Raw genomic sequence first — 123,287 nt, 5'->3', positions numbered from 1 at the left:
TGGTTGTGTCAACCGGATCACAGTTGCTTTGGTGACACCCTCCTCCCTCTTCAGCCAGTCAGCACATATTCGTGTCAATACAGCGTTGAGCTTTCTGTTCCTTAAACACTGCCGCAGTCCCTGAGGCATGCAAGTGTAGTATTCACATGGCAAAGACTAACACATTCCTGGAATGATGAACTTGTTCTTCTTTTTGGTGTTCAAGGCTGCCTGGATTTCCTTTTTAGAGCGAGGTGCAAAGGAAGGATTGCTGGTCAGCAGAGAGCAGCAGAGAGCTGCAGGATGAGCACCAAACCCAAGGCAGCCTCCAGCTTTCAGAGCCACGTCTGTGCCCATCTATTCAGCCTGGCACGAGGACATAATAAATAAATGCATGGACATAAAGAACTTGCTTCTTGAACAGTTATTAAATTAAAAATTGTATTTTGTTCTGCCAAGGACAAATTTGCCCTAAGTTCCATAGCAGAACAAACCTGATTTTTAATCATGCATATTAAATACACATTTCTCAGCAGATTTCCTGTGGTCAGGCATAACAGAAGATAATTTAGGCATTGGCATGCTTGGAAAAGCCGATCTCTGAAGGGGCTGTATGCACGCCATGTCCCACCTCTCACTGCTGCCTGCCTGCCTGGGAGGAGCATGGCAGTACAGCAGCCCTCCAGCTGTGCCCAGATGTGCAGTTGCCAGGACAGGCCTCTGCACCTCTACCTGTGTGCACAGCACATGAGTCGTGGACTAGTCTGGAGAGCTGCCTTGGGGTTACGTTATTACTACTTCTAAGGAAGAAGTACAGATAAGGTCCTACTTAAAGCTCTGTGTTAGTTCCAGGAGGCCTAGGACTGAGGCGTGGAAAAATGGTGTGCTAAGGATGAACTAAAAGCTGGAGAAATGACCCTGAAAATGTCTTCATTGGCCAAACCATTACTCCACTTTGTCCAATAATCCATTGGCTGTACTGAGTATAATGCACATATTAATAAAATTCTGACCTTGTCTTTCTGGGGAGGTTGTAGGTTAATACTCCTTGCTATTATAGTAACTCACTGAAAATTTACCAGATTTATTTTACTTGGGCTTCGTGACTGCCTACTGCAGAAAGGCACAAATGAAAACAACTTCAACCTAGAGAAAATGCCTGCATCCTCTAATTAAGTAAACAACACTTCACCCATCCTCTGGCTAAATAAAATAAAATTTTATGTATTTGTCTTCATAAATTCCCAGCAGTAAATCGGTATCTGCTTTCAAATGGCAACACTAGTCTTTACTAAGTGGTTTCCTATCTGGAGAGCCCTTGCTGTCTACTCAGATGGCATTACAGACTTAGTCAACATTAAAAAAGAGAAGAAATTCATTATTACCTATTTCAAGGCCCTGTGCCATTAGTTTGAGAGCTGTCAGAGACTGGTTTAGAGGCCAGTATTTGTGCTTTTGCAATCAGATATGGTTTCCCTTGAAATCCAAGTACAGTTTTCTGTTTGCTCTGCATAACTTTATGTAAGAAGCACCATACTTAGTTACCAAATGCGAGCGGGAAGCATGCTGCAGGACACAGGTGGGTACGTAGCGTACAGGTCGTGTACAGCGATGAGTGGGTATGGAGCGGGAAAATGAGGAATTCTCTGGGGAAGTTACCCTGTTCTTCAGCTCGGGCTTTCCCGGCTGTGGTTGGAGGCCAGCACGGGACCTCTCCCGTTGCTCCTGGAGGCTTGGGGGATCCTCCGATCCGCAGCTATCCTTCCCCAACGGCTCCCGCGAAGGACCCTGAGAGACCCTGAGGGAGCGCCCGACCCGCCCGACTCCGCCCCCTCCGCCCCCCGCCCCGCGGTAGCGGCCAATGCGAAAGGGGCGGCCGCTGACGTCACGGCGGCTCCGTCCGCAGGAGCGGCGGGGGGCGGCGGTCAGTGCGTGTCCTGTCGCTGCCGCAGCACCGGGTCTCGGCGTGTCGCTCCGCCGCGGCGGCAGAGGAGCGGAGGTCGCGCCATGTCGCGGCTCAGCCCGCAGGAGGAGAACTTGCAGGGTAAAGGCTGGCGGGCGCTTCCAGGGGAGGCCGGGCCTGGGGGCGGCGCGGGCGGTGGCCGTGGCGGTGTCCGGCCTCCCTCACTCGGTGCCTGCCGGCCTGCGCGGCTGCGGGCGACGCTGTCCTCGGGGGCGGCGCGGCGCTGAGGCGGGCCGGCGGGCCGCCGCCGCCTTGGGCCTGTCTGGAGGCCGGGCGCAGAGGCGAGGCCGGGCGGTGCCTCTGCCGCCGCTGCTGGGGCACGGGCGCTTCGGGGCGGTCGGGTTTCACCTGGCGGCCCGGCCCCGGCCTCCGCCCGGGCGCTTTGCGGAGGGCGAAACCGCGGGGCAGCGTCTTGCAGCCCTTAAGGCGCCAGAAGCGCGCTTGCCTTCGTATGTGTGAACATCCCCGAGGGGCTTACTCCTCGGGCGGTGCGTCCGTCGGCAGGGACGGGCCTGGGGGACGCTCAGCTGCCGGTCCCTGCCCGGAGCGGGCAGGTGAGACCTGACGTGCTGCTGCCCCCGGGTACCTCTGCCGCGGTGTGCCCGGTCAGCCCGTGTGTGTGACGGGTTTCCCCTCCGTTAGTCTGTGACCGTACAGCAACCTGGCGGTAATTCCTCATTAAACCGTCCACAGAGCTTCATAATAACGCAGAGAAATTAAGACTCGGTGGAAGAACAGGTCAAATTTTAAAAGCCATGATACTCGGTTGTGTAGCTGAACTACCAAGTACGGCTAGATTAATAAAGATCCTCATGAGGTTTTGTGCTGTGGTAAATATAAATCCTTCCTTGTCAAAAGAAACCATCTATGGACAGTTTGGGATATGCCTTTGAGGAGAGATCAGGGTCAGTTGCTTGTATCGAGCGTTTAGCAAAAGTCAGAAGCAAATTTACCTTACGAGTGAAAAGATATGTGTGCAACTACATATTAACTTGTGTGATTTACATGGTGATTTTAGCAACTTAAGGAGATGTTCTCATCTTTCTGTGGAATTTTTCTTTTTTGTTTCCAGTTTTGAAAACCATATATTAAGAAATTAAGATTTCCAGAGCTGATTGAGTAAGTTTTTTAATGCTAATCTGTACTCCCACAGTATGTATCCTGGGCTGGAACATCATACAAGATCACTGTCTTCAAAAATCCTTCCCCACGACTCAGTCTGTTCAGTTTGCATTGCCACGTTACACATGCTCTTATCTGTTTATATTTCCAACTTCATAAAAATACAGGCTCTTTTATCTTTAAATGGTAATATAACAACACATTCCTAGTGCACTAGCACAACCTTACTCTCAAGAGTGTCTAAAAGGAAAAAAAAAAGAAAGGAAATGTGTAAAACACATGTACTGTGATTATTCTGTTATAATTTTAATCTTCTCCATGTTTTATCACACATTTACTGTGCTGTATCCAGTAAGATTTCAGTAGGTAGTGTTAGTTTGCTGTATGAAGCAGTTATGTTTGGTGGTGGTGATTGTTGAAATGTGAGCGTGCCTCAAACAGTACGTGTCTTCACAGAAGAAAATAGCTTATGACCATGTATACAAATCATTGTAGTGCAGTCCACGCAGCATGAAGTTGTTCTGTTTTTATAAGAGGAGGAGCAGAAGCTGAGGTGGGATGTGCTGAGGAGCAAGGACAGGTAGACTAGGAGCTAGCTGATACTCTCAAGGTAGCTGCAGCCAGAGCTCCATTTGGACACTATCTTAATTTAAACTTCAGTGGTTGTGATCATTCTTGGGTAACAACTTGGGCTTTCATAAATTTGTGGTGACAGAGTAGGGAAAAGTTTGTCTGGGTATAAATACACGGAGGGGAAAAAACCCACAAACCAACCAAAACAACAAAACAGTTGTGAAGTAAAAGAGGTTATCCAGAAAAATGTTGCTTCAAAACTTGGTAACCCAGTATGTTTCCATTCAAAAGATTTTGTAGTCATCTGGCTTTTCAGAAGAGAGAGTAATGTTATTAATGCAGATTAAGCAGTTTGGCTTTTTGCTGTTTTCATTCCATTCATGAACCTTCAACCTCCTCACAACTGGAATATCTTTCTTCATTTGATGTTTTTATTTCACACTAAATCTCTGCATTGGCTTCTCCCCTTCTGCATACCTTTAAAACTGCTCCTTTATCCCTTCTGCTGTTCTCTTGAATGTGGCTTCCTTCCTGAGCTCTGCCCCAGCTTCTCTTCCTCTAGAGCAGGAACGGTCCAAACGCCGTCTGTGTCTCTCCCTTTCCTTGCTTATGCCTTAGACATCCTTTCTGCTGTGCTCACCAGAATTCAGGGAGTTTCACCTGCCCTCTTTCTCCTGTACTTACTGTTATATTTCCTGTAAACTGTTCTAGGATGGGCACAATATATCTATATACTTCTGCTGTTGTTTACACATATGAACATGTTACATAGGTAAATCCCACTGACATTTATATAATTCAAATATTATCTGTCCCTTGAACTGATTTATAAATGAGACAGTAGATACAGGTCCTTTTGTACATTGGTTTTACTGCTAGCCCAGAAGAGAGTTGTTATTCAGCACACTCTTAAAAAAACAAAGCAACATGTGACTGTCCGTGTTAAATATACTGCGAGTAGCAAACACATGATCTAGTCGTTGCCACATATTCTCTATTGCTTAACAGTAACACCTAAAAATGCTTACTGAAAAAGGCTAAACAAAACACAGTTATTGGATTCTTGAGCCTAAAATATTTTCAATAAATGAATAAATAAACTTTGGCAGAGAAAGTCATTGAGATTATTTTATTTGGCTACCACCTATGTTGAACAATAAAAATTAAACATATCCCAAAATAAAAGATCTTCAGCTGCAGAAAGAGGCACAACGTACTGACCAGCTTCTCTTCAGTTCTGTGAGACTTTCCAGCTCACTAACAAAAGCGCCCCCACATTTTGGCATTTCATCATGTTTATTAGCGGAGATGTCAATGCTCGTAATTCTGCATGTCATACTGTAATGTCACGCTGGGGAGGATCAGCAGTCTCATATTTTACATGCCTTTTACGCAAAACCACTTGGTTTATTCTGGTTCTGTTTTCAATTATGCCAAGCAGGTTCCTGGGTAGAACTCCACTTCAGCAGTAATGGAAGTGGCAGTGGAAACACTGTCACTCCAACAAGCCAAGAACAAGTACCTGCCTCTATTTCCATTCACAATGGTGACATGGAGAAAATACTCCTCGACGCTCAACATGAATCTGGAAGAAGCAGTTCAAGAGAAAGTTCACATTGCGACAGGTAAACAAAATGCCTTATTGTAAGCAAAGTAAAGGTCGCTATTACACAAAGCCATTTTTATGCACGAGGCAAAGACAAGTACAGAAATGCTTACATACGTGTGTGTACATACATATGCACATGCATATACACACATGCAGAGAGGAAGAGAGAGGAAAATTTCATATTTAAAAGACTGGTACTTAAATACTAGAGTAGCACTTGGGTAGAAGTCTGTCCTGAAACCAGAAGGAAGTTACAGGGGAGAGGACTCTAGAAGAGTTCTCGTATCTCATGAAGATGCCATCTTGGGGTTTTGGTGTATCCCGATAAAGAAGTCCAGCAGCAGCAGCAGCTGAACTTCCCACGGGTGTGCTGCTTGTGTACAGGCAGGAGCCTTGTTCTAGTAAATAAAATACTCCGGAGCCATGTGTGGCTGTCATTCCAAAGGATCAGTCCTTGTGCAAACAATGTCAGTGCTGATTTTAAGAGCATATAGCGCTACTAACGCTGCTGCCTGGAACAGGAATGTCAGAGAAAAATGATAAAAAGCAGCTTGTGTTTTGTAATGAGGTACATCAGTTAATAGTTTTTAGGTAATTGCTAAAGAATTGTCCTATATCTAGTTTACAAAACATAACATATTTCTAGGAGTATAACACAACAAAACAACTTACATCTGATGCAAATTGTCAGTCAGTGTTATTAATTCATTTATTTGATTTTTGATGGGCTGTGCAGTCTGCAGCCTAAAGTTTATTTAAAAAAAAAAAAAAAAAAAAGAAACTCCAGGACTCAAAATAGACAGTAGGATACAGAACTTGTAGCCTTATCTGGCTACTTTGAATTCAAACCAAACCCCACTTGTATTCATCATCTGCTGCCCATTGTTATTTAGTAAGTAACATGGGCCAAATCATACAGCCTCACAGGCATTTCTCTGCACTGCTGAAAAACAGCTCTGCGCAGCAAGCTTCTTGGCAGATTGTTAGAAAATCAAAGATTAATTGAATGTGATGGCTGGATTATATCACCCATTGGCAGATTAATCTCTTAAATTCTGGTCAGGGTGCTATAGCTCTTCGGGAGAACTGTGCATGTAAGCTTTGTTGACTAGCTTTTAGTTCATACCGTAAACAATGTCATAAAAAATTTAATAAGTTCTTTCTTACTTGTGTTTCTCTCTTTATCAAGCCCTCCTCGTTCCCAGACACCTCAGGACAGTCACAGAGCTTTGGAAATAGAGAGTCACAGCAGTGGAGAAAAGAATAGCTTTCAGGTAAAAATCTTATCTTGCTTTGGGAGAAAGAATGTCTTACTCTCATTGTTTGAAAACCAGCATTAGGAAATAAGAGGTGAAGCTGCTAATGTAGAGACTTAAATAACTCGGTAACTTAGAATAATCTTTGCAGAATCAGGCTTTGTGTATTTGTATCTGACTTGCATGGATTTTTTTTTTCTTTTTTTTTTTTTTTTTAAATCTGTAACCTGAGATTTTTCAGAAGGATTTAAGAGCCCTAATCTATTGTCTTTTAAAATGGCTGCGTTCTCAAATGCCTCTTTCTAGCCACAAGTTGAAAAGGCCAACCTTCAGATCCTACAAGTAGCTTTTAGGAAAAAAGATAATCCAGAAGATAACTGCTGGTCTAGAATTCAAGAGAGCTGGAGTCAGCACCTTGCTGAGCCTCCAACCTCTGGTGATCCTGAGACGTATTCTCTATCATGGTTTCTCTTGTCCTGTGAAGGGAGCGTTATTCCTCTCTACTCAATAGGTCGATTGTGATGTAAGTCTAACAGATTGTGTTAGACATCGGATTTTACGTTAAGATGTATAGGAAACGCATCAATAGGGTGGACATATACATGGCTATATAGGTAAACATTAATGTTCTGTGGACAACTTAGCATGCAGAAGTTTCCTCTTCTCCCTTTGACTGTCAACTTGATACATTTCATGCATCCCCCCCACAGTGAAATTTTGTTTAATGCACTACCACTGGTGCATTACAAATTTAAAAAGTGAATTTGACAGCAGCAAGAATTTCTAGTCACTTAAACGTGACAGCCAATAACATACATTGTCAAAGCACTGCCATAGCTTTATAATTCCATTTCATTTTAACAACTAGTACTTAGCATTTCTACATGCTGCTTTGAAAAACTGTTATTTCTCATTTCATTTTGTACATTTGTTTACATACTTGCAAAGGAAATTAGTAAATACATTTGAGAAAAGAGTGGGGAAAAAGGATACTGTATATTAGCCATGTTTTATCAATATACAGCTTATTGCATGATGACAGGCTAAAATCTTGTCTTCACTGTAATTAGATACTAGCTTTAATATGAATAAATTTACTTATAAAACGTTTTGAGGAGTGAAGTATTGAAAGTGATTAGGTAAATTTCTCTGCTCTTACAAAGACTTGCTGTATTATCTTGGGTAAATCGCTCTCCCTGCACTGTTTACGTACAAAGAGATACTATTTTCTCATTAAATTGAAGTATATTCCGTGCCTGTGACTAATTCTTACAGGGTTAGCAGTTAGCAATTAGAAATCAAGATTATATTTCACTTGGGGCCTCAGCATGAAAAAAAATAGCAACGTATGATGAACTGGCAAAAGTTACCAGCACTAACAGTTACTCATGCTCCAATGTGCAATGTTATTTCTTTAATTCTAGTAAGAACTCAGGACCCTTGCATTTTACTTTAAAAAAACCTGATTTCTTCCATCACTTCCCTTTTTCAGTTACTATTGTTTATTATCTGTAGCGGAGTGCGCGCTGGGTATTACCATCTCGGGGTCTCCTTGATTTCCTTGGCTGGCTGTATTAGTTCATGGATTATCTTTTCCTACCCAGTGTTACGAACTTTTTAAAACAAAGTCTATGTGTTCACTGTTTGTACAATATTTAACCTTGTGGGGTTTCAACTTCATACAGTTTCTAAATTACACAGCTGTATCAGTAATACATAGATTTAATCAGTTCTCAAAATTACATGAAATGTGCTTGGTCCCATTGCCTCTTCCTTTATCTGAAACTCTTCCCATCATCTCTACAACTCCTATAGGAATCTAGCTGAATGAATTACCACCTGTAGGTTAGCTAAATACATTACTGGAAATTATTTTTATTTTATATTTCCAGAAAACCCTTCATATGTTTTAAGATCATTATTTAGACTTTGAGAACAAATAATCAAAAGTTAGAAAACCATCAGAATTAAAGTAGCCTGGACAATTTTATTTCCATTCTTAAGTGGGTATGTGTGCATATAAAATTCTATGATCAGATACTATTTTTATCATGAGACCTTGGCTCCATTTAATGCACGTGTTAAGCAAGAAACTATATTCTTATTCAGCACTTACGCTGTAATTCACTTGAAAACAAAGCCACTGTTTGTTTGGGTGTGTTTTTTCTGCACAGATCTGTGCAGATAGACCTGGGCTCACTTCACCTGTATTCCCAATACTGGCCCAAAAGCCAGGTAGCTTTATGAGACTAGAATTAGTTTCACTTGGCTTGTATTAGCTTGATCAAGGATCTTCAGATAAGTGTGACATCCATCCAGTTTTGAATGCAGGCAAAAAGTTTCTTCTGCCAAACGTCAGTCAGATGTGCGAACTGGAGATGTTTTCAGATCCTATATGTAAGGATTAAATGCAGGGCTCTGGCATTTTATTTCCAGGGTAGTCTTTACTTAAGCAAATATGGGCTATGGTCTTTTCCATTCACATCCTGCTCCGAAGACAGATCTCCCTCCTCCCCCTGTCTTTATCTAGGATCTAAATACTTCAATAGAAGTGATATGGAGAGTCCACAGTGGGAAGAGATGGGAGAAGTGAGCTTCAGAGGTAGTCTAGCATATGGTCTTAGATGCAGAACAGGAGCTTTGTTTTGCAGTGCTAACTTCCTGCCTATCATAGTTCTGAGTACTGTTTGATAATGGCTCTTTGTTTTAGTCTGAAGAAGATTTTCTTGAAAGGAGGAAAGAAGTAGAAAGGCTCCTGAAGAAGAATGCAGATTGGATATGGGATTGGTCCAGCAGGCCAGAGAACATCCCACCGAAGTGAGTGCTGTCAGTGTTTCTGGATGAAGTTGGATGCAGCTTTTACTTCCACAAGTCTAACTACGTATCTGTTAACGCTGTGACTGTGTTTTCTTCCTCAAAACTAGGGAATTCCTTTTTAAACATCCCAGGCGCACAGCTACTCTCAGCATGAGAAATACCAGTGTAATGAAGAAAGGGGGGATATTCTCAGCAGAATTTTTGAAGGTTTTTCTTCCATCTCTGCTTCTTTCTCATTTGCTTGCCATTGGACTAGGGTAAGTTTAAATTTAAAAAGGAGATTTTTTTTTTTTACCTGTTTTCTCTGAGGCCTAATTCTGACTCCCGATTCCCTCTTTGTCTAAAAGATGAGTAATACACTTGTCTCCATAGAAGGGGGACAGATAGTTATTCAGGAAGTGCTTTCTACTTGTCTGCTTGTGGTATTGCTGAATGTATCAAGATTTCCTTTTCTGCTTTTCTCACTAGTTGAGAATTTTTCAAAATAATTAAGAGGCAGTGAAATTAGGAGTTATATATATGAACTATAGTTATACTTACACAATACTTGGTTCCTTTGGAGATATGACTTTTAATCTCACAACTAATTGCAAAGGAAAAAGATACTATTTAATATATTTTAAAATTGCGCTCACACCTGGGAGAGACAGGGGACACCAAACAAAACAGGAATTGGCTTTCTTTAGATGATTTAGGGGCTAAATGATCCTTCTTTAAAAACAGGTACAGGACACAGACTAAAGGGAAGAGATTAAATGCCTTTTAGTCAGGATCAGAGTTTGCCTGTGCCTAAGCATGACGGATTCCTTGATATCAGCAAAGAATGCTGGGAATCCAGGCACGTCTGGCCGCTCTCCCATCAGAGTATGCTGTGCCACATGGGAGGGCTTAGGGGAGAAGTCAAACGAGTTCTGGGGTGACACCTGTTTTCCAAGGAACCTTCCATTAGCTCTGGTCCTGCTCTTTCTCTGCTCACTCCCTTGCAAAAATCCTGAACCTTATCAAGGCTACGAAAGTTGAGAGCGAGGGGATGCAGGAGATTGAGGGGAAGAGGAGGACTCTGCACAGCTGCAGTAACTGGAAGGAGGGACAGCCCAAATCTTCTGTGGTCCCTGGGGTATGCATCATTTTGCGTGGATGAAGGCACGGGTTATCTTCCTGTACAAAATCAAGATCTTAGCCATATAATACTGTAAAAGTAACATGAAACTAATTTAACTCCTTTCAAAGTTAAAATGAGTAACTGCACAAGATAGGATAAAAGCATAATGGAATTTTCCTTTCAAAATAAACACACGTTTGGTGATGTAAGTACTTACTTTCTTCCTGGTCGCTTCCACCACTGCTGCAAATTTGCATCATTCCAGTTCAGTAATGAGCGAGTAACAAAGTCACATCTTCAGAAAGTGCTTAATACAGTATCAATAAAATAGTTACACTTCAAAATAATAATTTCTTTAAGCTACAAGAAGTACACGAATAGAAGACGCAATGTAGGGCAGCTGTGAAAGCATACCAAGCTGGAAAATAATGACCAGAGAAACAGTAAGAAGTACATGAAGATGACAGTAAAATGAGAGGTTTATGAATTTCAGAGGTATTTAGCAAATGGAAAAACTTAAGATAACAAAAGGAAAAAGGTAATAAAACATCCGACTTAGAGACCTCCTGAAGCAGCGTGTTCTTGCTAACCCCATACTTACCTCTGACTCTCGTGTTCCTGAAACTGAACAGCTTACACAGAATTATTCAGTCTTAGAACTCAGGGAGTGTTATTAGACAAGGGTATGCACAAAGTCACTAGCAACTGAAAACTGAGTTTCATAGTAGTCACTTGATTTGCCCACTTAATTATAGCTGGCACTGCTGCTCCTGCTGGAAATTATGTAACTAGTAACCTGATGAGAAAAAAGTGTTCCTTACATGCTGTACATTCTCTTTGAAATGAAATGCAACACTCACTGACCATATGTTCTTGATCCTCAGGATCTACATTGGAAGACGCCTTACGACCACAGCTTCAAGCAGTACATTTTAAAGGCGTCTGAAATGTAGTTTCAAAGCAAAGAAAATACTCATCTGGGAATACAGGAGGTGAACAGCAGAAACGTCTGAGCTTGCGATGACTACGTGATCAGTGTGTACTTGTTCTGTAAATGTTGTGTTCCTAGTTTAGTAAGAATGGGAAAAGAGACACTAAAGCTAATATATCATATATAGTCTTCTGGATCAATTCGTAGAGCTTGTTTCGGATGCATTAACATCTGTTATATTGCTTTGTGGTGAAGTATCTTTGAAAATTAGAACTTGATGTTTAAAAACAATCCTAGCTTTAATATAGCAATTGTGATTCAGCTAGGTATTCATCTAAACTGCTGTTTCTTTATACTTCATAGATGTGAATATTTGTCACTGCTGCTGTAATCATGACACTAAGGGATTAGCCCAAAACAGTGTGTGGCCTTATGTATCATATATGGGAAGTCAGAGAAGCTTTTACCTCACTCGAGGCAGTTTCTTCCGTACGTAGATTTTGCTTAGCTCGCTCTCACGTTTGTGTGAGATGTGAAATGTTGAGAGACACTGGAAGTCAGCTGGAAGAAATTAGCATATGAGTGAAACTTCTGTCAGTTTTTACTAGTTCAGAGTGTGATGCACAACAGCCCGAATTAAAATTTGGACTTCAGTGCCTAATAAATAGCTTCTTTTGCAAAGGCATTTATTTAACTCCCCGATTAATAGAAGTTCCTTCTGTTGTATGTACTTGCAGACTATTGCTTCTCAGTCTTTTTAGCTGTAAAATAATAAATTTGCATCTCATCCTTGTATAGATTTAAAAAAGGGTTGCTTGCTTATTTGTTTTTACTAATGGAATGCCTTTTCATTCAGTGATTTTACCTTATTTAATGAGAAAATAAATGTTTGCCAAAATATCATGTTTTATATATTTAAATAAAAAGGTTCCTCGTGGATTCAAAGTTTTCTCATTCTTTTTTGTCTAATAATTGTTGAAAGTGGCTGACAAGGCTCCTTGTCTTTAAACAAGAGTTTCACACTGTTTACTTGCATAACTGACAAATAAGTAAGAAGTTTCTGTAGAAAACAACTTCATTGCTTATTCTTAAACTTGAATATGGCTAAGCTGCCAGTAGAAGTCACTCAGTAAAGAGAAACTCACTGAACTTGCTAATACTTATTCTACTTTGCACTGTCATCATCATTTAAAAATAAGTTTGCTTTCTACTTTATTTTTGTCCTTATTTAGCAGTACTGATTTTTTCTTCTGTGCTTGAAATGGAACCTGTGAAAATGTGGTTAGTGGGCACCTTGTAATACTGTACGGAGTCCATGTCCTGCCATCACACGCTGTCACCACAGCTGTGGGACTAGATGCTGCTGTGCAGGCCAGCACACATGTTTCATTTTCCATGGGAGTAAATCACTTGTTCTCGTTCGTATGCATTTAATCACACACCTTTTACAGGAGGACCAGGATCTGTTTGGGGTTTTTTACTGTATGTCTGTATGTGCAATAAAAAGTGGATTTATAGAATTACCTTAATTTCTGAATAGTATTTCCCATATGTGAAATCAGACACAGTCTTTTTTTTTTTTTTTTAATCTGACTACAGTTGGAGTTGAACCTCAGTGTTCCACCAAAATAGTATTAAAAACATTGATATCGGAATTGCTATTAGAGCAACTGCTTCTCTCCCTTTGAAAAAGCAAGTTTTTTTTTTTTTATACCATTGCATCCAAATTTAAATAAAAGATTCCTTATAAATACTGCTAAAACCCCAACAACTTACCCAACACTTCACACCCAACGTTCCTTGAATTACAGCAGGTAGAGTGGGGTATTCTGCGAGCTCCAGCGCGTGCACATGTTCACGTTTTACGTAACCAAGGTCCTTACCCTTGTCCTTTTTCATTTGTGTTGGGTCTGTCTTGTTTTCACTGAAAGTGAAGATACACTGACTGCATTGGAAGTTCCCCAGGTCCATACTCTTATCGCGACTGGTATTTTGAACGATTCACAGAAACTGTTAAGGGTATCTTAGAATTACACTCGAGCAACACTCACTTGAATACTCCTATTGTGTATTGCAAAATGTAGTGGTATGAAGGTATCGATTGTGAATAAAGGAACTACATCGGTTCGTTGTTTTTTTCTCCTTTCTCTTCGTAAACAGAGAGATCCTGTATGGACAGGAACAGCATTACCACCCTGACAGACTTGCAAAGTAGATGTTTGTTAACATTCCTGCGGCAGCCGGGAATCTTCGATGCGAGGCTGGAGCCTGAATGCTAAAAGCAAAGGTGGGATCAGAAGCAGCCAGGGCGTATCGTCACATTGGCAAGCTGAAACACCCTAACACAGTCCTACCTGCGTGAACTTTCTTGTTACACTTTCATGTCCTATGGAACTGTTACCACAGATGATAGTAGTAAAATGAAAAAAAGTGTTCTGTATATTTAAACCATGTTATTTGCATATTTATCATTACCAGCACCTTGACAAGTGGCATACCTATTACCTGTCACGGCTGCTGAGAAAACATTTCTAATTTACATTGCTACTTTGGTTTGAAATGAGAAGTGGTTTATGTTATAGTGTCCTTTTTTTTTTTTCTTCATTATTATTCCACCAGCTCCACCATACCTCGGGATCACACCCGCGGGCAACAGGCGGAGGGGTATGTCAGCCTTTACAATGTCAGTCTCACGCAGTGTGGTACCCTGCCCAGCAGGTCATCGCAGCCCGGAAAACCCCTTGCCCACTGCTGAACGTTCACTAAAATTGTTGTGGTCAAACTGGAGCGAGTGAGCAAGCGAAAGCAAACAGATCCAGACAGGACCAGGGAGAAGGCGGGCGGCAGAACAGTCATCTCAGTCTCTTGTTCCACAAACATTCGCAGACGGTCAACTTTTTTTTCAGATTAGGCACAACGAATGAGGATTTTAGAGGTAGTTATACATTTAATTCTTATTCATTCTTAATTTACATAGATTTTAATTAGAATTACATGCATAATTATCTCTGAGGATCTGAGCCTATGTCCTTGATCTTGCAGCGGATGAGTATAGTTTCAACAGAGCTTTTTCGGTGTGCATGTGCAGGTGTGCGCTAGTTTTCCTAAAGCTATCAAACAAAAATATTTTATCCATTTTTCAGTTATTACAGCAAACAGAAGGTAATAAATACTTGTTTTGTAGATAGTTGGGGGACGCTAATGCTGTACTCAGGTACTGGAGCGCTGACTTACACAAGTATCATTAGAGACAGTATCACTCCATTTACCCACATTTTTAGGATCATCATTCAGAAAACCTCATATTCAACCCACTATCCACCATATTTATATGATATGCCCAAGGTGACGATTACCCATTGCAGAAAAAACACCTAAAAGAAAATCATCAGATGGGCAACTTCTGTATCAGAGGTTTGTGTTTATAGCAGCAACTTCTTAGGCTGCCCTGATCCAAGCTGAACTGCTGTATACGTAATAATTGTTTTTAATGTGATTGAAAGAAGTAAAGTTAAAACAAAAACTAGTCATCATGGTGCCATTAAACTAGCAAAATATTTGACATTATCCAATCACTGGTCAAGGCATTCTTAGAGAGCTACATCAAGTTTATACGGTCAAATGTTGGCCTTTTGCCTTTGCGTTTTCAACACCGATTTCTCTAATAGATACCTCATACAAATTTCACAGTTATCAATTTTTTAAAACAGCTTTAAAGTGCACAGGCTTCTCTAAAGCCATGGAACCAGTGGACAAGTAGTCCAAAAGAAATATAAATACTAAAAGAAATGACCTAGAACTGCCTTAACATGCTAGATATTGACAAAATTTGCACTGAAGACTTCAAGCCATTTGACCCTCACACTTAATACCAGAGGAAATGGAAAATTCAGTCAATTTTGCAACTAAACTTACTTTAAAAAAAAAAAAATGGTCACAACATAAATAAGTAGCATTTTAAGTACAACACACTTCCAGTCCAAGGAGCTTTACTTCTTTAGAGAGACAAGAATGAGTACATCTCGTTATAACTTGTTTAACAAACCGCATTCCCAGTTGTGCTTCCAGCCACAGACCTAAGGCCCTGGCGCCGCTCCCTCCGCCTCCCCTGGGCTCAGCTGGGGGCTGGGGAGGGTGCCCTCCGCCGGGGTCACCCCTCTGCAGGTGGACCCAGCATGAAGGACAGACTGGAGGACGCCAGCCGCAGGCACAGGGTAGGCTGCGCACAGCATCGCTCCTCGGGCACCACCATGGCACCTGCAGGTCTGCGACGCTCCCTTTGTCAGCAGGAGCTGTCTGCTGGGAACTGGCCTGGGTGGGACATGGAAATCAAGCACTCTTGGGAAGTAAGTGTTGGAGTACCTGGCTTTTGGAACCTTGATTCACCAGAGTTTTAAAAGGCTGAGAAGCTCCGTTGCTCTCCAGTGACAATGGCAGCCACAGAGCCACTTCTCCAGCTCGCTTGGGCAACGGCTTGGCTGCACCTCTGATGCGCTGAGCTGGTGTGACCTGTGGCTGCCGGGGCTTGTGCCACCTCAGCTGCCACCAGCCCTCATGGCCACAGGGACTGGGAAAGGGGCAGCAGGGAATCTCACTGTGGAAAGATGGTTCACGTAAGACAGAGGTCGGGAAGGTGAAATACTTCCTAAGCACACAGATGCTGTTGGGGCCGTGCAGAGCTTCAGCCAGAGCACAGGCTTGCAGGAGGCAGCCAGTCCTGTTCAAAGCAGAGCTTGTCATGGTCTGCTTTAGTGCCTTCAGGCTTGGCAAGCTCATGCCAGTGGCAGCCGGCGCAGGGCACACTGAAGGCTTCCATACTTTTGCACAAGAAATACATTCAGTGAAGTTGTGGTATTAAAAACTTACCAAATATTAAAAGGAAGTAATGAAAGAATTGTTATGGATCCAGGCATTTTCGAAAGTCCCGTGCAAGCTGTCACCAAAGGCTCCCAAGGCACGCACCAGAAGCCTGTTCTTGCTCCAGAGCAGCAATCAGTTCCTTGCAGTCTTAAAGTATTTTTTTCTACCTGGGTTTAAAGCTTCGCATTTCAGCATGCTTTGCTTTAACTGGTGGAAAGTAATCCTCAGCAGCAACGGGCAGGGTCAGAGGCTAAGCTGATGGCTCTGGGGCACGTGGAATGCATTGCAAATCCTATTTAAACCACAGAGGACACCGTGAGGATGGCCAGCATCTGGGCAAGTTCAACATACAAGGGCCACCATCAGGAGTTGGCAAAGGTAGAGACAGAAGCTGCCTCTAAGACTGAAGCTTACAAGGATGCTACAGCAGAGGGGATTTGCTGCAAAACCAGTTCTCTCTGCAGACTCCTCACACCCCACACTTTGCATGGAGGAGGAGGTTTACTTCCAGGAGCCACTTATTAACACCACCTGAAGTGGCACAGACTCCCAGCCCAGGGAGAACTCCACAGCTCAAGAGCTGCCTCCTCCCGCAATGTCCCTGCTGCAGCCAGACCACAGGGGACTCCTCAGCTGTTTCCCTGCTAGAAGCTCAGCCAAATGCAGATGCTTGTCTGCTCAAATATGCCTGTGAAATTCACACTCATCAAGGCTTAACATAGCTTCTTGGCACCAGTTTTGTAAGCACCACAGGAGTTTGGATCAAACTTGGTGTCAAAAGCGAGTTAAACGGGACAGCGATGGCTGCAGCCAGGCGGACCGCAGGGGTGGGAAGGGCCGGTGCTGGCCTGCTCCCCGCTCGGCATGTGGGGCCGTGCTCAGCTCCCAGGCATGCTTGGGCACAACACTCGTGTGTCCACATACCACCCAGCGCTGAGCATCAAGGGAGAGCCACACATGTGTTTGCTCCGAGTCACAGCTCGCTCTTTGGGGCAGCTCAGACACCAGGTAACTATCACTCGGACCAGGGAAGTGTCAGGCTGGTTCCTCTTACCCAACCTGATCAGCACAGGGCTCTATTCTGCCTATTAAAAACCCGGGACGCAAAGAATGGGACAACAAAACCCCAAGTATTTTATCTACAGCTGATGAACAAATTTGCATCATGCTGAGAAGTCCGATGACTGGCCCTCCCTTTTCCCCTCGCCCCTCCAGCGTAAGCCCCTTGCTGGCTCCCGCACCGTCTGTGAGAGGAGGGATCCGGCAGCAGCCTTCTCACTGCATTTTAATTCCCTAAATGTTCACCTGAAGTACAAGTTGTGAATTCGGACAGCTGGGATTCCTGCTCCTGACTGCAGGCCATCAGCACAGCTGGATACCTGGCAGCTACTGGGTTATGAATTCCTGCTCACAAGCCAACGCTTGCTCGTCTTCCCAGGTCCCACCCGTGGAGACAGGGGATTGTCCCCCAACCTGAACACCCGCCTCCAGAGAGCTGCCGCCAGAGCCGCTCGAACAGCCAGGAGACGGAAACCCTTAGAGAGAGAAAAAAACTCAACCCACCTAACACTAGGGTTTATTTGGTGATGCAGGAATAATCGTGGGCATAGGAAAATATTGCTCACCTCCCTTCTGTAATTCTAGGACAGAGCAGTTCCATGGGAAAGTCCTTGCACGCCTGCCAAGGGAGCCTGGAAGGTTACTTCATTTCTAGATACAGCCTTTGGGCAGGGTACAAAACGATGAACTTTGGTTAAAAGCTTGACAGAAACAATTTCACTGACTTTTGAGCCTAAAAATAGTGTTACAGCACATAACACACGAAGCATCAGATTAGTCTGAAGGATGGCCATCTCACAGGAGAAATCACAGACCGCACAGAACAGTGCCCTGCGTAGCTTGTGTTCACGAACGCCCCTGTTCTTCAACCAGGGTGAGTCTGGGTCAGGGCTGGAGCATGCCCGCTCCCAGCTGTGACTCTGCTCCTCCCCCGACGATGTCTTCTCTCAACCCCCTCCCGATTTCCTTTCCCCAGGAAATTAAAAGTACAATTTAAGTGCCTGAACTCTTAGGAAGCACATTTTATTTCATCAGGTTGTAAAATGTGTTTCAGTTGTCCTTCAGCCACATGCAGCACCCCTCACCACCCACTCACCGAGCACGAACACAGTCTGTGCACCCCCGGCCCCCCCCAGCGCAGCAGGTCAGTGTCCAAAGGAGCACAGCCACCAGCGCAGGGGCAGAAGCTGATCCCCGGATGCTGATTCCAGGTCCTGCTTTTCAGAAACCGCTGTGCATCAACGCTGAAATCCCCCAGCCCTCAGCAGAGCCCCCAGGGCTGTATTTATACACACACCCACGTTTCTTACTTCACCTTACCAACGTGTTTTTTCTGGAGCCACTCGGCACTTCCATGAAGAAGTCTGATTCCCAGTCTGTGTGTGTTTGTGCTCAGTGTAAAATGACAATGGAATTCAGAGTTTAATCTTAAATCCCGTTCCTGCAATTTCCAAACCCATCGCCGAGAGGAAGCAGAAGACCTTTCAGAGGGTGGTTCACCTTCTCCCAATACTTTTTCATCACGTAACCAGTGATTACAGTTATCACAGATGCCTACTTTCTGCTCATTAAAGAACAATTACGCTGACAATTTAAGAACACGTGCACAGGTCTTGTGAAGTGAGGATTATCTACAAAACACTTTCTCGGGTTTACAGAAACTGTCTTCGATATGCAATGTTCACTTAAGCCCTAGTTAACTGGGCATTAAGGATTCATCATACCAAAATAAGTGACTGTTTGAAACAAGTTTCAAAAACCTTACCTCTAATTTCTAGTACAGACACCTTCTGCTCTTCCAGTTACTTCCTCAAAAACAACTGAGGCCTGAAGTTACCTCACTATTAGGAAATATTTGCGAAACAGTGGATCTGTACTTTGCACATAGCTTACAACCTATCAGAATGCGTGTGTAGGGGTTTTTCACACATTAAAGCCAAGCACTGTATCTCTAACGTAATAACCCTACCACCCCTGTCACACTTTACCTACAAGATGTTCTACCTCCTGGAAGTTAACCGTTCGGGGTATTCTAAGTGCGAGTAGTGCAATGCTCTTGAACTGGTCCCAGAAGTCAAGGGTGATTTTGGGCAAATATCTGAAAGAACAATAATTTTATCAAATTGACAAGAAAATATCTTTTCAGATAGAATGAAATGATAAAAATTTCATGAATCATCAAAAACTATTTAATTGAAAGTGGTACAAGCAAATAATGTTTTATATAATAGAAGATATCATCATATCCTTTTTCTTTTTACTCATATTCCACTTACATTTGCTGAAAAAATAGATCAAAAATAGACAGCACTAATATATTCACTGAGTATGAACAGACAGCTTTCTGAGTTAGAGGTATGACCATTCAAAAACTAACCATTTAAAATGGAAATACAAACAATCTCCAGGTTGGCTCATTTGGCCAATTATCTCACAAATGGAAGAAAAAGTTGTCAAAATACACAGAGCAAGTCCAGGTAAACATTTAAAATTTATTAAACTTTTTGGTCAAAATAATTGAACAAGTATGTACAATCCCATTGTATTAGCTCTATTACGTATTTTAGGAACAAGGTCAAATCTAATGCTTTAGTGACCCAGAAGTTCCACATTTCAAGATTTTCAAATAGTGTCACAACCAATATACAGTATAAGATTTTTTTAATTTAAACTTTATTTGTAGAACCTCAAAGTTAGTTGTACTTACTAGCTTACTGTGAACAAGAGTGGCACTCTATGGACATTAATCAGGAGGGTAAGAACGGAGACATTTTGCTCTTGCATACGCAGATCTGATTCAGTAATCATAATACACCTTCATTTTAAGAAAAATGGAGTGTAAACCACACTTCTGTATTTCCTCTGGGAAGCTCAAGGAATCTCATTTTTCAGAAAGAATTTCCAACTTGCAGGCACATTTCATAGAATATAGTGTCTAGCTACTCGATGATACTAAAATGTGCTGCAACAGCTTCAGGTACAGCTTCTCACCCAGGCTAGCCTAGGGTGAAGAGAAGGTTGATGCATTTTAGGCCTCTTGGGGGGGGGGGAAGTACCTAAGGCTTAAAAAAAAAAAAAAAGGTTAGCAAGAACAGAGTTACAACAAACGCAGTTAACACCAGCTCGTAGCCTCAGTGTTTTCCCGACATCTTGGTGTTAAAGTCGGAACGTGCTAAAATGTATTAAGCTGCGCTGCTGCTTGGCATAATCAAGATATTTTTTTTTTTTTGCTGGCTTGAACTGCAACGTGAAATAAAATATATTATGCCAAATATTTAAAATAAACTATATCTTCATGACAGATACTAAAAAGGTTAAAAAACATAATGCACATAAGGTATGTCTCTATCTAACATTGAGAGGCATCAGATAAACTGGATTTTTTTCTTCAAAGAAGAAAATTTGTTAAATGTGTTGTTTTCCCTTCTGTGGAAGGTGGTCACTTTCTATTAAGGCTGTGGATGTCTTTAAACTGACCTTTTCAATCTCCTACTCGGTACACAGATAGCATTTTACAAGAAAACCAGTGCAACTTAAACTAAATGACAATTTCATGGAAACTCTAAATTTAGAATTTGAAATACTACACAAAAAAGTTTGTATTAGTCTGCCAGAAATCAATGTTTTGGGGCAAACATTGTCAAATCTGCCCATCAGAATTATTTTGCACAATCTCAGTACATGCAATTAAAAAAAAAAAATAAAAAGACTGAATACATACCTTCAGATTTAAAAACACTTTTTATAGTTTGTTATTTTATTAAGTGGTTTACACCAGAAGGTGTGGTTATAGATACAGTTGGTGAGTAAATATTCATGGAAACCTGTCTACGAACCCAACTCAAGACCTACCTAAGTGCTCAAAGGTAAAAACACTTAAGCCTAGATACAGGCCAGAGGAGGAATGTTTACAGGCATTAAGCACAATATATGTTTTGAAAGGCCCAAATATTACAGCAGAGAAAGAGCGCGAGAGATAGAAATTACATTTTTATGACAATTTTTTCTTCTTGGGTGTTAAATTTTTGGTCTATAAACTGGAAAGGAAGGCTCAGACTTAAATAAATACATTTGTTTTGAGTATTGGCCTTATTGAGCACTGTCCATCAATTCTGCCTCTAGAGGGTTTCTCCCAGAAAACTGCGACTGACGCTCCCTACCCCCACCGAAGGCAGAACTATACCATGAACTCAAAAACCAGGCCAGATCCTCTCCTTTATCTAAAGGGAAGTAAGTGCATCAATGTTCTTCACTGGTAGGACAACAAGGCCTTCTCTTTTACAGATAAACAACTGAGCTTAACTATGCAAGACGACGACTCTGTCCTCAAGTAAGTCATCTTTAGTTAATTTTGTCCTGGAATATATACAAATTATTGGTGGCAGCTACAGCAATGATGTTCTCCATGGGATGCCATGCCGTATGAAGAATCTTCTTGTTGAAGTCCAGACTGTCAACGCTTATTTCATCCTTCTTTCTTTTACCACCTGTACACACTTTACGCGGCTTTAAGATGGCACGAGGTTTGCTGCTCTCCCTGGATGCTTCTAGAGTGATATCCCGTCGCGTGTTTCGGTCAAACATTCTAAAGAAATTGTTGTAAGATCCAGTCATGATAGCACTGTTTAAAAGCAGAAGAAAGGCAAATCTTACCAGGTTTCCAGAAGTAGTATTCAACCCCCATCTTCTCTTTCTTACACACAAAGTGACTGTCAGACCAAGTTCATGACCAGCATGTGGCATTATGCTCCTTTCCTCTCTGATGTATAACTTTGCTCAATCCCGTTTTTGGACTTCAGCACTGCTTCCATTCCACCACTTTCTCTTTCAGGTCTTCCCCTGGTCCCCCCCCCTCCTACCACCAGCACTCAGCAGCAGTCTTAGGCTTTATTCATCTTAACATGAGCAAAGCGGGTTCTCCTGTTGCTACTCTATGCCTTTATCCCATGGCAACAAAGTTACAGTGGAAGCAAAGCCAACGTAAACTGCTTAATTTCAGCAGACTATCACAAATGAAAGTGCCTTCCTTGGCACTGTGCACATGTTGACAATGAGCACGCCAATGGATTAATTATGAAAAATTGTCTTGAATCAGTAAAAGAAACCCCTTATGTGAATGTGCGATACAGCCCTGCAGAAACAATTCCGTTTCTGTACAGTATCAAATCTGCTTTTGAATGAGGCAGAAAAAAAATTTGCATCTGAAAATGTTTTCATATATCTAACTTCCAATGAACAGCTTGTTTGTAGCTCTCAAAAAAAAAAAAAAGCTTGAAATTGAGGCCGAGCTGTTCATTATTTTCTTTATTTAACACTTATCTCTACCACTTGAAACTGGAAAAGCCATTTCCCACATGGCAGAAGTCCCACAGATTATCAAAATCGCAACCACCTCACCCTTATCTTATTTGCCGATACACATTGTCTTCATGGCATTAAAAATTAATGACTAGGAGCAGAATGAGATACTATTACCACAACATATACCACTCAGATTGTACTAGGGAATGCACTGAGTGAAATATTTTTTTCTTTTTCAAAGGGATGTGAGCATCACAACTTCTATGAGAAATTATGTTCTTATGTTAAAATGAGATGACCTTGCTTTTTTTTTTTTAACCCTGCAAAAAAGATTGACTGGAGTTGCTTGAAAAAAACCATAGAAATAAGGGTCAGTTTCCTTGCATTTTTGCTTAGTGAAACACATACACCACTTATTTTATGCATTTTACGTTAGATATTGTAAATACTGCTAGCAATTTTTTTTGGTAAACTGACTGATACAGTATATTTCTCCCCTCAGTAACTCAAAGCCACTTGCAACCTCGGCCACTTGCAAGCTGGTATTTACAGTAACCAGTTTTCCTTAATATTGTTTACTTAAGAAATTAGTAGGTAAGTGGCATGTAGCAGTACATGCAATCTCAACTATCACTGCAATAGCAACATAGGTAGGTTTCACTTTCTTTGCTGACTCCTGTGTACAGCTGATGAGATTTGACTTTGATCACTGCCCCCATCTAAACTATGTGGTGGATCTTTTGTTCTTCAATATTTGATAAGATTTAGGCCAAAGCTTGTTTTGCAGGCTGATCCTGTTACCGTCAAATCAAAACTGATATCTTTTCATCGAACAGCTTGCAAGCATTTGGTAGCAGACAAGTCACTGTTTTAGGTATTTCAGATATACTCATGAAACTCCTACCAAAAAAAAAAAAAGAAGAATCCCTGAGGCAAGCCAACACAAAGCATCCAGATATAAGATCCAGATCTGCCACAATCTTATCCATGGGTTCTGAAAGCATTTTAACAGGTAGCTAATATTACCATAGCTAGTGACAGGAAACATATACCATGTGTGCCAGTATAGTGGCTTTGCTATCTGATTATAATGCTTCCACAACTTGCAGGCAAGACACGTATTTCCACTGTTTGCAACAAATACGAGTAATTATCTAACGCAGTTTTATCTTCTTTAGCCTACAGAAAACATGGAAAGAAGATTCAATTTGCAAGACACTGAATACATGTTCTTGTATACACTTCAAGAATGAAACTGAGTCACATTTCCATGGCTTGGAATGGCCAGTCTTGACTGTATAAAACTTCAACAATAATTAATATTAGAAGTAAACTGACACACAAAAGTCTACTCCACTTCTGCAACTGGAGGGTGGAGGACTGAAGAATGAAGTCTTTGTGCAAAAAAAACCCCAGTTGACTTGAATGTAACTAATTACATCCTTAAAGTTAAGTACTGCTTATGGGTTTCAAGACTGGAAACCAAATTCCTAATGCTGAGGGAAAAACAAAAAAACAAAACAAAACAAACCCCCCAACTTACCTATCGGAACCATTCCAGCAGCATTCAAATTTGTCGAAGATGCAGTCATTTTCGTAAAGGGAACAAAGCTTGCTTCGAAGATACTCATGAACCTTTTGGAACATTTGAATTGGTATTAGACAAAGAAAAAGAAGACAAGGGAAAGGAAGGGATATTTAAGAAAACTTGAACACCATACTTGATATGTCTCTACAGGCCTGTTTTCCATATTGAGATCCCACACTTTAACAGAAAGGTAGTCTCTTGTCATCATGTATCGACCACTGTGACTGAATTTTACATCAGATATCGATGATATTATTTCTGAAAAAAATGATCTGCTGCTAGGATCTTCAGGTTCTTCAAAAACTGTAGGTAGAAGACACAATTACAAATGAAAGCAACACCAAGTTTTACAGCTTCAAACATTTTTTGGTACTTGGAAAACTTTAAATCAATGTACTAGTTTCTTTTTAAAGAAAGTTGCTGTTAAATACTTTTTAAAAATAATCTCTTTTTATACAATGCTATGCTCTTAGTCATCAGATTGCTAGATGCCCATCTCCAACATTCTCAACCAGAGCACAGCATCAGCAAACTACAGTTCACAGGTCTTAGAGATGAATCAGAGAAAAAAGTTAAAAAACAGCACATGGGTACAGTAAACATTACAGCTGATCTACAAATCATGTCAAACAAAAGCAGATGAAGACACCAGCATTGCAAACGCAGTATCTTAATGCATGACCCATGCATTTTCAGACTACTGCACAACATACTTTTCTTTAGATCTGAACAAAAGTCGTACAACACAACCTACTGAAAGGAAATACTAGTATCTACACTTGAAATGCAATTTGTATGGTTTTAGAAAGCAAATAAAGAAATACATTATTTAAATTGAAGAGTCAATCTTTGAAGTCAACATTTCATGACACAAACTACCCAGAACTATTTATTTCATTTTTGAATAGACCCCCTTTAACAGGATGTTATTCAGTGACAAGCAGTTAAAAAATAAAGTGCTTATAAGTAATTTAACACAACACTAAGTCAAGTAGATGAAATGGCCTAGCATTCTACACTTCCATTGCACAAATATTTTCTTCCAACAAGAAAACCTTATCTGCACTATAGAAAGCTTACCTGCAAGTATCAGTACGGTAGGTCACCCCACAGGACTAGTAATACTAATAAACCACAACTATTACAGTAGCGAACAAGAAACAAGAGGCTGTGTGCAAGGCATAGGCAGTTATCCTTATGACTTCAATAGAAAAGCTTTCCTCACCTACGTAAGTTTACGTGGCTCAGCAGACTAAAGAGCATTCACCTTTCACCCCTCAAAACTCACTACAAACGCAGCACATATTCTTAAGAATTAATTCTATCCTAGGAGCTGCAAATGGTCACAAAGTAAATGGATTCTGGCAGCATCAGCCCAGTTTCTAATGCACAAAGGTGAATAAACTGCCCTGAACTGGCATTTGATAAGCAGATACCTTTGAGAAGCACCAAGACTGAGTCTGGACAGAAGACAGGTCTCACTGGTGCCAAAAGCACTTGTTCCCATCAGTTTATGATGCATAAATGGGTAAACAGGAGCAGAGTCAGATCGTCAATTGTCTCATGCTACACTTCTGCTTGTTGATGGCCTAGAACAAGACAATTAAAATGTTCCATTCTACAAAACTACCACCCCTTACCTTGTATGCTCTTTACCAATAAGCAGAACTTGGTATGTTTATTTATAAGCAGAACACCTATACACTCTATCTTGCATGAAAACAAAGCAAGAAACCCATAAACCAAAGACGCATCCTAACTTACATTTTGAATGCCTATCACAAAGGGCTGAAGAACGCATGTCACAGAGTCGAATAGTTCCTTTGCTACTACTGTAGACAAACACATTACAGTGATGAGGGTGGAACTCTGCAGCAGTAATCACTTCTGTCAGCTCCTCCATGTTAGCAGGCTTAATATCTACAATATCTGGGAAGGTTTTTGTAAAGACATGTAACATTTCACATTCAAATCGCTTCTAGCAGATAATTATTAAAAAAAAAATGTTAAAGATACAATGTAGAAAACCAGGGCAAGATGTTGATTTCCACCGTGTGCAATCTACACAAAGTAAAGTGACCTGAGTAGATTTAAAAATAAATAAATAAATCTAGATTTTACAAGTCAACTTTAACAGATGCTGGAGATAATTTCAGACTCCTCTCAAGCCTCCTTCTTAATGCTTCCTATTGAACACTCAATATACTTCATCTATTTACCTAAAGCTTTAGAAAACTTGCATATGACCTATTTAATATTTAGTATTTCTGCAACTTTTATTTTACTGCAAATTTGTCAATGTAGGACATACTATTAGTTTTGGATACACAGCTTGCAAAAAGATTTGAAAATTATTTCTGCAGTTAATGATATCATTTGACATGGAAAAAAATTAAAATTTGTTTTAAGAGGAGTGTCACTTAGTTAAGAGAATTTAAACTTTGGAAAGAAATATCTACAGTAACAAAGGATCTACTTTTCAAGTCTTTCAACTCTTATTTAAATTGACTGAACTCCACAAATAAAGGATGCTCCCAAAATTCCTCAATTTCTCTTTAGAAATCAAACTATCTATGATACTTCTACTGGCAGTTTTCCACTGAAAGAATGCTTGCACTCAAGAATAAATGAGAGCATCCTAAGGCCTGCTTTCACTGTATTAAACCTCCAGATTTTAAAATCCTGCATTCTAATTCCCAGATTCAAACACCTACTCTAATTAGTAAAATTAAAGTGATTCTCTTAAATATACAAAACTTAGATGTGTCCCAGTGTTCACAGAGAACAAAAAAAAGGATACTAAAACTTCTATCTGTGATTTCTAAATGCCATAGGTTAATTCTTAGGTCATCTGCAGAAAGGTATGTTTCATGATCACTATTTACTGAAATAGAGTTTATGTGGTAAGTATGTGCATTTGCAAATATCCTTCTGGGACTTGCTTCTACCATTAGGTCCATGGGTTTCAATATCGGCACCTGAAACATGAAGAACAACAGTCAATTTTGGCATAAAACTGATTTCTGATTCAGAAGATATTAATTAGTTGCACACCACAGATTTCCGTTTTGATTTAGTGACTAAACACTTTTCAAATCCACTGAGCAAGAAAAGTAGTAAAATAGCCTATGAATGCTGACTTTGCATGCTACCAACACAAAACCTCAGCCACTGACTTCTGCAGAAGTTACCTATCAAACACAGCAGCTTTGTACCTCTTCCAACAGGAAAATGGTGTATGTTTATAATATTAGAAAATTATGTTAATTTGAAACAAGCGCTTAAAAATGCCCCCCATATCTTAGAGGGGTACTTGTGAAATTGGTAAGAACAGTTTGCAAAGAAAAATCCCCAATTTGTTCACTGAACAGTCAGTATGATTTTAGGAACACAGGGATGCCCTATTTCCACAACTAGCTGATCTAAAGGGTGACATGGTTTGTCAGGGTCAAGTGGATTAAGCTTCCCTCTAGCTCCTTCTCACTGATGAGCAAGTGAAAAGTTTAAGGTTGCCCAAGGATGTCCTATGCTGTTCCAGTACATACAATTCAACAGAACACTAACTTACATCATCCAACCAAGAAAAAAGTTATGACAGTGTCCAAGATAATCTGTCTTCCTGGAACAAGAAACAAATTAATCCAAGAGCTCTGCAATTGCTTTCACCATGTTTGTAACTCACAGTCCGTTTATATCAAACTGTAATGATTAAAATTAATCCATTACTTTTTATTAGGCCATTTTCCTATCTCACCACATGAGTGTTCCTAGCCTGGTGGTGAAATTGAAAATGCATTAAATGTGAATTATCAGGAATGGTACTTAGAAATGCCATGGTCTCTATGCAAAGGATGCAGCTCTGAAGTGCTGCATCTCCTCCATGTCTACTTCTTTATAAACAAATGGGGATTATATTTCTGTAACAAAATATGCAAACAAAGCCCATAAAAGCCCAAGGTACATATACTCTAGATCTCCAAAACCTGATCATTTTAATATATGGAGGTAACTCTAGGCAAGGTTTTTCCCCCTTCTGCCAATTGTTGCTCAGACTTGGTTCATTCCATCATCTCTCCTTCTAAGATGTAGTGCCTGGCAAGGTCTGCAGCTCAGCCCAACCTTCCTTCCACAAACAAGCAGCAAATTTAGAAGACAAACTTTTAAGAGACAGGTTCTTGCTTTTTGTTGCTTTCCCCCATTCAGCTTGATCATTCCTAAATATATTACAGTGTTTAAAGTAGATGCTAATGTACTCCTTCAGTGATATAGCCAGTACCATGTAAAACCATTAGGCCATATTCTGGACTCTCCATGTTCCCAGATGGGTAGTCTACTCCTACATAAGGGCAAGGGTGTAGAACCCAAAATTTCATCTGTACCTACTTCCAGCCACTGGGCTAAGGCACTGTATCATAATTTATTTCCTTGTTTTTAGATATTTTCATTAGAATACTCAATCAGATCTTGGCTCCCACACGCTGACTAGAAAGACACTTTACAGAGGAAGCGGATATCCTTTCCCAACATGATTATGCATTAGCTTCACGTATACCTAAAGCTTCAAGTTCAATATTCAATTTAAGCAAAAGCAAGGCAAAACCCCCCAACAAAACCCCACAACTGTATAGTCCCTACAAGTGTCAGGAGTGGCATTGGCTTTGAAAGTAGCGAGAGCCTCAGTTCAACTCCTATTTATGGTAACAACAACAACATAAAAGACCAACAAGAACCACCCCAACCCCACATGATTTCATTTCCTGAGCTCCTGCTTTAAAAGACCCCAAGTTTGGAGCACTAGCCCTACCACTACCTCACTATGCAAGTGGAAAAATGTTAAGACTATTCAAGTATACATTAGGTTTTCCAAATGTTCAGAACTTGCCTCTAACAAAAACACCTGTTACCTAACCACAGAATACCCAGCACCCTGACTAAATTTTTGAGTCTTGTTCTTAGAAAAAAGACCGAACAAGTTCAATATGAGCAATATTGAGGGGGGAAAAAATTATCACTACAATCAAAGCCAAATTCTTCCCAAATGCACGATGGCACCTGCTTTAAGCCAAACAGAAGGACCCTATCTGCCCGTTTCACAGAGCAGCACGCCGGGAAGATATAAAGGTTAACCTGGGTATCTACTACTCCTTACTAGTGACTGGCACAGACACTACAGCACTATCCTCTGCTGACTAGTTGTGGCCAGGAAGAGAAGTCAGTATGTTACAGGCCTCTGAAATAAATGTATTCCCTGCACTTTTCTTCATGTTGCACTAAGACATTAGACTATTTTAAGAACACAGCAGGACAAGTCCATGCTTTCTATGAGCTGAGTACAGAGTAGTGCAGCCCCAGACAGAGATACTCCAAAATGCTGTTTTTTCAGGCTTGAATAACAACATTTTGTTATATTTTATTCTTGTCAATAAACCAATATATCTTTTTCTACAATTTTAAGATACTGAGGTGGATGAAAGCTGTCTCTAACAAAATATTTTAATTTTAAAAAACAGTTTAAATTTAAAATCCATTTTAAATATGCTAAGATGTTCCAAGGGAAAAAACACAAACAAACTATTGGGAAGCTAATAATATAATATTGTAATCGTGAAATTTTGCCTGAAGTTTTCCAGAGGAACCCTATTTAATAGTTACATATGTATAAAGAAGTGTCTCCATTTTTTATGAAAGTTTTCAGTGACCCTGACCACAGCATCATTTTTAATCTACACATTTCAGTTGACAACTCTGGTGATACAAAGGTAGAGAAGTACATGCAAAAACATATTTAAAGTCAAAGAGCAGAAACATACCCGTAGTGCTGTGATTCTGAAAGGATCCCTAAGTCTTCCGTCTTCATCTTTTAAATTATAACCTTCGGCTCTTTTATCCCTTTCACTTATTTTCCATAATTTAATAGTTTTATCTAAAACCAACAAAAATTCACATGCTTGAGAATGAATTAGATTCAAAATAAAACCACTAAATAATGGAGTCAGCAGAGTGGATATTATTCATCTCTCTAGGTTTCCACTGCTTGCAACAGAAAGCACCCTGCTGGAGTCCTTTAAACAACAATGTAATATGGAGCACAGCCCTCCCTACATATACTTGAAGTACTTTGCCTTCAGCTATATTGTTTAGCAGAATTGACACATGAAAAACAAACAAAAAATATACCAGACACATGCACTTGCAGGATGCGGATGGGAAATGCATGAAAATATCAGTAAATGGAGAGGAAAAAAAGATGGATTCCATTTTAAGTCCAATGTAATGTTCAGTTTGAATAAAATACAAGTTTCTGCCTGAACAGTAAGGCCCCATGCCTAGCACTCACCAAAATGACCCTTCACAAGGGAAGTTTCACACACCAATTACTGAAATTCACCAATAAGCTCTGTATGACTATCTAAACTATTTTTAAACAGATAAATGCTAGCGAAAAAAACCCAAACCCATGAATTACTTACACTAACTACCTTAAGGAAAATCAAGTTTGTCCCAGGTGTCTGCTAAGAGACAACCAAAGGCAGTAAGTGAGACCAGGACCCATTATTTTAGGGTTCCATGTCCAAAGGCATGTACTCCCCAGGTCTTACTAGGGTAAGTCTTTCCAAGTGCAGAAAGTAAGTATACACAAAGAGTGAGATCCTTTGCTAATTGGAAACAAACCTCTCCTCCCCAAACTACTGCATATCTTTAAAGCATTTAAGATGACACAGTTTAAAGACTGCTTAAAGTTTAGTAAGACTTACATCAAAGTAAGATTATTTGAATTTCAAAGTCCAGTAGACAGAAGCCATTCCCACTTTTAAAATTTTATATAGCAGGTAGGATAACAGCCCTTACATAAAGTCATTTAAGTACAAGACAAAAAGTGATCCAAACTGTTAGGAACAAGCATATTCCTCTGACAGAAAGAGCAAGTTTTTCCATGCACAGTTCTGCATTTACATTTACAGCTTGCTCTATGACGCATCAAAATGAAACAGACCTAATACTCACACAGACCTAATACCTAATAACCACTACTAAAATACTGGAAGAAATAAAAAAAAGTGCATGAAAACCTGTAATTTCCAACTTGTAATTTTTGCACTGCTTTTATGTATTCTAAGGTACACAGTGAACATGGTATAAATATACTCCTCCTAGAGTGACTGTTGTCTTTTACACAGCTGCTTTTCAAAGCACGTATGATGTTTTGGTATAGGAAAAGCAAAAAGAGCATTATAACCACAGTGTTTCAATTTCAAATGCTTTTATTAAAAATTCATTTGGGATCACAAAAAAAATCAATTTCAAAAGTAGGGTGATCAAGTCAAATTCAGACTTCTACAGTTCAGCATACTGGGAACCTGTTTATACAAAAACTATACAGCAGAGTAACAGGGTATGTAAATTGATAGCATGGTCAGTATATCTGCAGAACGCAGCTCTGTAACTATGCCTATTCTGTTGCTGCTTCATTATTTTTACATTCATAAATCAGTAATTTACAGAGTATTACAATCAAAACATATTTTGCACATAATTAGAGAAGACATTAAAATAAACCCAAAACACTCCAGAAAAAAACCCACAGTGGATCACAGGTAATATTCAAATGACATAAAAAGTTCATTGTGTAAATATAAAGTGTCCTTACCATTTGTAGACAGCAGGAAATGAGCAGCATTCTGTTGTGGTAACCACCTAATTTTATTAATTTTTTCCTCAATTTCTAGGCTTTTCAAGTAGTCAAACTCAGGTTCATGACTCTGAAAGGTACTGTAAACATTATATTCTCCCCTAGAATGAGGACGGCTTTTATTCTGCAAGGAAACATAATATTTCTTGAAGCTGATGTTACTTGGTTCATTAGAAATTGTACATACAAACTAATGACTATAAATTGTCAATTAGAAAGTAAACTTTTTACAACAGATCTTGATGAATTTTACATTTTTACGATACTGTATCTAGTTTAGCATCAAGATAGTGCACACAGACTTCCTTTTTAAAAATGTATCATTACATATAAATATGCGTGTACTCACAGAACATAACATATCAAAGCACTTTAAAGAGGCATGCTGCCCGCAAAGGAGCATTTGCTTGGAAGAGTTCTAGGCTACGCTACCTCTCCCAAGCGGTTTCAACAGAATTGGAGCAGAAAAGTTAGCTACATCCCAAGTCCTAAACCACCAACTCCGTGTGATTAGTTTCTGCGCTTCACCTAATCTCCATTCCCCTCCTTTTCCAAAACTCATTCCTCTAATCACCACAATATGGTCATAATGCGGGGTGTCCAGACTAGGAAATAAATGTTGAAGGACATAGGACATGGAGTAATTAAATATTTTTTTTATAAAAACATGATTGCACAAAGTCATTCTGCTGAAGGGACAGCAAGATCAAGTATGAGCATTAGCTCTATCTCCTCTCCTACTCATTTTAAAACATGCTGTGTCCAGAAGAGGTATCAAGGCTTATAATTAAGCTTTGACAATCTTTTTTATTATTAAAACTTGAAGGCTGGAATTACCACATTTTAATTTAAGCCATTCTATAGTGCTCATCATGATGTACCAAAGACTATTACAAATACACTAACAACTTTTCCCCTCACACAACTAGAAGACCCCTTTGTATATCGTCATTTGGTAGATGTGGTAGCAAGGAACAGAGATCAAAGTCACAAGCATCCACAGATCTGCACTATCAGATTTGAGGCAACTAGTTATCAGGCTTTTCAGATAAGTTAATATTAGATAGTGACTCATGTTTGGAGAACAGCCCCACTTGTAGAGCTGCAGTGCCCAGAACCTCTGAAAAAACAAACTCCCCAAAACACAATTGGAAATCACTCACTTGAGAAGCAGCAAATCACTTACTTGCAAAGGCAAGATAGGAAAAGCCTATCCTGCACATTGATTAATGCTATGTTACCGTGGAACAACCAGTAGTGACTCACATCACTGAAGACTGCTAGGCCAACTATAAGGCTGCAAAGGCAACCTTTGTTCTGACACTTCCTTACGTTTCCACGCTTGACTTGGAAACTTTGATAAGGTTATTTCAAGCTAGGTTTTTTTCCCTGCAATCTCTCACAAGTATGGCGTTTTAGTTAATTCCGAGACTCTACATTATTTTACTCCCTTCTTGTCATTTAAATTTTAAGCATTTTGGACTCTCAACTAACACTCTTCAGTATAGTTATCTACATTACTTACCTAGCCACCCGCATTTTGAGCAAGCTGCCTTGCCTGGCACTAGGCAGCGTTCTCACTCTTTACTCACACATTTGGCTGGAATAATCAGCTGCTTGGAACTGCAATAATGTCATATGAGTTCAGGGCATGATGCACAACATTTCAGCCTGCCTTCCCGAATTAAAGTGTATGGGAAATTTTATAACTATCCTAAGTTGTTATTAACCTAGTTAACCTAGTCTAAAATCCACACTGTTTAGAAATATTGGTTGTAAGATTTTATTAAGGTTCCAGTATTATATACTCATTTTAGATTTTTCCCTCCACTCCAGAAATTCTGCAGTTTTGCACATGACAAGAGAAATGACCCTTATGCCAAACTCTTCCCTACAGTTTGCATGTGCTCCCAAGAAGACAGTTGAATATTCCTGTGTGAATAGTCTAACTTCCCACCCCCCCACTATGAGGAAATGATGTGACAGCTGGGTTTTGACTTACAGAACAACTGAGCACTAACAGCTGAAAGCCAACCAATAATAGTTCCACTCTAAAGAAGCACCAAGAAAGTCAGAGATCCTGAGCAGGTGGACACTTTTGACCTTGATCTCTCTGTGCCTTAGTTAAGTCTATACAGCAGACTAAATGATAAATGAGCTATGAGCTGTCTAGGTGTAGTAGTATAATATTTCAGCAGCTTTTTCAGCAATAGTATTTTCATTTCACTACCTCTCAAAATCCTCACAGTAAAATCGATAGGTCACCTTTGGTAAAATGTTTTACAAATAGTATCACAGTGAGGATGAAATGCAAAATATTGGACGGCTGTTCATTAACTGAGCATCATTTGAACCACACAACGAAAGAAGTGAGACAGCTGAAAAAAACCACAGCACCTAAAGATTAGTATACTCCATGCACAAACAAGCTGAATTAAAATTCCACGAGCAATTTTGGTATTTCTGAGCCAGGAGAATGCTCAAATTCTCATCAGCTCTTCAAAGGAAAGGATGAACATGCTCTTCGGTGGTGGGGGAGAGGGTGAGAATTGCCATGTGGAATACTGACTTTTTAAAGAACACAATTTCAGATTTCTCCTAGACATGACAAGGCATGACAACTATTTTTCAGCATTTAGTGCACTTTTCCAATACACCCTATTTCTCTGGATATAAAAAGCTCGGTGACGTATCTGCATCAATGAATGGACAGAACACGTTATAGCATTATCACACAACTGAATACCATTGCAAAGAGCCAGCTGAAAAGCTGTGTAACTGTAGGAGGGGGAGTCTTCCTACCCTCTGAACTGAAAATGCTCAAGTGTTTCTGGAAAAATAGATGTTCCCACTGTTTTTGATTCATAGGATCCTAAAACACATCAGATGCTTAATTCTTCCATTTTTGAACCCTCCTGTCCTGTTGTCCTTGCAGCTTAACATGTATCCTTTTTTATAAACTTTTCTTACCTTATCTTCAAAAGTGTTATGATTTGTCTTAGATCAACCTGACCAAGTGTAAAGTTTATGAGAAAGTCCAAAGGCAATTCTGCAAAATAATACTGAGCATACTAGGTACATATGTAAAGAACTCGTATTTTTTTGGACTTCTTTTTTTTTTTGAAGGCGGGGAGGGGAACCACCACCAAACTAACCTACCAAGTTCAGCACAAGGCAGATATTTAGAAATTTGGCTAACTTAGGGTTTTCTGAGAAAACTATCTCAGATAAACCCCATGGCATGAAGAGATGAAGTGAGACTGCAACACAAGAACAGTGTAGTAACAGCACTTTTGTTTTTCAAGTCACTGACCTCTTGTTCCCTTTGAAATATAACCACTCTGCCACCTTTGTCTCCTGTTGCAAGAAGATCACCAGAGTAATTAAATTCAACTGTTGAAATAATATCAGCTGTAAACAGAACAGAAATAAAATAGCACTGTAATGTGTAAAGCAAATCAAGATGTTTCAAGACTTGAACACAAAACAAAATTACAACTTGTATTAATGCAACAGCACAACTTCTTGATTTACATCATCAGTATCCAGAAATTGTCATGTTTCAAAGCCTAACAAAATTTTTTTTACAATCTAAACCACTTAATTTCTCAGTTTTTTAAGCTTTCAAGGGCCTTCAATCCTGAAAGAGAAGGCATACCATTTTAAGAATCCAAACTGCGTATTCTACCTGTTGACAGTAAATGCTGAAATACGTAACGGAGATACGCCTGCACAGAGCTTCTGAAAGTAAGAATTGTATCAAAAGTGGTTCATCTGCGGTATTGCTTTGGAGCAGCACTGCAGCTTGCACTGATCAAAGTGAGGTTGAGGCATACCCGCCTTTCCCCTGAGCTGAGTATTCACGTAGTTAGTTCAGGAACCTGAACTGGGCATCCCCCCTCTGCCAAAGGGGAGGCGGGGGGGAGAAAGAAAAAATTCTTCCAGTTGAGCTTCCTGAACCAACTCTGTGCAGAAGCATCAGCATGTATATAACAAACAAGAGGCAAGGATGCTTGCAGCTGAAGGAACAGGAGAGCAAAGGAAAAGATTGCAGCACCTCCAGTTTAAACTGTCTTAAGTGCCCTTGGGACTGAACCTTGAAAACAACCAGTATTTATTCACCACTGCACGCCACAATTAATCTTTGGAGGTGGCAATGAAGAAATAACTGCCATTAAACAATCTCTAACCAAGGGGCAGAGAGATAAGGGGCTATAAATGTCTGTCACAGGTTTTAGGCATATGGTAACAAAACCAACAAACCACTCAGCATAAAATTGTAAGTAAACATTTACCCATACTGTTGCTTGCTAGCCATGCAAATATTTCATTGTATTATGCAGGTATAAAAATTGTAAGATTTGAAGTATATGATATCAATTAGTTTCAGAGTTTGCAATTAGACACTAGATGAAAACTACTTTCCTGTATTGATTTTGATGTGCTATCTTTAAGTTTCTTTTAATAATCCCCCACTCTTATGAGGAAGGTGATTAGGAAGTCTAATCAGTTTTCCCAATATATAATTGATATTTCATCTTTTATTAACAGATGCCCTTTTTGCTAGTGTATAAAGAGCATGATTTACCTTCTTTAATTAAAAAAATTATTATTAAAAAAACCTAAATCTTTCTACAGATTTATCCCAGGCTTCAAAATCACATTACTAACCTGCTTCTGGACATGTCTATTTTTATATTCACCTTTCTTTAAAAGGTTATGAAAAGATTCAATTTTGGTAAAGAACAAGATGATGGCTAATCCCAAATCCTCAACAGACCCAAAACATTAGAACAAAACCCACACCCTTGCTGCACATACTCCATACTGAAAACACCAATCTTTCCTCAGTTGACCTACTTTTAAAAAATTAACCACATTGCTAGTTTCTAACTAGTCTCTCTAGCTCATCTCCCTCTCCGTTCACAGTGATCCTCACCTGCCATCATGCCACCCAACTACAGCGACCACCACCTCACAAGGTCTCAAGTCATCAATCACAGAGCTCTTTGCACACCTGACCCTTCATTGTTGACCCCCTTCCAAATAATTAAGCAGCAAACTCTTTTGGCTTTTCACTATGAACACTGTCAGAATAAAAATTAATCCCCCTATTCTCTTTACACCAATTCCGCATTTTGTAGCCAATTTCTGGTATGTGGCCATTTGCCTCCGTAATGGACTATGTAGAAAGTACTGAAAACACCCCCCCCCCCCCAACAATCCTTCCCCTCTCCAAATTGCTAAAATTCACAGCAGTAAGTAGTTACCTACAGAAAATAGCATATGGTATAAAGGTTTCACTAGTACTAAATGATCTCTTACTTTAGAAATTGCCTTAGAATTATGAGCTTCTAGTAACACAACACTGATAAAATCTTTATATATACATACACATCCTTAAATATATGTATTTTAATATGTATTTTTATACACACATATATGTAAATAAAAAACTTAGACTACAGAGTGATACAATGTATGTTCAATCAAGAACTATAAATAGAAAAGCTATATATTTCCACTTACCATAACGATCCACTTTGTCAAAACTCTATCTACACACTGAGCACAGCAGTAACATTTCACCGAACCTCAGTGTTAAAACAAGAAGCAAAATGCCTAAGTTTAAACAATGACACAAGATCTCTCAACTTGCATGTGAATGGGACCTCTGTTCCTCTCTTTGCAAGGTTAAGGAAAACTCAAGATTATTGATACACTAAAACCAGATTATCAATATTAATACCTGTCCTTCCTATTCTGTAAATAAATGGGACTCGAGATAATGGACAAATGGTTTAGATGGTTATAAAGAGACCAGTTTCTAGCTCACTGATTTCCCAGCGAATCTTCTTCACACTTTTTATCCCAAGCAAGTTAAAAGAATGTACAGGGTACCTTGTACGTAATTTTAACCATTTCTTAAATATACTGTCCATGACAGAGAAGAAAAAATTTGTCAACCTGTAATGCTGATACACTATGTCACTTTTCCAAAGCTTGTCACATTTCTCTGATGTAATGTCTCATACCCTGCTTAGGTCCTCAGACAGGCAAAGAATTATTACGTACACAGAAAGTGTATGAGCTGGTCCATGTAAAGCTTTTTGTTAATTTGGAACTTTTTTTTTCTTAAGAAAACAGACTTAAACGAGGCCCTTTCATAACAATCTGTATAACATATGTATACTGTAATCGTGAAAATGTTTTAAAGCCAACTCATTCTTCCTGCCTGACAATCATGGGGAAAACAAGATATATGAGAATTGAGATTCAATGTCAAAAAAAAGAAATCTCTGTATGTGGCTAATATTGCTGTTGGGCTTTAATACTGATCCATGCTAATTATTTCCACAATTAGATGTTTGCTTTGTGCCCAATACATGCCTAAAATGTGTGAAAATATAAATTATAAGCCATTACAAATGGCTGGCTGGCTAAGAGGTTTTATAGTTACAAATACCAAATATTATGACATAAGCAAAGAATTTTTTACTAAAATGAGAAAGCTAGTGAACTAGCTGGAGACGTAATCTTAATTAAATTCTACTCCAAGACTGACAATAGTGCTAGAATAAAAAAATTCCTACATCCCATTATCACTCAATTACACACAGGGGAAAAACCCAGGCATTTCAAGAGATACCAAACCCCACTTTTCCAGTTAGTTTCAGAAAGGGAAAAAGATATTAGTTTCTCCGATGTACACTATCAAAGTATTTATTAGTTGCTCAGAATACATTGTGCACCATTTTTGCTTTAACATACATGTAAAGACAACATCATTTGTCTGACATGGCTATTATTTACTAGCAGTGCTATCTAGCCAAACAATCTTGGGTTCCTTTATGTTAAGAACTGTGGAAACATGCTAAAACACAGACACTACCCAAATTCTATGGTTTTACACAAAGAGTACAGGGAGAAGAGGGTAAACAACATGCATAGGTAAAATGATCATGCCAACGGAGAATGCCTCTCTTTCCCAATTGACTACCAACTGGAAAAAGCAGCTTGAAACTTTAAATCAGCACTGAAATAGTATGTCACCAACATCTATTGCCAATATGCTATATGGAAGTAGGTAAGTGGAAGGGTGTTGTGGTTTAACCCGGCAGGCAGCTAAACACCACACAGCCATTTGCTCGCTCCCCCACCCCCAGTGGGATGGGGGAGAGAATTGGGAAAAGTAAAATTTGTGGGTTGAGATAAAGACAATTTAATAGGACAGAGAAGGAAGGGAAAATATTAATTATTATTATAATGATAAAAGGATATACAAAACAAGTGATGCACAATGCAATTGCTCACCACCCGCCGACCGATGCCCAGCCAGTTCCCGAGCAGCGGTCACCGCCCCCCGGCCAACTCCCCCCAGTTTATATACTGAGCATGACGTCGTATGGTATGGAATAGCCCTTTGGCCAGTCTGGGTCAGCTGTCCTGGCTGTGCCCCCTCCCAGCTTCTCGCTGGCAGGGCATGAGAAGCTGAAAAGTCCTTGACTAGTGTAAGCACTACTCAGCAACAACTAAAACATCGGTGTGTTATCAACATTATTCTCATCCTAAAGCCAAAACACAGCACTGTACCAGCTACTAGGAAGAAAATTAACTCTATCCCAGTCGAAGCCAGGACAAGTGGGCACATCAGGGCAAAAATATAGAAACTTTCTTCAAATGTTTTCTAAGTTAAAAAATTTGGAATATGAGGAATCAACTTTTTTTTTTTTTAACAGCACTATACTTTTTTATATATAAAAGCATGAATTAAAATCAGTTTTCCCTATAGGCATGTTTAATTGAAGCATATCGATCCCTAAAATAATTCCATCCAGTATCCCCAGCACTATATTATCTCAAAGCAAGTAAGATAAAAAAACGAGACTAGAGGTGAATCACAAAATTCATTCCAAACCAATTACTCTGTGTTCTGCTGAACATACTTTACCCATCTACATTCGCTCTTATTTCCAAGTCAGCTTAAAACTTTTAGAAAAAACAAAACAAGCCTTTGCAGGTTCTTAATCACATTAACTTTGGAATTTTTAAAGCTTTTTTATTATATGTCATATCTTTTTCTTATGTGTACAAGGACCAGTCTTATTTCCCAGCAAAATATTTCAGCCTTTTCTCCATACCAGCAAAATAACTCACAATGAAGTGTACAAAAGGGTGAGGAAAGAAACTATCATGGTATTTGCTCATGTACAGCATCCTAATGCACTCTTTTCATATACAAGACACCTTTGTGATTATGATTTTCCAGAAACAGAGAGGTTTGTCCAACTTCCTCTCCATTTTTGTTCCAGTGTGGCTAGGACTCTCTGTTCTGGAAGTAGCTATGTAAACTTTCCTCCTGTAAACTATGAAAAGCAGCAAGATCTATGGCTTTACAATAAGATATTAGTCTGGCAATATTTCTTTCCAGACATGAAAATTAATGTTTAGCTGCACTTTTGGAAAGGAGTGCTAACTTAGTTACAGTCTACATACAGAGTAGGAAACTCTTAGCTGTTTTCAAAGCTAGTATATTAAAAGGATTGCTGGCAACTAAATTATGATTCTGTAGAATCCCCAAATTTAAAAGCGCTAAGCACTTCCATGGGTAGTGAACACCCTCCCAACACATTAGAAGACTACAAATATCCATCTTTATAATAATGTAGTGGAAACCATTCTCAGTTACTCAGGAGACTGTCCTGTAAGCCTTGATAGATGTTTCAAAATTCAGTATAAGTGCTCTAAGCCTTTTAACATCACTGCTGAATATTAACCTCCCTATACCACAAAACTCCTGTCAATTCTGTTGAAGTTCTATAACCTCCAAAGCCTCCTGGGCTAGTTATATTGGGGGGGGGACGGACAGGATGACAAGAGACCAACATTTGTTAGGATTTTGAGATGACAGCAAGCTTATACCTGCAAACTAATTTAATCCCACAAAGGATTCATACTGGGTATTTCTAACTGACACCGATATCAACGTCTGGGCTCTCTGTTTAGGTAACGGAGAGTGCAAAGAGATCCAGAACATCTAAATTAGATGCCTAAAATTAGCTACCATGAACTTTTCCTCTCTAAGCTGGCTGCATGCACATTGCTACTTGAGTTAAAATCTAAAAACTGAAAAAACATAATTACTTCATAGCTCACCCAGTAGATCAATGAATTTGCAGCTGTAGTCCATGGTTAGGACTAACACTAACTAGACACAAGCAGCATCAACTTCTCTCTCATTCTTACAAGCTATTCAAAGACTTTTGTCAAAAGCCCACTCCTCAGACATTTAATGAACAAGGAAGTCAGTCACTGTTTTTGAACATTATCTAAAAAGGGGGCTGCTCCAACTTCTAGGGGATTTTAATTTAAAATTTTCCAAATATGTAATGAACACCACACCGCTTCACATTCAGTACAGACTGACAAAAAAAAAAAAAGCATGTTAGCAGACCTGTCTTCTGTCCCTCCCCTTGAAAAATATTTTTAATATACAGCACGTTTTTCCATGATCTGTTCTAGAGATCCAAAGAATGAACTGCTTTAAGGACTATGAAACTCTCTGAAGAGGCTCACACTTCGAGAGGAAATGACTGGATCTGGACCAAAGCCAGATGGCTGGCATAAACTGTAAGGGAGATTGCCAGTGGAAACTAAACATAGAAAGAATATTTCTGTGCCTGCAATCAAGATCAAAGGTGACACACCTTTCCCTCTGACACACACTGTTATTCTACAGAGCATTTTATTCTACAGCTGGAGGAAGCTGCAGGAGACATTGGATGGTCTCCTACAGTTGATGGGAATGAAGCAGAGAGTGTAGAAGGGGGTAAGTGCAGGTTATGTGCTCCTAAGTCAACTTGGAAATGAGAAGTTGGGATCTCCCTGTGACGACGTGCTGAACTGTAAGACATGACATCAGAAAGAACAGAACTCTCTTTTGCAACAGACAGTGACAACATACCATTGTGAGGTACGACTGGTGAAAAACATGGTCAGTCAGGGCCTATACAGAGAACGGCAAGGAACCATCGTTTCAGAGCAACTAAGTGAAGATTATTCAAATAGAGTCAAATAAAAAAAAATATAAACGGAGCAAGTAAGATTAGTGAAAGGAAAAAGATAGAGAGACCCATTAGAGGGAACAGATTATCAAAGCGATTGAAGAAATTTAGAGGCAAACACCTGCTAAACAGTAAATAATACAAAAATATTTTCAAAAACAAAATCATATTTGAGCGTAACAAGTTACAGACACACAGGGCCTTAGAACTGCTTGTTACTTGATTTACAATAATTGCAGGAGAACAGTCCCCAAACATCACCAGTGGTATCTATTTGCATTAAAAGTCTTCTGGGGTGGTGTCCTGGTCTGCCCTGGAGAGGGGAAGCAGCTGGTGTAAAGTTTGACAGTTCTTCAATTTGAATCACTACAGTTATCACACCAGGCAACAGCAGAGAGCTGCTGGCAGGCACTCTGCTTCTAACCAGACCCTACCCTCGTCCTCTACACGTTGGGGCAGGCAAACACTATCAGAATTTCAGTTACTGCAGGTTTCTGACTTCAGCACTGATTTCCAGTCTTCAACCTCTCCCTTCTCTCTCATTTCTGTACCTTTTGCTGATTTGCTTCCGGGTCAATGAGGATTCTCCATACTATAGCTGCCAGAACGTTCAATGAAAAAGAGTGGCATTACTCTGCAATGAGGATGGACTAAGATTGGTATTGCTGTTATTGCTCCTAAAGTATTTCCTAAAATATTGTTTCTTAATTTAACACTTGATAGAAATCAGATTTCTATCTCTGAATTGTACTGCAAGGTGAGCTGAACTTTAAAGCTATCAATAATCACTTGACAATATACATATACATTGAAGTTACTCAAAATCACCTATTTTTCAGAATATGCCACTTTATATACTCAATTTTTAGATTTCCACTGCTATGATTTATTGGAAGAGTTAACACAGAAGTGAGATGGATCAGAAGTCAGGAGAATAAACCAAAGGTGATGTAGTTTTGCTCAGACCAAATTTCTTCCAGCTTACACTGCTAAGCACTCTGCCAACCTAAAGTATCCATTAGATCTAACAATTTTTTATGCCCTAATACTCAAACAACTTGCAAAACGGCTTGAATTGCCTTTATGTAACCTGGTAGAGTTTAACTTAGTCCAAAATAACTCTGCTTTTTGAACTAATTTAAATCACTGAACAGATTTAAAGTCAACCAAGGGCATGAACAGGGCACCTGAGCTGCTTCAACAGAAGTGCAGCAGCTTGGCCAGTACAGTACAGCTCGAGAAGCAACAGAAGCTGGTTGAAGTCAGCGCTGCCGCCGACAGGTTGTGGCAAACTACAAACAAGAGCATTTCTCTCAGAAAGACTACCAGCTTCTGTGTGTTCTGGACCCTGTCTGGAGCTAAGCCACTTGGCTTCTCTGAGAAGCAAGGGCGCAGAAGCCATTCTGTTCAGAGCGCTGTAACAAACTGGTAGAAAAGACACAACATAAGGTGTCAAACTGTTCCCAAGACCTGTTCCAAAGGCCTGGCTGCCCAGCAAACTCCCCCAAACCAAACACCTGTCCAGCTGATTTAACAGACACCTAAGAGTCTACATCTCATAAAAGACAATTAGTGCAATTCCCTCATTTATTTAAATTTGCATTTTCTTTTCAGTGGAACCAGATCGTCATTTGACGCTGCAAGTCCTTTGAATCACATTAAAAACCCCCTGTCTTCACTCAGTTTAAAGGGCATGTAGTTGTCTGGATGTGTTAGTACAAAGAAAGGGTAAAGCAGCAGCAAGAAAAAGAGAGTAGTGAAGCCGAAGTTCAGTAAGACAGAAATAAACTTTACTTTCATGCTTGCCAAGGCTTGCCATGCCTTTTCTTACAAGCAATGAGAACTTATGGAGTCTATTTATAATATTCAGGACATAAGCCAGTATTCTGTATGCAAATCTATTGCCACAGTATTATTTTTTTAACCTCTGGAATAGTAATTCCAATAACCTTTCTCCTACTGGAAGTATATTTAATTAATTCATGTTATTCTGTTAAGTATTTTCTAAGTAGTTAATTGTCATGCTTTTCCTTGTACTTTTAATAAGAGTTAATAAAAGTCTTAACATGATGGGTAAATAAAATTTTTTGCCTGGTTACACCTTTCACACCTTCTTCTCTTTTTTTTTTTTTTAATTTTAATAAAGTGGATTTTGTCATTTTTTATTAAGCTTTTCCCGCAGATGTTAAAATACTCAACAAATGGCACAATAATGAGAGTGCACATGGGAACCGTATCAAAGATTTCCTGGGTCACTGGGTAATACAACCTGCTGTCATCACAGCCTACCATTCTGAGGTAGGAGAGAGAGATAAATGGCAGCGGCTTTCACTGTTCACAGATTAACAGTATAGATGTAAAGACTTGTACTAATTTCTGTATTCCCACTATGCAAAATGTTTTATTTTGCATTCCCACCTTACAACTCTGCAATTGATACTCAATGCTTACGCAAACTGTTTATCATTCATTCATGAGTTATGCATTCCTGCAGCTTCACATTTTAATCAAAATATCATCCAGCTACACCTAGTAATTTGTCCTCTCTTGTAGCCTAGTGATTGCTTAGTCTTTTAAAGGATTTTCTCATCTATTCTTTAATATTCCACTTGCCATCTTTCACTGGTACTGAGAATTTTTTCTCCCCTTAATGCCCATAAACCTACAACCTCTGTAGTTTTCTGACAAGATTGTCCTAACTTTCTTTTATGTATCTGTGTCAGGAAAAAGATGCTAGATACAAAAGTTATGGGTCAAGCGAACTAAGGCATTTATGAACCACTTCTGACAGCCTTTAAGGTCTCCACCTAGGCCGTAAATCTCCTAGTTTCCTTTACAAAAAAGATAAATATCATTTTCACAATTCTCAGAATGCTAAACATTTTTGTATATTCCTGCTCCTCCTCCTGCCCCTGCAGTTCCATTAACCCATAATGCGCATATGCCAGAAAAAAAAAAAAGAATCAAAATTTGATACCATGGTAGAGATTACAGATTTAAATTCACTGTAAGTATGTGAGTTGGCAGGACAGATTCTCTTCTCCACAGAAAACAGAGAAGACATCATTTGACATGACCACTTTTATGAAGCCTGAAGATCACCTGGAGCTTTTAAAAAAAGCATAGCTATTCACTTGTAAATCTGGGCTTCCTCACTATGAGCAGTCATACTCTAAAGATTATGGGAGAGAAAGAAACTCCAAAAAATTTCCTAATATAGCATTTCTCACACACAACACCTTGTCTTAATAGTCTCCAGAGTAACTTATACATTAATATACAGTAAGATAGTGCAATTTACTTTCCAGTGGTGTAACACCCTGGTTTTTTTGTTGTCTGACAGAACTGAATTCAAAAGAACACTTATTATTAAATACTACTGGCTGAGACCAACATTTTTATGGAATAGAGTATTGTGGATCAAAGGGCGAAGACAAATTCTTGGTCCATGGGTTGTACAAAGACTCAAGATTAAAGTGGCCTACCTGAAACATTAAGACTACTTTTTCCAACAGGAAACCACTACAGAACACGTGCTCAGGTCAAAACTGTTTGCAAAGTATTATTTCTGCCCACACTTAAAAAACACCAAAACATTTCCGGAAGTCAGTATTACGTCATCATATGTATCACACAGAACACCATATACAACACACACAAAGCAGGGAAGATCAACAAAACTTTCAAAATCTTTGGTCCCTGCAAGAAACGGTGGTTCTTCAGAATATTCACAGCAGTCCTTTGAGGAGTAGAGATGTGGTAAACTGTTAAAGGATCAAGGCAAAAGCACACTACTACATATCACCATAACCGGGGACAAGTGCATAATGTTTTAGGGAAGGCAAAAGAGCAGGCATCTAAAGTCCTGTTAATGGCAAAACACTGTCGAGGAAAAAACAAAACAAAACACAGCTTAAAAGCCCACCTTCTGCCCCATTCCAGTAGTCAGCAACATCTTCAGGGATAACCAATTATTTACAATGAAAGGAAACAATACATATGGCTTAATAATAGAGTCATTATTACTGTATTTTCCAGTTCTTACAGAAAAAAAAATAATCTTAAAGATAGCAACCAGTTCTGTCATTTCTTCCACGCAATTTTAACCAGATGTCAAATAGCTGTACTTCTTCTGGAATATTTTTTTTTAAAGTCTAAAGCAAATTCTGGCATGATTTCAAAAACAGTGAGAATAGGCCAGTTAAATTCCTGAACAACACATGAGAACATTTTTAAACCACTGATTTGTAAAGACGATTTAACACTAAGAGTGTTTTTAAATCTCTTGTGTCCGGACTTGAGAACAATTACAGGATTATAGTCCAATATATTTTTATTAGATCATGGTTTTCTTCTCTACTTGTGTTCTGCATTCTGACAAACTTCTGATATGGACTTAGTGCTGTAACAAGCTTGAAAAGGAGAAGTAAAGAATTTGTTGAACTGATGATAACAAGGTATCGTTTAGTTTATCAGTGCTGTCAATACCAATTAAGAATTGTAGAATTTAAAAAACCCAGTATTTTTCTTTGATCTTTAAATGGAGATACAAAATTTCTTAACAAGTGGAAAATCCAATACAGCAAGACAAGTATTCTGAAAGTCAATGACAGCTTTTTTTGAAGAACAAAAGTTTTGCTCATGTGAAATACCTTACAAAGGTTCATCCTCAAGAATGGGAGCTTCCAAGGAGCTCTTGTCTATTACGAAGGGCACCATATCCAGCATTTATGTGCATTTATTAGTGCATTTATGATGTGCATTTATTAGTGCTTTACACTCAGCTGCTTCAAAAAAGGTTTCAAATATAACACTTAAAACAGTGTAAGAAGCTGATGAAGCTCCAAGAGGAAAGCAGTACCTGTTTCATTTAGTGGAGTAACCATACCCTTAAAGCTGGTTGTAGCTGAAACAGGAAGATACATCTAACCGGTGCCAAATTAAAACAGCATTTACAGAAGGGAACAGTTCATCACAATCCAAAACCCCATACTGGCTGCTTTGAAAAATCCAAAGAAATCCCAATGTCAATAACGGGAAACCCACGATCTCCACAGCATACAGGTTCACATTCTGACAAGGATTAAACATTCTTCCCAGTATTTCCAACTTGTCACTAGCACAAGTCAGTTAGGAAGATTTATAGTGCCCACTACATATATATAAAAATATATTCTGTTAATTACATCCAGAAATGGTCATGGATTATATGCAGAACATGTGGCCCAAGGGAATTTGGGTATATCTGTACATTATAATAAACTGTTTCACATTTTACTTGCAAAAAAACCCAAAACAGAACTTTTCGAACATGCAAAACAAATTAAACACTGAAATCACAAAACTGATTAGGTCTCAGGCAGCATTATTAAAAAAAAAAAAAAAGCCTGTATTTAGAAAGCTACTTTCTACCAAAAAAAAGTAATCCAAGAATAACAAGTTGCACAGGCAATCAGTATGATTTAGTAATCACATGGTTTTGCACTAACAACAAAATTACAACAAAATTTTAAATTACTTTTTCTTTTTAAATTAAGCTTGTTGCCATCCTCAATATCAATTCCTTCATTCAATTCTGGTTTATCCTCCAGTCCTCCCTCTTTGAATCCAATTAAACTTTTCTGCTTTAGAAAACTACTTATTTCAATAACTAGTATATTTTCCTGATAGTTTTGAAATGGCCAGATTAGTCATATAAACACTGCTCTTCTATTTATTTAAAGAGAGCATTGTACAGATTTCAAAGATTACTCACTGAAGAAAGTGAATACACAGAAAAGATGAAGTGATTTTCTATATTAATGACCTAATTAGAAAAAATCCGGGGAATAGAGATAGCAGTTGCAAATCTAACTATAGCAATTTGTCATAGCCATGTTAATATTTTTATTAAAGTAACACATGTGAGAAACAACTATTGAATATAAAACATATTCTAGAATTGCAATTCAAGAAGAAGTGACTTTTTGGTTAAGTTGCCTGACTATCAGGCTTCGTAATTTCAACTACTGAATGAACCACCTGTAAGAACATTTAGCAAAAAAAGTCTGCATTTAATAAGTTTGACAGCTACTTTATGTTGTCATTTTCAGATTTCCTCTATAGACCTTATCTTTCACAAAACAGAAAAGAGAAAAAAAAATTACAGAAATAGCAAGTTTTCACTATCACAAAAATTTACATGAAATTCACAGTAGTTTTATGTAATATTTGCAGCAAGGCTATTTCAAGGCAACAGTGGCCCATCAAATAAGTTTAGATGTGCAGTTTGGTAAAAGATGTTTTAAAAAATGATGATGAGTAAGTATTTTCAAAACTGGAGCCAAAAATCTAGTAATGGAATTGCACCGTTATTGCATACTGCTTAATCAAATTCAGGCAATTATTAGCAAATAAATTGTATATTTTCTTTATTTAATTCTGATTTCAAGGCAGAAACTAACGGGGGGCGGGGTGGGAGCCCACAAACCAAAATAAAGACAGTGAGTCACAAAAACTGTAAGTAGTTCTTGTACTCCAGTAGGAAAATGGAACTCTAGTACCAATTCTGCAAAGCCAGGTGATGAATGATTACTTATATTAATTGCCCTACGAATAAAATTAAATTCCTCATACGTAGTAGCATCACGCACCATCTGAAGTCCTCACTCCAGGAAAAGTCACGTTAATAAAGTACATCTGGGAAAATCCAGGGTAAAAGTGTTGAGCATTATCATCACTATTTCCCCTTACTACTCCTAGTTACTCAAAATGGAGAGCTTTTCCCCTCTCTAACTGAAGAACTCTGCCTCGGTGATGTGTCTCATCAGTAACGTAGGTTCCTCTTTGAACAGTCCTGTTACGCACTTGAATAATTAACTGGGTTTAAGACATATTGGTGTTTCAAAACCAAGGAGCTTTCCAGCTCTACACAAACTCATGTTGCTCAGTGATTGACTGGGAAGTAAGGTGCTCATAGAAATATATTTTTTGCAACACGGAGAACTGACACTGATGATAGTTACTAAGAAAAAAAGGACCATTTGGGAAACTCATAAAAGCTACTTAAATACATTTTCATAAGAATTCTGGGAACTTCAGAACAATAGTACAAGTTACAAAATATATTGGGGGGGGGGAGGGGGGAAGGAAGAAAACAACAACTAAAGTCCGAGTACTAGTTTCTCGAGCAGTTTTCAAGTCTATTCCTCCCATAGCTATTATTTTAAATGGAATGCCAAACAAGTGGCATGAAAATGAAAACACTGCCAGCATAATTTCCCTGTAGTAGACAGTAAGAAAAAATATTTACTGCATCCAGTAAAAAAAAAATCCAAAACCCAAGACGACCACACACTGGCAGTATAAGTTGTTTCACTTAATACAGTAAATACAGCTATTTCAGTTAGTGCAGTAAAAATCAAATAAACAGCACAGTATTACGTTTCGCACACATACTTCACACCCTCTTCTCTAAACAGTATTACCAGCCTGAACAGAGAAAGTTTAGGAAAAAAAGAACTTTCTCATCAAAGTCGAGCAAAGCTTCACATCGTTTCTACATACTACAGAGAAATGCTTTTTCCAATTAAAACATTTCTTATTTTCTACTAATTCGAAAACATGCTGCACTTCGAAAGTTTCATAGAGATGTAAAGGTGTGCCCATTTTCCCTACTTAAAGATCCCTCTTTATAGCTTCCAAACGTTAACAAGTAGGAATAAAATATCTTCACAGCTGCAGAAAGCCTTTAAACCCTACTTTTTAAATTAAGCCCAAATGACAGACCTGCACACTCTCTCTGTTGCTCTCTTTGCGTCAGAGTGAAACTTGACAAGCCTGACAGACTCCATTTGTGTTTTTTTTTTTCCCCTGTGTTTTTTTTTTTCCCCTGTGTTTTATCACTGCCATTACCTTTTCTCCCTAGCGATTAGAATTAAAGAACAGGAGGAAGCCACCGTGTCTTCTCTATTATGCTCTCCCGAAAAAAAAGCACATCGCACTGGAAGCACAGGCACTAGCTTAGTCATTGCAACACACACCCCATCCTCCGAGCCTCGGGCACGGACTGGGGAGATGCTGCAGCTCAGCCATTCCCAGTCTCGGCTCCTTCAGCGCGGGCGTGACACAGATGTTGAGAGAGGAAAAAAGGGTGTTGGTGCCCATGGCTCCGGCGGAGCGCGAGTCGGGACGGGAGCCATCGGCTCCGGGAGCCTGTGGCACAGCGCAGGCTGCACGACCGCGGACCGCCGAGGCCCGGCCCGGCCCTCCCCTTACCTTCCGCCACGTCCTCGTCGATAGCCCCCTTCACCTGGGAAAAGCACCACTGGAAGTCGTTGCTGCCGCCACCACCTCCACCTCCTGCCACCCCTGAAGAGGGAAAAGAGGGCGGTGAGGGGAGGGGCGCCCGCCCGGCCCGGCGCCCCGCGGAGCCCACGCCAACCCTTCGGCCCCCGCTGCCCCCGAGCCCGGCCCCGGCCCAGCCCCTTCCCCAGCGGGGCCCGCTCCGCCACCGCACGGCCCGGCCCAGACCAGGCCAGGCCACACCGCCTCGGCCCCACGCCGCGGCTTGACCCGGTGCCCCACGGGGCAGCCCCGCTCCCCACAGTCCCCCCCCCCGCCGGCGGGGCGCTGCCTCCCGCCACCCAGATCCGCGCGGTGCGGCCCAGCCTGCCGCGCCGGCTCGCGCGGCAGCCTCCGCCCGGCGAGCGAAGCGGAGCCGGAGCCGTAGCCGTAGCGCAGCCGGCCCGCGGTTCGCGCGGCCTCACCTGCCATGTCGCACGGTGCCGGTGAGGCGGGGGCGGGGGGCCGCGGGGGGAGGCACCGGCCGGGAGCGGGTTGCAGCTGCCGCACGGAGCTGCCGCCGCGGGAGGTTTCGGGGTTTCAAAATGGCGCCCATTGCCGGTCGGCCTGATCCGGTGACGTCATCGCCCGCGGCTCCCCTCAGGGAGGGGGCGAGCGCGGGCGGCCGGGCCGCGGCGGCCGCCGGGTCGGGAGGGGCCCTCCCGGCGGGGCGTGCAAGCGGCGGGCAGGGGAGGTGGAGAAGGAGGAGGAGGAGGAGGAGGAGGAGGAGGTCCGCGCCGCGGAGGCGCGTTCCGGGCGGCAGGGAGCGAGGGGCTCCAAACTCACCGTTACAAACGCACCTTTACGTTAAGGGGCGCGGCGGGCCGGGACTGCCATAACGGCCTCGGTCCCGGCTGGGTACCGCTGTGGAAATAACCTTTTGATATGCCTTCTGATTTATTTTTACTTTTTTTTCCACCCGGCTGTTTAATTGTGATGTTTCTTAAAAATACGAACGTGCTTCTTGCTTATTTGCTCTTTCAACCGAGTGCCAGACCCGGGGGCAGTCTAAGGCTCGCCACGTACAGCCTGGCGTGGGGCGAGCAGAGGGGAGCTGGCCTGGCCTAGCCTCCCCGAGGAGCTGCGGAAGGCCTTGCCGGGCAGTGGGGGATTATGGAAGGTCAGGGCTTGTCTGAGAGCGGTTTGGGGACCAGAAGTATGCGAGGGATGGTCCTGTTCAGGCAGGCAGCCCGTGGGGTCTGTCCCCTGTCGGGTTTTGAAGCCCAGGTGGTGATAGAGCTGTGATGGTGTCAGGAAATACAGCTGGTGTCTTGTAAATAGAGTATAATTGTGTGCACCTGGTGCCTTAGAGCATTTAAGCTCTGGTGTTTAGGTAGCGTGCCTTCCTGGCATTTCTGGAGTGCTGTAGAGATGCACGCTCCTGTCTTGTAAGCTGTGAGTACTACTGATGTTCTGTTCAGTTTTGGCCTCTTATGCTGATTGTTTTTTTTCTAAATCAGCATAGATAGTGAAAACTGTGAAGATGTAATTTTTGCCCCTAAATCCTAAAGAGCAGAAAGAAATCAAAATTAACTTTGTGTTTTTCCAAAACTCCTGCCTTAGTGTATTTTTGACCTATATGTCTTTCAGAAGGTGGTATACAGTGAACTTTACTTTAAGCTTTAAAGCGCTTATCACTTCTAAGTGCTTAGAAAGGTAACAGGTCTATGTTGTCGTGTCTTAAATGTTGGGTATGTTTCCTAAATCACGTTGGTTGTAGGAAATACAAGCAAAGTCATTGATGAACAGAGGCCTGGTTAGTTGTGATCTTGAATGCAAATGAGAAAAGAAGTATATCCTCTTCCTTATGGAGTAAGGGTCTTGTTAGTGATAAATAATACTAAATAAAGTGCTCTGCAGCAAGTCTTCCTCTCTTACTGAACTGATGTTCACCTGTAGATGCCTTGGGATCTTTCTGCAGAAGGACTTAGTCTGACACTTGCATGATGTCAGTAAGGTTCCTCTCAGAGATGATTTCTGCTCTAGGCTTGCAGCCTCTTCCTGATACCTTAGATATAGAAATGCATTTGACTTCAGTTTTCTTTATAAAGTTCTTGGTATGATGTCTGTGTCCATTTATTAATTCATTATTTGATTTGTGGTGTTTATTATGCTGTGTATTATGTATTTAAGAATTTAAATGAAATTATTTTCAGCTTAGTCTTTTGCATGTGTCTCCTTTGTAGGTATAGGAAAGTAATCTTTCAAGGCAAGTGGGTATTAGTTGCATTTTATTTATTATCTAGTCTCTGCTCTTCAGAGAGAACTTACGGAGCAAGTTCTGTGCTGAGCAAAACTCCTACTTGTCTGTTGAAAGTTGTCCATTTTATTTCTTGATTGACTTGCACATGCAGCCCATAGTGATTAGCCAGCTATATCCATATATAAAATTAATGTTATATGTGTGTCATAATTTTATGGATACCTGAAACTTCTGTATTGAGAAATGAAGAGTATTTCACTAATGGAAATCCAAACGGTATTAATTTTATTTTTAAAGGAACTCAGTCTTGAATTTTTTATATTTGAAGGGTTTTTTATTGCTTTGTATCAGCGACAGAAACATTTAAATAAAAAAATTAAATTTATGCATGCTATGAGCAGAATAGGTATAGCTCAACTGCAGGCTAGGCCTTGTGCCTTGAAATCTTACTTCAGCTTGAAGTAAACACTGGCTTTGTTCCGCTACTGAACCGAGAGGGGAGGTTTTATGTCACACTGTTGGCCCGAGTCTGCTTAAATCTTGATGACAGCTACTAGTCATGAATCAGGTCTATGACCTGAGCTTCTAGGAATTTTTTAACAAGAAACATCAATTTAAAAGTTAAATAAAAAATCAGTGGAAACCCAGTATTCTTACCAGCTTTTTTGCATGTGTCATGTTGCTATGATGGTGAGCTGTATGTGTAATGGTAAAACTTCAAAAATAAATAAAACTGTTGGATATCTCTTGCGTCTGTGTTTTGGATGTCTTCAGCCATCTAGGGAGTGACTGGGGAAGGTGGAGGACAGCTGCTGCTCAGTGCTTTACAGCCAAAGTCACTCGATGCAAGCTGCAGCAAGGGAAATTCAGATTAGATGTAAGGAAAGGGCTTTTCACAGGAGGGTGGTCTAACGCTGGAACCAGCGGCCCAGAGGTGGGGGAAGTCCCATCCTTGGGGAAGGTCTTGACTTGACTGGTCGAGGCCGTGAGCAGCCTGATCTACCTTTTAAAAGTGGCCCTGCTTTAAGCAGGGGTTTGGGCCAGATGACCTCTGGAGGTCCCTCCCAACCGAAATGGTTGGAGTCTATAATACACATTCAGTCTTTCTTACCTTAGTAATTTTGTATGTCTGTGTGTTGGTTTTTTCACTCTTCTGTGCACTAATGTGCTTTTGGAGTGAACTAGATGCCTTTATGTGCCATAAACTTTTGTAAATTAATGAGTATGTATAATCTGAGAGAGAATTCAAATGTTGATGTAGGTAAATTGTTTTGAGGCTATTCTGCTAATTGGAAAACTGAAATTAAAATAGCTATTAATTAAGTTAGTCTCTTGAAATGGGTGCATGCATTTGTTCATTTTCTAATGTATGCGATTTTATGAGCAGGATGTTTTTTAAAGTGTTATATTCTCGTGAAGTGCTGCTTTTTTAAAAAAAAGAAATTCACATGCCGAATGCACCTGTTCTCATTGATTATATTGGAAAGGTTAAGTAAAATGAAGGAACTAGTTAGTTTTTACAAGCTTCCTAAAGTTTGGACCTCAAATGCAAAAGAATGTGTTGATAGAGAAAAATTCAGCCCACTGTGATGTATTGGGCGTTTTGCAGTTTATGAACCTGTTTACAGTTGTCTGACACTTGTGTGGGACTTTCTTAAAATATTACTCTGCTCACTTGCTTCTACCTGGAAGTTTGTGTTGGTTACTTGTATCCGATTGCTGGGAAAGTTTTCCCGTGCTCAGGTATCCATGGACTGGGGAGCCTGGGGGGAGAGGCTGTTGCACAAGCAGTGGGATGGGGGTGGGTGTAATACATTTGTATAATTCTCAGAATTAAAGCACAGAGTGTTTGTGGTGGCTGTTCCCAGTTTAATGGTTTAGTGTCATGTATTTAGGAGTTGCACTTGGAAGAAAGTGACGCTTTGCTCTTGCCACACTTAGCAAGAAAAGCTACTGACAGCGATGTTTCCAAATGTTCTCTCGAAATAGTATCTTGCCCAGCCAGCTGCTTCGTGCCCCCTGACATATGCTCTGTGAAATGTTGTTGCCAACTCATCAGCAGTTGTTTCTCATCGTATTTCCCATTATCTGTTTATGATTAAACAAAGCCCTGAACTCTGCGGGTGGTTTGGGAGTGGCCTTTCACTACTATTGCTTTGAAAACAAAGCATGCTGAAAGTGTATTTGTATTTTCAAAAAACATAGTGCAAGCCATAGAAATAGCGTTTATCATAGAGTGAAATACAACTGCTTGGCATACAGAATCAGATTTCACTAATAGATACATATCACATGCTAATTGACATAAAAACATCTGATTATTCTTAGGTGAGAAGAGCAACAGATTTTTTTCCCATGGAATTTTTGTCAGTGTTCCAAACTTCAGAGAAAACCTGTGGTTTAGAAGTTGGTATGGTAAGTTATTAGCCCTGTATTTAGTCTTATTACCTGTATTTTTTTACACTGTTTATCAATATGGTATATAAACATATTCTGGACTTCAGTCCTCAACCTTAGACTGTCTTTGTTTAACTACAGCAGTTTGCTGCCCTTGTCTTTGCCCCCCGCTCCCTCGTATGTGGATACCTGCTCTCAGACCTGTCCCAAAGCCGTGAGCTACAGACCCTGCTCTCTCTGGAATATTGTTATTTAGACTCTCCCTTTTTCTGCACCAAAGAGTCCTTGTATCCAAGCTCCTCAGTAAAGTAAGTCCCTTTCTTCGTGTCCAGCCTAATGTCCTAAAACTTGCGGTTCAGCTTTTCTCTTGGCTTCCTGCTCTCCCGAAACACCAGTCCTCCAGGCAGCACCGTCACCTTTCCCGCTGCCACCAGACTGCGTGATGCATTGCAGCCACCTCTGCCAGCCTGGCCCCAGCTGATTCACGGCACCGGCGAGGGGAGCTCTTCCAGGAAGAAGCAGCACAACCTTTTTTCCTAGCGCTAGTTTGGCTGCTGCCACGCGTTTCATTTGTGTGTTATGGATAGCTTCTGTATGAGGGAACGGAAGGGATGATGGCGTATGCTTTGCTCTCTGTTTACAGCTGCAAAGGCAAATTGTGCCCTAGTTAGCCACAATTTCTTGTCCTGCTTAACTTCCAGTAGTATTGTCAGGCATTTCACACGGTTGTTTAGAGAGGAAAGAATGTGAGGAGAAGGGAAGAACCGCAGACTTTCGCTGCAGCTGACAGTCATGATGAATATACCTTGGGAACATCAGCTTTAGGCAGTGATTTTTTTCCCCAAAATAGAAACAAAAGAAACTCTTCGATAGCTGAATCACCTCCTGACTGAAGAAAATGTCTGTTCTATTGTGTTTTTCATGCTGTGATCCAGTAATTGCTCTCTGGCATTATAAGGAAAGATCTTGAGCTAAACAAAAACTTCAGGCAGCTTCTCAGCACTCTGAACACTTCTATATAAAACACTTTTTTAGTAGTGTCAAAAATGTGGCTACTTGGAAAGGATCTTGGGAACAGCTGCTTTGTATGCCTGGTTGAGGAGCCACAAGAGTTTTCTACTAAATTGTGTTGGTGTGGATTTGAAAGTAGTTTTGCATTCACTCAGGACTAAGCCAGGGATTACATTTCATTTTGTGCAGTAACTCGCTATTCCATGAAATAGTAGTTAGTAGTAGCTAAGATTAAGTTTTGAGATTGCCTAGTTTGGCCTTTATGGCCCAGCCTATGTTGACTGGGAAAATTATGAGTGACTTTACCTTTGCCTTTCCCGCCCTTTTCTCCTCTCAGGTACCCTTTAGCATATTGCAGTCAGCTTTGCCATCCTGGCAGACAGGCAGTAATTTTGATCAATGCTATAACCTTCGTATTTTGGCTTGTCATTTCAGTCCACGTGTACTCATGGTTGGTAGTTGGCTTCTTTATTTAATTTTATTCTGTGTTTGCTGTAGCGCTACGCCACCACCAGCATGCCCTAGTCTCTCTTTCCAGCATGTTTCTCCTCCTGCATTGAAGCCTTCTGCTGTTTGTCTTCATTCCGCAGTCTCTGATTATGCCTAGGCGGCTGAAACTGTTGTCTGAAAGCTGAACGACCCAGTTTCTCCAGGTACCACTGTCAGCAGGAATCAAAACTCTGCCTGTTGCCCTGATCACTCCAGGGCAGGTTACTGGGGCCCTTCAGAGAATGCTATTGTAGAAGCCATATTTTTCAGCTTTTTTCTTCCAAAATGAAGTCCTTCCTTTAGAGCCTCTTTCCTGTCTCCTGCCCATAGTACTGCTTTACAGAAGTAATGTGGTTGATGGTAGTGGGTAATAGTTGCTTTCGATTCTCCCTGAAGGTGGGTTACTTCCTCAGTGGTGGATCGTTGGACATTTAGCAAAATATTCTTACAACAATTCCATGTGGTTTTGCATCTGTTTGCACTCTTTCTTCTGGTTGATTTGGCTCATACAAATAATTTTAAAGCATAGAGGACATGAAATATGGCTGTGGACATGCTCTGTTTGAATGTAATGAGGTTGTAATTGCTTCGATCACAGCTGCCCTTAATTTTTAGTTCTGAGTATGTTCTGTGAACATGTAAATCTGTTTCTGCATTTCAGTTTTCTTCTGTCAAGGTAGAAAAGTGCCAGCAAACCCTAGATGTTGTTTCCTATGTGTGCTTTTTTCCCTGCTGTCAGGTAAAGTCCTTAAAAGACCTCCCTCCCCGTGCACAGTTTTCCTTGTTACTCAGCGCTACTGAGGGTTCTGTGATTTATTTGCATGAAAGCTAGGAATTCCATCTTGTTTCAAATTAGAGTCATCTCAGTTAGCTTTAAGGTTATTATTTCCTTTGACATAAGTGGTTCTTTGCTTTGTCCTGCCCAGAGCCAGTCCCTGCCATTTTGCTTCAGGGCTTGTTCATCACAGTTCGAGACACTCGGCATTGCAGAGGTGCTCTCCATTTCTTTCTCAACTGGAATAGCTATCAAAAGGAACTGGGTGTGTTGTTATAGTCTTTCAGTTTAAAATGGGAACCAAATATTTGCAATCTTGTTAATGTAATGAAAACCAAATAAATCTCTGTTTTGTCACTTGCTGTGTTTTCTACTAGTGGTTTAGAAGCTAGCTTCCCTGAACGCATGGTGGTCTCTTATCTAAATAGACTTGGTTTGGGGGACAGGCGGTGTCACTTCTCTGTGACTTGCTGTCCATCCAGAGATGGCCCTTTATGCTATTTTAAGACCTATGCAGCTGATGAACTATGAATATCTTGCGACAATATTCACTTTCAAGTTACCTTTGAAGGGAACTTGTATTATTTGGTTTGAATGGAGTTGCTCATCCCTCTGCTTCTCTCGGATTAAAGTACAAATTGTCTTGATTTCACAAGTCAGAAAAGACGGATGTCAGGCACAGAAGTGAATTAGTCATATCTGTGATAGCAAGATTTCTGTTCTGTGACACTTTGCTAAATGTCAAAGTCTCATTCCCACCCAGCCGCAGCTGCTCCATTTTGTGCAACTTCAATTAAAACTTCAAAATAATTCCAAACATTTTTCGGTTTGTCCAGCCTCACCCAGATTTTAATTGCAACCTGTGCATTTTCTACTGGAGAAGAAAAGTTATAAACCTGTCACAACCAAGTTATGAGTCACTTCTTTAGCTAGGTGTGGCCGCAGATACTCCACTCCTTTGACTTTAAGAAGTCAGTCATTACTCATATTTTAACAGTATGGCAAACTAAGCATGGTATAGGACTTACTCAACTCTGAAGTATTTCTTCCTGCATAAAACTAATGTGGATGCTTGAGGGGGGAGGAAAAGAAACAGAAACACTTCTCTTTGAAATGAAAATATTTGAATTCTGCTGTAAACACTCAAGTTAGGAAAACACCTATTTATTTGAACACTGGAACAGGCTGCAAAGAGAAGCACTTAAGACCAGTGTGTTGTGATATGCAGCTGTAGGAAATGGCGTATTTTTCTCGATGCAGCTTTTCTATTTTGAGATAAAGGCTTGAATGAAGACTATTTTTTTTCCCCCCCCTCATACCATGCTGATTGCAGTGTATGATTTCAGGAGGGGGCAAAAGACCAAAGGGCCGTATAGACCAAATTCATGACTTAAAAATAAACGAGATTAACAAGCCCTTCTACGTTCATTGTTAGCTACTGCAGGAAATGCATGTTCTAGCAGCAGTGCTATAATAAACCCTTGGGGTAGTCTGCTCGTGAGGCTTTGATTTGGGAAAAGTGTTAAGCGAAACTCTCAAACAATGTGGAGGTTTGGTTGGTGTTTTTTTGGGGGTTTTTTTTGTTTGTTTTTTTGAGAGGTGGGACTAAATGAAATGTTGAAACCTTTTCACAGCCAGACAAGTATACTGCCTACTATTTGTCCAACAGGGTGATACGAAGTTTGGTTGGCTTCCAGACCTATCATTCTCTTAAATTGTTTGACTTTTCAGTAGGAATTAAAACTGTATTGAAAGTAACATAAGAGTATTTAAGCTATAGTGAAACGATGGAGAAAATTAATGTTGAAATAAGTAGCAGTAACATATGCTAGAGCTAAGTCTGGTTGGAAGACTCAAAAAGAATACTTGAAATATCGGTAGATATTGGTAACAGAATGTGCGTTTTACTACAGACTCAATACGGTACAGTTTTAAAGGCTTGTAAAATTCTTCTATGTTAAATCTGTCTGTCCTGTGCACCCTTTAGCATTAATGGTGTGTGAAGAGGAGTAAATTCCAAACCAGTGAAAGTTGCCATGTGTATTTGGGATAGTTTTATTGCACCGCTATGCCAGTTCAGGAATGTAAGTAGAGACAGGGATGGTCTGCTGGAAAGGCAGGCTGTGTGCGACAATGCACAGCTCAGTGTAATGCCAAGAGCTGTTGCATTAGAGTGCTTTTGTGCTTCAGCCTGTGGAAAACAGTGGGCAACCCTAATGCCCCACAGAGGGCTGCTGTCCCTGTGCATGAGCTGCCTCAACACCAGCTGAAGTTATCAATGCTCTCCACTGATGCCAGGGAGGCTCGGGTCATGTCTATGTACGCTCGTGTAACCCTCAAAAGTCCCTATTATTCAAAATATATATGCCAGTGATGCATCAATTTGCTATGAATTTCACACACGTGTTGCAGGTCTTCCAGAATGTTAAACATAAGTTTCTATCAAAAAAGAGAAAAGGAATGTTATTGCTTATGGTAGTTACAGTTTGACCTATAAAACATGGTAGGAAATAGACTTGCAAGCCTTTAAACGGGTCCTGGGCTCTAACCACTGCGGGACAGCCATGAATGTATTCCTGGGGTGTTGTAGCGATGTCACCGTGCTGCAGGCACATGCAAGGCCAGGCATCAGAAAAGGAACAGCAGTCAGGAAACTTAGCGTAGCTCGAGAGACTAGCAGCTCATCGCAAATTCTTAGCTCTACAACAGAAGCCCTTAAGTGTTCATCTGCCAGAACACGTGATGTCACAGATAATCTAAGAAAAATTGGAGAGCTGTCACCATAGTAGATATTGTTATGTGTTGGCTACTGGTATTATTGGCTAAATGTTTCTGCTCAAACTGGTCGGCTAAAGAAAGGGCCATTAGCTTCTGTCCTCCAGTGCTGAGTGAAGATGTAGCTGTGCCCTCAGCAGAGCTGTTAAATATGGGCTTGCACTGGGACAGTAGCTAGGACAAACTACAGTCTGAAGAAAAGGAACACAGGTGTTTGCTAAATATTTGTTTCAATTATTTGAACTACCCTCTATTCTTACCACAAGCTTATAAAGTGTTTACAGCCGCTTCCTGATTGAGGATTACTGACTGAAATGGAATATCCTAGTTGTATAAGAATATAAGTTTTATTAGTAGTGCAAATTGTCTCTACTTTTAAACGATTTTTTAAAGTCAAAATTCCAAAATGAAACCTTTTGCATTGATACATTTACACTTCAATGTCATAAAAGCTGCCAACAAAGGCATACCCATAAAAAAAAATTAGTATTAAGGTTCTTGTTTTGTTGTATTACAAACACTGATTGATTACTTGGGAAGATGCCTTCAGGGAGGTTTGCTGTGATAAGAGTCACTAGGTACAAGTTCAGCTGTCTTTGCTGGTTTGCTTTCGCTGTCATCCAGACAGACAATTTTAGTTGTATATTCAGATTATTCCAGTGTTGCAGTACATGTATGGTTAATGCTTTTAAACTTTACTGCTTTTTGCACAGTGTTTCCAAGGTTTAACCTTTCTTCTTTATCCACATGCCAATATTTTGTCAAAACTCTCCTCTTCTCATGTCTGGGCTATTGGAGCCTTTCCCTTGGTGGTGACCTGTCCAACCGTGCATTTGTTCAAAACAATTCACAGTCCTGCTGCTGATGCTGACTCTTGGCTTACTGCTCTGATAAAAGTGCACGAGCCCATTCACAGGTTCTCCTGCATTCAGCATATCAAAAACAGGCATTGTACTTCTCATTTTACAAATCTTCTATAGTAAACCCTTTTGTTATCTTAGGCATGTAATAAATACTAATTCTTGAAGCATCCCAAGAAAATCCAAAATCCCTCTTGAGGGCTCCAGCCCAGCGAATGGCCACAGGGAAGCAAGGGAGCCCAGGGCCTGTGTGCCTTCAGCCTCCCCGGATAGGGAGGGCGGGAGAAGTAGTGATAAACAGCCAGTGAAATTATATCAATTATAAGGTCACAGAAAAACATCTTTCCATTGAGAGCTTGAAAGCACTGCCCTGAGCAATGTTGCTGAGTGACATCCGTCAATCCAGTTTAGTTTGGAGTTGGTCTTTGCTTTTTCTCCATCCTATATGAACCTCTCAATTGCTTGTCTTGCACAAGTACTAGGTCCCCCTCCCAAATTCAGCCATCAGGTTTCAGGCACTCTGACAGAAACTGAGAGGGGGGTTTTTCCTCTAATCAAAGTTGTTCTCTCCAGTGATTCTAAAGATGTGGGAAGCAGTAGGGAGAGTTGGGCTTGCTAATAAGCCACTACACCAAAGTCTCTTTATGGCAGACTTTTTTTTTTTTTTTATAGGAAGTTGAGCTGCTTAAAATTCAGAGAAGGGAAACTTATTTTGAAGTACGAAGCTACATAATGCATTTCAGAATAGGTGCTGACCTAGGGAAGAAGGTGCCTGTATGGGTGGCTTGCAGAAACAGTCACAGCAATGAGATAGGTTTCTACAGTGCTATTCCTCCTGCCTGTGAAATCAAAAGTAAATTAGTGTTCCTGTCAGAGAGGCAAACTGATGGGTTTGAAAAAGCTGCCATCTCCCACCTTGGCAGTTGAAAGCTTGTTGCTTCTGAGGAACTGGATGAGTTTGGTGTCTCTTTCTGAAGCTATCTGCCTGGAAATGGCTTAGCAGCTTCTGTGGAGGTGGTTGTTATCTCCTGTCTTTATGTTCCTCTCCAGCTCATGGCCTTTTTGTTAAGTGTCAGCAGAAGTGTGCTGAGATGTGGAGATGGCAGAGCCTGGGAACAAAATACCTGTCAGTTCATCAGCAGTTTGAAGTAGCCTGAGAGATTGCCGGGGGCAACAGATATGGATGAGACAGCAGAGAAAATCCGGGCACACCAGGATGTTCAGAATTAGGCAAATACCTGAAATGACCAGGGTGAGATCTAAGAGGGCCAGGCTGTTGGACAGGGAGGAGGTTATTGTGTGATTGTAGAGTTGCTGATTATTGCTATTGAGGGCTGAGATGATCTGAGTTCCTGCTTGTCTGCTCAGCGTTATGACCTTGCCCGTGTGCCTTACCCATTCTGCTGCAGGCACTTAGCTTTTACCCTGGCTCTTTCAATTACTGGGTTATGGAGGTTTATGTTTGTCCTTGTCTTGAGAATTTAAGCTATGGTAACTATACTCAAACTGCTGTGTAAACTGACAGTAACATGGATAGATGCTGCATCCCGACACTTTTGTGCAATCAGACAGAAAATGAAGCTGGCTTCTGGGAATTAGGATGTAATGCTAATAGATTCCTCCTCATTCGGAGCATTGTTCAGGTAGTTTGTATCAATTTCATACTGTTTAGGCTAAATAAATTATGGACAGTGTGTTCTCGAATCTTATCTTTCACTACATGGTGGCAAGAACATTGTCAATGGGACTGATGTGTCATTCACAGGTTTTATGTTTACACTGGTAAGGGAAATTTGGATAACCACTGTGGTGTAGTAAGCTAGCACGAGGTATTAACTACAGCTGTGACCATATAGTTTTAAATAGTGGTTGAAGTTATAAGGATTGTATTTTGATTTCTTTTGAACTAGTTAGTAGTCTGCAATTAAAAACTCATACAAATATGCTGTTATCCATCCAGCAAATTTAAAACTCATGCAGTGTTAAAAAAAACTTTTTTTTTTTCCTTTGAAGTGCTATACTTCATTTTTAGAATCATAGAATCATTTAGGTTGGAAAAGACCTCTAAGATCATCGAGTCCAACTGTCAACCCAACACCACCATGCCCACTAAACCATGTCCCTAAGTGCCTCATCTACACGTCTTTTAAATACCTCCAGGGATGGGGACTCAACCACTTCCCTGGGCAGCCTGTTCCAATGTTTCACCACTCTTTCAGTAAAGAAATTTTTCCTCATGTCCAAAATACACATGTTGCTGACTTTGACCATTTGGTTGTGATCTCTTGGATTCCCTTAGCAGTGTCAGGACATTCGGTAAAGCAAAGCTTCCTGCGCCGAAGCAGCTCCTCCTGTCTTCTCTGGAACCAAATGTTAGGGTAATTCTAAACACTAAATAAAGTTCCTGTGAGAAGTTTAGCCCCTAGGCTATCAGATATTCAAATATACATTGTTTTCCTAAAGTAGCACCTTTTAATGTGTTGCGAATATTTATTTTTTTTATGTGGCATAATTGATACTGTTGGTGCTAAACTATTGCATGTTACTAGCTCTTTTTGTACAAGAAGAAAATGGTTTGTCATGTTTGCTATTCTGCTTATCTACTTTCCAGTTGTAAATACACAGTACTCATAATTATATCTTAGTATTGTTTTCTGTGTGCAGTAGTGCTCTCTGCTGTCCTAGAGTTACAACTGCAACAGGGAAATTTCATCTGCTGTAGTTGATCCTTTGCTATCCGAGGCTCAAGTGTTTTGGGTACTCTATGGATGATTTCACACCCCTCCTCTGAGATACTGGCCATTAGTAGGATTAACTTAATTGAAACGAACGGAATAAATGCTTTGCATTCAGACTAGTTCCTGGCTTGTAACACGTCTCTCTGCAGGTGGTAAGATGGTGTTTCCTCTGCCTTAGAGCTGGGTGCGAGGCCAGGCTGGGCTCCGAGGGACCCGTGGCCGCTGGGGCCACCCAGCACCTGGGTGGGAGTCCCAGGGCAAGGGGGACTATCTGAGACAGCATGGGTTTTGACCAAGATCTGGATGATGCCAGCTTTAATTTCCTTATAATTATAAATAAAAAATTAGGAGTAAGTAAGTATATTCCTTAGTCTTTGAGGTAGTTTGTGGATGATATAGAAACATGTAATTTTAATTGCTAAAGCAGTAGCATTTTATGTACTTTAAATCATTCAGTGTTCATAGCAACCTCTGCTTGTAGGTAAAGACAGTTGCGCTGTCCTTGGGAAGTGGAAGGTTTTCAAGGACTAAAGTTTACTTCTGAAGTTATTCCTGTGGTTGGGGGGCAGGGAGCATGGAGTATAATGGCGTAAAATGGGATATAACGGGGTTTTACCTGACAAACCCCTGCCTGGGAGCAGCAGCAGTCGTGCCCGGGGTCTGGCGACTGTGTGTGTGTGGAAATCGCTCCTTTTCTCTGTCCCTTCTCCTGAAGCCTGGGGAGGTACACGGGCATTCACAACAGAGTGGTCTCTATTCTGGCACGAAGTCCTCTTGGATTACAATTAACTTTTATTTCTGGACACTAATACTTGATCCTGTCTCGTCACAGGATTAAGCAGGGACAAAGGAACTTCATCGGCTCTAAAACAGCACTTGAAATCCGGAGTAAGAACCTGTCTCTAGTTTTCACAAAAGCAGAGAACTGAGGATCAACAAAACAAATAATGAAATAGTCAGAGCAGAGGTCAAGAGTATTAAACAAGAAAGCTGCAGAGGGGCACAGAATGAAACGTCCCTTGGAGCACATGCTTATCCACAAATAAACCCTTGTTAGCAGCTACAGTGCCCATGTGAGTGTGTTCATCACCTGTCCCACTGTACCTTGCTCTGCACAAACAGGAGCGTTCCCATGCAAAGCAAACCCCACCAAGGCAGTTTCCCCCTTGCATTTATGGAGAAGGAAACTGGCTCTCCAGGGATTAGGTGGCTGGAGGATGGTGCAGTAGGCAGCTGTTGCATATTAAATAGTGGGATAGAAAGGTAATCTGTGACAGGCTGCCTGAAGTGGAAAGACCATGGATTTCATTTTCTGTGTCAGCCTGAGAAAATGTTTGGAGTTTCTGCTTGTATTTTTCTGTAGGTGGTGCCTTTTTATACACAGCCAAACCTCAGATGAGGATTTGTTTTTTTGTGGTGAACTTTGTTTTCTTGGAAGGATTGTCTGTGCTGCTAGCAGTAGAGCACAGAAGGTCTTTGCGAAGCGGTGTCCTAAGAACTTGCAGTTAAAACTTTCTTTTTGCTTTCTTTACATCTCCAGCTAAATGCTAGTAAGGACATTGTCCTTGGAGTGAGACGTGCCCTTCCCAAATAAGGTATTGCTTGACAGTAATGAATCTTTTTGTTTCAGTTGTTTACATAGAATTAATTATTTTCAGTGCATTTGTTCTTAAAAGATCCAGAGGGAAACAAGCAGTGGTTTAGGTTCCACTATGTTTTTGAATTATTTTGAGCTACTTCCACATCATGTCTTTGATCTTGACAATGTCTTTAAGTTCTGATTGTTGTCTTCCAAACTTGTGAAAGCTCAGGATCTTCCCCACCCAAAAGCCAGCAGTGACACTTGAGACTTCACCTTGCTAAATGGTGACTTACACCTCGTGCACCCTCTGTGGTCCCCTCTGCCCAGGCAGGGGTGCCTCGTGCTGTGCCCTGCTGTTCTGAAGGGCTCGGTTTCCCCTCAATGGTCACGTTTTTGATGAAGGGTCAGCCCTACAGTGTTACTAAAGCCTGTGACTTGTTCTTTAGGTTTCTTTTTGTTTTGTGGGTTGTTGTTTTTTTGTTTTGTTTATTTTGTTTTTTCCCCCCTCCCTTTTGAAATTAAGGAGTGGTACTAGAACACATGTATTCTACAGTTTGTAAATTCTTGGCATGCAATGCCTTTCTGTTTGTGGAAAGAGAAAATGTTTGAAATGGGAAAGACTTTTCAATTAACAACAACAATCAAGTTTTTTAATTTTTACAATTTTTCTAAACCTTATGGTGCTTAAAAATATAAGTAACATCTATAGCCTTCTACAAACTAGGGGAAAGTAAATATAATGGCTTTCATTGAAATTGCTATATTTGCTTTGCTATGGCTCTCCATCGAAACTATAAATTAATCTTGATTGTTCCATCTGCAATACGTAGCCACTTGGTGGCACTATTGTTCCTTATTATACCAGACTCACTAACTGCATTTTCTAATAAAAACTATTTAAACTTTTGGGGTCTCTTAGAAACAGTTTCTCCACATGAATGAAAATAGGAACAAGTAGGATTTTTTTTTTTAAATGACTACAATATTATGGAGATTTATCATAATGGACTGGCTTCTCTAGGTCATGGTTTTCCATCTTTCTTTAAAGTGAAAAATGTGTAAAACACAGGGAACCCATTTTCAAGTATTCACACACTCTGAGTCAATGGGTAGAATACTAATAAAGGAAAAGTGTTTTGTATGGAAATGTTCCATCACAAGTTAAAGGTTAAGGATTCATTTTTATACTCCATAAGAATGAATACATAATTGCTATCTACTAATTCAGAAAAACGAGTGATGGATTAATAACTACAAGACCAAAGGCATGACAGAGAAGACAGATGGCATGGTTGGTTTAAAAAAAAAAAAAAAGTAAAAAATTCCCTAGGACATCTACCATTCATGTTTCTTTTTTCCTTCTCGACACTTCTCATGTTTTCTTTTTACATTGTGTGTACTGAATGAGGGCGGCTCATCACCACAGAATAATTGTATATTCTGCAGCATAAATCAGTTATAGCTGGCAGCTCCAGGCAGCAGCTTCCAGGTGATGGTGCCTGGATCGCCCCAGTTCATGTTGGAAGTTGTGCTGTATGATAGGATTTAGGCAAACCGGGTAGTGAAAACCCTTGTAATGGCATTAGCTATTGGCACAACATGAGTTTGGACAGCAAATTGGAAAGTTTCTGGTCTTCAAACTGTAACTTGCAATATTTTTGAGTGATGATACTCAGCCACTAGTGAAGACATTTTCTCTTAAGGAGACATTAAAATCAAGATTGCCATAATATACTGAAATGCTGTCTTGAGAAGTTGCATTTCAAAGCATAAACCTTCCCAATGTAGATATGAAATTAAAGCAATAATAAAAGTACTGAGAGCCATTACATTGATAACATTGTCTCTCTCTGACATCTCTATCTCAAATCATCTATGTTTTTATCTTTGGGCATGTAACGTGGAAGAAATGCTTCTGGCTCATGCTGTACGGGGGAGTAAAGTCACAACCAAGGTCCAGGTCTGACCCTTTGGTGGAGCAGGGAATTGCATCAGGTTGGTCTGACTCCTGGTGTCGGTGCCCTGTTGCCTGGGGTTGGCCTCTGCATCCCTCCTCCTCCTCCTTGCCTGGTAGCTGTACTGCATAATGAACCCAAAAGGGTGTTTGTGGCCAGTTACCTACTGCAGAAGCACTTTTCTTTCCTTACCCTGTTCACCGGTTATGCCCACACATATCTTCCACCTCATGTGCTCAGAGGAGGGGAGAAGAGCTCATCTTTTATTTTTTCCCCTCTTGATCTGCACCCATCTACACAGGCAGCAGTGTTAAGCCTTCACCCAAAATGCTTCGCTAGCTGTTTTGCTGACCCTTGTGGAAGTGGCTTTTTTTCACTCTAGTGTCAGAATGGCAATTATCACTGGGTTGTGAATAGGTCTGTTCAGGAAATCCCCTCTTTCTGCTTTAAATATTCTTTAAATTCCATGAAAAATAAAGTTAAATAAGTTTTTAATTAAACCTGGAAAATTCATATACTTCCACCCGTCCCCCGTCCCCAGTTGTATTTATTGAAATGTAGCTTTCCTTAGAAAAAACCTTTTTTTTAAATTTTATTTTTGTGAGCAACCTTTATTTTAATATTTGCCAGAAACAATTTCAGGGCCTGTAAATCTGGAACACTGTATTTCCTCTAATCCTACAGTGCATTAGATGATGCAGCTGATTTAGAGTTTGGGGAAAAAGAAATCTCAACGGCTGCTGTTAATTTCTGGAGTATTTCCAGAGTAACGCAGATACGCTTGCTTGTTGTTGGTCAGGTGTCTGATGCACGTTCATGTCTGGTATGGGTTGACCGGGTGGTCTTAGGAATTCCCATCACAATTTTCTCTTATAAGGCAATCTTTTCTTAAATTAAATATTTTGATAAAGTATTATTTAAAGATACTTTAAAATGTTACATATAGTAACTGGTTTCATGGCTAATACACTGTGATTGAAATGGTTTTGTGGCAAAGACTCTGTCTTCCTGCCACGACTTCTTTTCTCTCTCATTTCATGCCGAGAAAAGGTGCAGGTGTTCAAACCTTCTGGGAGGAATTTGTGTTTGGTTTGCATTTCAGTTAGCTCCTGGGCGCATGAAGGGAAAGCATGGCAGTTTATAGCAAAGACGGGCATGTTAATGAATCAGACTTTAAAATCAGGTGATGGGGAGCAGTGAGGGATTCTCCTTTGGGGCTAGAGAGATCCTGGTAACTCCGGTGACGTACTGCTCTTGCCCTGGCATGGTACAGTGGCAACTTTAGTAATTTCATTTGTTCAGGACAGGTGGCCAACAGCACGGATACGCAATGTTCCTTACACACTGCTGGACCTGACTGTGCGGGTGGTGGCAGCCTCTCCTTCTCTCCCTGCAGCTTTTCTGTGTGAGACTTGGTAAGGGAGGACACAAACCCAAAGGTTTTATAGCCAGATGCTGGTCTCCTGGGTTACTGAGCCACGGAGACTTAAAATCCTTCACAAACAATGCTTTTGTTAAATATATATGAGTATGAATTCAATTAAAATAGGTAATACTTTATGAATAATTATGGCAGCAGGCATCCTCCAATATTTAATGTAAGGAGCAGAACAGGATATGCACCAATGAACACTTACGGATATTTTTTTGGACCTCCAGCATTAAATTTTTGCCACTCCTCAGTGAGGCCAAGTCTGTCCTCGCAGGTCTCCTTTATACAAGAGGAGAGTTTGCAGGGAAGATGTCTTTGCATGGAAGTTTGTGTGGAGTTTGCAAGGAAGATGCATGCAGTTTGCAAGGAAGAGTCCTTCGTTTGCAAGGAAGATGCAAACAGTGGAAGGCAAGAAGCCAAGCCCTGCATGCCATGGCACGGTCTGTGTCCAGGGGCAGCTCTCAGAGCAGGGAAGTGGTTTCTCTCGATCTCTTTGTGTAAGGAAGGGATCCGGAGAGAGCACGTAGTGCCCAAGGTAAGTAAGGGTTGGACCCTGGCTTTAGTCAGGCACTCGGCTCAGAGCCAGCTGAGGCTTCTGCAGCACCCAGCGCCCCATGGCGTACACAGAGGCTTCAGCCAGGCGCTGGAGTTGCTCTGCTGCTAACGCTGCTCCCATCACCCATGTCACTTCTCCGTACTGGTAGTTTGACACCTTGTGAACTTTGTATGAACAATTCATGTATCTCATCAGAAGGCATCTCTTGCATTAGCCCCTAGGTTACTTCCCTTCCCCTTTGCTTTTCTTTGACTTAAATGATTTTCAACAAAAAAGAATTAGGCAAATATAGTTGGAAAAAGAGTTAATCCATTGCTTTTCATGTCTGTTCTATTGATGCATCTTTCTCGCCTAAAACCTGATTATAATACAGTAACTGAATGGAATCCTGCAGCGTTTTGTGTCCTGTATGAATTATTTCGTCTCATTTTGAGTCTTGCTAGCACAGTGTCCCACAACATAGGTTTATGAAAGCAGAGATACTTTATTATCTGCATGCTGCAAAGAACCAAACTGTGCTCCCAATGATATTGGTCTAAGTGATCATCACTGCGTTTAATCTTAGGTTTAAAGTGTCATAGCTAAGGTCAGAGCATGTTCTTGTGCTTGGCTGCGGAGATTAATACACAGGACATTGGTTTGCTGCAGAATGAACATCAGGTCAGTGAAACAGTGTTGTTTTGCTGCTTTAGTAGCCAGTTTTCAATGATATTTTTGGTTCAAAATATTAGAAATTGAGTGAAGTGAAAACAACAACAATTTTTGAGCTATTTCTGAAATATACAGGTTTGCTGCCATTACAGTTGGTTAGGTGATACATATGTATATTGATGAACATGGCTATTAACAAACTGAACTTTGTCAGGCAGTTAATTAAAAATAACAATAGCATTAACTGAGAGACATCCATTTGCTTTTACTGTAGGGAAGATCCACTCCAAGATTAATTATACCTAAAAAGAGGAGGATTCAGTAAATTGCATATTTTTAATAAATTGATGCACAAAGAAATCAGGAAAGTTTGCCAACAAACTTATAAATGAGCCTGTTGGACCATACAGTACTGGAATTACTAGTGAAGGGCAGTAGAGACAAAATACAAGCTGTGTGGTCTGACCAGGTGAACCGAGATTAGATGATAATCAAATTAACACAAAATGCCCCAGAATAATGACTCCAAATAGCATTATGATGTTAAAGAACTGGAGAATTAATCAAGACCAAGAAAAATAGTAATATTATGGGGGAAGGGGGGAAGGTGGATGCTGGTACAAAAGGTGAGCAAAAGTCTTGTGGAATTGTATGGAGTATTTAATGAGCTGGACAGTATCATCCTGAAGCGTTTTGCAAAGATCAAAACTGCTTTGTGAATTCCTGCACCTGGAATCTCTTCTAATGAACTTGCCCTGATCAAAGTGACCCCAGTCCGGAGGGTTGGGACTGCCATGTCCACCTTTGGGCTGTTGAACCGCACGTCTGCACGGCGGCTTCTGGAAAAGGTGCTGGGATGTGACACTTCCATAATGTTCTGTGCAGACCTGATCCGAGCCAAGTTAATGTGATTCTTTCCTTTTGTTGTGGTTTAACCCTGCAGGCAGCTAAACACCACACAGCTGTTCACTCGCACCCACCCCCCCAGTGGGATGGGGGAGAGAATTGGAAAAAAAAAAAAGTAAAATTTGTGGGTTGAGATAAAGACAGTTTAATAGGACAGAAAAGGAAGGGACAATAATAATAATAATGATAAAAGAATATACAAAATAAGTGATGCACAATGCAATTGTTCACCACCCGCCGACCGATGCCCAGCAAGTTCCCGAGCAGCGGTCACCGCCCCCCAGCCAACTCCCCCCAGTTTATATACTGAGCATGGTATGGAATATCCCTTTGGCCAGTTTGGGTCAACTTTCCTGGCCATGCCCCCTCCCAGCTTCTCGCTGGCAGGGCATGAGAAGCTGAAAAGTCCTTGACTAGTGTAAGCACTACTCAGCAACAACTAAAACATCGGTGTGCTATCAACATAGCTCAGTTTTGGGGCCGGTCTCGTTCAATATCTTTATCAATGATCTGGATGAGGGGATCAAGTGCACCCTCAGTAAGTTTGCAGGTGACACCAAGTTGGGCAGGAGTGTTGATCTGCTCGAGGGTAGGAAGGCTCTGCAGAGGGACCTGGACAGGCTGGATCGATGGGCCGAGGCCAACTGTATGAGGTTCAACAAGGCCAAGTGCCGGGTCCTGCACTTCGGCCACAACAACCCCATGCAGCGCTACAGGCTTGGGGAAGAGTGGCTGGAAAGCTGCCTGTCGGAAAAGGACCTGGGGGTGCTGGTTGACAGCCGGCTGAACACGAGCCGGCAGTGTGCCCAGGCGGCCAAGAAGGCCAATGGCATCCTGGCCTGTATCAGAGCTAGTGTGGCCAGCAGGAGTGGGGAAGTGATTGTGCCCCTGTACTTGGCACTGGTGAGGCCGCACCTCGAATACTGTGTTCGGTTTTGGGCCCCTCACTACAAGAAGGACGTTGAGGTGTTGGAGCGTGTCCAGAGAAGGGCAACGAGGCTGGTGAGGGGTCTGGAGAACAAGTCTTATGAGGATCAGCTGAGGGAACTGGGGTTGTTTAGCCTGGAGAAAAGGAGACTGAGGGGAGACCTCATCGCTCTCTACAACTCCCTGAAAGGAGGTTGTGGCGAGGTGGATGTCAGTCTCTTCTCCCAAGTAACAAGTAACAGGATGAGAGGAAATGGCCTCAAGTTGCGCCAGGGGAGGTTTAGATTGGATGTGAGGAAAAATTTCTTTACTGCAAGAGTGGTTAAACATTGGAAGAGGCTGCCCAGGGAAATGGTTGAGTCACCATCCCTGGAAGTATTTAAAAGACGTGTAGATGAGGTGCTTAGGGACGTGGTTTAGTGGGCATGGTGTTGGGTTGACAGTTGGACTCGATGATCTTAGAGGTCTTTTCCAACCTTAATGATACTATGATTCTATAAGATAGAAACCAAACTTCAGCATCCCTACTGAGCGCCTCCATTCAGAAAAGCAAGTGAGGACTGAGATTACATGAGCTGCTAAACAAGATGATATGGGCTAAGCCTTCACCTAGGCAGGATTACACAGCTGAGCAAATTTGGATTTCTGTCACTGGAAGATGTTAAAATAGGGTTGGGGGGAAGAGCAAAGGCAGACCTGTGATGGTCTGGAACTGGGGCCGCTGGCTGCCAGAGCAGGTGGGAACCCGGCAGGCGCCTGGGCTCGGCGCCGTGCCAGAGCTGCGTGGGGCAGAGGGACGGACAGACCCCACTCCCTCCGCTCGCTCCTGTACTCCTCGCTTTAGGTTTGAGTGGTTGAGTATAAAGTGGTTGAAGTCTTGGGTGGCAGGAGAAGAAAGAAGGAAGAGGGTGACTTGGTTCCCAGCGCCAGTGCTGAAGTTCTTCCTGTCTTCAGAGGAGGGGACACACTCGGCAGTTGGCAGCTGGCCAGGGCTATCCTGTGGCCAGCAGGAGTGGGGAGTGTCACCAGGGCTTGGGTGGTCGTCTGGTGCGTGAGGCAGTGCTCTGTACCACCTACCCCATCAAAGGGAAAATCAGCTTGGACCTCTGTTAAAACAAAACACCCAAATTCAGATGGCCCCATTCAGATAATCATATTTTAAAATTAGATTCCTCTGTTCTCTTACCAAGAAAAAACCCAAACCAATCTACCCCAGGCCCTTGAATGTTTTCTCTGGGAGGTAACAGAGAAAATCCTAGATCCAGTGGTGTCATTACTTGTTTTTAAATGAGAGAAGTATTTTCCAATGCGCAAGCAATTGTAAAGTGATGTTTGTGGAAGAATTTCAGTGGAGCGTTGAGTAATATAGGAGGTCTTGAGGGGACTAAGACTGCAAAACTTATTTTATGGCACACTGGAGAGCTTTAGCTTAGCCTGGATAGCGACTGCTAATTATCTGTGTGAGGAATATTCCCAGCATATGGAAGGTTTCCTTGCGTGATCTGGTTCCCACACCTTTTCAGGGGAGCTGGAGGCAGGCTGAAGCATGTGGACTCTGGGATTGCCCAGGCTGATCTTGTTAATGTACTGTAAATACAATTTTTTTTTTATAAACTCATGCTTCACCTTTATAATTTATAATTGAATTTTATGATCAATATGTGTCTGCAGGCAGTAGGCCGGCACGCCTGGTGACGCATGGTTGCTTTATGTGAGGAGGTTTTGTTTTCCTTAGGCTGGGTCTTGCGGTGCTGAGCAATCGGAGGTCTTTGGCTGTCATCAAGACCGGGAACATTTATTTTACCGCTCGCAACAAAGCGTGTGTTTGTGGCTCTTCAGGTGCTGCCGTCGCATCGGCAGCGGTGGCGGAGCGCAGTGGCCAGGTCTGGTGCTCTGCACTAGCGCGGGGACCGGCAGCATCACTTGAACTGTGAGGAATAATCATAACAGGAAATGACAGCGAGCTTGGGTTCTCCTTCAGTGTTACGTCTCCGACGTGTTGCACGAGCTTTTCCTTATTACCCCTCCTGCTGGTGAGATGAGTTGGTGTGCGCAGCCCCGGTTTCCCAGGGGAGGACAGGCAGTAGAGTAGGTTTAGATGAGTTGCCCAAGGACAGGATAGGTGGCAGAGCAGAGGGCAGTCACTGATTTCTTCTCTTGGAGCCCATTACTGGAGAACATCTTGCTTCTGTATGTCTGCATAGGTAGCTGTAGGTTGCCCCATGTTAATCTTCCTTAAACTGCATCAGTTTAGTGTTTTTTCTTGCAAGCTGGCTGGACTAATTTGTGTACTCACTGCCATAATTAACTATTGAATGGGAAGTGTCTGACCTGCAGAGATACAGAGGACTTGTTGCTCCTGGAGAAACTGAATTATGAGTTTAGTATTGGGCTTATTCTTAATAGAGACAGGCTGAGCGCTGGTGATTGACCATTCAACACTAAATATTGACCATATGAATCAATTTGCTGTGAGCATCTTGCCCAAATGTGTTTGTCTGGCCAACTCCGAGGTGCTGTAGAGCCTTCCTGGCGCAGTGTGTAGAGAACTGTTCCTGGGAAAATCCATTGGTGTTACAAATGTAAGTAATACATCTAATCGCAGAAATAGCTCAGCAGCTGCACGCCGATATTCCCTCTCCCGGTTTGCCATCTCTCTCTTTAAATGGCTTCTTCATTTCTTCAAGGACCTCAGTGTACCACCCGGTAAAGTAATTTGCCTGCGTGAGCTGGAGCGTTTGGTGAGCAGGTCTGGTGGGGCGTTTGCTCAAGAGGAAGTTTGCTTCTTGCTGAGAGAAAACCGAGTAGTCGGTGTAAGTTCAGCTGTAAGGAGCAATAGGCCGATTTGCAGACGCGACCGTTGCGCAGGGCTCCACGGGGCCCCCCGGCCGAATGCGAGGGTCTGAGGGGCAATTTCCCCCCCTGTGCCTGCTGTGGGGCTGTTCTGCAGCCCCTCTCGTGGTTTGGTGGCTCCCTGCCCCTTTCTCAGCAAACCTTCCTAGGGAAAAGCCTTCGATGAAGAAGTTTCCCTGTGCTTCCTGCAGTCCTATAATAACACAAGGTCAGGCACAGCACCTCCAGGTTTCAGAAAATATCCTGTAAACCTGGAAATGCAGTTTACATTTGGGGAGAACAAGTTACTAATAAATTGAATGCAGCAAGGCAATAAAGTGGATGTTTCCATGATGTGTGAACCCCTGGTTTGCCTCTTGCCTGGTTGCAGTGTCGAGGCAGCTGATGGGCATCCCTGGCTCCGGGTGTTGGTACCACGGCCACCAGGCAACAGAGGGCAGTGCTCCAGCGCGGATGGAAATCAGCATCCCGCTTTCCCCCTCCAGGTTCATTATCAAAAATGTATTTGTCAGATTTTTAATAAAAGAACAAAGACTGTTTTCAATTTGTTAACTGCTTGATGATCTCGGGTAGATTGCCATTTAAAAAGCTCTGCTCCAGTTACAGCAACTGCCAGGAAGCTAGTATGTTTTTAATATTTGTTCATCACACTGCAAAAAGCAATAAGAAGAACAATCCAATCAAGGAAAAAACATTTCCTTAAATTATTTTTTTAATTCATAACTTACAAAGATTTCTTATTAAAAAGAATTTAAAACTCAACAAACTGGTTTTAGCTTTTTAGAATGAAATGATCAAGGAGTGACTAGTCTTTCCCATGCATCTGTAATGAAATATTAATTGGATAAAAGCTTTAATATAGATTTTTAAAACGGCTTTTTTCCTTCCAGTTTAACATATTAGAACTGGAAACTGTTCTCATCTGCCTCCATAAAGGCAGATGAGAATCTGACTTTCTGCCACTGAGGCCTTTTTCTACTGGTTCTTCAGTCTTTATTTATAGAAGGAATTAAGAAAGAACTAGGAACCAAACAGGAGAGGAAATGCAAAAGGCAAATCAGAGGAGCGAGCGAGAAGTTGGGTGTGATAAAGCAGAGGTATCAGATAAAGAAAATGAACTTAGGAAGACTTTGTACCCTATGTTCTAGACAGAAAAATGCATAAATTCACTCCTGACATTTTTTGGCACAGAAACACATGAGAATCAGCCTCTTGGTTCATGTACATGTACAGTTTTAACACTGGCTTTACCACTTAAGCTCTTCTTTATCACTTAAGGTCATAAAGCATTATGCAGTACTGGCGATGAGTTAGCAAATCCCAGAGAGGCATATTATGTTAGTATTTTCTTAAAGGTGTAGAAGCTAATTAGAAAGAAACATTGATTCTAATATTAGAGTTTTCTGGAAGGGGTCTGTACTGGAAGAATAACAGCAGTAGAGCTTGCAGGGAGAGCTGCTTCTGCAGCCAAACCAGGGGTTTGTATGGTGTCTGGCATACCGGCAACCCAATGCAGAGCCTACATTTGTGCTGTATCATATCTAATCGTTAATTAGTCTGCCTCCGAGATGGGTATGAAAATAAAATAGAGCAATTAAATTTTCCCAGCAATCAGTGGGGAAAAAAAAAAAAGATGGGGACCTCCAGCTGCGGGTTTTATTATCTGTTGCATATAGTCTTAAACAACTTGTCAGATACTGATGCCCTGAAAACAGAACTGAAGGGGTCATGGGTGCTCCGTGTGTTTTAGTGTTCTGTCAAACTTCAGAAAAAAGGAATCTCTCAGAGCGGGTTGGTTTTGTTTTTTTTCCTTGCTTGCTTATTTGCTGTCTCTCTGATGCTCTTTTCTATATTTGTGTTTAAAATACAGTTAATGCAATGCACAGGTGGGGACTTGAAGGAAAGGTGTTGCAGCTGGGGAACTATCATTCAACTAATGAGACTTTTGTCTGCTCCGGAGCAGCACACTGCAGACCTGTTAGCAGAGCACTTTTTTTGGCATGGCTGTTATAACGCTGGCTGTGTAGAGGAGAGTTTCCTGCGCAGCAGCTAAAAGAAATGCCAAATTACAGGTGTGCAGCACCTGAACAGGGGAAATAGGGATAGCGCTTCCCATAATAGACTGCTTGTTTGAAGTTCTGCTTTTATATCTATTCTAGATATTGTATTGCTATAGTAAATGTCAGATGTACAGTTAATTGCTGTGGTCAGTGATAAATATGGTTCTGTTAACTGCTTAATGAGTATACAGATATACACATTAGAAAGCCATTGTTATTGATATTCTTCAAGGTGTTTGACCAATGTGAATTTTAACCTGGACAATGGCTCTAGCTTTTATAGTATACAAGTATCTTTTAAAAATGTATCATTTGATACCTCAAGGGAATAAAGACTCTTAAAAGTGATGAATGCCTCAAATAATATAGGTAGAAACTCAGGGAACCACTTCTGGATTTGACCTATAGTTTTATTCAAAATCTGGATTTCTACTACTCTCATTCCTGATTCTTCTAAAGTATCCAGTTCTTGCTACAGCGTTCAGGATAAGGAATTGAGTATGGGTGAAGAATGGCATTATGGAGAAGTCAGTGAAGCACACAAAGTTTAAATGAATGTGAACTTTGGATCACCAGCTGAACAAGATGAGAGTCCAGCCCTCCTCCTCCCTCAGGAACATATTTTCTCAATAGTAAAATGAACCCTGTGAAAGTTGATATGAAAAATTTGCTACAACTGAGCTAGGCAAAGATGGGCATGATTCAGTTGTACTCCTTGGAAACAGTGTGGAGATGGATCTGAAGCTGTCTCTGCTGGGAGGTCAGGCTGCCTGTTGTTCCACCCGCACTGCTGGTCCCCTGGGCTCTTTGCTTGCTCCTGGCCCTGTACTGCTGATACAGGGGCAGCCAGCTGCACAGGACTATTGAGGAGGTCCCCCTGCACACCCCGGTGCAGCATCGGGTTTGGTACAGACCCATGTTGTCCTCCCTGCTGCTCCTGCACAGCCGTGCAAGGTGAATTTTAACTTACGGGTGGGAACAGGTTTAATAATTTATTTGTGATTTATGAAGCCAGAATGGTACCTCTGATTTCAAATACATGCTAATTATTATACTAATCTGAAAGCAGTGAACTGCTTCATTATTGCTCTGAAAGAAACCGAGTTGTGCAGAGCACAAAAGAGCAAAGTGTGGCTGGTACCAGGGGTGTAGACAAAGAGGAGGCAGGAGCTGCTGCGGCCCTCCCCTAGGGAGGGTGTTGAGGCTGCCGGGGGGGTCCTGCTGCCCAGGTGGCCAAGGGCTGTGTCTCCCACTGCTCCTGTTGCTGCTGCGGGGGGATTGGCCCCACCGCACTCTGGTCCATCCTGGTCTTTGGGGCACACAGTTAGACTCCTGAAGACTGACCCAAAGTATGTGGGATTAACACAGGGTGTCTGGGTGAAATTTAATCTGTGTTATGGAAGATGTCAAGGTGGAAAACCAGGTGGTCTCCACTGGCCTTAACCTTCTAACCTAACACTGCTTCTTCAAAAGCTGTTGCTGTTGTTCTTTGGGTATGAAATATATCATCAGCTAGTTCCTCACTTCAGCCAGAATGGTGGCATGCCATCTTCCAAAGGGCAGCTTCAGCATGGGTGAGGACACTGGTGTCTGCCTCACCGATGCTGAGCAAGGTTCCCCTGTGCCTTGTGTAATGAAACACATGATTGCTTGTTCTTATTTTTGTTATTTTCTTGTCCTTTTCCCTTTTTTCATTTCCTCTCTTTCTTTTGATGTTTGTTGCGCGTTGGCGGTAGCACTTATTTCTCATTTCCTTGCTGTGAAAAGCTGTTAGAATGGATCTCAGTGACACACATTGTATTTGTGAAAATCCTTTGCGTATATTTGCTTGTTTGAATGCATCAATATTTCTCATGGAAATGATGTATTAAGGTTTTAACTGTCTTGGGTATTGAAATGAGTGAAATTAGATAACAGTTCATTAATTTGAACATAACTGTCAGTGTCATGAAGAGCTGGATTTTAAAACCAGGCTGATTATTTTTAAATGTGTGGCAAAGGCTTTTTAGAAAACGTGTGCTAGAAATCTGTTGAATTAGCAGCTTTTCACAGTCCCAGCACTGATGGGTCAGGAGTGTTCTGGTTCAGGTTGTCTATTGAAGGTAAGGTTTAAACACTTACTGTCAAACTAACTTCTGTCTTTACAGTATCTTCCTGGTGTCTTTCTGGACTACTCAGAGGCCCAAATTTTCGGAAATGATTTCTCTGAAATGGTTCTGGAAATTTCAGGTACTACTTTCTTCATAGCTTCTGCGCTAGGGAAAGATGCTGCTACTCTGACCTGGAACGGGCCACTGCCAGGATCCTGCGTCCAGGTCTGTGTCTTCTGCCCTTGCCTTGGAGTTCATCCCTTGTTTGCCGATGGGTGAAACCCAATCTCAGAGTCACAGAGCACAGCAGGACTCTCCTCCATTTTAAATAAATAAGTGCTGAGTTACTTCAATTATCTGTCCTGTTTTTTTATATATTTTCAAGAAACCACAAAGCTGTAAAACTGCTGATCTCATGGTTATGCTGCCCCAACACAGCAACAAAATCTCCCCTAAATGGAGAGAGTGTGTGTGTGGAGGGTTGCTTGGGGTGGAAATCAGAACTAATGCAGGTAAAAGTGATGAAATAAGGTATTCCTCTGAACATACGCCATTAAGAAAGTTAATAATATTCTTCAGTGATTAAAAAATATAAATATTTTTTAAGTTATAAAAATCAGTTAACAAGATTGCCTCTGGTGATCTTCTGTGACACAGCCTTAGCAAACCCCTATATTTATGTGTTTATTGTGGCTGCAATCCCCCAGAAGAGAAACGTAAGATATATCTTTAATACATAAGATCCTCTTATGTGTTAAATTCTGCTCAGATTGTCTTTCTCTCCTCCCACCCTCTGGGTTAATAAAGGCAGAGCTGTTAAGGGCAGGTTGGTCACCCCAGTGTAAAAGGGCCCCAGGCACCCACAGCAGTAAGTGTGGGAGGGGAGGGGGGGATGGAGCACCCCACGGGTGCAGGTTTCTGGAGCTGCTGCATCTGTGGCAGCCTCTAAAAGCATGGCTAGGGAAAGGCTGTCTGTGGGATGCCTCCTTCAACCTGCCACTATTCCAGCTGGGTGTTTTGGTTCCCTGGAGGCATTTTTGGCACAAATGATGATGTTCTGCTGTTACTTTTTGACAGTAGGAGTGTAAGCACCTCTTACCTGCTCCAATTTACAAACAGGATTTATGATTGCCTAATTTGTGCAATCACTTTCTTGTTGGAAGCTACAAACTTGAGCCCAGATATCAACAAACGTAAAACGTTGAGCCAGAAAAGATGGATGGAGCTTTTTTCTTTGTCACAACCCTTTCCCTGAGACTTTTTTGCTTTGTTTCATGCTATTATAATAATTAGCTCCTGGTGGGTGTAATAACTGAAGGACAGGACAGTGTGTATGACTGATGGATCTCCTTTCGCTACACAGATACCCCACCCTCCCTGGCTGCCCTCCCACGGGGTTGGGGTTGTCCTTGGGCAGGTTTCCATGAGGAGCAGCTTGCAGGGACATGGCCCCTGCACTGGGCTTGTCCCATCACAGCCCCCTCGGGGCTTGTCACAGCAATTTGCGACAGTGGGACTTCCCACCATCGCCTCTCCTGCTGCCCCTGATGACTCTCTCCAGGCTATGGGGATGGAAGGGATGGTGGGAGTATTGTATCTTGGTTTTCCTCATCAGGTGTAACGTGCAGGATGGTGAGCTGCTGGTGACACATCCAGGCCATTAACTCTGCCTTGGCTGGGAAAGGGGAATGGTTGGGTTTGTTCTTTTTTTCCCTTTTCGATTTTGCAGGGCAAAAAAGCCAAGTGCTTTAAAGAATTGAGGAAAAAAAGGCTCATGTACAGTGAGCTGAAGAAGACATAATTATTTTTATTTACTGTTGAATTTAACTTGCCTTGTGGCCTAAAGCAAGACGGGGTCTCTTGTGCTGCGATTCCAGGTGGGTGGTAAGAAACCATGGTTTTTGCAGCACTTTGCACTGTGATGGCAGGAGAAAGTGGGAGCGAAGGGAGCAGGGGCAGTGGGTGAGAGATGGCGAGCAGTGCAGAGCAGGGCAGGGGTCATGCCTGCCGGCCCCCACTGCTCGGAAGTACTTCACTCACGTAAGGAAAGGAAACTTTGCACCCAGGATCAGTGTGGTTCCAGGGACCAGCAACCCAAATGTGGGGTGAACACTAGTTACAGCTCTGTGTGCTACTGATGTGCTCGCCTGGAAGGTGTTGGTGCCATCCAGCTCGCCTGGCTTTTGGGTGTGAGCACAAAAGGAGAAGGCAAAGGCAGCCCGTGGGCTGTTGCTTTATAGTGAACCAGCAAACTCTGCTCGCTCCCTGCAGAGCAGCTTCTTGCTGCGAAATCCTCTTTTCCATGGAGGCCAGGGAGGCTTCGGTCCCATGCTCGCCCGCAGTGGATTTGGGCACTCCTGGTCTGCTCAGCACTGCACGGACACACAGTGGTTTTCCTGCGTCATATGCATATGGTCCAGGTATTATTCTGTGTTTATGCTGGGTTTGTGCCTGATTAACCATAAAATCTGTTGTTACAATAGATTAATTAATCCAGGGAAGTTTATAAACAAATTTTTACTCTTTATTTCCAAATAAACACTTCTGAAGTTGTTAAAGTGATCTGAACAGTGGAGGTGATGGGGATGATATCAGCCAAACTGGCTGTCAGGCTCAGCACCCCCTACTGAAAAGAAGATATCAGGTTGGGTTAAAAAGGGAGCTTTTTTAATGGAGAAATACATCTATTTCTTTTACTTGGGTACTTAATGCCATTTGTTATTCACCCCTTCACACAGGCTTTTTGGAGGCATAGGTACAAGAAAACAGAGAATAAAACGTTTGCTGTCTCTCCAGCCCTTCCAGGTAGAAATGACCGTGGGGACTGTAAACAGCACAGAGCCTTTTCTGTCCTGCCCAGTCTCTCCAGTACGGCAGTTACCGGCTAATGGGTGTTTGCAGACAGCTGTCTTGTTCTTTTCCACTTGTGCTCGTCAGACTGCAGTTCCTGGCCTTTCTGGGAAGAGGATGTGCTCAGAAATGTGATACTCCTCTATCCCCTTTTGGCTTCCTCCCGGTGACCTTCACTACTCAGGAGGCTGCCGTATCAGATAATAATCAGCTTTTTAAATGGTCTGTTCGCGAAGAAGGAACTTTTTGTCTCTTGAGTGACTTTTGTTGAATTTCTCGTTTAATCTTCTATTAATGTTCACTTGTTTCCTGTTGAGGATTTCATTCTAACATTTAAATTTAGTTTTTTTTAACTTACTGTATTAATCTTTAGCATTCCTCTGATGTGCTATCACTTTGTCTTTACCAAATGTTTGTGTGATTGGCATTCGATTTCTGGTTGGATCGTGAATTCTCTGTGAATGCTGGAGGCAGTGGTTGAGGGTGGCCTTGGTGGGCGCTGCTCGTTGCTGCTGGTGTCACAGGCGTGCTGGGAACCCGGGAGCTGTGAATTGCTTCTTATCCTTGCTTCCTTGCTTTTTCGCTTTGTCCGGATTTCCAGCACGGTGGTATCTTCTATACACGACAATTCAAAACATGTTAGCAATCAAGATGCAGTGAAACACAATATCCAATACTTTACTGCAACTCAAATGTGTAGTTTTTCTTTTTATCTTCCAACTCTGTAATGCTGTCAGGAGAGTCGATCAAGTTTCTCCAGAAAGGTTTCTTCTTTTGAAGTTGTTTATTGCATGCCATTACACTGCTTGCTTGATTTTAGAGAGTTTTTTTTTCCCCTCTTACAATTTTCTCCAAATGGAGTATCTCCTGCTAAAATAAATATCTGAGTGTGTTGCCCAAAGGGCTGTTGTTGAAAGTAGTAGCTCCTAGAGAATTTAAGCTCTCTCCAGAAAAATTGTTGAAAAATCCTCAAGAAAATAAAACATTGGCTCATTAGAACATCTTTTGCTCTGTGGCAATTTCAACCCCTTGGGAAAGCAGAGGGGACAGAGAGGGATAGGCATATAGGAATATCCTATATTTCTATCAGGGCTTGAGAGATCATGGTATAGCTGTGACAAGCACGGGCTGCTGCTTTATATTCAGCTACTGAGACTATAAAGTAAGAAAGAGGTGGAACTTCGCTTCTTATATTTTGTTCCTAATGAAGGTATATCAAGGTGGCCTCAGTATTTCTGGGAATTATCTTTTTTAAAATTTACTTTGCCCTTTAGCGATGTCAAGAATATCAGTTCTTGTCTTTCCTGAGTTTTACTGGAGGCTGCAGCACAGGTGTGATAGTGTCCTGATAATTTAACAGCACGATGCTTAACTGCCAGATAGTGATGCACAATGCCATCTGAAACCTTCATGAAGACCGTGCTGAAAAGTGCAGTTCCACTAAGTAGTATTGTTAAAACAAATGGAAAAGTATTAAAATGTGTAGTGGCTGTGTACTGTGGGGCATGCACTGACGAACGCTCTTGACTTGCTCTCCTCTGCTGGGGCAGCAGCTGTTTCTGTTGAAAATCCTACTTTCATATACTGAGACCCAGGTCCTTACATGAAATTTTGGGCACCCCTGCCCACATGAAAGGCGTTGTCAGTAGTGTGTTCCTGGGCTCTGCCTGCCGCAGTGCTCCAGCTGGGTGTAAATGGTGTTAAAAGGTGTCCTGGTTTTGGCTTTGGGGAGACCTTACTGCAGCCTATCAGTACTTAAAGGGGGCTTATAAAACAGATGGCAGCAGACTTTTTAGCGGGGCCTGTTGTGACAGGACAAGGGGGAATGGCTTTAAACCAAAGGGGGGTAGATTTAGACTAGATATAAGGAAGAAATTTTTTATGCTGAGGGTGGTGAAACGCTGGCACAGGTTGCCCAGAGAGGTGGTGGATGCCCCATCCCTGGGAACATTCCAGGTCAGGTTGGACGGGGCTCTGAGCAACCTGATCTAGTTGAAGATGTCCCTGCCCACGGCAGGGGGGTTGGACTAGGTGACCTTGAGAGGTCCCTTCCAACCCCAAATATTCTATGATTCTATTCTATGATTCTATACTGATTAACTAATACTTTGATATTTCCTAAAAAGTGCTGTGTACCAAAGAAACATTTTTCTTTTCTCTTTTAGTGTAAGATTTTTGTTCATTTCAAAAAAAACAACAACAAAACCCACAAACAAACAAACAAACCCTCAATTCTCCCCAAACACAGACGTTTCTTAAGACCTCCTCAGAGTTCTGGAAGAGGAAAGGTATCACCAGCTCTTCCATTTTCACATATTTTTCATGCATTTTCATTTTCATGAAGTCACAAAAACTTACAGTTGGTGATTATTTTCCATTCCGGTGTTCTGATATTTCTTCCCATATATCAGGTCTAAGAGAATTAGGTACGTGAGTTTATTTTTTTGGTTCAAGTGAGCATAAATATTTGATACCTTGCACTTACTGAGGTTAATTTACTAAGGGAAACATACCAGGCAAAGACTGCTATTCTCCATGTAGAATTTGCATTTTCCAAATAATTATATTTTCTTTCCTTATTTACAGATTGAGGTTTTTTTGTTAATTTTTTTTTTCTTTCTGTGTGTTGACTTTGGATGTTTTGCCAGAAACCTTCCATTTTTGGTCTTGTGCATGAAGAGCTTTCTGGGTTTTCTTTATTAAAAAGCTTTTTAAGGCTTGATGGTTGGCTGGCGGTGTTTCTTCCTCTGCCTGTAATGCAGTAGCTTTTGAAAGCTGTGGCTGATCCGGTTCCAGTGTTGAAGAACGTTTCTGGAACCCTCTCTCATTTCGAGTAAATTTTGTTTGCAGTGTGGTAAAGAGGGTGCTGTGGAGGTTTTTCACAGCTGGGGCTGTCCTGCTCTCTGCTCAGCGGTCACCTCCTGCGCTGGGCAGGGCTCCTACGAGCAAGCAGATGGTGGAAGCATTAACCACCTTGGGGAGCCACTGAAAGAGGAGTTGTGTGGGATGTACTTGTAGGCAAAGGCTCTTCTTTGACAGGTCGGGTTCAGTTATAGGTAAGAAGGAGTTGCCAAGGCAAATATGCAACCTGAAATTCTCGCGCGAGTTTATAGCCTACGACAGCTGAGCAAAGGGCAGATTACAGCAGAAGCTGCTTTCCCACTGCTCAGCTGTCCCGAGTGCTGCCCTTGTAGCCTGGCTGCCTGTCTTGGGGCGAGTGGAGTGGGGCTGGGGACTGCTGAGCACACGGGCAAAGCGGAGTGAACCTCCAAAGCGGGAGATGCGATGACGCCAAAACAGTGCAGTGATGTCACATCTCTGAAAGGAAGAAATTAAGGGAAAGCAGTGTTGTCGCAGCTGGGCAGTGACTGCGGGTGTCTGGTGAGATGTCGAGCACCCACCGTGCTGCATCTTTGCTGGGACAAGATGTGCTTTCCTGGAGCAGCTGGGAGCAGCGCCAGGGTATTCGGCAACCTGGTGCTGCGGCGGCAGCCTGGGCTGTGCATTGCAGTGGCTTTACAGCAAATGCAGCCCAGCAACATGTTTAATCAGCCTTAATAGTTTTCTGAGGCTAAAACTGAGTTATTTCCTCCCACTCAGGGAGGACTGAGAAAATGTTTGGAGGCACTTATGTTTGAGACTGAATGGATTGAAGCTTCTGCTTGTATTGACGGTGTTTTCTTGGCACAGAGCTCAGTTGCCCAATTCAGCACGATATGCTGTTTTGCTACATTTTTAAGCCAGTGTAAATTGGTGCTGCTTTTTTGCAGCTGTATGCTCCGTCACAAGATGTGGGCTTCATCCTCCTTGGTCTGTTTAAATATGCTTTCCACTAGTGTTTTTGCCTTCTGCAAAAGCACTTTAATATTTCTGTTTACTCTTTTGGAGACAAAATCACTATTTGTTAGATGCAATTATGAAGAATGATGGATGTGCTGTCAGTGGTATGAGGGTATGAAAAATAATATTATGGCACAGGCCTGCTCTTAATAAAAGCAGAGAGGAGATAGAAACAAGCTGGCCTGGAAAATCCCATCCCAAATCATGAATTCTGTAATAAACAGGAAGCTTTTCAGGTGTTGGTTTAAATTGGAGTTGATTGCCTGCTTTGGGGCACTGATTGAAAGTTTGCTTAAATAAGAGTTGAATTTGCTTGGGCTGTGTTTGTGCCGCTTTGGGTTTGTTTTGGTGACTGTCCTGCATACACTGCACATGGCTCTGCAGATCTCCTGCCACATACGTCCTCCACAGCACAAGGCGTTGGTGCCTGCTGGAGAGCTGCTGCTGCTGCCAATACAGCCAGTCTATTCAAATTCTTTCACTTCCCTTCGATTTTAGTCTTGGCTTCATTCTGGACAAGTTGCAGGCTTACCACGTTGTCTCACCGAGACAGGCAATGCTTCCTAGACTCCTTCCCCAGCCCTTTGGGGGTTTTACCTTTCAGATCTCCACGCCATCTGATGCCAATGCTTTGCTTTCAGCCTGTTTAGCCATGTCCACTTGTGGGGATGAGAGATGATCTTTTTTCCATCCCTCACTCATAGGAAGGATGTAAGAAGCTACCATTATTTCTACATATATACAATATAAGCAATATATAAGCAATGCCTCTTTTTCAGCTGTTGTATATATTAGCAACATTTTCTGCTGATTTTAATAATTAACCATGTGTGCCTGGAGACAGGCTCGCTTCCCGCTTGCTCCTCCCAGAATATGAAACTGCTGGCAGCCTTGCTTGCAAAGATAGGGTATCTATCCCAGATGATGGAGAGGAAAATGTGAGATGGGAGATAGCAAACTTTTAAGGGTCAGTTTTGCAGTTAATACACACCCTGGCACTAATGGCTCATGCCGGTCCCTGGGCGGGAGGTTGGGGAGGATGGATAGGGGCAGCGCCGAGGGTGCAGTGGGTCAGCAAATACAGTTGGGTAGCCTCATCGTGTGGGCTGCCTTTGGGTAGTGCTCTGGTGCTATAGCTGTCCTGCGAGCCTGCAAATAGGGGACAAGAAGCGGGGTGTAAACACTGAGGAATATTCTGCTCTCTGGCTATATGTCAAGCCTCTGGGAGTTTTATGTAAAAATTGATGGGCTAATATTGCTGGCTGAATGGTGATAAAGGACAGGGAAAGAGCTCTGATGGGGACACGAACTAACAGGAGGCTGGAACCCAGAGATTCAGATTTATGAAGCTGATGGTTTTACCTAATAGGTAACTTTTTCTCTTTATTCCTATACTGCCTCAGAGATCTTACCAAGAAGTGAATCTCAAAATGTGGTTTCCCAAAGTAAATGAAAGTAGTGAAGAAACGGTGTCCCAGGAATGGGAAGTACCTGAGGTGTTGGTTTTTCTGACCTGTAACAGTGAATGCAAGTGATGAGAAAAGGAAAGAAATACTGTTGAATGTTTATATTGCTTAGGCACTTCCTCAAATGGCAGCAAATGCACGAGAACAAAAAAAGTGTCTAACGTGTGACCTGCACAACCAGCACAGTTGTGAAATCTCTAGTCTGTAATATTGGGAGGATTCATGCGATCTGAGGCTTTGTGCAACCAGGTGCAAAAATTGTGATCTCTTGCTTGAAACCCAGCAGAAACCCACCACCTGCCCACAGGAGGGGACCCTGCGGCTCCCACCATGCCGGGGTGCCTGCGCTGCCTGGAGCCCTCCTGTGCTGTGGTGCTGGGGGTCCCACAGCTGGTGGGGACAGAGGATTCTCACCCCAGCTGTGTCTTTGTGGGACCTGAATACTTCATAGTGGCAATTTTGTTGATGTGCATGTATGAGGTTGTTTGTTGTTGTTTTGTTTTCCTTTTCTGTGTTCAAAGTTAAACTTTCCACTACAGAGAATTAGTTGGTAAAAGACAAAGGACACTGATCAGTAGGGGTAGGAGAAGATACATTTTACAAAAGATTTTCAGCTGCAGTACCTGAAGATAGCTCAATATTTTCTATTTGCCTTAACACTGAGTTTATTTTCCTTCATCACTGAAGAGATACTCACTTGCACCTTCTACCAAAACGTTAAACTGTTCTCTCCTGATAAATGGTAAGACAAATGATAGTGTTTTCCAGGAGCTGCTTTTTCGTACAGAAATACATAAGTCCTTTTGATAAACAGAAGAAACCACACCTCTCTCTTAACTTCGAGAATCTGTGCTGGATCCAAGCGTTGCTGGTTGAAGAACCCAAATTTATCCTACTTCTTGGAGACTCTCACTATTGCATCCCTGCACGCTGCTCTGTCCTGCCTGCCAGCGCATGCTCGTGTGAAACCTTCCCTGGGAACATGGCTTTTATTTACCAGGTTGCTCTACCTCTGTGCACGTGGCTAGAGGAATATGGGGACAGTCTTGCTTACAGGTATTTGCTTGTCCCCGCTGACCTGTTGATCGATGGTGGTGTGAGCTGTGGCTGTGAAACAGGTACAAAACAGAGTAATAAAATGATTTACTAGAGCTCGAATTAAGCCTTATATATGTCGACAAATGTAGAAGCTTAAGGCTAACTAAAAGACAAGGAGAGCACATAATTACTGATTCCCCTCTGCTCTCTAATACATTTTGTTGTCTGAAATTATAAATGAATTATTAGTACATAAAATGTAATAAACATTAAGAAAAACCAAAAAAGCAGGAGCAGCCTATTTGGTGTCTTGTTGGGTGACATGGTGGTCTTTTTTACCAGGAGGGGACCAAGAAGCACTGTGTTTCTAAACTGATGCTCATTCCTCTAACTGGAGAGAAGAAGGTGGGTCTGATTTTAAACACTGGATGATTGGGCAACATGAAGGAAAAACACTGCAAAATGTTGGTTCCTAAGCTGTTCCCTATAAGGTCATCAAAGTTTAAGTGATTAAGTTATTACCTTACCATGGTAAGGTAATAAAGAGATTACAATAAGTTGTGAAGGATACATATATTCTGGCTTTCACTAAATTTCTGGATTTTACTAATATGTTTTGTTAGTTTGGGGTATTATACATATACATTGATATTTTTTGTTACTTTCAAGCAAGAAAATGTGATATTTGTGCTTTCTGTCTGTAAAAAACCTATGCATAAATAGTACATTAAATTCTCTTCTAGAAATAAGATAGGAAGTAAAAAAGAGGTTATAGCCATGCAAACACTAATATTATTTTAAAAATGTAGGAGTCTGACGTATGTCAGTGCTGCAGGTATGGCCGACGTGTGTCCGGAAGGTCTGGTTCTGTCACACATAGAATGCAGCCATGTTTCATTAAAACCCCTGTGCAACAATGGCTTTCCATAATATCAATATTTTAACAGGAAAACCAGGTAGCCTTGCATTCACAGAGTAGTCATTACGGTGACATTATGGTGGGGGTCTGCTACAGGCCACCTGACCAGGAAGAGCGAGCGGATGAGGCCCTCTATAGACAGACAGGAGCAGCCTCATGCTCACAAGCCCTGGTCCTCATGGGGGACTTCAACCACCCCGACAGCTGTTGGAGGGACAACACGGCAGGGCATAAGCAATCTGGGAGGTTCCTGGAATGTGCCAATGATAACTTCCTTCTCCAAGTGGTAGAGGAGCCAATGAGGAGAGATGCTATGCTGGACCTTGTTCTCACCCACAAGGAGGGGCTGGTGGGGAATGTGAAGCTCAAGGGTAGCCTGGGCTGCAGTGACCGTGAAATGGTGGAGTTCAAGATCCTTAGGGCACCGAGGAGGGCGCACAGCAAGCTGACTGCCCTGGACTTCAGGAGAGCAGACTTTGGCCTCTTCAGGGATCTGCTTGGTAGAGTGCCATGGGACAAAGCCCTGGAGGGAAGAAGGGCCCAAGGAAGCTGGGTAATATTCAAGGGTCACCTCCTTCAAGCTCGGGAGCGATGCATCCCAACAAAGAGGAAGTCAGGCAAAAAAACTAGGAGGCCTGCATGGATGAACAAGGAGCTCCTGGACAAACTCAAACACAAAAAGGAAGCCTACAGAGGGTGGAAGCAAGGACAGGTAGCCTGGGAGGAACACAGAGAAATTGTCTGAGCAGCCAGGGATCAGGTTAGGAAAGCTAAAGCCCTGATAGAATTAAATCTGGCCAGGGATATCAAGGGCAACAAGAAAAGCTTCTATAGGTATGTTGGGGATAAAAGGAAGACGAGGGAAAATGTGGGCCCTCTCTGGAACGAAACGGGAGACCTGGTTACCCGGGACAGGGAGAAGGCAGAGGTACTCAATGACTTTTTTGCCTCGGTCTTCACTGGCAAGTGCTCGAGCCTCACCGCCCAAGCCATAGAAGGCAAAGGCGGGGACTGGGAGAATGAAGAGCTGCCCACTGTGGGAGAAGATCAGGTTCAAGACCATCTAAGGCACCTGAAGGTGCACAAGTCCATGGGACCCGATGAGATCCATCTGTGGGTGCTGAAGGAACTGGCGGATGAAGTTGCTAAGCCACTATCCATCGTATTTGAGAAGTTGTGGCAGTCCGGAGGAGTTCCCACTGAGTGGAAAAGGGGAAACATAACCCCCATTTTTAAAAGGGGAAAAAAGGAAGACCCAGGGAACTACAGGCCAGTCAGTCTCACCTCTGTGCCTGGGAAGATCATGGAACAGATCCTCCTGGAAGCTATGCTAAAGCATGTGGAGGACAGGGAGGTGATTCGAGACAGCCAGCACGGCTTCACCAAGGGCAAGTCCTGCCTGACCAACCTAGTGGCCTTCTATGATGGAGTGACTACATGAGTGGACACGGGAAGGGCTACAGATGTCATCTATCTGGACCTCTGTAAGGCCTTTGACACGGTCCCCCACAACATCCTTCCCTCTAAACTGGAGAGGTATGGATTTGATGGGTGGACTGTCCGGTGGGTGAGGAATTGGTTAGATGGTCGCATCTAGAGGGTAGTGGTCAACGGCTCAATGTCCAGATGGAGGTTGGTGACGAGTGACGTCCCGCAGGGGTCCGTACTGGGACCAGTACTGTTTAATATCTTTATCAATGACACAGTGGGATGGGGTGCACCCTCAGCAAGTTTGCAGATGACACCAAGCTGTGTGGTGCGGTTGACACACCAGAGGGATGGGATGCCATCTAGAGGGACCTGGACAAGCTCAAGAAGTGGGCCTGTGTGAACCTCATGAGGTTCAACAAGGCCAAGTGCAAGGTCCTGCCCCTGGGTCGGGGCAACCCCTGGTGTCACTACAGGCTGGGGGATGAAGGGATTGAGAGCAGCCCTGCCGAGAAGGACTTGGGGGTGCTGGTGGATGAAAAGCTGGACAGGAGCCAGCAATGTGCGCTCGCAGCCCAGAAGGCCAATCGTATCCTGGGCTGCATCAAAAGAAGCGTGGCCAGCAGGTCGAGAGAGGTGATTCTGCCCCTCTACTCCATTCTGGTGAGACCCCACCTGGAGTACTGCGTCCTGCTCTGGAGCCCTCAGCATAAGAAAGGCTTGGACCTGTTGGAGCGGGTCCAGAAGAGGGCCACGAAAATGATCAGGGGGATGGAACACCTCTCCTATGAAGAAAAGCTGAGAGAGTTGGGGTTGTTCAGCCTAGAGAAGAGAAGGCTTCGGGGAGACCTTATTGCAGCCTATCAGTGCTTAAAGGGGGCTTATAAAACAGATGGCCCTGTTTTATAATGGCCATAAGTTTGCATAATAAGATGCAAACTTTTTAGCAGGGCCTATTGCTACAGGACAAGGGGGAATGGCTTTCAACTAAAAGAGGGTAGATTTAGACTAGATATAAGGAAGAAATTTTTTATGCTGAGGGTGGTGAAACGCTGGCCCAGGTTGCCCAGAGAGGTGGTGGATGCCCCATCCCTGGGAACATTCCAGGTCAGGTTGGACGGGGCTCTGAGCAACCTGATCTAGTTGAAGATGTCCCTGCCCACGGCAGGGGGGTTGGACTAGACGACCTTTAAAGGTCCCTTCCAACCCAAACTATTCTATGATTCTAGTCTGGCCTTAAGTGTAAACCTGATAAATCTCCTGCAGGCCAACATACATTAAGTGTCAGTGGATTTAGTTTTGATATTTAGGCAGTAATTGCATAAATACAAAGCTCCTCAAGATATTTATATCAAATACACATGGATCACGGTGATATTTTGGAGGCACAAGTATCATCTGTCTATTCCCTCAGACATTCAGGCCAATGGTGCCTTTATTCTTATTAATAATTATAATGATGATTGAAATTTATGCTGTTTTATGATGATACTGTCCTTGATTCATGAAACACTGCACAGACTCGACTGAAGTCAGCTCCATTGGCACTTTGGTGCCGGAGCAGGCCGTTTGCATGTTCAGATGTGTTTTGGTAGGTGTCCACATGGTGTTTTGCTCGTCATCATTTGCAAACCCAGAGATGCCTGAAGCAGTGCCCGCAGCAGGGGGATGGAGCCGTCCCTGGCTGTGCCCTCACAGCTCTTTAACCCCTCTGGGTCAACACTGCACAACAGAGAGGGAAATGGAGCCATAGAGCAAAATGAATTAATCATCTGAATTAAAATTTGTTGAAAACACTTGACCAAACACCACTTCACTTTGCAAAAAATCTTAGGGAGCTTTTGTTTACTCACTTGTTTTTAGGGTCTCTTTTTACATCTGTTAAAACCACCCACCTCCACAATAGCTCACTGTCAGAATTATGGTGCAGCGCTGGTGGAGCCTTCCTGTTCAATTACTTGGATTGATCGTTATTGCCTTCCTACTCAATTGCTCCTGCCATGCCTCTTGTGTCCCCGTGCATCCCCAGCACCAGCCAGGCAGTTCGGTGTATGTCAGAGCTTATGTCTGGGTGTGTACTGCCCCTCTGGGGAGGGTATAACAGTATCCTGCATTTTGCAGTGTGAGGACCTGCTCGAGGGCTCCTGGCAGACCTGAAATTTTCAGAGATTCAGTGGAACTTGGGTGTGGGAGGAATATCAGATCATCACTGGTCCACGTGGTGCTCACGTTTATATGCTTTCCTAATTCTAGGGCTGATTAAATACCTGCATTAGTATTGTCTGATAGTATCCAGAATTTATTTGTATGTAAACTGTGTTTCCAGCGCCCATATCAGCAAACATTGCAATTTCTTACTCAATTGTGTACAAGTTTAGTAAGTCAAAACCAAATCTATTCACATCTGTATTTTTGTTCAGCTTTACAGCCTCAGCCTACATAGGTCTTGCAGAATGTGATTTAAAAGTTTTGCAGGATAAAAATGTTTGGTTTTTTTTTTTTTTTTTCTTCCTGGAGAATGTCTTCTACCAAACAAGAGAAAGGATTTAAATACTTTTCAATAACGTTTGGGTCTTTAAGCCTAATTTCATTATGGAATTCTAGATGGTCTGCAGGTGCAAAAGCATTTACATTGCGCAAAACATTATCAAAAGGCAGAGCTGCATTAATGACTCATTTCTGAAGCTGCAGATAATTTGAAAGAATATGGTAGTGCTTTCTCAGATGTGTATAAATAGTGACACATTTGTTGTCTCCTCATAAAACTTCATATATTCATGATTACAGCATCAATTCATCATAGTTATCATTGTCATCAATCTTTGCCAGCACCAACTGATGCAGACAATTGCTTGCAAGGGGTTTTTTTGTGCTTTTAGTCTAGAGCTTTCACAGATGTAAGTGCAGTTCCACTAATATTATTTCTTTTTCGCTGTTCTTCGGACTTCAGAGGTTTTCCATGCCTGTCTGCTCTGGGCTAATTCGTGGCTGTTGGGTCTGGTCACTGTACTTTACCAAAGGTATCAGAGGAAACCTAACCTTGTTTTCTCTGGGCATGGATGCGGAGGAGATCTGGTGATGAATGAGATGCTGCTGTGGTGGCCCTGGTCAGTAATTCTAATGAGCATCGAGAGCAGGCACTTGCATTTGGTCACCAGTTGACAGCATGTCTTAAAAAGCCTAATGGAAGGAGACTGCTGATGTCTTATTTACTATGTTATTTTGCACTAATGTGCATTATTTCATTCACTTGAAAATTCAGTCTTTCATTTCATGATAAAACTTTCAGTATTTTGTTGTATTCATTAGAGCCAAAGTATACTAATGTGTCTTTACAGCACACATTATACTATAAAAACACTATTTCAGCATACTTTAGTAATCTAAAATGAATAAAGAGCTAAAATATGCTGGTTTGAGCAATTTGCAATACCCCTCCACATGATCTAGTAGGTTTGTTTAGTGAATCCCCAAGTACTATCACAATTCTTAGCAGTGACTGACCTCAATATTATGTTCTCTTACATGGCAACATATAAACATTACTGTGCACAGAAATACTGTTGGATGGAATGATGTAAACACAGATGTAAAGGAATCTGCTTCTGGTGGACTCACATCTGGGATAACTTATTTCCTTCTCTCTGTATCTCAGTTTGAATATCTTCAAATTGTGGAAAGCAATATTTAATTTTTCTATATATTAAGACTGTTTGGAAAGGGGCATGTGCTGTAGTCTTTCATCTTAACAACAATAAAGAACAGACTTTGCAAGAGAACTGAGAGTACTTAGAGATGCACTAATTTGCTTTACCCACAAGGACGAGTAATTATTATTATATCCTTGCTTGACCTTTGAAAGACCAGTGTTTGAATGAAAATTTTTGAAATGTTCAAAATTGCCTAGATAGCAAAATATTTTTTACATACTGTCATTGAAAATGAGAATGGTATATAAATTTCCTGTTAGGCCTCTATTTTAATTTTTCTTTTAAGAAGTATTTCAAAATTATAAGAGCAATCCTTCTCAAATCACAATCTAGGCAAGATTTCACTTGTTAATACGCAACTGAAGTAGTGAACTACAGCCTTATTCACTGATTTGATTACTATGAAGCTTTCTCTTCTTATTCCGTTCTATCAATAATGAAGAACCTAACTGGTTTCTTAGGGCTAATATGCTTTGTGTAACCACAGCTCCTTGAGTTAGTTTTGCCTTCCAGGCAAGGGTAGGTCATGATCAAGGACTGTGTGTTTCCCAGAGCTAATGCCTTGGTCTGCTGCTGCCAAGAGGATGGGATGGCACTGGTAGTGCCAAACACCTGCAGGGTGAGGGTTTGCTGATCCCGCGGAGTCTCTGCAGCAGATAGGGAAGTGCTGCCAGGGTGCAAAAGCTTCACATCCAAAGGTGCGTCCTAAGGCTAAAGTAGTGCCCTGGCATGGCAAAATCCTGCTTCATCTGGCCACTGCCTTTGTTACCTTAAAAATGTCATTCTCTTTCGCTGTGCTGCTGGTCCCCGGTGTGGAAACACTTCACCATTTGCCAATGAAAAGTGCCATAAAAGAGCTAGGTATTACTGTCATCTCTTACTTGTGGGCATAGATAATATATGGGCCAGTGTCTTTGTTAATTTGACTAAATTAATCACTGTTGCCAGTCAGCTGGACTTCTGAAGTCTTCAGTAGACTTCACTCTTTTCACAGGAACGTGGAAGACCACATAACAGAAAACATTTCTTTCAGATAAGTTTTGTTGCCACAAATGATGCAGGCAGGTCTGTGATGCTGTATCTCATTTCTTCAGCTTTTTGGTTGACCTCAGCCTCTCTGCTTGTGTGCATCCATTACAAAACTCACGGATATACGTGATGACACAATTAGCCACTGTGGGCTTTGAAGTCAATGATGCTGAAGCCATCATCTGAAAGTCTCTTTGCTAACATCTGCGGAATGGTTGCAGTGGCTATAGGGGACCTACAGCTTTGTCTTAGATCATCTGTAGTGCCCCTGAAGGACTTTGGCCTCGACAGCCACCTTCAGAAGACAGAAACCACTTTTCAACTAGCTCTGGTCACCTTTATAACCTTCCACCATAGTCAATGTAATTAGGCTTGAGGTGATTAACCAACAAGCCTACCTTGGTACTGCTGTCTTAAGATGAGCAAAAATTCCTGATGAAATCTGCCTCTGTGTTTCTGAAGGAAATTTACCCTTGGCTGTGTCAAAATTGGTCAGTGTGGGCAAAGTATCTGCTAGGTAGTTGGAAGTGCCCCATTGCAACACCTCTCTGTTGCCCTTTCAGGCAGTCCAGACCTCCATCAGTGCGGGTTAGGGCTGGGGAGGGCACGGGCATGGGCACAGGTATGGGCATGGGCACCAGTTGGACAGTGAAGGTCCTGCATGGAACTGCTTCCATTGGGATGTGCCGTGGGACATGTCCCTGGGCTCAGCCTGCCATCAGGATGGAAGAGACGAGCATCTCGGGCACATTTAATCTCCTGCATAAATCGGGGAGGTAGCACACACGTGAAATAAAAATTTCAAGAGCTCTGTATTGTGCTGTCTCCCATGAGCAGGATCCTGTTCTTCAGAGTAAAAAGAGAAGAGGTGGTTATGATGTAATAATGTTTTCTTTTTAATTAAAAAAGTGCTTGATGTCAGTCATGCCATAGGAACCGAGGCTTCTGTGAGACAGCTGAGCACTGCACCATAAAATACTATGTTTTGTAAAACTGGTAGAGTTGAGTACAAACTACAACAGAGAGAGCAAACTGAATAATGAAAACAGAAAGATGGCATTTCTCCACAGGGACTGGAAAACAGATGGAGTTTACACGACTCACGAAAACAGAAATATGCACACTTTGAGCTTGATCCAGCTTCACTGAAGTCAGTGAGAGTTTTCTTTTGACTTCAAAGAGTGGTGGATCAGGTCCTTTCAAGGCTTCTTTTGTTTGTTTTGATTTAGAAGAAAATATCACCTCTCTATATTATTCTCAGAGATACTGAACACTCACAAGTGTCTCTGTATATGATGTATAAACTATGTCCAGGTAGATTTTTCTCTTCTATGTGGTTTTTTTAATTTATTTTAAAAGATAGTGATCACAATTTAAGGACTTAAAATACCTTTGGATTCTGAAACAATCTTCATTTTAGTGATGCAAAGTGTTGTGCAGAAGCCTCCACTCTAAACTCTGGCAAAAGGAGAAAAAAGTGTAACTCGTCCTGTAGTGTAAAATTGAGATGTAGTGTCATGGAAAACTAAGAAAAGTACAAATGTGGTATTTTTGGATGAAAATGTGTGCTCTTATAACCTGCTATGATTAGAGAGCCATGCTAACATCCCACCAGGTGAACAAGAGTAGTGTTGGGCAGGAAATCAATGACCCAAACGTGCGTATTTTGGATATGGACCAAATCAGTGGACAGAGCATTGTGACGATGGACCAGTCCACCGACTGATCTCTTCTGGCATGATTGTTTGAGGACATTGGTTTGTGGGCAGTGGCTGGTGGGAGCAGTGGGAGCGTTACTGCTTCGGTCCTGTCCCTTCTGCACAGGGGTGTTGTAGCATCCCTGTGGATGCTGCCCTGTGCACCAACGGTTTGAAAAACAGGAGAAACATCTCAAACAGCCCGATGCTGACCTGAGTTTGCTCATTCTCAGGGCTGCAGGTAGGAGTGTCTGTGGCTGCCGTCATTCATCCAGAAGTCCTCAGGCACGGACACAAGCTTGCCATGCGGTGGGGCATAGCAGGAGGAGCTGTATCCGAGCTCTTTAGGTGCTGTAAGCAGCATAGCCACGAGTAACAAGGTCTGACTCAGGATCCTTTCAATAAAACTCTGTTACTGGTCTGGTTTTGCTGCTCCAGAGCGTGCAGGACCTTACCGGGGAGCTGCAGCAAACGTGAGCTTTTCTCGATAGAGAGCAGCAGGACTAGTGGTCTGGGCAAAGCGACATTTTAGACACTGGATTTTCTCAGTTGACGGCAGGACGTTGCCTCACAGGCATTTTAGGGCTACCAGTGCCCTCTCTGAACCACTGTGGGAAATGAACGGGAGCACATGAAATCGAGAAGACTTTACTTAACCATTGCTTCTAGCATCCGAATTACCCTGGGGCAGCTTAGCTGGTCTCCAGGTTCCAGGCAGAGTTTTAATTGACATTTGAAACCTCTGCTGCTTTACAACCAGGGTGAAAGCATGTAAGTACTTTAATTATACTTTTCTGATGGCACTGTATAACAAAGTTCAGTTTTGGAAGAAATGTGGATTTTCCTTCTCTGAGGAGCTTTGCATCATTAGCCTCAGAAATGAATTATTTGTCATGGGTTAAAGTACGCAAGTCAGTTTGTCTTAAAGACTCCTACTTTGTGAACACCTGGTTTCTGCAGCAGCTGACTTTCCCACTGGTGACAGGCAGCCTTCAGCAGAGTGCACAGGTGGTGACACATCCACGCTGGAGAGCGACGGCTGCCAGACACTCGCCGTTCTCCCCAGGGCAAACCCCAATGGTGGCCGTCAGTGCTGAGGCTGCCCCTGAGCTGTGCAGCCACCGCATCCCCCCCGTTGCAGTGTGGGGTGGAAAAGGAGTGGCACATCCTAGCCAAACCTCTGCCTTTTTCACCCGAACATCCTCAGGATGCTGTACGAGCCTTCCACAGGGAGAGAAGGGCTGGGGACCTGCCCAGGTTGTGGAGCTCTCACATTTTGGGTTGGCTGCTTTAAATACAGAGACTCCTTGTTGCATGATGACTGCCTCGCATAGAGCAACTATGCCTTCAGAAATGCTGTTGCCCGCCCATCGGAAGAACAGCAACAGTGCCAGCAGAAGTGTAGAAAAAGTAAATTGCAGAAAGGATAAATAAAAATTACTCTCATTTTGGTAAGATCAGTGTCTCCAGTGGATCTCTCTCCTTCCAGCAAGTCATTAATAAAGTAATGGGTATGAAAGACGTGTTGGCCGTGACATGGGTGCACGTGACAGCTCCAGAGGGTTGTTGTGCCAGACATGAAGACGTGGGTGCGAGAGCAGACTGCAGCCAGCTCAGGTACATCCCTGCCGATGATGTCCTGCAGCCTTACACGCGGCCCTTGGGGCTGTCCGGGGAAAACCTGTCCTGAATATATTTGTATCCCTGGAGAGGGGAACACAAACCAAGGGCTTGGAGCTGTTGAGCCTAGCCGTTTGTTATCTCTGTGTTAAGGATGTTGAGCAGTACTGTAGCTTTATACCTTGGTAGAAAGAGGTGGCAGTAGGTCACATCTTTACTTCCAAAGATGTCCATCTGCTTGTTATTAGGCCAAAGCAGAGCACGGTATCCATGAATGTACAGCTGTTACAATTCTGTGTACATTAGCAGCATGACGGGTACAGGTCAGTGGAGGCTGCAGCTGGGGGATTAAAGCTGCACAGAAGGGAAGGTGTGGGTTGCCCCCTCGAGTTGAATCCCCAGCAAAAGAGACGGACGGAGCCGATGGTGGGGTGTGCAGTGAGCCTGGCACATGGCAGGGTGCAGCAGCATCCAACAGCAACAGCAAGAGCACTCTGCAAAATAAAGGGTATTTGTCCTCTTGGTTTTGAAGGAAAAAAGTCATCCATAAGATGGTAAAGAAATGTTCAAAATTAAAGGGGACTAGCTAAAACCAAGAAAGTCAAGAAAAAAGTTTATACATTGGCAAAACTTTTTTCTGGCATGTGTAATATATATGAGGAATAAGTGAGCAGAGAACTGAGGCGTGGCTGAAATGAAAAGCTACGCCCAAGGTTGATGGGTGGAGGATGAGGGCTCAGGACTGTTGGAAGATGGTGAGCATAAGCCTGAAAACTGAACTTCTTTTCTGAGCCCCTTTCTTTCTTTTTCTTTCTTTTTTATTTTAATTTCCTTTTCTTGCTTGCTTCCTTGCTTTCTCTTTCTCTTTCTCTTTTTTATCTTTTTCTCTTTCTTTCTAAAGCTCACATTTGTTTGCAGTTATCATTTTACTCATCTTCCCTGCACCTTTCAAGTGCTCTTCCCCATCATGCAGCCAGCATTTTAGAATGTAGTTTCAAAGTGAGTAGTATTTACCATTTCTTCTTTCTAAGATAATTCCTCAAATATGCTGGTGCACTGAGACTCCTGACCCTGCTCGGTGTAATCAAATAAATATTGATTGCACTTAACCTTACAGATCTTTAAGACTGATAATTTTAATGGTTAATTAACAATTGTTAATTGTTTTAGTTGTGAAAAGATGCTTTTATTCTTTTACAGCTATTATTCCAAAGCCCGTGCCTTCCCTGCTGTGTGTGCCCCAGTACGGTGTTGAGCCACGACTGTATTTCAGTGCAGTCCACGGTCCCGCAGCTGCTGCTCACCCACCCGGGAGTATCCACCCACCCGCCCTGTGTGCAGCCAGTGCTTCCCATCAGCCAGGCACTGGCTGGGTTCTTTAACATGTATTCTGGGAAAACCAGGGAACAGATGTCTTCAGAGCTGTTTTCACAGCGAATAGCAGGGATTCCCACCTCTCTGGGGTACTTTCATATCTATTGACCTTTTTTCCCGTCTTGTTAATGATAACATACTTTCTTTTCACATTCACTCAGCGTCATCTGCTTTTATACTTTCCAAATTATTGTTTTTAGCCTTTGCTGTGACCTTCTGCAAAGTTGCATCTGAAATCTGGGGCTTGTGTTCTCATCAGGAACCAGAGGCAGGCTTCATTAATTTGGTAACAGCTTTCTATTGACTAAGGTAGGGCTGCAATTTCAACAGCCAAAGCCTAATGGTAGGGCAAGGACAAGTCTTGCAGGTGGGAAAAATGCAGTTCTGCTCAGTTCTAGGCTGCTATTAACTTTGTGTGATACAGAGCAAGTCATATAACCTCCCTCTGCCTGTATTTTATGAGATCCAAAGTAAAATTATACCTTTTTCCACGTTAGAAAGTGATACAAATCAAGAAATAAATATATAAATGCTAAGTTTATGTTATTGCATTCAGACTATTTGCTTCAAAGGAATTACTCTGTATAGGAAAGTTATTTTTAAACACTATTTATTTTGGTTGTTGTTGCAAATGTTCTCTTGCACATCCAATTAAAAACCATGTTTTGTGTAATTTGTAGCTTAAAAAATCAATTTCAGCTACGAGTCTTTCATGTTTAGTATTTTAGTATTAGGTATGAGACTCAGGAAGTGAGTCATAGGTAAACCATAAAATTAGTAATTGTAGTTTCTGAGGGATTGTGGAGTTTTTCTGTGATCCACAGAGAAGGCTTCAGCAAACTTGAAGAGGAATAGCTTTGTGAGTGCACCTGTTACGAGGCAGAATATATTAAAAATAAACAGTGATGATAATACTATATCTGCAGGAAATGTCTTTGAGTTCCTAATCTCAAATATTAATTTCAATTGTGGTACAGTTTGAACTTAGAGAAAACAGATGAACAAATAAAGTTTGAAAGAGTCTTAATCTGAATGAAATAAGCAACAGTCCACAGTGATGCTGGGTGGCACCCACGCGGTCCAGTCCAGCCCCAGTCGAGTTCATCCCTGACTGTCATCTGGTTGATCAGAGCATTTGTAGGACACCCATAGGTGACAGGCGCAGGCTGGGGGGGAGTCACCTCCCAGGGCTAGTGAAGGGAATCAGAAATAGGTGTATTTCTTAGCTGAAATAAGGGGATTTATCTTGCTGCAAAGGTGGTGCAGGTTCATGATCAGAATCAGGTTCATGGTCATTAATACTGTTCAAGTCTGTCTTCCGCGAGGCACTGTTGTGACTTGCACCATGCCAAGGAAAATTCACCCATCTCCTGCTGGCAGTTCCTTAAAACTAGAAATCTCTCACCAGTTAGAAGACTGCTTCCCTTGAATGCGCTCTTCTCTGCTGCTTCCTGTGTACCATCATCAGACTAATTAAAAGCAGGTGCATGTCAGTGTATCAGCTGCAAGACGCCACTGTTTGTCATCCCTCCTCTGTCCTTGGACACTTTTGAAAAATGGGAAGGGCAGCTCAGGCGGAGAGTGTCTCAGGTGCACGCCGAGTTCACTCTGCCAAGCCTGACCGATTGATAAAAATATCCAGAGAAGTGTCTAAATGTTTGATCCTGAACTCTGAGGATAACCACGGGGCTTTTGGCTCTGTCAGGGCACCTGGGCTAAAGCCATTCTGCAGAACCTCAGCCTTTCCTCTCTATTCCTGTGCCTGTACTTGAACAAGCCTTAGCACACAGTGATATAAGACAATCACTGAGTGATATAAGTGACAATATACAGTGATAAGGCTACCTTATACTGCTTCTGAAGTGTCTGAGGAGCTGAAAAAGCATTTCCCTGTGTTGCAAGCACAATGTGCTGTCAGCCCAGAGCTCCGAGAGGTCCCAAACTGCCGAGGAGATGGACAAACAGCTCTCTGGCACATGACCAAAATACCGCAGGTAGAAAGCAAAAATGTAATATAGCACCATTGTGAAGCAGCAATGTTCTCATATTTCATCATTTCTAGATATCTCAAAATCTGCTGTCAATCAAGACCAGCTTGCCAAGGTTCCTGTTTTTAACATCACACAAATATTTTTGTCTCCTCTTTCATCAACTTAACAAAAAAAATCACAAGACTTTCAGTTTATCCTTTCCTGCCTGATCTTTTTTACAGGTTAAACAAAGAAAATGTCTCATCTAGATGCCAGGCTGTACTTCATTTTGACTTTATCTCTCTCAGTGCAGAGCCTTCTCCTCCCACTGCAATCCCCAGTTCAGCAGTGCAACTGAAATGACAGCTCCACCTTTCTCTTTCCCCACCTTCTCTTTATTACAGAAGATGGAGAGACCTCTGTCACAATGGGGGGAGGAGGGGGAAATGAAAAAGGTAATTGTGAGAGGAACACAGCGTATTTTTCTCCTTGGTTTGAGCACTTTTTTTTTCTTGTTTGTATAAATTATACATCCTTGCCCATCCACTTTGCACCTCCAGTGTTGCTTTTGCATCCTGATGATAAAAATAGCTGACTAACTCTGGTTGATAAAAGATCTGAAAAAAGAATGTCAGTGGGAGTGTGACTGCCCTATTTTTTTGGTTAATTAAAATGTGAATGTTTCCTCCATCTCAAGCCCTCTGTGATTTTGTTTCTTTTCTTCCAAAAACCTGAACTTCCAGTGTTACACACATTTATCTTAAAATGGGGACCCCTAGCCATGTAAGACCAAATGTCACTGCTCACAGAGTCACAGACCCCTGGGGAGCCAGGGTGGCAGGAGCTTGGGGTCTCTGTCTACCCTGCTCCCAGTGGGTCCCCACAGCAGGCGCTCAGGGATGTGTCCAGGAGGGTTTGAGCATCTCCAAGGATGGAGCCCCACAGCCTCCCTAGGCAGCCTGCCCCAGTGTCTGACCATCCTCACAGTAAAAAGGTGTTTTTTTGTGTTCAGTCTTTCCTGTATTTAATTTGTGCCATGCAGAGTGGTACCTTACTTACCATGTAGTCCCTTTATTTTATGGGGAGTAGGATGTTTCTCAGTGCTAGTACAGCTGGCCAAAACGGTTCCGTAGTTATTATACTGACATTAAAAATGACATCTGGGGTCTGATCCCAGATCAGCTCACCTCCCTGGTCAGCACAGCAGCTGGGGACCCTCAGTTAAACTGATCCTAAGATAATCCAGCACTTGATGGTCCATTGTAAAAACTATTACAGATTTGCTGTCATATTAACTAACTCTAGTTTTCATTTCCAGCATCTTGCAGTGCAGATGGTCTTTCAACTTTGGTTGCATCTAAATGGGAACCCAGATGGCTGAAAATCAGCTCGGTTCAGAGAGAGGCTTTGAACCTGACAATATGCCTGGCGTACTGTCAATGCCTTGGGCCACCCTGGGACTACATCAGCTGGGTATAGATTTGAGACTGATACACATATGGGCTATTACTGTTTTGGCAGTTTTTAATAGGTCTGGACCAGTCTGGCATTTTTTGGGGTCTTTTTTCCTGGAAGTAAACAAAAAAAAAAAAAGGAGGAAGGTATTGCTTAATAAACAATAGTCCTTTTTGTAAAATGAAAAGTAAATGGGAACTCGGGCAAACCTGTGTATAGCTGAAAGTACCTGTTCATTTAAGCCCCAGACCCAGCATATCACGCGTCAGACTTCAGCATGTTTCAGTAATGGGATGGACGTTTACATGGACAATAAAAATGTTCAGTCACAGAGACATTAGTAATAAAATAATGAAAAGAAATAGAGCCCAAGACTTTCAAAAGAAATTGAAAAATCTGTGTTTCAGGTGAGAAACCTATTTCTGGATAACAGGATTGTAAAGATTTTTAAGGTTTTCTTCTTAAATTATTCTCCATCTGTATCTGCTCATTCCTCCAAAACACCAGGTATTAGTCTTGCTGGAGGCAGGTTAGGTTAGAAAAGACACCCAGCCTCATCAGAAATCAGTTTCTGGTATCTGCAGTCTTAGATGTGCAGAGGCGCAAGTGTTTTACAGATCATTTGGACAGAGACAACACCTTCTTCTTGGTTTCCTCTTAGTTTGCACATTCCCACCTTGGTACCTTACGAGTGTGTCCAGTTTCACCCAAATTTAGCAGAAGGAGACATACCCTTTCTGCTCATGTGGGTATGAGACTTCTGTCTTCTGCGTATGTTCAGGCAGCAGCTTCAGATGAGTCATTTTCTTACAGCAAACTGCGATGCTATTAACAACATTTTATAAAGTATAACAGGAATCATTGGTCTTCACAGTTCCTGGGGAGGAGGAAAATGAATCTTATTTTCACTTATGGGACAACATGAGGAAGCATCTTATGAGACTGAATATTACAGGACTGCAAATCATTGGTGTTAGGGCAATATTACAGTGCAGACTTTCACACTCAGCTTTAATGACGTTGTCAACTCAAGCATCGCTGTTAAACTGTATAACCAGGTCCCTTATACAACTCGTTTTGAGGAGAATTGCAGGTTTCAACCGGGGGACTAGCAAAAATAATTAAATAGCTTAACTGGAAATCTAGAAAATGTACGTTATGAACAGGCTTGAAGAAATACTATCAAATTTTTGAAAATGTGTAGTTTTATCAGAACAGAAAACCTTTGTCTATCACTTACATCTCAGAGCAGAAGTGGAATTTTTGTGTCTCGGGCTTTCGGGCCAGCACACATGGGTTCAGCTGGCTGCTGGGTCTGCAGTCTGCAGTAAATTTCTTTGTGGTATAATAATGTGAACTTCAGAAGTTTTTTCTCTCAAGCCGCTGGACAGCCAGTGTAATTCTTGAATTGGCGTCAAGTGGCTGTAACCCAGGTGCCCTGCTGGAACAATCCTTCTGGCTGTCCAGGAGATGTCTGTTTAAAAATTCTCTTTTCTTTTACTGTTAGTTTCTTCATGCTTTTTTATTTCAGGTACATCTTCTGAAAAAGAGTAACAAATTTCAATCTTGAGAAGGATTTGAAAGGTAGAGGTTTCTGTGGTCGTATGCGTTCACTACTCATGTACATTAAGGTCTTGCTGAGATGATAAAAAGGAAGGTCCTGGGCGGGTGGTTACAGTGGAGAAGCCAAAACACCCAGAAGATGGAAGGCAGCTGTGGTCTGTCAGTAATGGTGATCCAGAATAACACACCGTTTATTTCATGCTGGAAGTAGTCAGAAGAATCATTTTATGTATTGATACTCTCTTATGCCTGCTGTGAAGTGTAGGTACCAGGTACCAGGTCCCCTGGCACAGCGCCTCAAATTCCTCCAAAGGAAAAGAATGAACGAATTTCAAAGTGTGCTTGGAAACATTGAAGAAATGCTAAATTTCAACTAATTAGAAAAAACAACCTCTCTAGTGGAACTGGGATCAGTGCCTTCTTCCTTTATGATGTTTGTAGACGTGGGTTTGCTCTTTTATTTAGAGAAGCTCAGTTGATAAGACATTTTACTACACAATACAATAATTATGCAAATAAATGCGTAGTACCTATGTTTAACTTAATGTAATTTTCTTTTGCATATGTTCAATTTTTCTTTTCTTTCATTTTCTAAAACTAAATATTTTGAAAGAAAATGAAGACTCTATAGAAAGAAGATAACAATGAGCACCCTTCTAGTAAGATGTGCTAAACCAGAATTTAAAAAATTGTCTTTATTCTCCAATTTGTTATATGACAAAACCTTTGCTTTGCTGCTGTCCCAGGGGAACAGACATTCATTCAAGGAAGGTTTTATTCCTACTGGCTCCAGATCAATATAAGAATTCTTAGAATAACGAGGAAAGACTCTTACATCCTCAGAAAAAAGACAATATAGCAGTGAAAAAATAGCCATAGAAAATTTGTCAGAAGAGCAATTTCCAGCTAAGGAGAACATATATTAATCTCTGCTCTAAAAGTCAAGTGTTCTTGTTGCTGCTTGCTTATTGTTCAGTATTGCATGCCCTTATGTTGCTATCAATTTAAGTCCCATGCATTTGAAAAACTAAAGAGAAACCAAGTAAGTTTATAAATGTCAGGAATTTAGGGTCATGAAACAGGTAAGTCAAATTATTCCTGTTCTTAGCTCTCCCCCATACGCACATGGACATTTTTCAGAATAAGAACATGGCTTTAAAAGAGACCCAACTAATTTACGACATAGAAAAAAATCAGGTCTCCAGAAAGCTTTGCAGATGGCTGTGCTTCCTCCTCATGATCCATGTATAGAAGCCAGTTATTATTAATAGTTTTTTTATACCCCAGCAGCACTTGTTCAGATTTTGGGACTGTCAACTTCTAGGTGCTTCCTGAACATGGAAGAGAAATGGCGTTTTGAACAGAATAGTTTAAAAGTTATTGTGGTTCTCTTTTGGAAGCTTGACCGTTAATAGTCTATGTATTTACCCATATGGGGTTTCTATCTAATGAAAAAAAGTAAGCACTAACTTAAACAATGACTGCACAGGAAGAAAACTCCTCCTTTATCCACCTCCTTTACTTAAATAATTTATCCAGACCTCCCCGAATTACTGTTTCATAAGATCCAGTCTCTCAGGTACGTAGCAGTACCACAATATAATCTTATACTTAAGAGGGACAAAGTCTGTTTATTCAAATTTTAAACTCATTCCTCTCATAAGCAAGGAACATTTGGACAAAACTACATTCCTAGAAATCATTTCCTATGAGAAAGTATTTGTTTAAACCCAGCGACTTAACCAAGCCAAGCGTGGTTATGACTGATTTGGACTAATGTTAGTTTTCAAAGTTGAGAAGCATTTTGAGACTAATCCTCATAGTATTTACTCTGCATCTTATAAGACCGTTTACCCTGGGGAGGGCTTAACCCTGCAAGAATTTGTGGAATACTATGAGAATAATTCTCCTTTTCACACTTTCCTTAATAACTGAGGCAGTGATGCAGAAGAGTAGGATTATTCTAGACAGTTCCCAAGAAAATGCTTGTACATGCTAATGAGGAGAAAAAGCAAGCACCAGCATTGTTCAGGCTCGAGACAAGAATCCCAAGGAGAGATATGAGAAGTCTTTAATTGTGTAAAAGCATATTGCAAAGAACAAAGCATTAAGCCGTTATCCATGTCCACTCAGGGCAGAGCAAAAATGGATAGTCTTAAATTACAGTGAAGGAGGATTCTTTAGTTATTAATAAATGTTTTCTGCCATATTTAAGAGCATGGGTACACTGGAACAGCTTGCTCGTGGAGGCTGTGTGTCTGCATCCTTCCTCTGAGAGGAGACTGGAAAATGTCTGTGGGGAACCGTTCAGATCTATATGATCCCACTGAGTGTATGGGGTGATTTAAGGGATTTAGAGTCCCCTTCAGTGTCTTGTCCTACTAATATCTGACTTTTATTTCTCCTATGTTTTAGTTACACGTTTAGTAATTAAACGTGACCTGAGATTAAAAGATCCTTAGGTCATATAAGTATTATTAATGAAGATTTGGGACAATCCTGTGAGGCCTCTATTCCCATTTTACAGATGGGGAAACTAAATAAGGCAGATAAAGTGCTCAGTGATGCACACAAAGGCTGTGGCTTTGATCGAGCCCAGGAGTGCTGACTCCTCTGCTTTTCCTTTCCTTACAACCAGACACATTTATTTTCCTGTTACTACCTTTGCAAAATAGTCCCTTACTTGCTGTCCAGAAAGGTCTTTCTCCTCTTTAGAGTGATAAAGTAGAGTGATCAGAAATCTGGGCAGAGCTGATCTCTGAAGCAAAGGACTAAATGAATCTGGTGGGAAGGGTGAGGCTAAGCACATAGGGAAGCAACAGACAATTTCCTGTGAAACGTAGCAAAAGGAGAAAACTAATGAGAGGACCAGAAAAAAGGCAGTATTACTGTTGTTAGCAGAGTATCCTTTCAAGTGTGATCTTTTTGTGTCTTAGAAAATTCATATGCATTTCAGACATGATAACAGCCTATCAATAAGAGTAATAAAATACTAACTTTTCCAGATACTGTTTTTGTATACATCCTCTTGGCTTTAACTCATATTTTTCACTGAGTTGACTTCTTTCTTGAAAGTATTCCCATGAGGTAAATTAGTGTTTCATATCTCCCTGGAAAAAAAAGCCTCAAAAGTCAACAATCTTTTTCCACTTGATGTTTGAGCCACACATGAAAATAATAATAATAAAAAAAACCCACTATGAAGGGAACTATTTTGTAAAATGCCTTGTTTCAGTCAGATTAAGACTAATTTTTCATTGTTTGTTGGTCTTCTGTCCAACTCCTATCACCCAGCTTCCTTACCTTCAGGAAACCTATACCGAGAGTATGTGCACAGAGCTTTAAGCTCCATTTCACTAGTTATCAGTTCTTTCAACACTGAAGTCAGCTTGGATTGTTCTACGTGATTGTTCAGTCTTAGTAAAACACTTGATTATATTTGGCTTATAGGTAAAATGGTAAGATTTAGGCCCTGAATCTTAAAAGTTTGGTGAGGGCTTTAGGTACTGAAATAATAATAACAACATTCAGCCATAGCAAGCGCCTGTTGACCTCTGTAGACTTAAATTGCTCTGAAAGGTGACCAGGCAGAGTTTTGGGAGGATGGTTCAGCTCTGCAATGGGTGGTTTGTGTTCGTGCAGGAACCTGGAGGACCAACGAATCCTTGTCTGAGCAAGAGGGTCACTGCCCTGTCTGCTGGCTTCCTTCCCCTATCTTCCATCTTCAGATCATTTTATGAATCAAAGCTAAGTAACGACATCTCACAAAACTGCTTTGAGAATGTAATCCCTCCATCTCCAAGGGGAAGCACCAGCATTACGTTTCTACGTCCTTGAAAGGTGTCTGTGCCAGATCCCATCTCTGGTGCTGTTTCCAGATTCCACAGCCGGAAAATGTTCTTCCACCACACCTGAATCAAGAAAACAGCTCTTAGAAATATAGCTTATAAAAATTTGGCTGGCTAATTAAAAGAAAATGGAGCATTTGAGTCTAAACCCCCAAATCCCAGACAAAACAATTTGCAGGCTGTGGAGTGGCTGAGCTTGGAAGGCATCGGGGCTCTCACCACTTTGCTCCATGCTTCTTATTTCTAATTTGTCCAGCCTCGGGTTGAAAAGCCAACTAAGCAAAACTGTCTGTTCATTCTTCATAACGTCTTTCTTCCACTTTTCATGATACAGTGATTTCCTCAGCTGATGCTAAATGGCCATCGCTTCAAGCGCCCAATTTCTTACACTTTCCAGCAGAGCTGTGAGTAAGGAAGTGGAAAACCAACAGTAAAAGACATCAGTGCACAAAGCTTATCACCAACGGCTTGTTTTGGAAGCTCAGTAGAGCAGAATCTCAGTTAATGCAGCTGGAAAATGTCTTAGAGGGAAAGAAATAATTTTGGTATGCTTTAACTAGCTGTTGGAGGGAATGGACTTGAAAATTAAATGGAAAAAAAAGTGGAAAAAGAAATCTGCAGTTTTTACAAATATGTTATTTCAGAAGGAAAAAGCACACCAAATGGCCTGAGACATGAAATGGCAGTGCATTTACAGTTTCTTATGTTCCAGTTTGGAGTAAGGCAAATTCAGAATTTCAAATAGTGAAATCAACAAGTAAAGAGAGAAAAAGTTTCTTTTGGGGGAAACTGCTGAGTTCTTGGATCTAAAGACCGGTCCATCATGTCACAGCAAAACATATTCCTGATGCATTTGAACAAAGCATTGAAAATCCCAGGGCAGAGGCAGCAAGAACCTTGGCTGTATCTGACTGCCGAGATGAGCAGGGAGGCTGAGGACTCAGGCATTAGGCTGCAATGTAAATCTGGGGGACAGTTACATTCAGGGTCTGCGGGAGACAGGAAAGGTTTGGCCATTTATTATCAAAATGTCCTATGGGACAGGTGATTATTTTTTATCTCAAGCACTATGAACTATTAAAACTGTGAACTGTGACCATAGATGGTCTCAGATTATCTCTCCTACCCATACATGTATTTGCAACCCAGCATTAAGAAACTCCAGAGCCATTATTAGCACTTGTCAGTAATCGATTTTATGGCTGCATGGGGCAGGGGGACGCTCTTCTTCAGCCATCGACAGAGTTCATGGAGCAACGGATCACAAGCTTTCCAGTAAAAGGTTGCCAACACGGCTGCTTTTTGTTAGTGCTTTGGGACTCCTGAAGGGTCTCCCAGAAAGGAGTAGTAACACATTCAGCTGGTGTCACGATAGGATGAAAAAGGTGCTACCCAGCATGGAAAGGAGCTACCGGCACATCTTATGGGAGCATTTACGAGACCTGAAACCTTGTTCTTTTTGAGCAGTCTTGAAAGAGGCATTACTGGATGCTGGCGGGTGCCAGGATGGATGAAAGGGCCATATTACACTCCTTACCAATTATTATAAATGGGAAAATAAAACGGGGAAATTGTTGAGTGGGCAAAAAAAGTCAAGTGACTAATGAGATTGCCATGTCCCTCTGGGTAATTACTTCTGATTTCTGTGAAATAAATGGTGTAATAAAGAATTTCACCACGCCTTCCTCTCCAGGGAGCGAAGCTGATGGCACCGGCCTTCCCTCCAGGGGCATTGAAAGTATTTAGGTCCCCAAATCAGGAAGTTGTTCACAAAGGAGGAAAAAAGAGAGTCATATGCAGAGATGTCAGTATCTGACAAGTGCTGATAAATGCTAAATCACAATTCTTTCTCTACATGCAAAGCTGTTGTTAAGTAATTGAACGTTTTTTATTTCTTTATATCTAAGTTTCTACTTCTGGGAGAGATTGATTAGCAACTTACTTGTCATGTAAATGTAATGTAACCCACGTGCTTCAGAAAATTTTAGATTCTTGGAAGAAGAGAACTATATAAATATATAAGCATGCAAATTATGCAGGTCAGAGGGCATGCCTGACAAGTATTCCTAGGAGTCCTTCATCTCTTTTCACAAGTGGCATGCTCATTTTTTTCCCGCTATTGGGAGAGAGCAAGTTTTGCTTCTTTTTTGGTCTTGCATGTGACCTCATTACCTGGTTCATCAACTGGCCCAAACAGCTAAGCATGTGCAATGTACTGGGGTTATATCAGGGCCAAGGAATCATAGAATCATAGAATGGTTTGTGTTGGAAGGGACTTTTAAAGGTCATCTAGTCCACACCCCCCCCCCCCCCCCCCCCCCGCAATAAGCAGGGACATCTTCAACTAGACCTTGTCCAAGAGCCAACAGGTCCATGTTTCATAGAAAGCTCAGCTCTCCAAGCTGCCACGCAGCATTGTCAACCCTCCCACAGCTTAAAAAATACAGGAGAAGTGTAAAAAATGGTATTTCATTTTTCCTAAAGGCTCTGTTATCCCATTCTCTGCAATAGCTCTAGGCTGTCATCTTGCTTCTAAGTTAAAGGTTAATCAGTAAAGAAAGGAGGTGATGTCATTGTCACCGTTTAATGGTAATACACCTAAGCAGGTCTACCTTTGAATGGCAACAACCGCACTAAGCTGCTGTTAGCAGGAGTGCAAATTACAATGATTTGCATTTAAACTATGCCGCATGCTTTTGCAAAGGTTTTGAAAATTACACCAATCTTTCCCTGCACTATAAATTCAAATCAATATCTTAAACAAGATTTCTTTTAACCCCCTGCCCTGAGACGCCGTGTTAGTCACACCTGTGCCCTGCCTGAATGCCCTTGGCTTTTGGAGGTGGAGACCGGGCATTTCGGAGCCTGCTGGGCAGCCTCCCCCACCGTGCCTGGCCTGGCGGTGCCGATGTGATCGATAGCACATCCTTTGGGAATGATGCCTATGGCTCTTCTCCCATTAAAAGCCCTGGTGCGGCAGCTGCCCATACTCCAGTACCTGGGAGCTCCTCCTGCCCCGGCATGTTGAACATCAGCCAAGGGAGCAAAGGGGAGCACCTGAAAATTGTCCTTTCCCAGACCTGTCATTGCTCTCCATCTTTTTCTGAAGGAAAAAGAAAACTATTCATTCACCGTTTGACCTTCAAGGCTCAACTCTGCAACAAGAAACTCACGGCTGGGAGACACTCCGCTGCTGCCCAGTAGCTCGGTGGTGTCTCTCTCTCCTGCACAGATGTTAACCTGTCTTTTCTTCCAGTGATGCTTTCCTTCTCATTTTAAAACGAATCTTGAGCCTGTATTAGGAGCCCAGAGCAGGGGGTGGCCTGCCTGCAGCTTTTCCCATGGGCTCCAGGAAACAAACAGTCGGTGGTACAAGAAGGCTTGCCTTCTTCCCCAGACACCTCAGCATGCATCCTTTTTTTCCCGGCCTGTAACAAACAATTAGATGGATTACTTAACAAAGTAAGCAAGACAAAAGGAAGCAGTTGGCACACGTAAGTCTAAACAACCTTTAAAACTGCTGAATTCAGTGGATTAATTGGACGTGCTCTAGCAATCACAGATCACAATGGAGGGAATATGCATAGCACAGTTTATGCAGAAACTCCTTTAACTAAACTCGGCAAAAGTCTTCGGTTAGTACAGCAGACACCTGGTTACAAAAAAGGCTGCAGCTGTATTGAGCTGAATCCTGGGCTCGTCCCCAGATAGCCCTCTTTCATGTGCCATCATACATTCATTGATTCTAAATTGAATATACAGCTTGAGAATTAACTCATAGTTGTGTAACATTATCTCTGAGATCCCACTGAGACCTTGATATCACAAGGGACGTGTCATTGGGAGATAAATGTGACCTAATGGGACTTCAGTTAATCTTGTGTTTCTGTACCCAAGTAAAAAGGCCTGAACAGACTGTTCAGTTGTGTTTCCTCCATTCTTGCCTCCTCTGACTTGCCCATCAGCCAAACTAGAAATGAATCCACACACTTTATGTATTAAAAGCAAAATTATAGTAATGCCATATATCAAAGTCATAACCTGTCACAACACCTCTAGGATCTCTAACGTGTGATGTGATGATCCAATGTTATTGGAAGTTTCATTTTATTTTATTTTATTAAAATAAGAAATAATTATATCCGATCACTTTGTCAAAGTGGTTTGACTGTACTGAAGTGGTTGTCTGTACTGAATTATTTGGATCTTAATTTGATATTTCATTCCCTACTTCAGACAGGAATATTACTAGTGGGACATTTTATGAATAAAGATAAATTTGTAATAAACCATGGTACCTACTTAAAACATCATTAGCCCTATGCTGTTCTTTTCCTGAAAAGCTGCATATGAGTTTTGTTGCTTGTAGGTAGAGAAGAAAATGCTGTTTCTCTCATCTCTTATACCTTGTACATCCCAGTTGGTACTCTATAGATTTGGGGTGAGGAAGGATCAGAGAAATGCAGTTTGGAAACAAAGTTAAGCAGGAGCATCCGACAGAGCTTGATGACACTTGATCGTGCCCCTGTACTCAGCACTGGTGAGGCCGCACCTCGAATACTGTGTTCAGTTTTGGGCCCCTCACTACAAGAAGGATGTTGAGGTGCTGGAGCGTGTCCAGAAAAGGGCAACGAGGCTGGTGAGGGGTCTGGAGCACAAATCTTATGAGGATCAGCTGAGGGAACTGGGGTTGTTTAGCCTGGAGAAAAGGAGGCTGAGGGGAGACCTCATCGCTCTCTACAACTCCCTGAAAGGAGGTTGTAGCGAGGTGGGTATCGGTCTCTTCTCCCAAGTAACAAGCGATAGGACGAGAGGAAATGGCCTCAAGTTGCGGCAGGGGAGGTTTAGATTGGATGTAAGGAAAAATTTCTTTACTGAAAGAGTGGTTAAACATTGGAACAGGCTGCCCAGGGAAGTGGTTGAGTCCCCATCCCTGGAGGTATTTAAAAGACGAGTAGATGAGGCGCTTAGGGACATGGTTTAATGGACATGGTGGTGTTGGGTTGACAGTTGGACTCGATGATCTTAGAGGTCTTTTCCAACCTCAATGATTCTATGATTCTATGATTTACAAGCAGGAGAAGTCGAGGGTAGGAACCCTCCGGTCAGCATCGGGAAAAGGGACAAGATCGGCCTCTCTTGATGTACCTTTCTGGCTTTGAACAGGGCTTTGCAGTTCAGCTGCAGTCTTGGCACACCACCGTCCCTTGCGCAAACAGTCTGGGGCAGATATGTGCTACAGCTCACACCTTGTGAACCTTCTGCTATTTTAGACTCTTCCGCTTTTTGGCTGAGGCTTTTTTTCCCCAGACTTTAAATATAGCTTTTCCGTTTCTTGCTGACAGCATTGTGAATCATGACTCATTGCTGGCATTACTTTAATGGGTACAGGACTAATGATATTGCCGCCCTTCTGGAGCTCAGTTTTCTCTTCCTTTCCCTCTTTCTCACACACAGAGATACCTGCCCACCCCAAACCCTCTTCACAAAAGCTCTGGGGAAAGTGATGCAGTTTTGGGGCTGCTGTCATGGTGCATTTTAGGCTTGTCCCTTTGTGCCTGGTCAGAAGCTGCTTTTCTGCTTCACCTCAGATTTATAAGATCCTCCTTTGACAATCTGTGAAATGGAGCTGAGGAAAACAGACTTGTAAAGGATCCAGGCACTGTCACATGGTGAGAAATGGGGAACTTTCTGGCACCTTTTAAAATAAGGCTATTCCTAGAAATTTGAAATCATAGCACACAGCACCACGGTGTGAAAACAAGTGGAAAACAAATAGCTGGTATGGAAAACATTAGCAACTTATTTACATATGCCATAGAAGAGGCATCTAGATATATTGCCAGGTTCAGGTGGGGCAGTGTTTTCTCACCTAGACTTAAGAGAGTGTTTGGTCACAGTTAGAAGTAATTACTGAGGTGCTCTTTGGATTTAACATGCTTTTTTTGTATAGGTCTATGAACAGGTAAGAAGTTAAAAATGTCTTGATATACCCTTCATCTGTGCTGCTGATATGCTGTCAACCATACGCTATAAAACTGTTTATTCTCCCAATGAGAGATCTATTCAAAGCCTGTAAATTCCTCAGTCTAAATGTCTTGCTCCAGCTGAATCGTATTTGGAGCAAAATTTAAGGAGGGAGGGCAGAGATGGGGTTAGGCTGTAAGGAGACTTGATTGCATACAGGTGGGCTTTAATAAGGCCTGAGGTTTGGGTGCAGTCTAGAAATAAGTGAGGGTTACACTTAGGTCAGGACTATCAGGTCAGGGTTAGGTTTGATACAATGCAGTGGGATGAGTTTGACAGAAAGCAGCCTTAGTCATTTTGGATTAAGTCTTGAATCAGATGGAGCTGAAAACCATTTGCTCTTTCAGCGATGCTCAGCATAAGGGAGTTCTGAGTGGCCAGGTGAAGGGGGTGGTTAGATGGCACGTGCACATGGAGACCGAGCCAGGAGATGGACAAGCCTAGCAAGAGCCCTTTCCCTTGAGCATGTCCTTGTCACTGGGAATCTCACTGGATGATCTAAGTATCTAAGTCATTTTTGCTTCTGAAAACAAGGAGCCTGGGCTACTGTTCTCTTTTGTTTCTTGACTGATGACTTCCAAACTGTCTGAGCTTAATGTGATGATGAATGTGGAGATATGGAAGTCTCTCTAGGGAGCAGATTTTTAACAAGGCAAGGTTTGTTTCTCTAAAACCCTCTTCCTTTTTAGCATTCAGCAGCATTCATGTATCACAGCAGTACACAAGTATGTGTCTAAAAACACCACAGAGCTTTACGTTATTTAAAGAGAACCTGTCTAGTAAGCCTTGCACTGAAATTGCAGTCTTTTACCTCATTGTGAGATTGGCAGCTGCCAGAGAACATGATGCATCAGCCCAATATGTACCTTGTAAATAAGAAGATAACACTGAAAGGCTCTGCCTTGCTTCCTCCCTCTATGGCTAGTACTTACCAGGGCCGGGGCAATGCTTGAGAGCAGCCCTTGCTGAGCTGAGCAAATGGCACTCTGAGCTGCACTAGAGGCTGCTTTTATGTAATTAGATTGGGATCTTTCTATTAAATAGAGCTTGAGAGGGCTTAGAAAGGCAGCAGTATGTGGGTTGTCATTTATGTGACCTACTTGACCCATGATGCTCTAATAGAGCGTTATTTAAAAAACTGGTAACAGATGCAGCAAAACTTCCAGTGTGGTTGGTAAATACGTGTGTCCTCCTTTTAACCATGTGTGGAGTTAGTAGAGATTTTGTTCTGTATAAATCTGAAAGTAGGTATTTTGCTTCTTTCCTAGACAAAGGTTTTTTGCAAACTTGGCTTTCAGAGAGAGAAAAATGCCAGAATAAATACTTTTCTTCATAACTTGTTTGTACTGAGAATACAGATAAAGACTCTGTGATTGGATCTGATTTTTTTTGTACGTTGGTTTCCCAACAAGCAAATTCTTCTGACTTTGTTTGAGCAACTGCTGTAGTTGGTTATGGGCACGGTGCAGCTTGCTCCACCTGCCGCTTACACACTCCTTGGCCTTAGTAGCTGCTTCTCAGTTTACCCTTTCAGTATTTATGCTTTCGTTCCCCTTTCACAGCTTTGATGCTTTTTACTGTATTGAATTACACTCGCTTGGCTCTTGTAAAATGTGCTTCAAATATGTTATGCCAGGATTAAACTGCTAAAATTTTGAGTATGAAATGTCACCATCAGACAACAGTGGTGTAGCACAATGTGCAAAATACTTGAGATCCCTGTCTGCTACTCGAGCAGCAATTTCTGGCGGGGGACTTCTTTTCCTATGGATACTCAGAGGTCTTGTGCTGTATGGCTTCTCTATTCCCTGCCAGTATTACTGGTACAAGGTCTACACAGGCTGTGGTGGGTGAGGAAGCTGTTTAATTGTTCAGCAAGGATACTTTAAGCTCAGGAATGAAAGTCTTATCTTCTTTCAGCTGTATTTAAGGGCTTGCACTTCATCTTATCTTCAAGCCTGATTAAATCACAAAACAAAAAATCGAGCAAACCGGTATGTATTTAACGCACTTGTACCTAATGAAAAACCTGAGCCATTGGAAGCAATCTAAAGGAAAATTTTTGAAGAATGATTGTTTCCCCTTCTTCTCCCTATGATGGGTTATTTTAATATTGGCAGCTTAAGTGCTAAATGCAGAGTGCTGATCTAACTCTTATCCCACAGATATCTGAGACTGAAGTTCAAACAACATTAACAGGCTGGATTTCAGCAAGACATTGCTATTGATTATTATCCTTTGCAAGTAATGCATTTTAGATGATGGGGAATTTTGTTCAGTGTTTGCTTTGAAAAACATGTTGAATCTTCCAGCAGTTTAAATCCAATCCACTGTTATACAGAGCTGCTTTCTGTTAAGGCCCAATGAAGCCAACTGAGAAATTCCCACTGCTGTGATCTCTCGATGTATAGCTCTCTTCTGGGAGGAAGAGGAAGGGCTAGACAGACTTGTCTGAATTCTATCGGCAATACTAACGGTAGTTATGGAATAAAAGGAGAAACCCCACAATTTTCATGTAAGCTGCTGTAATTAACAGCATCAAAATCTAGAGCCATGCAAGGAGCAGGTACACCCAGCTGACGTACCTTTCCCTCCTGGAAGCTAGAAGGTAATGCTCTTTTGTTGCTCCAACTAGAAACATATGCTAATGTAAACAACACAAAGTGCAAGGTTTGCTCAGTGTCAGTGCCGATTAAAAGATTGAAGTGAGAACAATAGCATTGCTTAACAAAACTGAAGGTAATCCTTGAAATGAGGCATTTTACATGCAGAGAAATAAGCATTAGCGGCCAGTTTCTCAGGCAAGTCTGTGATTGTCAGTGAGGCTGTACTGAACCAGCCAAGGATTCAGTGCTCTGTTTCTGTGGATTCTTTCAAAAAAGAGTTTAAATTTTCAGTCTGTTCATCCACTAATTGATTTATTTTTGTCTTGGGCAGATAAATGATCAACCTGTTAAGTCAGACAATCTGAAAAATTCTGGCATTTATCAGTGTACTGGAAAATACTCCAGTTACTGAGAAGCACAGTAGTGTTTTGTAATCACCCATCTACTCAGGCATTTTTTTTGCCTGAAAAGCTCTGTTTTTATCAGTAGCAGTACTGCAGTTTGTTTCAGCAGTTATAGAAGATAGAAGCTGAATCAGGAGTGGCAGTAGCCCATCTGGGTGCTGTTTGAACACTGTATTGGAAATTGTTTCCTGTAGACTATGTAGAAGAACAAATTTGTTTAGCTTTTCAGATGGCAATTCAAATCTAAATAGAGTATCCCCATTCAAACCTTCCATGGCAAAGGGGCTCAGCTGTCCTCAGAGGCTGACCTGAATTACTGAGGCTGTATCTTAGTCTGATCCTCCAGAAGCACCTCAGCCTTGTGAGTCCCCTTGATACCTTTCTTACTTTAATAACAGGGAGGAGCACCCACACATCCCCCCAGGCAGATAAAACTGTGGCCTTTTCTGAAGAAATGGTCTTATTTGTGCTTCAGGGAGAAGCCTTGTGAAGATGAGGCTGCTATCAAGGACAAGGAGGCTCCTAAGGTCATCTCTACAGCATCCCTTCTCACTCCCTTGTGTTCACCAGGTTTGTACTAGGGAAACTTTCGGATGGGTCAAAACTGTTAAGTGTAGTGCTTAAACTGCAAAAGCACTTCAGGCAGCTGGGCTGCACCAATGGGGCTGGGACCTGGCCAGTGGCTTTATTGCCTGTGTCTTGTGTTGATTAAATACTACAGCATCTGATGGCGCTCTAAAGCAGCGGCTGTGTAACCTCCTTTGCTTGTTGTTTTTATCATAATGAAATAAGCATAAACTATCAGCTTGTAAAACTCAGAAAAAGAAAACAGATGGGTCTAATTATGCAGAACTTCTGGAAAATATTGAATAATATAGATTCTGTGGACTGGGTTACGCTGTATAGCAATTGAAGTTCAGCTCAGTGTAGCTGAACCAAAAATTATTATTATAGATTGGAAAAGGGAGCAGTCTTTTATTCTGCTGGCAAAAGTAGAAAGACTAATCCAAACATTTTCACAAAAGGCACTTTTAAAGTTTTCATCCAAGATCATCCTAATTGGAATTACTAGCCAACAAATAACTTTTGAATTGTAAGTGGTGATGGGCAAATATGAATTCAGGATGTATATTAATGAGGTGACTCCTTTTGCATGATTTGAAAGGACAAACCTGTTGTCTTTGTTTTGGTTTTGCAAGGACAAAGATATTAATCTTGGGGCTTTCTTTATGGCTGTGCAAGATATGACAAAAGTGTGACCTCTTCATCATTTTACATTCTCCATTAATGCCTTAGTTTCTCCCTCATTCTCAAGGTAGTACTTTCAGGTATTGGGAAATTAAAGTCTGTAGTCACTCAGCAGTGCAAAGTCAGAAGTAGAATATTTATAACTTGTTTAGCCTGAGATTTACTTCATCCTTGTTGAAGACTGAGCACCAGATTGATGCAACAAGAACTATAATACATAGTCGTATTAACGAAGGCTCCTAAGAGAACTGCAACACCTCCAAGCACTTAAGAAGATTTAGTTATGAAAAAATTAGGAGAAAAGCTTCAAGAAGAGTGAATAGAAATGTGAGAAAATGAGACAGACTTTTGTGGAGAGGATCAGTGGGTGACTGGACAAATTTGATACATAGAGTAAACAAAACCCCAGTTTGAGTGTCCCTGCCACGAAACTGGGCAAAATGCCTGCTAAAATAAAAGGTGACGTGCCTAGATGAAGACCCAAGTCCTCTGGCTTTGATACTGCAGCTGCTTGCTGAGAAGCCAGCTCGCCTCCTGCCTTTGTTGCTAGTTAAGGAATGAAGTGTTTGGTGGCAATGCATGCTCTTGTGGGGTCACGGCATGCAAAAGGGATAACACTGCATGGAGCAAGGTTAGGAGCTGGAAAGGACTGGGAGCTTGCTCCATCCCGGAGCTGCTAGTGATGAGTAATGGGCAGGCCCTTTTTGGCATCCCAGCCTGGGGCACGAGTGCTGGGAGAAAGCAAGGTTATCGCTGTCTGTGCTGGAGCTCCTGCCATGAAGCCCACCACACAAAGTAAAATGCTGTACAGTCCTGTTGTGAGCATTTGCATGGCTGCAAGCCTTCTACAAAGCCTTGGCGTATTTCAGAAATTGTCCTGCGTGTGTCTTAGCACCAAGAGCAATATCTCATTGACGTTGCTTTGCTGCTTGCTATGGCTTCTCTATTCCTTTTCTGCTGTCTTCCGGGCAGGTATCCACTCAAGCCTTATTTTGTACATAACTAAGTTCACTCAGCTCTTTGAGGCACGTCTATTTGAAAGCACTTAGGGCAAGTTTTCCCTGTGTAGTGACTGCAGAACTACATTATTTCAAGAATTAAAAACAAAACAGTTTGATAAAATAGCTGGTTTTTTGCTTGGAGACAAAACTTTTATTGCAGCAAATGGAAATAAAATCAATATACATGGAAATGACTTGCATTTTGGGACCCTGGGTATTGTTGATTTAATACTATTTATTTAACGGCTTGACAAATGTGTGGTTTGTCTGTCTCAATAGATTTTGAAGAAAAGGGTAATGTTTTATAGCAAACAGTATAAAATTCAAGCAAAAGCATCTTAATCAACTCCTATAAAAATTAAATGAGCGATTGAACATGTCATAAGCTGAAGTCATATTTTATCATGCTAGTCATATTAATGCTGTAGCTTCTTTTGTGATGGCTTCATTAATATTCAGGAGCGTTTTAGTGCAGAAGTATGCCATTCTTCTTGGGGTTTCCTCATTCCTTGTCTCCACCCAAAATTCAAACCTTCTCCAGCCCCTTAGAAAAAGTAGATTATTTTCAAAGCTTCTGTTTAATGTAAGCGTATGTGACATCTCATATTATCCTGAATTTCAGCATTATCCTGGATGCTTCCTTTACGATTTTGCTATAGTTTATAATAAAACTACTGATATTTCCCAGTATTTGGGAAGAACTTGGATGAATCAATTCAGTACGTCTTGATGCTAAGACAGTGGCCACCTGGCCTGGTTTGGGTACAGATCTACTTTAAGAAGCATTTAGGCTGGTGGAAAAAAGCTCCTAAATAGGGGTAGCTCGCCTGGCTGAGCTACGCATCCTTCCTCTGTGGCTTAAAAGCCTCCTCTGAGGGCATAGTTTGAAGCAGCGGGGTTTAAAAGGCAGTGAGCTGGGATTTAGCAGAATAAGTGAGTCTCTAGACCTTTAAGATCAGAGCAGGGAGGCCCTTCTGAGGATGACCCGGCATTGTGGAAAGGGTCCTTATGGCTTCTGCTGTCTGGCAATACTCTGAAAAGCAACTTTTAAGGGATTGCCAGGAATGAAGGTTTAATTCCTCTTTTAAACTGAGGAGGCAGGTTGGTAGCTCATACCTTCTCAGAGTATGGATGTCTTCCCACTAAACATAAAATAAACCTGAATAATATCTTCTTTCGTGTATTTATTTTATAAAACACAAAAAAGTGTACTGGAAGATCAAGTAGCTGTCTTCGGTGAAGAGATACCTAACAAGAAATTTGTAGATGAAGGTCTCTTTAGCTTCCATAGCAGTGGTAATACAATGAATGACAAATAGTGAATCTGAATGAATAAATGTGCATTCATATTTATTGAAGGTATTCTTGAAATATCCTGAAGCAAGAGAGGTTCATGTTGTGAAAAAGAGAAATTAAGGTGACATTAGTAATTGAAGCAGTGACTTCCTTATGAAAAGTGTCAAGTCCTGGGGGCAAAACGAAGAACTTTGGTACAGTGTTTCTGTGCAAAAAATATAGCAGGTGTGCTTGGACCAGCGACAGGTTGCCGAGTGTCCCACTCCATTGGTGGGGACAAAGTTTTGATCTCTGCTTTTATTAATGCTAGTATTGATGTGAGTTATTTCAGCTGGAGAGAATCTTGCTAATCATTCATTTGCAGTGATATTCATGCAAAGGTGTCTTTCCCAACTAGCTAAACCTAAATTGCTGTTCAATTCAAGCTTAGAGTTATTTCTCATTCATGGTTTTTCTCCTTTTCTTGCACACCAGTATTTCTTAACTGCTCAGCAGAATATTTTATCATTGTCCTCTCATCACTGCTTCTTCTGCAGTGCTAAGTGGTTTAGCATGTGGCTGTTGGGATTTCCTTCAGAGCTGGGTGCCTGGCTGGATACCCTTAGGAGCTGGAAAGTGGGGAAGCCTTCCCAGTGAGGACATGGCTTTATTATAACCCACGTTCATAGCCACTCTGCTGAACAGCTGAGAGCTGGGAGGAGTGTGGTGCCTGGTGCTGAGAAATAAATACCAGGTTGCTTGATGCTTGTGACCCAAATGTGGTCTTCTAAGCTGAAACTCTTAAATAATTGACTATTTTAAAATGTTTCAATGAAAAGTCCCCAAATTTGGTGACAGATGGTCAATCACACCTTGAATGAGATGATTATTGCAACAGCTAACACAAGAGCTCTGAATAATGCTTTTCCCACTGACTCCTGTGTTGCTTATCTGGGTCATGCTGAAAATAGTCTTAGCTAAAAGGTATATGTGAAGCATCTGCCAAATCTTGTAAACTGCCTGTCTCAGCTCTCCTAAATAAATACACTTGAACATTGAGATGGCAAAGAAAGTGGATGAAAGCAAATGTTCAGAGTCAGATCTCTTTTTGTAGGAGTGAAGATTTCTTTATAAACTCTCCCCTCTTGAATCTCCTTCCTCTTTAGCAGAAAAAACAAAAAAACAACCACCAAAACACCCCAAACTATGGGCAACTTCTAGACCTCTTCTTTACCTTTCCTCCAGGACAATTTTCAACTCCTTCTCCCTTGCCAATAGCTAAGAACAAATGATTGTGAAGTTTACTTTTGTTTTTTGTTAATGCTGTATCATGAGGTGATGTTGATGGTCCTGTTGTCAAAGGCACTAAAACAGACTACAGAAGGTAGTAAAGAGAGGATGTAAAAAAGGATGTAAAATTCTATAGTAAAAAGAGGATGTAAAATTCATTTACCATACCAACATGAATTGTGACTCACCTCAGACTCATGAGCTGTGAGGTTAGAAGTGCTGAAGTCCCTCTGTATCCTGATTTCATTTGTAAATCCTCTCTTTGATGCAATTTGCTGAAGCCCTGAAGACAGCCTATTCATTAACTCTTTTAAATAGGATATTAAAATGTCAGAGTCAATCATAAAGCTGACAGTTGCAAAGACAACCATGTCCTTATAAAACACACCCAGAAAGAACCGATTCATGCAGCCTCAGATCATCCTGCCAGTGCTGAGTGTCCTCTGCTCCCTCTGCACATGGGGGGTTACTAGTGTTCATTTATGCCTGACAATATATGTGGTGAGTTATAAACTGGTCCCCAGTTTTTTGGCAAAAATCATGTTCAAAAATCAAAGTAGATCTTTGCACTGGTATGAAATTCTGGGTTTTCTGGGATGTGATGCTACCTAGAGATGCAGTCCCTTTCCAGGTCATAGCTATACTCATGTGACAAAGGCAATTGTGGAGGTGATGGCTTGAGTTGCATACCCTTGTGATATATTCTTTTAAACTGCTTTACCATGTAGGTGCATTAAGGGCTGCTTTTACCACACATCCACAGCCCCTGGACTTTTCTAATATTACCAAAGAGATGAGAGGTTTCACAAAGCAGCTGCGTATCTAAAATCTGCTTTTTTGAGCAATTTGGAAAAGAAATTTCCTCCTCTGTAATTTCCCTTCATGTTTACGGCTCTGTTGTCAACACAAGGACAGGCAATGCTCAGTTCAACGCAGTGACATTTAGACTAAGTTCCAGTGGGTTCAGAACCTCCCTTTCTCATTTGCTGGGAAGAGTTGTGTGTTTTGCAAGGCTGGGTCTCTCCAGGGGCTCAGCGTTGGCCACAGGCTGCAGCTGCAGTGATGTGGCTGGGAGCAGTGCCCATCCCCATGGGTGCAAACGGGGTGAGCAAGGCAAGTGTGTTCCTGGGGCT

General features: G+C 41.7%; 2 protein-coding genes across 2 annotated transcripts; one reads left to right on the top strand and one right to left on the bottom strand.

The window, feature by feature from the left end:
* The first annotated feature begins 1,899 nt into the window (after nt 1-1,899).
* BNIP3 (BCL2 interacting protein 3) lies at nt 1,900-12,297 on the top strand. Its single transcript, XM_076339249.1, has 6 exons — nt 1,900-2,023; nt 5,079-5,262; nt 6,436-6,520; nt 9,213-9,319; nt 9,427-9,576; nt 11,306-12,297. The coding sequence occupies exons 1-6, from the start codon at nt 1,987-1,989 to the stop codon at nt 11,355-11,357; spliced, it is 615 nt and encodes a 204-aa protein (XP_076195364.1). The 5' UTR covers nt 1,900-1,986; the 3' UTR covers nt 11,358-12,297.
* A 7,140-nt stretch (nt 12,298-19,437) lies between these two features.
* PPP2R2D (protein phosphatase 2 regulatory subunit Bdelta) lies at nt 19,438-50,759 on the bottom strand. Its single transcript, XM_076339248.1, has 10 exons — nt 50,662-50,759; nt 50,171-50,263; nt 35,164-35,261; nt 31,809-31,974; nt 29,971-30,083; nt 26,961-27,138; nt 25,925-26,089; nt 24,294-24,463; nt 24,116-24,207; nt 19,438-21,892 (listed from the first exon to the last, which is right to left on the bottom strand). Exons 1-10 carry the CDS (start codon nt 50,666-50,668, stop codon nt 21,613-21,615), a joined length of 1,362 nt encoding a protein of 453 aa, XP_076195363.1. The 5' UTR covers nt 50,669-50,759; the 3' UTR covers nt 19,438-21,612.
* Between the last annotated feature and the right edge of the window lie 72,528 nt (nt 50,760-123,287).

The sequence above is a fragment of the Aptenodytes patagonicus genome, chromosome 5 (genome assembly GCF_965638725.1).
Source record: "Aptenodytes patagonicus chromosome 5, bAptPat1.pri.cur, whole genome shotgun sequence".
NCBI classification, from domain to species: Eukaryota; Metazoa; Chordata; class Aves; order Sphenisciformes; family Spheniscidae; genus Aptenodytes; species Aptenodytes patagonicus.
The sequence above is the reverse complement of the archived record's forward strand: the minus strand, read 5'-3'. Positions and strand labels throughout refer to the sequence as shown.

Bases quoted from the DNA above. Each gene is read 5' to 3' on its own strand.
- BNIP3 (XM_076339249.1), top strand. From the start codon at position 1,987: ATGTCGCGGCTCAGCCCGCAGGAGGAGAACTTGCAGG. The intron at 5,263-6,435 runs GTAAACAAAATG...CTCTTTATCAAG, and splicing joins GAAAGTTCACATTGCGACAG to CCCTCCTCGTTCCCAGACAC. The intron at 9,577-11,305 runs GTAAGTTTAAAT...CTTGATCCTCAG, and splicing joins TTGCTTGCCATTGGACTAGG to GATCTACATTGGAAGACGCC.
- PPP2R2D (XM_076339248.1), bottom strand. The intron at 31,975-35,163 runs GTCAGTGACTTG...GTTTCCTTGCAG, and splicing joins TATTTCAAAGGGAACAAGAG to AATAAAAGCCGTCCTCATTC. The intron at 24,208-24,293 runs GTATGGTGTTCA...ATGTTCCAAAAG, and splicing joins GGCCTGTAGAGACATATCAA to GTTCATGAGTATCTTCGAAG.